Genomic DNA, 114,170 nt, shown 5'->3' on the forward strand with positions numbered 1-114,170 from the left:
TTACTGCCATTTAAAGCACTCTGTACCAGATCTCTAGTCCTCGTATTTAAAAAATGGGTTCAGAAAGAATCTCGGCAAGTTACATAGTTCACTCATCTAATCCAGTAATATGTCTTTTTCAGACTGTGTTTTATTTTAAAGACTTACTTAATACTCCAAGGCAATATATTTCAGTGAGTCACAGCCGTGGTGGGCCTGAATCTTATTTCTTGCAATCTAAAGCTGTTACTTCTTGTCCTAAACACTATGAACACTGAAAGCATTATTCTGATTAATTTGCTCTTTGAAGCAGCCTTATTATTTAAAATGTCAGAATATCTCACTCAAGTCTCATTTGCTCTAGACTTGGAAAAATCTCTGGAATTAATTTAACATTTCTACCTCTCTTTAGGCTATGTCTTTCATAATTCTGGTCAGTCTCACTACCCTGTACTGGAATTCTACAATCTGTCTAGTGGACAGATACTTTTCTTGGAGTGTGACATTAGAAATTAGAAACATTATTTTGGTAATGCCTTATTTCTCATGAATAGAACAAAATTATCACAAACCCAACTTCTCAAAGATAAATAGGATGACTTTTTCATTCACTTCTTTGAGAGAAAGCTTAGTTAATATATGAGTCAGATAAATTGGCAATACCTTAGAGATTAATAAATTCTAGTAGGATAAACATCATGATAAAAAAAAGAGGAGTATACTAAGTCTATTTGAATGACCACATATAGGACCAAGTTTTCACATCTAACTGGCATAGGTGACAAAGTCTGCAGTCTGCTCTGAATGTGCAATAAGTAATATCAAGCTTATCGTTTGGATTTTTTGTATAAAACTTACATTTTAAGCTAAGCATTAGACTTTATTTTATATTCAAGAAAAAAGAAAATATTTTGATCTCATGGTAGGTGCAAAGGGTTCTGCTGATCTAGAGAGATGAGTCAGAAGTGACTCATCACCTGTTTTTTTTGGCAAGATATTTAGAACATGGACAAATCACAAGGTTAATGCTAGGAATAATTAGAAACACTACAATCTCTCACCATTATTTAAAGGCTCTACTGGTTTAATGTTAGCGCATTTCTATTTTTCTGAAACCTCTCAGATAAAGCAGAAGGCAGAATGTTTCTCCTCAGTATAAGATTTTTACTCTTAACTTTGGTTTCACTGATGTGAAAGCCAGATACTATCACCTCTGGTCTCTTGAAGTAAAGAAACCAAAAGATGATTCACAGGGTACAGATTCCAAAAGAATCCTTCCAGTCAAATGTTTCTGACTGTGTTGTGTCCTTTTCAAAGAGTGTCTGTAGTATCAGATAGAACCAAGTAATTGTCAATCCCTTAAATGCATTAAGCGTCTGTTAGTCAGTACCCTGATTGTATCACAACAACAGCATTTAAAGTCAGCCAATTTCTGAACAGATGTTCCAATCTCAGTTACAAAGGAAAACAGTTTCTTCTTTACTGGAATCACTTTCTGTAGCTTAATGATATTATTAACTATAAAAGCAATCGCTAGTTACTCTTTTTTTTTTTTTTTCTAATCTTGAGTGTTGCAGGTAACCAGAAGTATTCTTTCCAGTCTAAGCCAGAAATGTCTTAGAGAAATGTGATTAATGAATGTCCAGCAAAACCACTGAGACAGAAAAGTTCTGTATCTATTAGGTAGATTCAATCGGATGTGGGGGATCTATACTATGCCAGGAGGGTCACTGCCAACTGGAAACTCAAGCACATTGGAATGTTTACTCCAGAAGCATAATTTTCTCTTTCTTCTGAAATATAAGACTTTATGCTTTCTCATTTAGCAGAGGACAAAAGTACTAATTACTTATGGCCCTATTAAATGAAATCAGGTAGGGACTAGTTTACAGATGTTCTTTTGCCAGCTTCATCTCTGAGAGTCTGCGGTATGATTCCTATAGCAAGTTCAAGGCTTCCTTCAGAAGATATTAAAAGGAAAATTATTTGCAAAAATGAAAGCAATTCATAACCTCATTTGCCTTAATACAGACATAAAGCAGCATGTTGTCCAGAAACACAATTCGGAAGAAAGCTGAAGAAAAAAAAACCAAAAACACTCCTTTGATCATAATTTTTGTACCTCATTTTACCAATGTCATGTATTTATTTTCCCTCATCCAATCTTTATTGGTGACAAAAAAATAAATGTTCTTAAACTTGCATTACAAGTTTAAGAAAATTTGTTATTAGTAGTATAATTTAATTTTAATTTCTATTTTCATTTTAATAATCCAAATATTCTTACCAAAGTTATCCTGTTTCCACATTCTATCGAAGACAATAAACTGGCTGGAAACAATAAACAGTGTCTCTCTTCTGAAGAAGAACCATGTGTGAGTGTATGCCATCCTTAACATCTCCTTTCTAATTCTTATCACTAAACCAACTCCATCCTTTTACTCCAAAGCATGTCTCTCAGATGGGTTCCTGATCTCACACTCATCAGTCAGTGTATGAAAACATGTTATTTTATTATATTTTTTAAAATAACTTCCACTTCTGCACCTCTCAGACCTTCTCAAATGTTTTTTGGACAAAAGGGAAAGTACTGCACTGTAAATGTTAGTACCACGAACTGGATTACCTCAAATTCCGTGTAAACTTTTAGAGGAACCAGAAGCCCAGCCTCAACTATGCCTGCCAAGGAGGAAGCACCAATGTTAAAAGTGACTTCTTGTATTCTGGTAACTCCTTCTGTTGATTTACCTGCCACTGGTTGTGGCTAAAATTGAATCCAAGAACAGAAATGGTTCTATACACAGAGCAAATCAGGTCTTGCAAAACTTTGTTAATTTGGATTTACCATAAGCAATGTTACACCAGTCCTTTCATTCTGAATCTTAGACTTACCAATCAAGTTTGTCATGGAGGAAGAATTCATGGGAAAAGGATCCATGTAGTTAGTTTTGACAAGTTCAGCACCAGATCTCCAGAGGCACGGAAGGAATTAGGTCCTTACAGAAAACTTTGTAGTGAAGTTCTGTATCCACTCTATGCATAGAAGCAAGTAATCCAACACACATTGTAAAAGGCAATGAGGTGATGGGACATTTTTGATAGGAAAGGGGCTAAAGACTTTACTTAAACCTGAGAACGTTATCCATAAAAAGTATACACTGCACAAGTCCATGGGTCCTGATGAAATCCATCCGTGGGTCCTGAAGCCGCTGGCCATCATATTTGAGAAATCATGGCAGTCAGTTGAAGTTCCCAAGGACTGGAAAAAGGGAAATATAACCCCCATTTTCAAGAAGGGGAAAATGGGTGACCCGGGAAATTACAGACCATTCAGTCTCACCTCTGTGCCTGGCAAAATCTTGGAGCAGATTCTCCTGGAAGGCATGCTAAGGCACACGAAAAACAACAAGGTGCTTGGTGACAGCCAGCATGGCTTCACTAAGGGGAAATCCTGCCTGACCAATTTGGTGGCCTTCTATGGTGGGGCTACAGAACTGATGGACAGGGGTAGAGCATCTACCCTGGTTGATGTCATCTACCTGGACTTGTGCAAAGCGTTTGACACTGTCCCACACAACATCCTTGTCTCTAAATTGGAGAGACATCAATTTCATGGATTGACCACTCGGTGGATGAAGAACTGGCTGGATGGCCACATGCAAAGAGTTGTGGTCAATGGCTCAATGTCCGGCTGGAGACCAGTAACGAGTGGTGTCCCTCAGGGATCGGTGTTGGGACCGGTCTTGTTCAACATCTTTGTCGCTGACATGGACAGTGGGATTGAGTGCGTCCTCAGCAAGTTTGCTGATGACACCAAGCTGTGTGGTTCGGTTGATACACTGGAGGGAAGAAATGCCATCCAGAGGGACCTTGACACGCTTGTGAGGTGGGCTGATGCCAACCTCGTGAAGCTTAACCGTGCCAAGTGCAAGGTCCTATACCTGGGTCGGAGCAATGCCAGGCACAGCTACAGGTTGGGCAGAGAAGAGATTCAGAGCAGCCCTGTGGAGAAGGACTTGGGGGTGTTGGTTGATGAGAAACTGAACATGAGCCGGCTTCAGTGAGCGCTCACAGCCCAGAAAGCCAACTGTAACCTGGGCTGCATCAAAAGGAGCATGACCAGCAGGTCGAAGGAGGTGATCCTGCCCCTCTACTCTGCTCTTGTGAGGCCTCATCTGGAGTATTGTGTGCAGTTCTGGTGTCCTCAACATAAAAAGGACATGGAACTATTGGAACAAGTCCAGAAGAGGGCCACGAGGATCATCAGGGGACTGGAGCACCTCCCATATGAAGATAGACTGAGAAAGTTGGGGCTGTTCAGCCTGGAGAAGAGAAGGCTGCGTGGAGACCTCATAGCAACCTTCCACTATCTGAAGGGGGCCTATAGGGTTGCTGGGGAGGGACTCTTCATTAGAGACTGTAGTGATAGGACAAGGGGTAATGGGTTCAAACTTAAACAGGGGAAGTTTAGATTGGATATAAGGAGGAAATTCTTTCCTGTTAGGGTGGTGAGGCACTGGAATGGGTTGCCCAGGGAGGTTGTGAACGCTCCATCCCTGGCAGTATTCAAGACCAGGTTGGATGAGGCCTTGGATGATATGGTTTAGTGTGAGGTGTCCCTGCCCATGGCAGGGGGGTTGGAACTAGATGAAACTAGTTGGAACTATTCTATGATTCTATATCTACTGTAGCAGCATAAACTTCAGAGCAGGCTAATTCATCATACTTCAGAAAAAAAAAAAAAAGTATTGCCTTAGAAAGTATTTTAGGTGTGTTTTGCATACTTTTCTGTGCTCCTTAGCATCCCTTGGTAGCTGCGAATTGAAGTGTGATCACAGATGTAGATTGGTTGTAATATCTCATTGGGTTGTTACCAGAATAAGTGATATGCCTTATATGGAGATGTATTATTGTTGACAACAGCTCAGTCAACATTCAATTGACCTTCCATTATTATTTCTGAACAAGTAAGACACCTTTAGCTACTGTTACATCCACTTCTGCAAACATGCTCTGAACCAACCTTTGATAACATTTGTACATTCTTTTCCACTTGCTCGTAGAGTACCAATTAGTTATATATTCTGTATACAGAAATAAATATTTTAAGGTGGATTCTGAATACATTAATAATTAAATGTATCTTTGAAGCAAGGTATTGTAACTTGAAAATATCTAACTGGAAATATGTATCAGCACTACATTTTATTAAATAAACACTGAGTTTTGCTACTTTTTTCTGAATTTTAAAATTGCTTCAGTATTTCTAAAGAGTTTAAGGAAACTCTGAGATAAAAAAGTTGCTGGCAAAGTTGTCACCAGATATAAATGCTGCCAATGCTTTGGTAATAGATAAAATGTTATTTTTACCTTCTTATTTTTTCTTTGTATTAGTTTTAAATATTCATTTTTAAAAGGAAACTAAATGGAAAACTTTTATGTAGAATAATATAGCAGTAACTTCAGACAAGCTCATTTGCATCTTTTTTCAGTTAAAGTAGAATGAAACTAAACAGTTATAAAGTGAATTTTTTTATACACAAACACAAAATCTACACACAAAATGCTGACAAAACAGCATACTGAAACAAGCGTAATTTCTGTAGACTTCAAATTTTCTGTGAGGAAAATATACGAACAAGATAAGTAAAATACAAGTGAATGATCAGTAAGTGCCAGCTTCAGTAGTGCAACATTTTATTAATGACAGAAATACCTGTTTTTTAACACTGCTTATGTTACAAAAAATGCAGTGATAGTAATAATGGCAGCAAAGGGGGATTTGGCACTGAATATATAAAATAGCAAAAGCACATCTCAGTGGTCTTCTAAATGGATGAACAAAAAGCTTATTAGTAGAAAATAATAATAATAAAAGAATTCCTTTCAGTTATTTAAACTGGCCAATCAAAGAGCAAAATAAAAATTTGTTTGTGTAACATAGTGCAATACAATTTACACAAGGTTTTCTTAGGATTGTTATCTTTTTTTCAAGTCCACTGTTGTAAATGTAAACACAAATATGCTAAGTTTAGGAATTGCATTTGTTTCTATTCAATTCGACTGCACAACCTATAAAAGTTCAGTACTAAAAGGTGCACTTTTAAAACTAGTTTAGTTTGTAACTTGCTTGCATACCTGTAGCCAAATTTATGCCTTTTTTTCTTATTATTTAGACTACAATGGTAGTGTTTCTAAAAATACATGTGTGGAATGTCTAAGTTTTATTTAAAAACTCAACAATCTAAAATTTAATATAAGACAGTGATGTTTATCTTACTATTAGGCTTTACATGAAGTTTTCACCAACTGCTTTCCATTTGAAAGCAATATAATGCAGGGCACATTAAAATACACTAGCCATTTTGAAACAGTAGTTTATCTTTCTTTTTTTTTTTAAAGTTTAATTCTCCTGAAGTTTTACATATAAAGAGTAAATGAAATACGATCTTATTTCCTTAAAATTTAATACCGGAAATTGGTGCAAGGTAAAAATCTACAATGTGGTTGACTTGTTTTTAAACAGGAACCTGAGTAAGGGCAGGAATTATAGCATTAGACTTAAAGAATAAAATTCCTTAATAATTTAAGTAGCAGAAAAGGTTTTTAATGTTCTACCACAAAACAGCAAGGCAACAGATGATAACGGCCTTGTATTTGACGAATTATCATGAACACCCACTGCAAACCTTAATATTTTCTGCAAAAATAAAACATCAGGATATGCACAATAATAAAAAGCATCAGAAATAGATGCACCTGGATTATTATTGTTTTTTTAAACCACAAATGTCAGAACTCAGCATTTATGTCACAGTCATTGAACAGGTGCTGAGGTGACTACATTAAGCACACTACTGCACTAAGTAGACACCCCACAACAGGCTTGCACTGCAATGATAACATAGTTTTCTTAGAGGCACAAACTTTTTCTCATTTATGTTCAAAACCAACATGAAATAAACAACTCAAGACAATATTAGGATTCATCCTAAATTTCCTTGTTAGCGAAAAGTTCTTGCCACTTTGGTAACAGAAGTCACTGAATGCTTTTAAAAATTGCAGGTACCTCAAGAAAAATGAGTTCCATATTCGGCAAGGCAGCATTTTATCAGGATATTTTATACCAACTAAGGCATAAAGAACTTTGCATCAGGGTATACAATACTTAATCTTTGAATAAAGTTTCATATTCTGTGTGGCAAAAGTGCATAGGAGTGGGATTCCACTAGAGTAGAAAGAATCCTCTCACAGTATTAAGGCCTTTCAAATTTTATGTGAAATGTGTCAGGCTAAAGTCAGCACAGTGGAAAAAAAATAGACTATCATCATACTGGACACCACTGAAGATTTCTTAGCATGTCTTGTCTTCTAGTTGTCGCTCATCATCTTCATCAGCTTCCTCAATAACCTGAATTTCATCTGCTTGAGGTAAAGGTGAGATCTCACTCAGCAGTTTAGCTCCTTCAGCTTTTATTTTTTCTTCCTCTTCAATCATTTTCTTCCATATTTTGTGATTTTCACTGAGATGATGTATTAGCTGGCAAAACACTCGTCTACCTTTTTTTCTTTGAACTTCTGTAAAATTATAAGCATATTTGATTGTTTGAGATTCAAAGTAATTGTATTTAACACACAAAAAACCAATGGCACATTTTAACACATGGATGCTTATTCAGAATATTTAAATAGTGACAGGGCGAAGGATAACAATGAGGTTTTTTCAAATTTCATGTCTCCTGGTATTAATAAAATTTTATTAAAAAACTTATTAAAAATTACAATATTTGTACTGTACAATTTCAAGCATCTTTGCTATGTTTGAATCTATTAAATGACAACCATAGGCACCAACTGAAGTACAGAAACTTACTGAAAATAAGATCATGTTCCATTTCTTCATCATCACTCTCCAACTGTGCTCCATCATCATCTTCAGTACTTTCTTCATCTTCCTCTTCATCAACCCATTGGCCTGGAAGCAATCCAGCTGCATCATAGGAATTACAAAGGGGGCCAACTATGTGAGTGATGAAAGATTCTTGCAGTTTTGCAAGCTGTGGAGAAGAACGATCCATGAAGGGGCTTATAGGTAATCCAAGACTTGCTTCTTCATCACCCTGAAAAAGAAGTGAAAAAAAATGATCAGAACTTCTCATAAAATTAGCTTTAAATGTTTATTTGAAAGATTGCTTTTAAGGAACCAAGTAACCATCAAATGGATTGTATCTTTTTACTAGATGCAATAATAGTATAGACTAAGTGAATGAAAATGTAATTAGGCCAATTTAAAATAAAGACACACTATGGTTCAAACTTGCATAGCCCATAACCCTCCCTTCAGCTTTGCTGTGAGGTATTCTTCTGCATAGATGGAGACCTAGTTCTACTGGAGCTGCTATTCCTCTGCCTTTATAGGACAGCTTCAGGGTAGGCAGAGATTTTCAATTGCTGAGCTAATGAACAGAGAAAATGAGAAAGCAATCAGTAGAGTAAGGCATTGTAGTAAATGGCTTCCCCCAAAAGTCACAGAAGAATGAAATGAACTATAACATCTAAAATAAATTGTTTGGTTTACGTTTTTTTCCCATTTTATAAATTGGAGAAGAAAATATTGAACAGTTGCTCATACACAACTCTGAGTTATAATCCCTTACACTTCTGTGGACCTGAGAGTTTTATAAAAAGGTTTTTCTTAAAGGAGCAACTTAGAATACTACAGTCTTACAGTAAGCGTAAACACTTCTGATTATTATTGCTGTTGCTTAAATCTCCCAAGTGATTTTGTTGTTCACTTTTATCTTCCTTGTTTGAAAAAAATATTTTTCAATCCTTGCTTTTTTGCCTCATGAATAGTTAACTCCTCAGAAAGTTGACTATGGGAAAATGACAGAGTGAAAGCATAAAATATATTTAGGGGGCTTACAGAAATTGTAAAAGTAAAAATAGGCAATGAATTCTCAGACTTTTTCCCAGTTAATCTTGATAGAATTATTTACCAAAGTTCCACTGTAAAGTTCTTGCCTACATTTTAATACTATTAGTTACTAGTGTGCATTTTTAATATTTAATTTTTAAAGTTTTGAAATATTTTCTGTCTTTGCACTGTGTTAGCCGAATATACATTTCCAGTCTTGTGGATACTATACGTATTGTTTCACCTAGAGACATACCAGTTAACTTCCCAATGTAGAAGTTATTTTGGTTTATCAACATCATCCCACAAAAAAAAAAAAAAGAAAATAAACTGATATGTGAAAAATGGACAACATTGGCACAGAGCTTGTTTGCAAGCTTCTAACACAACTGATAGCAAGTAAAAGGTCATATTCATACACTATCTATAAGAAAAAGTTTTCAGTATTCAGAAAGAGAAGACAGAAATACCTTACCTTCAGATTTAACACTAGGAATGTTTGGTTTAGTTCTATATTAGGTAATGCCAAGAACTGTCATTAAAAAAAAGAGTAAATTGCACTTTCCATACCCACCTGTTCATAAAATTCATTAACAATGCCTTCTGTCCATTTCAGATGCAGCTCTCTGTCTTTTGCTGGGCCATTAATATCTGCCAGTTTGATGCATATTTGACAGGCCAGTAGGCGATCATTTTCATTGCTCCATTCTATTCCATGACTGTTGATATCATTGACCTGGATTGAGAAAATACATTTTTAACAAGTTAAAACAACAGACACTTGCATTATTTTTTCTATATAATTTTTTATCTTATACAGTAAAAAAAAACAAACCAAAATCAAAACTAACACAAGAACCACCAAAAAACAACCACCCAAAAAGCCCTCATAAAAAAAAACATAAAAGCCCAAACTAATTTACTATCTCTCAGAAGATGGAAGTGAGAGGTATGATCAATGTCTCCTGGGGGTTCCTATGTCACATCTTCTAGGCTTATTAAGCAATTTACAAACTACAATTGGTTTGTACAAAGGAAATACTTTATTTGCATTTTTTTAGTAACTTAAACTTAAATAATATAAAACTTTAAATGCAAGTCATTAATATTAATAACTACTGATTAGCAAATCTAAAATCAGTATATTGTGACCAGCTCAGTGCAGACACTAAAATGTAACAAACCTTGGCATTAAATTCTGCGAGGAAATCAAAATGCTTCTTGAGATCTGTGGCAAGGATTGCTTCAATCACTAAGAAACGAAAGTGCTTGAATTCTACATGATCAAGATTTGATAAAAAGTTGTATTCTGGTCTTGATAAGAAAAGATTCCAGGCAGAAGCAGCATGGTGATTTTCTAAGACTGATCTGTCATTGTAGAGAACAGCCTACAAAAAAAAAAAAAAATACAAACCCAAGAGAGTCATAAATGACAGACTAAAGATTTAAAATTATAATAAATATGCCAAAGCTTAAGAGCTAGTCAGAAATTAGTCTTTAATTTAAAAAAAAAAAAGAAAACAAGCATTGGCAAAGATGTCTTGCCTTCTAGTTTTGAGAGTTAAGATGAAAGAAAAATGGCAGATGAGGATAAAAAAGAACAATGAAACTATACAATTAGTGAAGTTTTTTTCTTTCCTGAGAAGTCCTTAATGATATCCTAGTGACGTCTACATTCATACTGCAAATACACATAAACAAACCACTTAAAATATAAACCTTGCACTCTTGGCAGGATTAGGGGAGCACACACCCTGACATTTATAAAAAAAAAACTCAAATCAAACCTAAACCTGAGATCTAAGTATATGCTTTTAATTCTTCTTAATTCCAGTATTATTAAAAAAAAACAAACCAAAAAAACAACCAAAACCAAACCCAAACCAAAACACATGAACTCCAAAGCATATAAGTACTGTGGTTAATAGGAAATGGTGTGAAGAATCACTAGTTTTCAATGTACTACATTTAATGCTGATGAATACATTTTAACTGTGAGTTAACTAAAATATTAAAACAGTAGGTTTTACTCACAACTCCCATGTTTACACAAAACATCCTAGAAGATAATTAATTTAATATAGATTACATAGGACCTGAAAAAGTTACTTGGAAAATGGCAAAATAATCTTTATGCTTTGAGGAAAGGAAGACATCATTAACAAAATGAATGTATTTCTGAAAATCAGAGATGAATGTCTGTGTTGTTTGTTGTTTGGTTTTATTCTTCGTTGTGTCTGTTTTTAACAGAAATATATAACTGCCTACATCCTAAACGGCTTTTTTTTTTTTTTTTGCAATGAGCAATTGTTGAAAACTGAATGAAAAGTTCACTTTTAAAGCCTCCATCTCCTGGCAAACTGTACTGGTTTCTGGTTTACTACTGTGGTGCTGTTATTAAGTTTTCTGCCTCTAGTTTATTGAGAGATCTGAACAGCCATTCTTCCCCAGATACTATTCCACTCTAGATAAGACTATCTCACCATGCAGTTTAGGCATCTTTTCTGCAGTGCTTTTCCTTCCTTCCAATAATTCCCTGCCCCACCCTTTTTGTTTTTTTTATCTGCTATTTTGTTTAGCTTTATCCTGTTTTACCTCTTGCCTTAGGCTTTTAGAAGCTGAAGAGCACAGTATCTCCCGTCTTTCTACTCTCTGTTCTAACAACAAAGTCGAATAAGGGAGATAAAAACAAGGATGCCTTGCTTATTTCTTCTTATTTCACTCACCCTCCCTTAAAGGTAATGCTTATTTACATTTTTACAGTGATTGCAGACACCACTGATTTCAGAGGACTCCCAAAATGTAAGGTATTAATGAATTAGCTGCCTAGACAGTCCTCAGGCCAGCTCTCTACGAAATAAACTTTCACTCTAACCTTCATTGCTTTATATTATTTTCAATTTTGCAAATTTAAAATTATTTTCACACACATACAAAACCAATATGGAATTTATCAGGCCAAATTAAAAAAAAAAAAATAAAAATAGAAGTACTGTACAAGTTAAGTACAAATTACTTTCCCCATTTCTTAAATTGGCCAAATGATCCTGAACAGGCTACAGAAGGGCTATAGAAGAGAAATCATCATCATTCTAATTTCAGATACAGACAAGTAATTTTCTGGTTAAAGAATTTCTTACCTGAGGTGCGTTTGTAGCTACTAGAAAAGCATTTGTACGACCAGGATGATCATAATCGTGCATGGCAGCTGCTACATATAAAGCCATCAATTCCAAAGCAGGAATATTTGATGCCAGACAACCATAACTATCATCAGCAATAAAACAACTTTTTGAAGAAATGTAGCTGACTTGAACAGGAGAAGTACCACTAGCTTCATCTAGAAAATTTAAAATACAAAAAAAATAAAGTTTTTTTTTTTAATATTATTTCATTCATATTTTTATAACATTTTATATGACTCAGCTAGATAACTATCCTGAACATAATCTTAATACAGTTATCCTTGTAACTGTGGAGCTGAATAAGTGGCAAAGAAAAACTTGTACCTAAAAAAGAAAAGTCACACTCTTTTTTATGGATAAACTACCAATTCTGAAGAAGTTGAAATGCCAGGAAATCATAAATTCATCATAGCCACACAGGCTGTACAAAAGAGGAGGGCGGGCAGCTTTACAAATACATAAAAATCTTCAGCTATTTCATGACATTAGACGAGGAGGGCAAAATCCTACAGGATGTTGTGGAGCCTGTAAGAAGTGTCCCAAAACTGGAAAGTGAAATGCGGACGTTCTGAAACCAATTCTTTACCTAGCACTGCATAAAGATGCACCTTGGGATCAATTTTTTTGGACAAGAATTTGCATTACAATGCTGACAGATAACTATCATTCACACAAATAAAGGAGACTTTCAGAAGAGCTTTGAACAGTCATAATCAGGGAAAAGAAGTATTTTTAATACACCACAGTCAGAGCTCACTCTTGCCATGCAACTTTAGAAAAAGAAATAGACTTTACAATTCTGGCAATATTGTATTGTGGGGCACAAATCCAAGCTCCCTGCCCTCATCAAAAGAGGAGAGGAAGGGAGAAAATTTCATGTTGGTCCTTGAAAATCCATGGTGCCTTAGAAGACATAAACCAGATGAAGTCACTCTCTTTGCAGTTACAGTTCACTCCATGATGCACAAGGCTGGTTCAGAGGAATGTTTCAGCAAGCACAGAAGGTAAACTAGTGGAGCAAGTGATACTGCCATCTAGTCTGTGCCTCTTAACTGCAGTAGAGTTGTCATTTAGATTAGAGAGCAACCATAATAATCTAAGCTTTTAATTATTAATATGCACTTGTAGGTATTTGTGCCATGGGAGGGAATGAAGAGGATAAAATCTAGCAAAAATGTACATCTCAGAATCCAAATTACACATCTTGGGAAATCCACATGGATACAAATGGCTCCACATTACTGTTAAGGTCTATCACTTTTTTACTTTCCCCTTACTGTCATGATGTTAAAGACCTCCTGCTGTTATGTAGAACTGGAATTTCATTGCCTTCTTAAAAATGACGGCACTAAAAGTGAATTCTACAATTTCTCTCCAATCTCAGTAAGGCCAATAAAGGATCTAGCAGCATCTCCTGTAGTATTTCTATAATTTGCCCATTTCTTGAACTGCAGACCTATAAGAAAACCTCAGGGAACAGTGGAAACTACTGCAAAAGGAACTAAACCCTTTAAGTTAGAAATATGTGCATGATAAGGAGATTCACAGTTTTATTCCCCTCTTCTTCCAGACAAAATCACTGCTTAAAAAAAAAGGGAAAGAAAAAACAATAGTGCTTATTTTGTCACTGCATAAAAAAAGGAGGCCCTTTTGCCTTAATAGAATAAGCGAGGATTAAAAATCCTAGTAACACTGACACTGGAAGAGTTCCAAAACAGTAAGAATATATATTTATTATTTTAATGTACCTTTTTTTTTTTTGTAAAAGAAAAAAAAATTATTTTTATCATTTTTCTTTCCTCAAGTCAAGTCTCCAGTCCCAACCCTTTTAGAACACTCAAAGGAAGAAAATGTAATAGGGTGCAATCAGTGGGTATTGATAAACATAGAAAACAGAGAAAAGTGACAGCAGAGGGGGCTAATTAGCAAGGGAAAAAACCCATATAGTGTGCGATGTTCTGTACAGTTCACAAATTACTTCTTAAAATTACAGACCCATCTTGTCTTTTTTTACTGCACATATAAATCAGAGTTCTTAGAGAATGCTTGATTTCCCCGTATTATTTTGATTAAATACATAGATTTGAATATAAAAGTGTATATATAGAATTACTCTACTTTACTTACAGTATACATTTTAGTAGAAACTACAAACCTAAGCTTAAAAATTAATTCCATGAAATCACAGACAACAGAAAAGTAAGCTTCATTAGAACTAATCTCATGCCAAAGTTGAAATCTTTATTTCTCTTTAAGGGCTGTTATTGTTAGGGTAGTCATTTAAACGTCTGCATGTGATACCTAATACAGGATTCTGAAATACTCATTTTTACACTAAAACCATTAAGCAGAACTTAAATTACATACTTTGACTTTGGTATTTTTTCTTTGGTCTAATTAATTTTCTAATTGAGAAATATTAGTCTAATGTATTTCAAATACCAAAAATATGCTGACTGTAGAAATATACAGGAGTTTCATTCAGCACAGAAAATTTAAGTGAGCCTGTATTCTTGTCTGGCAAACTCAACATTACTCATCTAATAATTTATCTAAAAATCTACTGCATGGTATTTCTGAATGGTGCATACTAACACTGTGATATTTCCATTGCCTTATATTAAAATACAAAGCAATAAAAATTTAGAGTTATGAGACTAATTAGATATTTTCTTCCAGAGCAATTTGGTTTACCTATTATAGTTTCATTAAAATATTCTTATAGCAAAAAAAAAACCATAGCCCAACCTATGTGAATACATACCCATATTACTTTCCATTATATGCTCATTAGGAATTTGCTGGAAGCCAGGAATAGGCCGTGTTGTCAGATACCATACTGCATGAAGAACATCTGTTGCATGTATGCGATTATGATCTGAAAATTATCAAAATATAATCAAAAATATTATCTGAAATATAATCAAGAGGATCAAAAAGGGGAAAACAAAAGAAAAATAAATTCAAAACAAAACCAAACCCAGAAAAACAGACAAACAAGAAAACAAACAAAAAAAAAACCAACCCAAAAACCAGAAAACAAAACAAAACAAAACTGCAAAGTACCAAATAAGGGAGATTTCGATTAAATATAAAGGAAAAGTTGAATTTAAATTGTTACTGGGGGCTGTATCAGCAAACGTTTAAGAAACAAGCTAGATAACCATCAAACATCCTCTAAGCATACTTCACATCCTTCCTAAGAGTCAGGAAGGGATTAAGTAGCCTTTTAAATAAGTGGTGGTGAGCCACTAGCATTGCTTCTAATCTAATACCTACAAGCACATGGTATGAACATCTATGACATGGGAGCTGGAGGGTCAAGGGAAGGTGGAGGGTGGTTTTTTGTTTCATTTCCCAATAAATTTGTCTGCCCCAAACGGCAAGATGAATAATTATGGTCAAAATTCTCTATTTTCTTATTATTCTATTATGGGCCTAAACCAAATTTCTATTAAATCAGCAATTCACTCACCGAGTTCAGTATGTTTGATTCAACTACCCATTCAAATTCAACCTATATATTAACAAGTTCAGGTATTAAGTCTACCAAATTTTTTGTTGCAATTCACTAATCAATTCTAAATTCTGAAAAATTAATTAAAAATATATTAAGTTCATATATTGTCTATCTCTGTATTAAACATCAAAATAATAGACACATGAAAGGAGACACAAATATAAATGAAAAAATTATATAATTGGATAGTACTTACAGGGAATATCTCGGTAGCCATTTTCTAGTGCACGGAAGTAATTCATGAATTCTTGAGTTGGGATTTTGAAAATTTCAAACAAACCAGTGTCTTGAAATAAGGTGTAAGTTACCTAAATATATATTAAAGTGAAGTTTAGTTTGAAAAATATACCTAAGCATAGTCTGCTTTTTCAAGTTTCAAAACGTTCCTGTATTTAAAATTTTCCGTGCTGATAAGAGTCAGAAATTACTGACATTCCATTAAAGATTATTTGAAGCTATTATTAAAGAGATACGTTTAATGATTTTTTAATCACCCTTGCATACACAGAATAATAAGTTTTACTTTATTGGTAAATTCTAAGCACAATTGATCATTTTTAATAAAATTCTGCCAAATTTGCATAATACTCATACTTTATTCCATTAGTGACCTAAAAAAAAGCAAAATCTAAATTCTTACTTATTAAAAACCTGAAATTACTAGAGAGCAAAGGAGAAGACATCCCTCCTTCCACCTGTCCCAACCATCCCCCTTACACATACCGAATCTGAGAACCTTACAACTGATGAAAACATAGGTTTTAATTGCCTCTTGACTAAGATATGTATCAGATGCTTACAAAGCACAATAAACAAAGGGACTGGGACAGGAGGAAGAGGATGTTGCAGAATGACTCTAAGAGCAGGACCATAGAGCCCTGGAGGACTGTGCGAGCAAGGCAGGGGGTGGCCCCCACAGGTAACTGGAAACGGGACATGGGAGGAGAATGTGGAGAAAGCTGTGTGGGGCTAACCAATACTGTTGTGCCAAGGAGGAGTGGCTGAATACCACTCCTATATATATGTGAACTGCGTCACAAATAAAGTAGAAGTTTGCTTATCACCCATATTGGGTTGGCCTGTCTGCTTCTCCTTGCCGCTTACAAATGACGCCCAAACAGGGACATGGTTGTGAAGAGTTTGATGGAATGTGTTGTATGAGTCTCTCTGATTATGCTAATTCGATGCACGAACAGCTGAGAACCCTGGCTCAGCTTACCCAGCAATAGTAAATGAGCAATATCCTAAGAATAACTAGATGGTTGTCTTCACGGGGCATTACAGGTTGAGTCAAACACTGCTGTTTAAAGTATTGCACTTATGTATCATTGTTAGGTTAATCATCGTAGCTATTAGACTTGCTTATAGTTGTGTGATAAAACAGGTGAACAGAATAACCCACAATGCCTTGCTCACACAAAGAAAAACGGGGGAATTGTTGCAGAATGACTCTAAGAGCAGGACCATAGAGCCCTGGAGGACTGTGCGAGCAAGGCAGGGGGTGGCCCCCACAGGTAACCGGAAACCGGACATGGGAGGAGAATGTGGAGGAAGCTGTGTGGGGCTAACCAATACTGTTGTGCCAAGGAGGAGTGGCTGAATACCACTCCTATATATGTGTGAACTGTGTCACAAATAAAGTAGAAGTTTGCTTATCACCCATATTGGGTTGGCCTGTCTGCTTCTCCTCGCCGCTTACAAGAGGACAAGTAGTACATATATATATAACATCAGGAAGAGCTGATACAGAAATACTGGTAGAATTAAGTAGAAACCTGCACACTGAAGTGCTTACAGGTTTGAAATATGCCCTATATTACACAAATTAAATGCAAGCTAATATGAATCACAGAGTAATAGTATACTACAGTAAAAACACCATTCAGAATTGGATTGTCACATTCTAGTCTGCATATTAACAGTTGTCACCAACATGATGAAAGACCTGCAAGCATTTGAGCAAACAAGGTTAACTGAAGATTTAAAACAACACCCAGAATATTGTATAGTATGAAATAAAAAACCAGTGTCCAATGACAAAATATTGTCTAATGACAATATTAGCCCCATTATTTTTACCTTTCTTCAGTATAGGTGCAGGCCTATGGCTCCAACTGGACCCGAGCGCTTCTAACCTGCTTAATTCCCTCCCATCAATTGTTCTCAACACTACCCTTGAACAAAGTAACATGCATTCTACTCCAGGGAAGAAACCTAAGATACTGGCAATAAAAATATTTTGTGGTCAGATCAGAAGCAAATCCAGCCCACACTATGATTGTTAAATGTCCATGATTGCTAAATCCACTACAAAGAAAGAGACAGAAGCTTCCAGATGACATTGATGAATGGGAGAGGTTGGGGAAGAGCAAACAGGATTATACTTTTGCACCTGCCAATGGATTTGCTTCAGCACAACATGAAACTGCACAAAAAAACCTTAATAGTAAGTTAGAAAGAGATAAAAGGGGTTACTACATGCAGAAAGCAGCATGGGAAAAAAAATCCCATTGTTTGTCTGATCAAGAGGCAAAAGACTGCCTAAAGGATCACTTCTCTTCCCCCACAAGTATAGCGTTGGGAGAAATATTTTACCAAAATAAAGAAAAAAGAAATGGTTGACAAACACAGTAGTAATTCTGAAAGCAGGAGACATTTTTTCATAGGAAATGGCATATTCCTACAAAACCCAGTAAGTGTGAATCTAACCTATTTTTACATTGAGAATAAAATTCAGAAAATTTGGATCAAGTTGTCTGGAGATCAATCACTTTCTATGGTTTACAATGAGATGGAGTACATGAGAAATGACATCTGCACTTTTTAAGTTAATATTCATATATATTGACCACAAAATGATCAGGATGATCAGGTAGTGAGGTGGACTGCGAACTGGCTGAAGGAGAGAAGCCAGAGAGTTGTAGTCTATGGGGCTGAGTCTAGTTGGAGGCCTGTAACTAGTGGAGTGCCTCAAGGGTCAGTACTGGGACCGGTATTATTTAATATATTCATCAATGATTTAGATGAGGGAATTGAGTGTACTATCAGCAAGTTTGCTGATGACACTAAGCTGGGAGGAGTGGCTGATACGCCAGAAGGCTGTGCTGCCATCCAGCGAGACCTGGATAGGCTGGAGAGTTGGGCAGGGAGTAACTTGATGAAATATAACAAGGGAAAGTGTAGAGTCCTGCATCTGGGCAGGAACAACCCCAGGTTCCAGTATAGGTTGGGGAATGACCTGTTAGAGAGCAGTGTAGGGGAGAGGGACCTGGGGGTCCTAGTGGACGACAGGATGACCATGAGCCAACACTGTGCCCTTGTGGCTAAGAAGGCCAATGGCATCCTGGGGTGTATTAGAAGGGCGGTGGTTAGTAGGTCGAGAGAGGTCCTCCTTCCCCTCTACTCTGCCCTGGTGAGACCCCATCTGGAATATTGTGTCCAGTTCTGGGCCCCTCAGTTCAAGAATGACAGGGAGCTGCTGGAGAGAGTCCAGCGCAGGGCAACTAAGATGATTAAGGGAGTGGAGCATCTCCCTTATGAGGAAAGACTGAGGGAGCTGGGTCTCTATAGTTTGGAGAAGAGGAGACTGAGGGGTGACCTTATCAGTGTCTATAAATATATAAAGGGGGAGTGTCACGAGGACGGAGCCAGGCTCTACTCAGTGGCAAACAATGATAGGACAAGGGGTAATGGGTACAAACTGGAACACAAGAGGTTCCACTTAAACTTGAGAAGAAACTTCTTCTCAGTGAGGGTGACGGAACACTGGAACAGGCTGCCCAGGGATACTGTGAAAATTTTTTCACAGTTTAAATAAAATATGATAGCCTGACAAGCTTTACACACCCTCCCACATATAATAAAAGACAACAAACCTGGCTAAGGATCCTTCCAGACTGGGCTCCCAGTTCTTGTACAAGGTCAAAAATTTGGAAATTCCAGTTGCTCATTTTCTCCATTAGTGAATCATGGTCTAATAACATTAGTTCTAATGCAGGACTCTGATCCACCTGTGTGAAAGTAAGGTACTTCATCATCCCTAAAATAGCAATGAAAACTAATCTTTCAGTTTTATTGGCAAAAAAAGCCATGAAAACGGTAAATCATTACTGAACTTATTGAATAGTGTTGTAACTATCACTATGAGAACATAATAAATCAGTAGTACAAATACCACAGTTAGGGCTTGACTTTTCATATTTTGAGGCAACAGATTCCATGGCTCTTTGAGACAGCGCTATACTTTCATTCTTACTCCTTTTTTAAACAAAATGAGTTAATAAACCAAAGGAAAAATATGCATAGGCTTACAAAACATTTACTGAGGTTTAGCAGCTCATTAATTAAACAAGCTTTAAAAAACACATCTATAAATCTAGAATGTTAGTAAAGCTTAAACCATTCATCTCCCTGTACTTCCAATGTACTGCAATGTGTGAATGTTAATTTATAAGTCTCACTGAAACTGCCACATCTTTCATAAATTTCCAAGAGAAAATACTAGTCAGTGAGTGTTTGAGCATTCTATCAACACTACATCTACAAAAATCGGTTTTGATCAACAAAAAAAAATTAATACAATCACCATCGTTCTTGTCATTTGGAAATAGAGTTTATGCAAGCTGGTACACAGCTTGTTAAATGAAAATTTGAATTCAAATGATGCACCATTTCCCCTCAGAAATTACAATTCTTAGCAATGCAATGACTTCTTTACAGCATGTTAGAAGTAATAAAGGAATACTCTGTTGATAAAAGTTATTGCAAGGTTTTTTTGCAATTACATGCTTACAAGCAGATTATTTTGTGTTTGATCGATCATTTCCTTCGTTTCAACTTTTTTCTTCTCTGTATGGTGGAAAGATTCTTTTGAAACACTAGCACTTCCAATTTCACCTTAAAGAAAATACATACATAAATACTACATCAATAATTTATTTGTAAATTACTACTGTCTAGTAATTCTTGAGCTGATCATACAGATTATTCACAGAAATATCTGTAATAGCTTTTTTAAGTACTTTTTAAGATTTCCAAAACAAAAAGTTGCAAAAGACAAAATCTATTAGCCAAAACCTATTTGAAGATTGAGAAAAGCTAGAGGCATAATTTTTTACTTGCAAAAATTTGTTCAGTGATTAGGTTAGCTGAGATGGCAGAGAACTTGTCTGATATATGGATTACAGAACCACAACATTGTGACTAGAAGCCTGTTATAAAATCCTTACTATGAAGCAGGCAATATTTTAAATTATCTTAATCATCCTAAGTCACAAACTAATATAGAATATATGCATATAAGTTACTTAGGGTATAGGAAAATAAAAATGTGTAGAAATATAAAAATTTTAATGTCATTGACTTTTTAAGAAAAAAAAATGCAAACTGATATCAAATATTTGTCTATTTTGAAAACTCACCTGATTTCCTGTCTTTATACTCTGCAAATTCCGGTTCTGGCGTTGGGACAGGCTTGAATATCTGACGTCCACAGCTTACAGAATACATGAAAAATATTTACATTGAGTAATTTTTCTTTTGCTACAGCTCTGTTGTACTGAAAAATACCTGTAAATTTCTTTAAAAGACATGCTTTTGAAGGTTCCTCTGTAAAATTACCTTAGTATTTTTTCCTAAATTGGGCACATACAGGTTAAGCCTGTAATTAGAAAATAGTCAAGCAACACCCCTCATGGACTCATCTCACTGAATTAATAAAGTAGAGCTAATTATTTAGAAAGCATTCAGAAATACAGGATACAATTCCTAGGTAGGAAGTCCTCCTTTTCTAAAAGTTTGTAAAATATTGTTACTCTATAATAACTGCTGCCTTTGAAGATGAGCTATTTGAAATCAGTGGCATACATACAGCATTCTTTAGTCCCCTCTTGTCCCCTGGACAATATAGTTTCAGATTATTATGAAATCTTTTTTTTTTTTCCCCGGTATACCAGTAGCTGTATAAATCTTGTTCTATTTTTCATTTTAATTGTATTATTTTCAACACACATGAAGTTACTAAAAATGTAACAATTTACAGTACCTGCTACACATATAACCTACAGATGTTTTAACTTGCTGCTGAAAATCTGGAGAACTAAATGTGTATCCTGGAGGCTTATGTATATTAATGCTTGGTTTTGTAAGAAAATCAGCAGTATCAGGAAATTCTACAGGTGACCAGCAGCTGAAAGCCCCACTGGAAACAGATCCATGACTAGGTGAACCCACAGGACTCGGGCCAGAAGATGCACCTTCCAAAACAAACATTGCATGGCGTTCAGATTACAATAAAAACATTGCTGCTTAGAAAGACTGAAATTAAACAACAAAAACCTTATATGTTGTAAAGAATGTGCAAGCTGTCAAGACACAGTCTCTAGTTCTCACTGTCAAACACATACTAAATACCTAAATCTATTCCAAGTTTTGAGATCTACAACTATGTAGCAGTCTAGACTACACGCCTGAATGAACAAACTATGTAATGTATTATAACATCTGGATTTCAAAGGTTTGATTTTGGTTTTAGATTTGGCAAAATTAATCAGTAGCTAAATCTTCCCATATTCCTTTCTGATTCAGGACAGATTTTTTAAATTTAAAAAAAAAAATCAAAAATCATCAAAATCAATTCTGTATTTATAACTGATCTAGCTAAAACTCTTTTACCGCATCATTTTTCAATAGAGAAAATTGAGACCTTTTTAAAAACAAAGTAAAAACCCCAGAATGGGTAATTACAGATAAATAACAAAAGCAAATACACTTTCATCAAAAAGAATGAAGTGCCCATGAGGAAGAAGAGTATTGCTATTAAATAAGGAATGCATAGATAATACACTTCATAGGCTACACTGACTTGACTCACACATCCTGATAGTAGTATATAATTGCATTTTCTTACAGTAAATGACAAGATTTTTCAAAGTTCTCATTGCTAGGTATAGAGACAGAAGTTTTAGAAAGCAAATGTCACTTCATTACTGCAAAGAAAGACTAGAAAGTTGAGAAGAAATTTGTAAATTCCCTTCCAGAACTTAATCAGATTAATACTCTAATGTTGGTTACTTAATTTCATCCATTTTACATGTACAAATTCAGCAGGTTTTAATGCATAACATTACACTTTATTGCCCAAAAGATTAAGTGGAAAAAAAGCAGAAAGCAGCTCAGCTTTTATGAAGACAGAAACATTAAGAATATGCAACACTGTGTTTAAATGCAGATCTGGCCTGAGTTCGTACACTTCCTGGTATTTAGAAGACTGAAAGGGAAACAACCAAACCATCAGTAAGTAATACAAAGAAAACTGGTCAAGTTTGGGGTTTTTAAAAAACAACAACAACAACAAAAATTAGAAGTGCATTCTCCTCACTCAATCCAATCTGCTTATTTAAACTTTTATAAAACAAAATTATTATACAGGCTTATTTTTAATCATGGTAAAATGGATAGGCAGAGATGTCAAAAGAATTATCAAGTTTTCACTGGCAAACAGACCAGTTATAATTTCTGAAATACTGATATACATATTATTTTAGCACTACTGCTACGGTATTTACTAGCTTATTACACTGACAGAATAAATTCTATGCCAAATCCTTCCACAATTTTTATATTCACCTCAGATGACTATCAGGTCTTTAGGAGTGTCTTACCTGATCGTCTGGGACCTATATGATGAGCCAGTGCCATGGAAGATAATCTTTGTTTTGGTATTGTCAGCATATTTGCACCAAAAGATCCATTTGAATGAGATCCTTGGCTGAAAGTAAAACAGAGTGTTGTTTTTTTTTCCTACCTTGTTTTCAACTTTTATTAAATAAAATGCTTATAGAATAGCCAGACTGCTCTGTTACAGGCCCACTACCATTCAAGAAAAAGAGAGTACAGAAAGAAGTAAAATTGAAGATCAGCTAGAGAATATATGTCAATTATAGGGAATAAAAACTGTTGGGTACTGAGTAAAGTTAAGAGAAAACTTTATACAGTCCTAAAATGACACAGTATATTTGGACAACGTGCCATAGGTTTTACTGTCTAACATGGTTTCCTTGAGCATTATAACAAAGCAGGTTATTTTCTAACAGATTTGAGAACATGTAAGATTGATTACTTTGGAAACGCTATGACAATCTTACACAGCTATGGCTTGGCTTTTTGAATCAATTTCTCATATTTAATAATTTTATTTATTATAATCTTTAAAGCTGGTTTTGACCAAAGGCATACTGTACTTCAGTAGCTAAATCGTTAAACTCTGTTAAATTATGCCATCTGCTGTTCTAGCCATGAAATTGCACTCCAAAATTTCAATTATGTATTTCCTTTAGTAAAAAAATACGTAATATGCAATTAAAAATAACTGTATGCATGTATTCTAAACTACAAATATTTTATGTAAAACTAATTCTTTCATTTTGGTGTGGGAAAACAGTATTTACCAAAACAGATTTAACCTTGTTTGATCAGATTTCAAACAGAAGTCAAATACGGAAATAATACTTGATCTCCCATCATTTGTTTAAATATCCTAATATAGAGAAATTAGTTAAGTAATAAACATAGATTTATTCTTCTGAAGACTGATGATTCTGATGTGTTAGTCAACTTTAAAAAATGTTTGGGTTGACAACTGGGAGAGATTGAACTTTTTGCTATTTGTACACTGTTTAGCTATCACAGCTTGCATGTATTCTTTTAACACACATAAAAATGCTGCAACAGTGTTTAGTGTAGGAAGACTATATATTAAGCAGGGTTAGTTCATCTTGAACTAGTGTTTGAACAAGAAACCAGATCAAGAATTTGCATGCAAATACAACAGCAGCTCTCAAGAGTCTTTTGAGCACTGTCTGGAGATATAAAAAACTAAAAATCTCCAAGACTTTTTGTAGCAATATTAATTTTTTATTCCATTATTTAATATCTTATCTTTCTCAGCTAGAAATCAGTTGAAATCAGTCATTAAAAGTAAAAATATTTTGACTTTTTATAAGCTTTCCTATTAGTGAACAGTTTGCTGTTTTACTCTCGCTTTTTTCTATTAGCCTGCTGCTTTTTGCTTCTCTTCTAACATTCATTAAATCCTTCACTGGACTGAATCAGCTTCCCAAGTCAGGAAAAACTGTCTTTTTATTGCTGTTATTTTTCTCCCAAATTAAGGCTCTGACTCAAGAGCCAGAGCCAATGGTACTGAGTGCTCTAGGAATGCAGGACTTCATTTTTGGCAGCAGGAAGAGCTATGACAGTTTGGCTATTTTATTTCACCTTACCTGTAAGGTAAGCATCCATGGCAGATTTTTGAGTTGATTACGTGTTAGAAGTTAAAGGGAACCTTGTAAGAACTATCACTGGGAGATGCAAGGAGATGGGGGCAGTGCAAGTGTTGGCAAGTACTCCAAAGGGCAGGACACAAATCACAAAAAAGGCAAATGCATATTCTAGGGCTCTATGGACGTGACAGGAGCAGGGAAAGGGAACATGGCTAACTAGAAGTACTGGTCATCAGGGTCAACAGATAATTTAAAAGTAATGGAGTATGAGCAAGGTTGTTTTCTGTATTGCTACTTTCATCAGGTGAGCCTGAGTAGGTTCTTCAGAAGCTGCAAGGAAACTCTCCGCAAACACGTGCTGCATCTGCACCAGCAGTGCTGAGCCTCAAACTGACATCCAGCAGTCTGTTTAAAGCAGTTTCTCTGGCTGGTTATTTCTCGTGGCTATAACTGGGGAGGTTCTTTCAAACACTGGTAATCAAATCAGCATGAAAATACAATCTTTAAACTACTACTACTGTTACTAACTAGTATCTTCAGTTATATTTTACACACAAAATTAAGTTTTGCTATGTTAAAACTTGAACAGCATATTTTACCAAGAGGAAAAAGCTATTGGCAAGGGCTAAATTATTTAAATGGTTCACTTCAAAATTAAACAATATACTGATATAATAAATTCTTGGATGTGTATTTATGAACTTTTATCCACTGCTAGTATCAGTTATCAGCATAAGACGTTTTCTTTTAAAGAATGCCCTTATGACCTATGTAAAACCATTAAAATCTTAAGAAATACCAAGATACCAAGTGTATTAAAAAAAAAAGAAAAGGCAGGAAACCCACACACATTTTAACGTATTTAAGCTGCAACACAATTTCAAACATCTGTTGGACTTTTCTTAGTTGATATTAAGCAAAGCCATACACATTTACACATTTAAATAAAACTAAATATGTGACATTCCACTCATAAGCCACATTAAACAAGAAAGAAAAAATGTACTATTATTTTAATCCTAATTTAACATGTAATCTTAATTCTGGAAAGAAAGACTATTTGCACCATACTGACTAATAAGTAGAGAAGAGATGATTCTCTTAATCTACTTTACTGTTTGATTGATGACCATAGGAATAATAAATGTTGCAATACACACAACAGTGGCTACTAAATGAGAGAAAGTTATGTCATCTTTTTTAATTAAAAAAAATTCTTTTTAGTTTCTTTTTAAACTAAAAATATGTTATAAAGGAAAGAAATTTTGCAGCATGTGGAAGTTGGAAAGAGATAAAATTTTAAGTAAAAAGGAAAAGAAGGAAGTCCATAAAGGTTTAGAAGTTAAATAAGTCTGTTTTGCAACAGTGTATGTTGAGCTTTTTTTTTTTTTTTCTTATTTCCTACTAAAACTGATAGGCATGCCATTCAACCTCAGAATGACCTGATTTCTACTTGAGATCAGAGCTACAAAGTATGGTATATAATTAACTTGAAACATTTTTCCAGTTTATTCTGGCAGAATTTGGAGACTTGATTTATAAGATTTTACACTAAACTCTTCTGCTACCATGTTCCAACCTTGCAGACATGAACATTTCAGAAAGGCTGCATTTATTATTGCCCTTAAAATATGGTTAAGTGCTTACCTTAATGTGTTATATTCCTGATGAGATCTCTTGCTGTTACTTCGTTCCCATCTAGATGTTGATTCCATAGGTGGAATACCAGAAACTCCTGAAGTTCGTCTCAGCGGTGGTGTTGGCAGGCTATTTCTGCTATTTAATCCCTGTTGAATAATTTAACTATGATTAAAATCTATGTAATTAAAAGCAGACATTAAAATTTTATTTATGGTTTGTGAAGACTATTTATTGGAATTTTTTATAGTGAAACAATAAGTACAGTATCTCACACTTACTCATTGCTCAAGAAAATAAAATAGATGCAAAGTATTTTGCATACTAGGAATAATTATTTTTCATATCTGGTTTTTTCTTTCCCCAAATTAAAATATGTAAAGATACTTGTGATCCAAATTCCATGTGGTCCAACAATTACTCTTCAGAGTTTTTAAAAATGGAAACCTTCTAGAGACAGTCGCAGTAGGATTATGGATTACTTTTCTACATATCACAATCACACGGCTATATAGTCAGCTCTCAAGATAGTATCTCAGTTATCAAAATCTCAGGCTAAATACTGACAGTGCAAATATTGTGGAGCTTCTGGAAAGGACGAGGCATAATGCACAGATTCAGTTCTAGTCCATCAAGGCTCCCTCTCTGCTTCCATACAGCTTCCATACCACCCCCACACCACCCAGAAACCTTCCCAGGCAACTCACCACTCCCACCCTGGACACTGTGTTAGTTTAGGCACACTGCAGCCCAGGCACTGGGAGTCATCATTGTACTTGAACACAAAGACCTCTGCAAAGCAGGACAATGTACTCAAACAGCCCTTTATGGAAATAACTCAGGACTTACTAGCTCTGCTTTACTGAAATACCCTCAGAAAAGTATATCCATGTTTAAATAACAACTGATAGAACCTAACTAATAGAAAGGACAGGATCACTGAACTGAAACTGAAAAGTCAGCTCTGGCATATCTGCACTCCTTGCATAGATACTGTATTTTAAACAAATCTATTTAAAAAAAAAAAAGAAAAAATCATCTCTAACTGCATTCAATCCACAATCCACTTGCTAACACATTCCTAGATTTGGCACTCAGCGGAGGGAGGGGGGATGTGTGCAGGAGGGAAGATTCTTCTGCATGGCATAGACCTGAATAAAAAGGATGCCAGGAAAAAAGAAAAAAAGTTTAAAACAAAAATCCAGAGCAATATTTGTAGTTTTGGGTAAGGTCTGCAGGGTTGTCTGTAAGGACAAGTGACCCTTGGATACTACCATTTCAAAAGTCTGGCAAGAAATGACTTTGCAATTTTAAGCTTCTTCTGATGCTCAAAAAATCACACTTACCTCACAAAGCTCTCACATATTAAAAAAAAAAAAAATAAATGAAGGCGTTGACACAAAAGAATACAGTCTCTTAGCCTGAAAAATGAGACTGCTTTGGGTCCTTGATATGGGACGTACCTCTGCTTTGCTGCAAAGCTGTAGTCACATCCAGTAAGGTGGAAGTGGACAGGCAGAATAAGACCACCATACCACCCACAGAAACATGCAGCAGTCCTTAACCAGCCCTACCAGAAAGAGAACTGGAGGAGCCTGTTCTGTTTGCTATCATGTAGTGGGGGAGCTTTAAGGCTGGAATGAACTTCAGCAGACCATATCAATCTCACCTTCGTGCTCTCTACAACAGCTGAAAATCCCCAACACTGGAGGAGAAATGTTCACTCCCTGAAACAAGTGCACTCATTAACATCGTGTATGGAAAGAAGGCCCCAACACCTGTACTTATTTTTTCTTCTTCCTGGCTACTCCAAGAATGACGGAACAGAGAGGATATGACAAAACTCCCCTACTAGATAAAGAAGCAGAGAATAAACAAAATGTGGGTAGCAAAGGACTAAGGAACTCCAGATTGCTCCGTGCTAGCAAAGTCACTGGTAATCACTATACAAAGAGGAAAAATTGCTCTGGAAACAAAATCTAAACTGTGCCAGAAATCAAAGTTATTATGAAAAGAATTTCAGTTACCAGCAATAGCAAGGCCAGGAGACAAGGGGTGTGGATACTCAAGTGTTTGCTTAGACAACTTTTGTTTGCCTGAAATATGAAAACTGTTAACATCATGTCTGTTGATAACACCAGAAATCCACCAATCTGGCAAGTATACTGTCATACACTAGAAAATCTGGGGACAGTTCTGTCACGATGGAAGTGAAAAGTCTTTCTATTGCAGAGGAGTTCTGAGATAGTTTTTCATGCAACCAAGATTTCCTTTTTCTTTTTAGGAATTTAAATAGACAGATCAGTGAATAGCACCAAAAGGGCAGTTTGCACTTACCAAGAAATTCAAAGCAAAGAGTTATTATCAGACTACCAGTTATTGCTTCAGTTTCTTTCTTTTCTTTGCCTCTTTTTTTCTTTTTTTTTTTTCCTCTTTATCATCAGAAGTAAAAATAAAAAAACCCAAACCATACTTGAATTCACTTTGGAAGCCAGTCAGAGAAGAGGAACAACAGTATACATATGAACCTCAGCAAAGAAACAACTTCTTTGAAATATGGAGACTTTTTCTATTCCAAGTCAGGGAAAGAGAGAATGAGAAACTTTCAATACAGTCTGAGAAGTTCCATTTCGAAAAATACTTTCTGTGGTGTATTCTAATCTGGAGTTTACCCCTAAACTTACATCAAAGTCAAACATTCAATGAATGACAGTGACAAGCATGATTTTATCCATCTGGTAGACTAATATAAAAAATAAACAAACGCCCCAATCTTAAAGAAAGAGTTCCTTTCAAGAAGGAGGAAAAGAGAATAGCTGTGAAAAAAAATGTAATCTTTCAAACTCACATAATCTTTATGACCAGTATTCAGCAATTAATATTTTTCAGTTTAAACAATTCTGACTAGCTGGGTAGAACTAATTTAAATAGTTAGTTAGATTTTCACATTCACATAAATGACATTTTTCGCATTCGTATACCAATCCTTAGCAGTAAAGAAAAACGTATGCTGAATGATTATGATCCCTACCTAACTGATCTCTGCAGATATCCATGTGAAATTCCAAGTAATTTCATGCTGCAATAACCCTACAGGATCTTCCACAAAATGACCTGTAGACACTGAGCTTTTCCCTAAAAGCCTTTGTTGTGACAATGGTTCTCAACAGGTATTTCACAGGATGAATCTGGCTCAAAGCAGTTATCTGGCTCCAAAATAGCAAGCGAGTTTGGGACAAGCTGCCCACTGTCTGGATATGGAAGCAACTACAGGGCAGGCACCTCCCAGACCACCCTCCAAACAGTTTCATACTGCTGATACTGGGTTTACTCTAGCAAGTAATTCTAGTGCAGGTACACTGCACCTAAGTTCCTATAGATGAATATTTTTCCACCACATTCTTCAAGATGTCATATAATAACTACATTCTTGCTTTCACTCATGGAGCAGTGACAGTAGATTTACACACCAGTCCCATAATGGGATGTGCTGCACAGAAAGAAGAGTTATTTCTCCTTTTACATAGCTGATTTGCTTCTGTCTGATGGCTAGTTTGATGCTCACAAAAGTAAATTCATTTGGAAAAAAGGCCAATGAAAAAGCCACACTGACAGTAATTGCTTGATCAAGAATGTGGAGGAATAAAGGAGAGCCCTGTTTGTGCCATATCATGAGAATGTAACATCTTCATTTTATTTTTTGTTTTTAGCTTTTTTTAATCCTGTGTTTATTTTGAGGAATCATACATCAGCGTGTAGGCCAGTGCTTTTACCTGTCTATCCATCAACCCCTTAAATTTCTTAAATTTGCATTTTGGTACCTGTCTACATTCCACTCAATGTGTTTTCACAGCTGCTCTCTTTTGACCTCAAACAAAGTTCACAGGTACTCAGTAAAGAAGGTACTATCCAATTCTTTCCAGATTAATTTTCCTTCTTTTTTTTTTTTTTTTAATTGCAACACAGACATGAATGGGAATTAAAGTCATTTGACCTTGAGCAGCTTTTGATCTTTTTCGGCAGGATCCTCTATTTCAGGGCAGGGGAAGAAACCAGGAAATGGTGTGAATGGACTAGCCTTTGGCCTGCATGTGCCTGAGAAAGCACCAATCAAGCTATTAATGCTTCGAAGGGAAGAAATCACTTGTGGTGGAAGGGATGGGTCAGTCAGGAGGTCTGTTAGCATGCTCCGAGCCTCATTTAGTACTGAAAGATCAACTCCATTTCCACTGCCAGCATTCTAGAATAGATGGAAATGTTGCAAACTATTAACATGTCAAAACATTTCACAGTATTCTAAGATTTAAATAAGCATCTTATCCATTGCAAAAGTAAAATATAAATTAAAAAAATAATGCAATGTACTTTTCTTTTGAAGAAAATATATACCTATACACATGTTTACACACCATTTTTGTGGGGTTTTCCCACACAATAATATTTCAGAATGCAATATTAGCTTTCAGTTTATTTTTCTCCATTGAAGATAAAGATTTGGTGTCAGTTTTTTTGACTTACATTTTCATTACTTTCTTTCAGAATTAAACTTAGTATTCTATCTCTTTCAATAATATCAAAAGAAATTTTGGTGGCCTAACTGTCATAGGCCTCTTACAGAGGTGCAATTTCCACAGCTTCATTACTTTTATTAACTCTAATTCTAATGAAACAAATCCTAACAATTCTGTAAAAAAAAGTGATTAGTTTGTATTTGGTATAATTCTCTGAACTTGAACAGCATTAGCTGATTAGATAGAAGGTACAAGAGAGAGGGGGAGAAACAAGCAATCAAGAAAAAAGGTGAGAATCTGACAGACCTGCACTTGGTGACATTGTTGGGAAATCACTCCCTAACTTTATGCTATTGGATATTTCAAAAAACCCACTCCCACCTTAGTTAGGTTTGAGACTGTTCTCATATACACCACAGAAAGAAGACCCTTGACAACTTGGTCAGAACTGGTAAATATCAAGCCTCTCTTACACAGAGCTAGAATGTACTAGGCCAACTTAGTTAAACAAAACATCAACAGAAAAAAATTGAAATGTGACAGTTTACAATGAACTCTGTACTCAATCATATACTGACCTGGTAACAGGGCTTGTACCATTGCTTCAAATCCCAATCCCAAAGTATCATCTGCAAAGATAAAAAAAAAAAAAAGATGATTAATAGGTGATATGGTAATGCTGTAAACCAACAATGGAATACATCTGGATTATGTCATGCAGCAGAAAACACTTCTCTCCACATATAACTTAGGCCGTCTTCTCAGTTAATGCTACCCCAGTAAAAGTCCTAAAGAGTCTGAAGAAATTGCATACAACAGAGACATCTTAATGACAGAATTATTATATGGCCTTATTTATTTCACTATTTCTGGAATGTTTATAAATCATGTAAAATGTTCATTAAATTAGGTGGTGACAGTGCTTCCCTGCTTCTATTCACCTCAACATATGAAAGCAAATCTATCTCAAAACCTCCAGTATATTTAATAAATATTTTTCTTTCCAGAACCATTCAAATCGTAGCAATTTTACAAATGCAGTGCAGAAAGAATTACATTAACATAATTTGGTATTTTAAAAGGCAAAAAGCTCCCCAGGTTAAAACCTGATAATTTTAAAAGCATTTTGTTGCAGGAGGTTGTTAGGTTTTGCTTGAATATGGTTACAAATCTACATGTTCTCAATAACTTCACAAAACCCACCAAACCCACAAAAGAACATCAGCAACACAATCTGAAGATACTATCAGCTTCAAGTACATCAACAGCACTAACTTTATTTCAGTTCTGCACTGACAAAAAATAAAAACAACATGCCAGAAATAAAATTAAGTTGCCTGTTTTGCTTCAAAAGTATTCAGTATTTCTAATTTGACAGGTTCTTATTATTCTCTGATAAATGAACGCATTTGCACAACATGTACTCAAAAATAAACAAATATAAAGATAACCTTTTTTTTTCCCCTCTTTTCCATAACTACAGAGCATGAATAATGTGCCAATATCCCACTTGGCAGTTTATATTCTTAAGTCCTGTATGTTTTTCTGCTTATTTTTACAGGTAAGAGCTATGTTTGGTTTTGTTTCTTCCAGACTAACAGCATCTTCATGGACAAAACATAGTGTTCCAGACTGTCACCTTCTTACCTGCAGAAGGTGCAGAGTGTCAATAAACAAACACAGGCTGACATGTCAGCAGTAGCCAGGCAAAGGCACCATTTTATACAATTTTAATTAAAAAATTTCACAGGTTGGATTCATGATTGAAATTTTTCTGTTGTCATTTAAACCAGAATATTTAAGCTTCTCTGCTGATACCAATTTTACAGCAAAGAAACTAAAATAGTTTTAAAATAAAGAAAACTTAAGTTTACCTGTATGGTGCCAAGAGTATTTTTTGGGTTTGGGGTTTTGTTTTTTGTTTTGTTTGTGTTTTTTTTTTTTTAATTCACTCTACATCACCATTAATTTGAAGTCATATCCCCTGAAAGAAGACAGGGGTAGTATATTAACACAGCTGGCTGGCTACCACAGTCTATATTAGCTGTACAATGTTCAGAGCTCATTCCATGTGCCACACACCGAAGTGGTCAAAATAAGCTGATGAAAACTTTAGGCACAAAGTAGCAATCTCTTCTACTAAACAAAAATGAAAAAAAATGCAGATCACTATACAATGAATATTTTCCCATGGTAAATACAACTCAGTTACTTCTCTACCCTAATCAAATCCTTACTTACAGGTTAATAAAGAAAAGGGGGTTATTACCTTGCTTTAGCTGCTGGCAACACACCACAAGATGGCACTCAAGTCCAGAGAGCGTCCCCCACAAAAACAGTTTCGGGAGAAAGAAACAGAAACCAGCAGCATATCCCTTAGCAGAACTTCTGCAGAATTGAAACGGTTTGAGGGACGGGGGATGTGTGGGGTGCGTGTGACAGTTTTAAAGGTTAAGAGCTGGTAAATTCTGCTTCTTTACAAAAACTTATTTGTTTAAAGAATTTACACTCTACCATGCTATTCAGAATCTAACTGTAAAGAAACCACACTTTGTTTTTCGCTACTAAACAGACTTAGTTTCATTAGCCTAACTTCATGCCTTACAAGTTAAATCTGGAATACTAAAAAAGCAGCATTTTTGGCATTACTTTTGTTAAGAGTTTGGCAAAGCCTTAATTAATTCTGGTGGATCATTAACAAAAGTTAAGAAGTATTCCTAGAGTTGCATGAATGTTGCAACAGGAGTAAAAAGGACACAGTTTACTTTTAATGTGAATAGACCAACAGACCTTAAAATAGGTCTTAGGCAGAGCCTTGGCAATTTTTGATTTTGCAACCATAAAAGTTGTTGCAGAAAGATCTGTAGTCTGTAACACTAAGATTTTGTAATCCACTGCACATAACGTTCTTCCTCGCCTCCTCCAACAAGAAACACCTGATCTAGGAGGGAATTGAGTCACAGAAGTTTCAAGCTACAGCTTAAATCTCTGCTTAGCAACTCAAACACTTTTAAGCATCCATTGTCAGTGCTAACATCACAGCAATTGCACATCTGGGAAGTACTCTGAAAATAAAACTGCAGTGGGCTCTGATACTGCAGATGAAAGGTGAAAAGTGTATAGCCTTCTCTGCATAAGCACATATACCAAATTACCAGTCAGTTTGGAGGAAAAGTCCTCTTGTCAGCCTGACTCTAACCCTAGAGTCTCCCAGTCCATTCAAAGAGCAATGATCACACTTTCATGATTTTTTTTATGATAAGAATTTTGGAGGACAATTAATGAAAACCAAACCCAAACCCCATGCATAACACAGAGCTATGCCTTGCTGTTTAACATTCAGGAACTGTTAATGTTTATGCTTAACTACAATAATCGAACCTTTTTAGCCTATGAAATAAATTTCAACATAGTTAAAAGAAGACAAGCCAGCTTATGAAAACCCTTTCAGTGTAAGTCACATTTTGTGATTTGGCCGCAGTCAGGCAGTGACAGGTTTAGTTCAAACTGAAACATGTCGCTCAAAACAGGCAACGAGTATCAACAGAAGGAATTTACATTACTGGAAATACATTTTTTTAAAGGCTTTAAAAGCTGTTAAAGCTCAACAAATCCTCCAGAGGGTTGCTATTCTGAAGAATGACAGTTCTATGGGTGGTTAGTCAAATCTAAGAAGATTTTTAATTACATATAACTTACTGGGAATATGCAGAAAAATTGACAATAGACATCAGATATTACCTTTTGTTTATATTTTCTCAATCAATGAAAACAGTATTTCCATATACTCCAGAGGCATTGCCATGCAATTTGAACTTGAGGATTTTAGAATCAACTTCTCTGACACTATTTGTAATGCATCTATTCACTGGGGAGGAGGGGGCGGGAGCGGTGAGAGGAGTAGAAGAGGCGAAGGCCCTGATTGTTGAATCAACCCAAGAATTACCAAAACTTGAGGCTAGCACACATTGTCAGCAACATCAGAAAAATTTGTTTAGAAAATACACAAGGTAACAGTAATAAAGGTCTTCCATAATATAATACACCTTATAGATCAGACAGCAACAAGAACAAACAATAATAACTTCTACAAAGAAAAAGGAAAAAAGTGCTCCTGAGAACTTCATAGACTTAATAAACTAAAACCAGATGAGAAAGAGGAGAAGACAGTCACTGAAAACCAGCTTGGTTTTTAATGATTTTTCTTAACAGAATGTTATCTTTCCTATGATGGTGCAACCAGTATTTTCCAGGGCCTGTAAAAATGTGCCTTTCAGAAGTGAGTTGATGCCATGGAGGGTGAAGTTCTTTTGGATCTTCTTTGTGCAAGTGCCATAGCTCCATTTGGCTAAAGTCACACTGAGTAGTATTTTCAACTTCTAAAGGTTTGAATGCAATAAAAGCCTGTAGGGTTTAATTTTCTCAAGTTACAAACCACTAGAAGTACTATAAAAGTAAATTAAGCACTTTAATACTTTTTTTTTTTACTTTAGTGCTCAGCTTAAACTATATTTTGCTAGATAATTGTGTACTAATATTTTCAGAATAATTTAACTTATAAAATACAAAATTTTATCATTTTAGCTACCTGAGAATTACTTGTGTTTATGCAAAGTTATACTAAGGACAATATTCATACTTATGCAGAGATTTAAACTAGATGGCTACCAAAAAATGTTTCAGAGCTAAGAAATCTAAAAATCAATTTTAAAACTAGAATATAATTAATATTTACTCTATAACCTAAGCTGAAATGTGCACACTGAGGCCATACACAATGTAGTATCATTGTTTGATTGCCTGAACTAGGTAAGCGGAAAGTTTTTGTTCCAATGATGATATTGTTCAGAAGATTCAGCCTGTGCTTCAATGCTTGTTAAGAAAACTTGTCCTACTTGCCACCGCCCATTCACATTCCATGCTCCAAAATTTTAATGGGGAGAAAACAAGTGCAAAAATGAGCTTCTGCTTCTGAGTGAGTCTTTCATTTATCAACTATAAAAGATTTCTAGTTGCTAGTAGCATCTGTTTGACACCATTAGGCATTAGCTCCGAAAATAAGTATTTCCATAGCAACCAAGCATAGAATTAACTAAACAATGAAAGCAACACCATAGCAACTTGATTCAGAAATCAACTCTGTAAAACATCACCTGATTCAAAAGCTAAATTCTACAACCAGATGAGAAACTAATTTATTGTGAAATATGAAAAAGGTAACCTCACTTATCCCTTTCTTTTCGTGACTGCCTTTCAAATGTGACTGATGGTAGATTCATTGATTTTACTTCTAAATTAGTCTTTTGTTACAGCTTACAATCAATTAGCTTTTCTAATCCATGTAATTTAATGACACAAAACCAACACAGCAGTGTACAACTTAGAAGTCTTGATTTTATTTATTTCTGGGGGTTTCTCCCTCTCTCTAAAAAAGGTAGATTTTAAAAAACAGTATGTTATTAAGTAGTTAAGTTGTATTCAGTAACTAAGGTGATTCAACCAAAGATGACTGTCAAAGTAGAGATAGCATTATTTAGATAACACAGACAACATACTGTTGTGAAATCTTGCAGACCAAGACAATAGCCACTAGAGTAAATTATTGTAATCAAGACAAAATTTAGCACTTGGAAAATGATACTTATGGCATTTAGAGTCACAGTATTTCTCCACTCAGTAAACCTTCCATGAAAATAAATGGGACAAGAAAAAAATAGGATATTTTTTGAGCCTTACTACTTATCACTTCCTGACTCTATACAATTTATTTATCCAAGGTTGCAAATGGCTAATAGGTTATGAAGTCTGCAGATAGCCACAATCTTTTAACAGAAACTAAGTGTTTTCATGAGTCTAAGGTTTAGATACACGTACTGAAGGAAACAGAGGTATCCTGCCCTAGATGCTGTTTTTGACTCTACTGGACTCTTTTATGAAAGGCATTATCTTCAATTTTTTAGGAAGTCTAGAATCTTCCTTCAAAAGAAAGAAACTTACTTCTACTTTATTGCTTTAGTTAATACTATTCTATACATTAAATAGTTCCTGCAACATATTTGGCCAAACACATAAAAACAACACTGGAACATACAGGTGTCTGGACACCATAATGTTTCCACCAGACTCCACAGTATTCTGTTCTTCCCTGGAAATGCAAATCTTTGACAAGAGCTGCACCTAAGTAAACTTTAACAAATCACTTTAGAGTGTTCATGTATTTAGTTACTGTTTTCAGTAACTTTGTCCTCAGCAGAGGTATAAAAGCAGAGCAAAAATGTTCGACTGTTACACCTTCAGGAGGCTTATTTTTAAAGTTAATATTTCTCCCTGTGAGCTGAAAAATATTTTTTGGTTGGTTGGGGTTTTGTTTCTTTTTTACATGTTTGTTTCATTTGTTTGTTTTTAAAAAGCCATGCTACTTCTGCTTTTGTAACCAGGAGTATCAAGCAGATCAGCTTCTACTTTTTCTGCTGTAGGAAGTTTTATGGGGTTTTTATTGCTTGTTATGTTTGCTCTGATCTTCCTTTAAATATTTTTATTTTAAGATCTTCAAATATTTCAAAAAGTTTCTAAAAGGTGTTTTGCCTATCAAGGGAATGTAGGATGTTGGTTGGGTTTTGGTGGTGGGTTTTTTGTTTTTTTTTTTTTATTTCTTCTTATGTAGGTAATGAAAAAATGGCTAAAACCACACTTAGGTCATTTCCTGTTCCTTCTAGGTTTTGTCAGACTTGCACGTCAGACTAAAGGCCAACCAGTAATTTATGGCAAGTGGGGGAGGGAGGCCAGAGGAAAAAAAGCCTGCTATGTGCAGATACTTTAATTGCCCATTATAAGCATTTTCCTTTGGAGCCTGTGGTCCCAATCACCAACAAAGACAAGAAATAGTGCTAGGTGGATTACTGCTCTGACCGAGTACAGTTGCTTCGGTGTTCCGGCATTCTGTACTTCTTTTACTGTCATCCAAAACCTAAAACCATTTTTTAAAGTTGTGTTTATTTTACAAAAAGCAAAATCTAGAAATTGCTCCCAAAACATCCTTTTCACATTTACCTATTGGATTATTTTACAGTTACACATAATAAAATCCTTTACTGCTGTGTTGACACACTGTCAATGTATCATATTGGAACAGAAGGAGAGAGCAACCTTACATTTTGTCTTTCTGTAATAGAAGGATAAGCACAAATCTTATGCTGAAGGATTTTACTGTATGCTGATATTTTCCTCATGCAGTAACTAAAAACACTAGAGATGAACCAATTTCCCCTCTATTTACTTGAATTTTTTAACCAATGTTTTTTTCTGCCTCTTACACTCATTCCTATAGGAATGAGTCTCAAGATCTTTTTTTCCTCCCAGCAAACAGAGAAACTATTTCATATGACATCAAGTTGGGTTTTTTTTCAGCACTGAGCTGAAGAAAAGGAGATACTGAATTTTTCAAAGATTTTTATAACAGCCTTCTCTATAAAAATCTCTTTACAATACTTACATTTTTCCTCTCCTCCCAAGTACCCCTCAAACAAGCAGCATAAAATTAAGATGTACAACTCTGTCAGCCAAAAACTAACATGAATGTGAGAACAGGTCACATCAAATGAATTAGACCAAACAATCATCTAGACCAACCTCAAGATAAGAATATTTGTAAGTAAACTGTGTTAATTCTCAGAATATTTGTCAGCCTCAGCAACAAGGAGCCCTAAGTTGTATGCCTTGCATATTACAAAGGTCAGTAGATTTTTCATCTTTGCATTTCTCTGATCATCTTTTCAGAACCTATGTGAACTTCTGGCAGATACAGTATCATACACCAAGGCATTTCACAAGTTAAATAAGGATTATACAAAGTGCCCTTCCATTCTGAATCTGTCAGCACTAAATTCCTACAGTGGGGAAGCAAACAATCAGCAACACTTTCATGAAGTCTATCCACTGAACAATTTGTTTTTGCAAAACCTTACAGTTGTTCCCCAAGCTAACTTCAGGCACAAGACACTATTTTTCTCAGACCATGAGGCTGTATTTTCAAATCCCCCAGGCTAGATCAGAGACACAGCACCTTCAGAGTAACAAAATGACTAAACACTGCCACTTTTTTATTTTATTGCATCAACTGTTTTCTTAAGAATTTTTACAAAATCGTGACAAGGTACAAGCTTTACACAAAACAGTTTTGTTTTCTTTATATAACTTGATGATGACCCAAAAAGAAACATTACAGGGACCGAAGTTAGGGAAGTAAGCTGAAAGAAACTGGTCAAGCAGCCAAAGAAGGTATTATGTCATAAATGAAAGCAAATATTGCTGCAGTGCTGTGGTTGGAAGTTATGCATGGGAATTGAACTAACTAAATTCTCAGCTGCTCAAGCTAAAGAATTAAAAGCAATAATTTAAAAACAGAAGAGAGTATAATTATGAGTTTGATTACAAAATCACTTGTTAGTGAACATCAAATCAGTATTGAAAAAAAAAAACCAAACTTAATGGACATGTTTCTGGTTGAAGTGCCAGGAAATACAAGATGAGATCTCTTGGGGGAAAAAATATTGAAACTCTGAAGAACGTCATACAGATTGCTGTCAGAAACAGAGAAGAACAAGGGAATGCAAATTGCTGCATTCTACAGAAAGTGCCAATTTGCTTTTCTCTAATGTATTCATATTAAGTAGTACTTTAGTTGGCAGCTGAGGAAAAAAAAAGAAAAATCAAACAGCAGCAGAAACAGAGAAAATTATTTTCCACATAGTAATGTGATGCTGCTCTAAATGGGAAAAAAAAGGAAAACCCACAAACAACCCAAAACTTGATAAACTCATCCATCCAGGTAGAGAGTATGCAGTCAGACCGCTGTGGTAGTTGTTACTACTTGCTAATCTTGCTATGAAAAGGCTATCTACGAAAAGATTGAGGAATGAACAAGCTCAGTTTTCAGTTACAAGATGGAAAAAGAGTTCCCAGTACCATGAAACTCCAAAAGTCCTTGTGAAACGTGTTGTTGTTTTTTTTTTTAATAACATTTAATAGCACATCCTCCTGAAATGTACCCACTTTATGTAGATATACGCTGAATTTCACACTTCGTTAGTATAGTAATTAATGGTACACTTCCAGGAAAGAAAAATCATCTCTGTGCCACAATCAGCATCTCCAAAACTACAGCTTCTTTTCTTCATTGGCCTCTTCATCAGTTATGTTTTATTCTGCTGTTCAAACTATCACTGCACTCTCCCTTGGTTGAAGACAAGGCATACTGTATAACCTACTACATACAAAGGTAATGTATGTATGTAGTATCCTATCCAAAAACCTGTTTTCATTCCAGTGGCTTACTCTCTAAGCCACTTTGCTGCCCAGTTCATGAGCACAATTTACTGTTAGGTGCAACATTCTCATTGCAAAGGTTTCTGAATACAGGCATAGGAAATTATAGTTGACTTGCTCCTTATTCTAAGTAACCTACTGACTTCTGCTTCTCTAAGTGGTTACCCTAAGATTTCAAAAAGTGATACCCCCCCCCCCGAAAAACCTCAAACCTTATGATAAATCAAGTTGAAATGATCTTAAAAATACCCAGACTTCACTATTTTTTTTTCTTTTATTTGATAGCACGGCTGAAATGGAGAAACTAATATGAAAGTAGAAGGTCAACATGTGTCAAGTGTCTTCCAGCAATTGTAAGACTGTAAGACTAGCTCGCCAGTCTTTTCTATACAAGCAGAACATTGGAATGTCTTTTTAAACTGCAAGACATTTTTGACAAATTCATCACAATAGTGAACAACACTGCCAGTGAGAATATCATTTGCCATTTGGGACAAGGATTACAATAAAGTTGCAGTGTAGCATGCCCAATAAATCTATCAAATATTATAAAAGCATGCAAAGTAACTTTTCCTTGGGGAACACGGCTAATTTTTTTATTTCTCAGCCTTTTACTAATAGCCTTTAATGTGTTTTCTATGAAGTCTCTTTTAAACTGTGTTTTCAAAATAGCTATTAATGAGATGAACCTAACAAAAACAAGTCCACACTATCTGTGACTAATTCTGTTCCTACCAACAAATTCAACTCTCAGCTAGCATCTCCTCTTGCATATGTTTTGACTTTATTTTTTTTTTAAGTAGAAAAGATGAAAATACCTAGAATTTAAAACTAACACTAACCATAGAAAAACTATGGGATGCCAAGATTCCCAGCAGTATCTAACTCAAAAATTATTGTCCCAATGAGGCAAGCAAAAAAAACTTTTGCAACATTAATCAGACCATTGTAATTGGCTGTTCCATGTCATAAAGATTACGAGTCTTTCAAAAGGCAAATGGTCATATAGCTGGGGAGGAGGGTGTTTAACTGAAATCTAGGTACTTCATGCTTTAAAAACAATTTTTTTTCATGACAGAAATTATAGTTTTAATTCTAAAATTAATACATATATCCTCTAAAACATTTAATTACAATCTTTACACTGAAATGTAACAATTAGAATTTTTTTTCCTCTGAGTATTTTAATGTATCAGTTAACTTATTATATTCAAAATGTATATATTAGTCAAATACCCTTGTAAAGTACAAACTAAATAAGGAGATAAACTGGCCAAAATATATAATCAAATATCTAATCATGCCTGATCCAACTCATGAAAGATAAGATTTAATTATAGTAACCTTCAAAGGAGTAAAATCTGTATAATGCGGTATAACCAATTAAAAGCTGTGTGTTGTATCACAGGACTAGAAATTAGCAGCTACTACATCAGCTTCTAAAGAGATACAGAAGAATGTGGGGAAAATGTCAGAGGAAATGGACAGAAACTGGGAAGGTGGAAGGAGAGAAACCCTGCAAAAGGAGTTTATAGATGCATCATTTAAATGACACATTGACAAAAATCAGTAGGATTTTCATATGTGGATACCGTGGCCAGCAAGTCTACTTTTGAAATAGATTGCACACAGCAATAGAAGTGAACCAGTCAACCGGTGTATTTTGATCTTAAACAAAACCAACAAAAATCTTAGACACAGTTTCCACTTAACCTCCCTGAAGAAATCGTATTTACATGGGAAGAAAAAGATGGCTCTCCTCTGGGTTACTAATTTATTAAAACATAGAACGTAAAGAATAAGAGTAGAAATTTCACAAAAAGAAAAAAAAAATAAAAATGGCCAGTAGCACTTCATCAAAGGCTCAATCTGGGATCTATCTTAATCAACTCAAAATGAACTGAAAAGGCGAGAGAAGTCTGAAGTGTCAACATACACTGATGACACAAAATTCCTGAGGATAGTCAGAAATAGATTTGATCGTGAAAAAGCATCAATAGATCTTAATATAGAGAGTAAATTGGCAATAAGACATTGCTGAAATTCAGTACTAGCTGATGAGTAAATGCTAAGAATAAAAATAAATTTTAAACTAGTTATATAGAAAGCTGGGCTTATATTACATCAATAGCAACCAGGAAAGAGATCTTGAAGTCATTTGCATCAACCCAATTCTCAACATTAAATGAAATATTAGAGAAGGAACGTGAAACAATACAGAAGCGTCACTGCATAAATCCATGCTACACCCACAATGAGTGCTGCCTGTAGATCTATCAGCATAGAAGAAATAAAAAAGGACATGTTATAAGAGAAATCAAAGATTCTACTGTGAGGAACTACACAGACTGACATCCCTCTAAATGTGAGGAAAACACAGGATTGTAATAATGCTCTGTAGTTACCAAAGTTATAGAGAAGGTAAATACAGAACCGTTAGTCACTGCTCACAAGCACATGAATGAGTGCCATGTAATTAGATCATCTGGCAGCAGGCTTAAAACAAATCAAAGGATAAATCTCACACACCACATAATTAAATTATTGCAGTCATTGCTGCAGGTTTTAAAGAAGCTAAATGTAACCAAAGGTGTCAAAAAAGGTTCATAGATCAATCCATGGCTATTCAACACAGCCCAGACATATCCCTCTAGCTAGGACAGCCAAATTGTCATTTGTCAAAACATGTTTGAGAAGCCCAGAGGGAAAAAAACCCACAACACTTCATGAAAAAACTGGGTGGACCAGTTTGATATTATCTCCAGTTAATGGAGATGATGGGTCCAATTAAATAGGCCCATTTTAGCAATTTTCCAAGTTGCAGCAAACTGTACTATCCTTTTATATCCTTAGGAAGTTTCCTTCTAAGGCCTGGTTATGGAGTGGCTCCTCTCATCCATCTCTGTTGAACTACAGCTCTCCAGTGCCTACACACTTGTAGCCAGGAAGCTCTCCTCTTCCCTCCACTCAATATGTTCCAAGGGCAGCAGCAGTCTCCTAGTCCCGCCAGAGAATTCCAAATGACCCAGTTATTCCCTTTAAAAGAAATACAGTTTTAAAAAAATACGTACTATCTACCAGATTTCTTTATATTATAGCTTAAATATGACAATCCATTTGTACCTTTTGCAGAGTAATTGACATTCATTCTTGGAGCTCTCCTCCACAAACAACTAAGTAGGTACCTTCTTCAAAACTTAAATACAAGGCAGATCAAAGAGCTTGGAAAACCTCTATTACATTTCCTTTTCAGACTTCCTTAATTTTTATATACATATGTATGTATATATCTATACATTTTTATACAGATATATGTATATACACACAAACTCTACAGAAATGGGTATATAAAGTAACTAAACCCATTATGAAAGTTTTTTAAAAGATATCATTGAACTAACAGTATTGTCACCTCTGTCATAGTAGAGCATTGGCAAACTAACACAACAAAATAAATGAAGAAACACCATCCTGCATAATGCTCAGAAAATCCATTGAAAAAGTAAGCCATAAAACTTTTGCACTTTCATTTAATGTATCTCAACTTTACTTCTCTTTACACTTCCAAAATGTATCAGGCTCGAAACTAAAAATAATCAGGAAGGTTCACTAGTGACAAATAGGGAGAAGAACAGCACTTACAGTGGCTTAGATCTCCAAATAATAGACCCCCACATGAAATATTAAAAGAAACACAAAACTGAACTAAACTGGAGATTGCAATCCAGTAGAGCTGAGAACTTCCTTACAATTATACTTAACTAAACATACTGCTGAATCATTTATCAGCACATCCAATTAGAGCCTACATCTTGAAAACCAGATTGACCTGCAAGTCTAATCTGAAGATGGCCAGGTTGGACTGTGCCTTGGCAATATGGTCTAGTGTGAGGCGCCCCTACGCATGACAGGGGGACTGGAACCAGATGATCTTAAGGTCTTTTCCAACCCTAACCATCCTACAGTTCTATGACAGGCACTGTCACAATCATAACTATACCTGCTTTAAAAGTCAAAATGCATACCCCTCTAAACTGAATATTGTATAACCAAATAAAAGAACAACAATTCAGGAAAGATGTGTAAGAACTCTTGAGATCAGCACTTTCCTTAAAACTTGCTAGAGAACTTCAGAAGTTGCATTTGAAATTTTTAATTAAATGATGTTTATTACCAACAAGTCCTAAATGAAAACATGCTCAGTTCCTTCACATTCTTTATCCTTCAATAGGTTTAATATTACTGGTGCGAGAGAAACTAGGTGAGCTTGAGGGCGGAGAAAGGAGAAATATGGAAGGACTAATATTCTGGCAAGTTTCTAAATTGCCATTTCTTAGCTTACTATTTTCTTTCAAAGTATTACTTAATATTTTAAATGCAATTTCCAGACTGCTCAGCTTGTCATACAAAGGCCCGTGATTTGTTCAATCTACATATTAGGGGGCTAATGAGGAAGCGTACTCGAGCCAGAAACAGCCAGCTGATGCACTGCTAAAGAAGATCTCTACTGGTGCTGCTAGGAAAAAGCGGCAGGTCTTTAGGGGACTCTACACTGAAAGGGACAGAAGCACTTGTCTGCCGGCCAGACCCCGTCTCAAGGGAGGTGTGTTGCCTACCGGGGGCACGGATCAGGGATGTGGCAGAGAGGCTGCCTGCTCTAGTAAGTCCCACGGACTATTACCCACTCCTGGTGATACATGTGGGTGCTAGGGATATAGATAGTAGTAGCCTGGGGAACATAAAGAAGGACTACAGAGCCCTGGGGGAGGTGGTTAGGGGCTCTGGAGCTCAGGTGGTCTTTTCATCAATTCTCCAGGGTACAGGGAAGGACCTAAAAAAAGCTAGGAGGATTGGCCAGGTTAATAACTGGTTAAAAGGGTGGTGTCATAGTCAGGGGTTTGGGTGTCTTGACCATGGGACCCAAGCTTGTAGGCCAGGTCTGCTGGGGGCTGGTGGAGCTGGTCTGATAAAGAAGGGAAAGAGCAGTTTTGGTAGGAGGCTTGCCAGACTGGTCAAGGAGGCTTTAAACTGGATGTGTTGGGGGAGGGGGCGTCATTCCATCCCAACACACCCAGTCAGTTGCCAGCACCTATAATAAATGCCTGGAGCAATGTAGAGATATCCCAGCTGCTCCAGCCAATGAGCCGGCTTCAGTTGGAGCTCGGCTCAGATGCCTCTATACAAATGCCTGTAGCATGGGGAACAAACAAGAGGAATTAGAGATGTGTGCACATCTACGGGGGTATGATATAATAGGCATCACAGAAACATGGTGGGATGGCTCCTACGACTGGAGTGTTGGAATGGAAGGTTACAGGCTCTTTAGGAAAGACAGGCCTGGCAGGCAGGGAGGGGGTGTTGCCCTTTATGCTAGGGATGGGCTGGAGAGTATGCAACTCTGTCTGGGGACAGGAGAGCAGTCCACAGAGAGTTTGTGGGTCAGGGTTAAAGGGAATATAGCTATGGGAGACATTACTGTGGAGATCCGTTACAGACCGCCTGATCAAGGAGAACCTGCGGATGAAGCACTCCATAGACAGATAGGAAAAGCCTCACGCTCGCAGGCCCTTGTTCTCATGGGGGACTTCAACCACCCTGACATCTTTTGGAAGGACGGTAGGGCCCGGCATAAGCAATCCAGGAGGTTCCTCGATTGTGTAGAAGACAACTTCCTTCTGCAAGTAATGGAGGAGCTGACAAGGAGAGGTGCCATGCTTGACCTCGTGCTCACCAACAGGGAAGGGCTCGTTGGAAATGCGATGCTCCAGGGCAGCCTTGGATGCAGCAATCATGAGATGGTCGAATTTGAGATCCTCAGGACAGTGAGAAGAGCGTGCAGCAAGCTCACTGCCCTGGACTTCAAAAGAGCAGACTTTGGCCTCTTCAGGAACCTGCTTAGTAAGGTTCCATGGGATACAGCCCTAGAGGGCAGAGGGGCCCAAGACTGTTGGTTGATATTCAAGGATCACCTGCTGCAAGCTCAGGAGTGTTGCATCCCAACCAGAAAGAAGTGCAGCAGGAGGGCCAGGAGACCTCTTTGGATGGATAAGAAGCTCCTGAGGAAATACAATTGAAAAAAGAGGCTTACAATAAGTGGAAGCAAGGACAGGTGGCATGGGAAGAGTACAGGGATGTTGTCCGAGAAGTTAGGGACCAGGTTAGGAAAGCTAAGGCTCAGTTAGAATTAAACTTAGCTAGAGGTATTAAAGATAAGTGGAAGGGATTCTACAGGTACATAGCAAATAAAAAACAGACGAGGGACAACGTAGGCCCCCACTGGAAGCTCTCAGGAGAACTGGCTACGCAGGATTTGGAGAAGGCTGAGCTTCTGAATGACTCCTTTGCCTCAGTCTTCACTGGCAAAAGCTCTGACCAAATCACCCAAGTCTTGGAAGGCAGATGCAGGGACTGTAAGAATGAAGACCTTGCGCACACTGTAGGAGAGGAACTGGTTTGAGACCGTCTTAAAAATCTGAACATGCACAAGTCAATGGGTCCTGATGAAATCCATCCGTGGATCCTGAAGGAGCTGGCAAATAAAGTTGCTAAGCCGCTGGCCATCATATTTGAGAAATCATGGCAGTCAGGTGAAGTTCCCAAGGACTGGAAAAAGGGAAATATAACCCCCATTTTCAAGAAGGGGAAAATGGATGACCCGGGGAATTACAGACCAGTCAGTCTCACCTCTGTGCCTGGCAAAATCTTGGAGCAGATTCTCCTGGAAGGCATGCTAATGCACATGAAAATCAACAAGGTGCTTGGTGACAGCCAGCATGGCTTCACTAAGGGGAAATCCTGCCTGACCAATCTGGTGGCCTTCTATGATGGGGCTACAGAACTGATGGACAGGGGTAGAGCAGTTGATGTCATCTACCTGGACTTGTGCAAAGCATTCGACACTGTCCCACACGACATCCTTGTCTTTAAATTGGAGACATCAGTTTGATGGATGGACCACTCGGTGGATAAAGAACTGGCTGGATGGCCGCACACAAAGAGTTGTGGTCAATGGCTCAATGTCCAGCTGGAGACTAGTAACGAGTGGTGTCCCTCAGGGATTGGTGTTGGGACCGGTCTTGTTCAACATCTTTGTTGGTGACATGGACAGTGGGATCAAGTGTGCCCTCAGCAAGTTTGCCAATGGCACCAAGCTGTGTGGTTCGGTTGATATGCTGGAGGGAAGGAATGCCATCCAGAGGGACCTTGACACGCTTGTGAGGTGGGCTGATGCCAACCCCATGAGGTTTAATCATGCCAAGTGCAAGGTCCTACACCTGGGTCAGAGCAATCCCAGGCACAGCTACAGGTTAGGCAGAGAAAGATTCAGAGCAGCCCTGTGGAGAAGGACTTGGGGGTTTTGGTTGATGAGAAAATGAACATGAGCCAGCTTCAGTGTGCGCTCACAGCCCAGAAAGCCAACCGTGTTCCAGGCTGCATCAAAAGGAGCATGACCAGCAGGTCCAAGGAGGTGATCCTGTCCCTCTACTCTGCTCTTGTGAGACCTCACCTGCAGCATTGTGTGCAGTTCTGGTGTCCTCAACATAAAAAGGACATAGAACTGTTGGAACAAGTCCAGAGAAGGGCCACGAGGATGATCAGGGGACTGGAGCACCTCCCATATGAAGACGGGCTGAGGAAGTTGGGGCTGGCAGCCTGGAGAAGAGAAGGCTGCATGGTGACCTCATAGCAGCCTTCCAGTATCTGAAGGGGGCCTATAGGGATGCTGGGGAGGGACTCTTCATTAGGTAGAGAGTATTTGTCTCTTCAGTCCAATTTTATTACTGGAGCAAATAATACAGCAAATAACAGCAAATAATCTGTATTTAAGTGAGTGTCTGGGTTTCAGGCAGAGTGGCTGCATGGTACTTAGTTGCCAGCTGGGCTCAAACCACTACAGTCAGAAATAAACAAATTTCATATAGAAAAAGTTCTATTTATGTTAGTGGAATGGGAAAGAAAATCACTGACATATAAACTTAAATGTCATGGATTGAAAGTAAAGATACCTTACAGATCAAATATTTCAAACAAAAGATTACAGTCAGGGAGCCATGAACACAGAAATGCAAAAATAGATTGAAAGAGCTTCTCTGAAATACATGGCAAGAAAGAATGATTTCTTCTGTGTTACCATCTTTGCCTTTTTTGTTTTTTTTTTCTCTCTGGTCATACGGTTTTACTTTTTTGTATTTGTTTCTGCCAAGGACAGTCAGCTGGCCTATAAGGGCAACTACATCTGCAAGACATAGGCTAATTGACACACATATTACCAGGGATTCCGACCCAGAGATCAGTCAGTAGGAAATACATGGCAGGAAAAACAAAAATCCCCCAAATCTCTCCATAATTTTGAGGAAGACAGACAAATTTAGCAGGTTAACACAAAGAGGGAAGATATTTTCTTACTTTGGAACTCTGTGATGGCAGTTGCCTGGGTTTCCTGTGCTTCAATTATGCCACCAATTGCCGAAAGTATCATTTAACACTGAAGAAGAGCAGCCAATGTAAGCTTCAACAGCAGAAGATAAAACTGGTCACACTCAGTCAAAGTTATGAAATATTAGGCCCAATGGGACTATTTTTATTTGTTACTTACATAGCACAGAGCAGATTGCAGTAATTTCTGCACCCACCCCATAACTACCAACTGGTTTACTCTGAAGCCTATTTTTATAAGAATATCTGTGTCTTTTCACAAAGCCTATTTCAGTTTAAAGAGACTACAGGTGAATGAATGCTTTAAATATCTTCTCTACATTATGTTATATGAAGCCTAACAGAAATGCTTTAAATCACCTGATTTCTATGGACTATGTGGGAGCACAGAAAACACATTCGCCCAAAACCAGTGTGACTAAAAAAAAAATTAAAGAAAAATCTGATTTGAACACTTAGAGCAAGAGATAGTTCATACTTATTTTCAGATTCTAACTTTCTTCTCTTCTTGAAGTGAATACACACATACCTAAGGTATCTTTTGCACATACAAAGAGGAGTTATACAAGTTCAGTACAGCAGGAAAACCACCGTTATATTTCAGCATTTGCTCTCAGAAGCAAAATGAACAAATGTGGCATTTCAAGAAAAGTAAAAATTGGTGAGGAAGGGGGAATCAGACACTTGTCATAACCACAACAGCTAGACTATTTACATGCTTTAACAACTAAAAAATAATTTATAAATAAGAGCACAATAAAGACAAACAGACTTTGGCTCTATTTTGTAAGTAGAGCTGCTATGCAGTACTTCTTTAACTGTAAGGCAAGAAGACAATGAAACACAAAGATTTAACAGTAGCCCACATACACAGACAGCTTGGACCAATATTGTAGATCAGAAGCTCTGACACAGCTCAACTTAAGAGGACTGTTTCCCCAGGGAAGAAAGAAAAACTATTTTCTCCAAGTTAAATTTGGTTAGAGACCAATTCTTCTTCAGAGGCTATTTTTTCTCTCCTTTATAGCATGTCCTAACTGGCCCTGACTTAGATTAAGAAACCTTCCCACCTTGCCACCACAGCATGAAAGCCTAGGACTTCACTGGAGGAAATTATTGATGTTTCCTCTAATAATCCTTTATTTGCTTGAGTATGAGTCCAAATCAAATATCACATTTCTCAAATGCATGCCTTATTGCAGAGATGTAAACAGAGACATGAATTTCAGAAGCAGTCTCTATGGCAAAGGTGATTCTTAAAGCCCACTGGAGGATTACAGGCATGGTCAACAGCAAAGAAGAATCTCTAAGTACAAACTAGAAAAGACTAAAAGTAATTTGCTTTAACAAAATACATCAGTACCGGAGCAAAAGAATAATCAAACGGCAAAAGTAGTAAATTGCTCTGGCTTAAAAGTGCTGTGTAGTTTTTAGAAATGATGATTCTAGGATGAAATTTTTGGTTTACGATGGTGTGGAGATGCATAGAAAGCCAATGTTAATTTTATGAGTGTCTGGTTCATGGGTCCCGCTCATGCAAGAAATTTTCCAGTTTCCAGAGCAGCAGTATGTGTGCACCTACAGGATGAACATATGGATGGAGAAGCATGACAATAGAATTCTTAACTACAAAAATATTGCACAAGTCTCTTACTACTCTTTAGAAGTAGTTTTCTAGAAGTTTGGCTATTAAACTTCCACATGGGAACTCTGAGCAGAAAGTCCAGAAGAAAAATGTTACCCACAAATATGTCTAAAATTCTTTAGTAGAATATTGACATTTTCCCATCATACAGTATTCCATTTCCTTTTCAGCTACCACCCTTAAAAATGCTCATACTCTTATGATATAAAGTGTATAAATTCTCCTTTCTCTTTCTGATATAAATTATTTTTTTTCAGAACCTTCTTTCACATAGGAAAAAATCACTCATGGTTCTTAATATAATTTAACATTTTCATGCTGACTACATTGTAGTGTCTGTACTACCCTAGAAGTCTTTCTAAAAGTAGAGATGATTGTAAAGTGTGCTATTTAGAAACTTACAAAAATATTTAGCAGGGCGTACAAAAAAGACCCCACTGTGAAATGTCATCTCATCAGGTCCCCTCTCACAGAACGGTGTGAAAAAAGTCCTAATTTATGGGTGCTTCTCTTGCAAGCCATCTGCCTCAAGCAAAACAGCTGCCAGTGATGCAAGCTGGGAAAGTAGCCAATCTGGCTCACATGCAACCATATACCCAAGAGAGCAATTAATAAGTCACAAAACAGTACCCGATTATGCAAGCATTTTTCAATCTAGGGGCTCAGAACAGGGCTGAGAGCGTATGAGACTGCCTGAAGGAACTCCCAGCATTCAACTCAACCACAGTATATGGATGCTGCAGCACCACCTGACCTTTCTTTTTTATCAGCTTTTACACAAGATAAAGTGGGAAATTACATTTCACCTAAAGGCTGGCAAGCGTTTTTAAAAATATGAAACCAGATGACAAGATTTAAATTGCAGGAAGGTATCTTACATAATTGCTTAAGTCTCAAGACTCATGCAATGCTGTCTTTCATTCAAGATCACAGGGGACTGTGATTCAAGAAAAGGGCCAATGATTATAGAGTGACATTATTTTGCCCTACTTATGCAAGAGAATTAAAACAAACATTATTTCCACTGTCTTCTTTCAAGTGCTACCATCTGAGTTTTGTATCTTTCGGGTTTTTTTTTTAAATTGATAATTTAAGAATGTAATAAAGATACCCTCTCCAGCCATGAATCAAAAAGCAGCCATAGATTTTTTTTGGGGGGGGGCAGGTAGCAAGCAAGAGTCAAGCTGAGCACATCTGAGTTTTGACAGTTGTAACATATTGAATTAATTTTTTCAATGCTCTTTTGTTCACAGCAAGTTTTCACCAATTGTCAAAATATATGAAAAGGAAGGACTGCACAAGTTTCAAGTCTCTGAGGGGCATTCTCTTTATCAAAAAAAAAATTAAAGACTATGTTAGAGCTAAAAACATTAGTCCACACTTTGTATTTTGACAGACTAACTGCAGAAATTATGTATTAGGATACTATCTCCAGGCTCATAAAGAGAACACACACTAATCCACATGCATAATAGAAAAAAAAGCAAAACAGAAGCATTATTAAACATGTAAATATGCCTTATTTGGTGGTGGGTTTCTGTTTGGTTTCATAACATAGCAGGAATAGTTGTTTGCCAAAATATTATTACAGTATCACTGCTTGGCAACTGTAACTACTGTGGAAGATATTCTATAATGAAGAATAAAACTATAACTCTGCTACAAGCCCTATCCCAACATAACTTCCCCAGAAAAGTGTATAAAAGTTAATTTTGTTTTCAAGAATAGAAAAACTAGGGAGATGCCTAAATCAGTCATCTTTCTACCTTCTTCCCTTCTCCTTTCCCCACAAAATAAAAAAATTATTCATAAAGCCCAGTAATTTATTTGCACTTGTAGCAAAATTAAAAATAAAAAATAAAAAAAAATTATAACTGCACTTAATAAAGCAGTATACTAGAAAACATAAGATCAAAATTAGTTTGGTAAATTTTAGTTCCAACAATATAAACAACTTCAAAGAGGTACATAACAGTCACACACCTACTCAAACTACTTGATTTAACAAGACATTTAGAATAAACAAAGAGCAGGTGGAGTAAGACAGGACCATAAAGAACTTCACATCTTTAGAAACCTCAGGATAACAAGGCAGAAGGGAAACTCCTGCTTGCTTACCTGGTACCTGCACTGAAGTTAAAGATTTACAGAAAGGAACCCTGTTCCTCATAATTTCAGTGAATCTTTTGCAAAGGACTCACTATTGAAGTGCGAAAGTTTAAAAAAAAACAAAACCAAAACGCCAAAATGCAACATGAATGCCCCTAAATTAATTGAATGAAATCATGTATGGAAAAGAAGCAAAAGGGAAAAACTTAACAATTTTAAATTTAAATTGAAATTAAAATTGCCATTCACTCAAAATGTTTGTGAGGTCTTTCTCAAGCAGGTAATCTCAATGAACTACTAGACCTCACACAGAAGCTTACAATGAAATCCTTAATACCTGCAACCCCAACACTTAGAGTAACTGGATCATTAGTAAAAGAACTACATTTCTAACATTTTTTGTGAAATTGTGCACCAGGTTCGCAAGCTAGCAGGAAAGAGAAGAGAGCTGTACAGACAAATACAGACAGCACAAACACTCTTGCATCTTCCTGTCTGTAAGGCAGAATCATCTAAGTTTCACTGCCTTTGGAAACTGAGCTATAAATACATATTATAGCTGCAATACTATTTACTGAATAAACTTACTTCTTCCTCTACAGGAATTGCTCTTTCTGCTCTACTAATTTATAAAAAAAATAAATATAACATTTTAAATCTATTGCACAAACTTGTGAATGACATAATAAAGTGTCAGGCAACCTCCCTAGGAACATTTAAGGAATGTAAAGGAGCTGCAGTCTCCATCCTGCCACTAGACCCTCTTTCAATTCCCGTATCACAGGGAAATGCTGAGGCCATTTAGTTACCCCTCAGATTCAGATGACAGCTACCTTCGACCTCAGCCATAGTACAGTTTTGTTGCTTGTACCATCCAAAATTTAGCTTTGTAAGCCTTTGAATACATTTCAATACAATGCGCATTGTCAATACTTACAAACACGTTTGCAACCTTTAAGCAACCCAACAAAAGCAATCAAAACCTTTAAAGATACTTAGATAGATAATAACTCTATAAACTTTTATGACACAAGATTTACACAGCTAATAACTGATTTGAGAAAAACCTCCTATAGGCATGCAATTACTTTATTATTTACACAGATAGCATAAACACTTGCCAGGAATGGCAAGTAAATGTGATAGGACAGGCATGCATGTATTGAGGCCTGCCCTTTACTTAACAAAGTAATAGCTGTAATAGAATAATGAAGGATAAGCTGAGGAGTGACCATTTTAGACCACCTAACAAACAAGAAGCTATTCGTCAGACACTAACATACTCCAAGCGCTTGAAGGGACAGATGAGCATTTTTAGACAGCCATTGCAGGGCACAGCTATGAAATTTTCCATTCTGCTTCACAGTACTGCTGATTTTATGGGTGGAGGAAACCCATAAATAATGATTTTGTATAACAATAAAAGAAAATGCATTTTTATGCAATATAAATGTGGTTAGTCTGATCTGTAAAAAGATAAGATTTTGGGTTTTGTAATGAAGTCCATTTGATCAAGGATCAAGCTTAACTTAAAAAATGAAAAGAAAGCTACATGATTCACATGTAACAACTTAAGCGTATAAAATGACTTAAGAATTGTTTTCCAATAATTTTTATCTATAATGCAAGCTCCTGAGTTCTTTTTGAAACACCCACCCACCCAATGAGTACTTGTGTGTTTAAAGAAGTTAAACAGTGTCAAAAAGGCATTTACAGGAAAATCAAAATGCTACAAACTGAGGAAGATCAAAAGTAATACATCAGAAATTAACTTTATTCTACAATGACACATTTTAAGCCTATTACACTTCAATAGAAACCAGCTGAATAAACTCTATCAGTTAACTTTTCAATGTAACAGCCAATATATTGAAAATCTACAAGTTCAGCTGTATCTTTTGAATGCTGAGTTGCCAATCTTCCCAGAGCAGAACCACCAAAATTTATTCATTCTTAAAATAAAGATTTAAGATATTTAGTAGTTCTGCATTTCTTCTCTACCTATGTTATGCTCGATCTCCATAAGAAATAATGAACAAAATAAGATCTTTAGTCTATTATTAAAAAAAAAAAACAACACACACCACAAGAACAGCTTTCGTATTATTATTTTCCCCAGACAAAATGCTATATTTAGTTTAAGCAATCACTTGTTATCTGGAAGTAGTCCTGGGTGACTGAAACTGGGTGGTCGGCTCTGGGTGGCCCTGCTTGAGCAGGGGAGTTGGAACAGATGCTCTTCAGAGGTACAGTCCAATCTCAACCATCCTGGGACTGTATGAACTTGTCGTGGTTTAAACCCTAGCCAGACAGCTCATTCACTCACTCCCAGTGAGTGGTGCCAGGCTGAGAGCAATCGAGGGCCCCCCACCCGCCCCGGGGCTCTCCCCTTCCCTGCTCCCGGAGGAACGGGGAGGAGGATCAAAAGAGTACAACTCCCACGGGTTGAGACAAGAACAGTTCAGCAACCAATGTACAACACAAATCACCACCGCTACTACCAACGACAGCAATGATAAGAGAAAATAACAAGGGAAGAGAATACAATACCACTGGCCAAGAAACGAGTCCGACCCAGAAGCCCGTGTCAACTCCCAGTTACCCCCCACCCCAGGCATGACATGCTGTGGTATGGAATACCTCTTTGGTTAGCCTGGGTCAGGCGCCCCGTCTCTGCTTCCTCACAGCTTCCCCTCCTCCCTGCAGAGCATGAGCCTCACAAAGTCCTTGGTCAGGGTAAACACCATTTAGCAACAACCGAAAACATTGGTATCACCAGCACTCTTCCCAGGCTGGAAGTCAAAACACAGCACTGCACCAGCTACCACGAAGGAGAAACATGACTGCTACTGCTGAACCCAGGACATTATCTACCCCTTATTCCATTCCATTCACGTCATGCTCAGATCCCACATTTTCAATACACCATTGCTCTCCCACATATATACATCCATATACACACAGACCAAGAGAAAGGGATCATTTTCTTAGTGCATGGACCAATCCCTATAATGCTGCAGAGTCCATTCGGTCCATGATGTCAGGTTCCATCTCTTGTAACGATCTTTCAGGGCAGGAAAGGCTGTGTGCAGTATTGGATTGTTGCCTTCTGATGCTGGTCGTTCCTTTACCGCAGAACTCATCCGGTTCTATCAAAGTTCATTCTCTGTTGGGATGATGGTTGGAGGGAAGTCAGGGCCAGTCGCTGGTGACCTGGAGACATCTAGTGGATGGGCTATAAAAGTATTACACAGCAGGCAACAGCATACACTTAAGTTCATTGGCTGTTTTCCCCTAAAATCAAATCCCCTTGAGGTATACATCGGACTTCCCCATCTTCCTGCATTACCCACCAAGTATATCCAGGTCCCTGAGCAAAAGCAATCCCATGAGTGGGTTTGCCTTTACCTGAAGCAGGAATAACCCAGACTGTCTTCCCCAGCAAATTCTTCATATGCACCACGGGAACTTTGTCCCCCTCTACAATATGTAAAAGTTCTGACTGGGCTGGGCCAGCCCTGTTGGCAGATCCTCTGGTGTTGACCAACCAGGTGGCCTTTGGTAAGTGTGTATCCCAATGCTTGAAAGTTCCCCCACCCATTGTTCTCAGTGTAGTTTTTAACAGCCCATTGTACCGTTCGATTTTCCCAGAGGCTGGTGCATGGTAGGGGATGTGATATACCCACTCAGTGCCATGCTCTTTGGCCCAAATATCTACAAGGTTATTCTGGAAATGAGTCCCATTGTCTGACTCAATTCTCTCTGGGGTGCCGTGTCGCCACAAAATCTGTTTCTCAAGGCCCAGGATAGTGTTCCGGGCAGTGGCATGGGGCACAGCGTGTGTTTCCAGCCACCCGGTGGTTGCTTCCACCATGGTAAGCACACGGTGCTTGCCTTGGCGGGTTGCCGACAGTGTGATATAGTCAATCTGCCAGGCCTCCCCATATTTATGCTTCAACCATCGTCCTCCATACCAAAGAGGCTTTAACTGCTTGGCTTGTTTAATTGCAGCACATGTTTCACACTCATAAATAACCTGGGCAATAGCTTCCATTGTTAAGTCCATCCCTCGATCACAGGCCCATCTATATGTTGCATCTCTGCCCTGATGGCCTGAAGTGTCATGGGCCCACCAGGCCAAAAATAATTCACCTTTATGTTGCCAATGTAAGTACATCTGAGCCACTTCAATCTTAGCCGCTTTATCCACTTGTTGGTTGTTCTGGTGTTCCTCAGTGGCCCGACTCTTGGGTACATGGGCATCTACATGACGTACCTTCACCACCAGGTTCTGCACCTGGGCAGCAATATCTTTCCACAGTGCAGCAGCCCAGATGGGTTTACCTCTGAGTTACCAGTTGCTCTGCTTCCATTGCTTCAACCACCCCCACAGGGCATTTGCCACCATCCATGAGTCAGTATAGAGATAAAGTACTGGCCACTTTTCTTGTTCAGCAATGTCCAGGGCCAGCTGGATGGCTTTCACCTCAGCAAACTGACTCGATTCACCCTCTCCTTCAGCAGTTTCTGCAACTTGTCGTCCAGGACTCCATACAGCTGCCTTTCATCTCCGATGCTTTCCCACAATACGGCAAGACCCATCAGTAAACAAGGCATACTGCTTTTCACTTTCTGACAGTTTATTATATGGTGGGGCCTCTTCAGCGCGCATCACCTCCTCCTTTGGTGACATTCCGAAATCTTCGCCCTCTGGCCAGTCCATGATGACTTCTAGAATGCCTGGACGATGAGATTTCCTATTCGAGTTCGTTGTGTAATTAGTGCAGCCCATTTACTCCATGTAGCATCAGTTGCATGATGTGTAGAGGAGACCCTGCCTTTGAACATCCAGCCCAGCACGGGCAACCGGGGTGCCAGGAGGAGCTGTGCTTCAGTGCCAATCACTTCCGAAGCAGCTCAAACCCCTTCATAGGCTGCCAGTATCTCTTTCTCAGTTGGGGTATAGCTGGCCTCAGATCTTTGCATCCCCGACTCCAAAAGCCGAGGGGTCGACCTCGAGTCTCCCCTGGAGCTTTCTGCCAGAGGCTCCAGGTAGGACCGTTCTCCCCAGCTGCAGTGTACAGTACATCTTTTACATCTGGCCCGGTCCGGACTGGTCCAAGGGCTACTGCATGAACTATCTCGCGTTTAATTTGCTCAAAAGCTTGTTGTTGCTCAGGGCCCCATTTAAAATCATTCTTCTTCCGGGTCACATGATAGAGAGGGCTTACAATCGAACTGTAATTTGGGATGTGCATACTCCAGAACCCCACAGCACCCAAGAAAGCTTGCGTTTCTTTCTTATTAGTTGGTGGAGACATTGCTATTATCTTGTTGATCACATCTGTGGGGACCTATCTACGTCCATCTTGCCATTTTATTCCCAAAAATTGAATCTCCTGTGCAGGTCCCTTGACCTTACTCCGTTTTATGGCAAAACCGGCTTTCAGCAGGATTTGGATTATTTTCCTCCCTTTCTGAAAGACTTCTTCTGCTGTATCGCCCCACACAATAATGTCATCAATGTATTGCAGGTGTTCTGGAGCTTGCCCCTGTTCCAGTGCAGTCTGGATCAGTCCATGGCAAATGGTAGGGCTGTGTTTCCACCCCTGGGGCAGTCGGTTCCAAGTGAACTGGACACCCCTCCAAGTAAAAGCAAACTGTGGTCTGCACTCTGCTGCCAAAGGAACTGAGAAAAATGCATTTGCAATATCAACCGTGGCATACCACTTGGCTGCCTTTGACTCTAGTTCATACTGAAGTTCTAGCATGTCCGGTACGGCAGCACTCAATGGTGGTGTGACTTCATTCAGGCCACGATAGTCTACTGTTAGTCTCCATTCTCCATTAGACTTTTGCACTGGCCATATGGGGCTATTAAAGGGTGTGCGGGTCCTGCTGATCACCCCCTGACTCTCCAGTCTACGGATCAACTGATGGATGGGAATCAGGGAGTCTCGGTTGGTGCGATATTGCCACCGGTGCACTGTTGTGGTCGCAACTGGCACTTGTTGTTCTTCGACTTTCAGCAACCCCACAACAGAAGGATCTTCTGAGAGACCAGGCAAGGTGGACAGCTGCTCAATTTCCTCAGTCTCCACAGCAGCAATACCAAAAGCCCACCGGTACCCTTTTGGGTCTTTGGAGTACCCTCTCTTGAGGTAGTCTATGCCGAGGATGCATGGAGCCTCTGGATCAGTCACAATAGGGTGCTTTTGCCATTTCCCTCCCAGTCAGACTGATTTCAGCCTCCAGCACAGTCAACTCTTGGGATCCTCCTGTCACTCCAGAAATATAGATGGGTTCCACCCCTTGACAGCTTGATGACATCAGGGTACACTGTGCACCGGTATCTACTAGAGCCTTATACTTCTGTGGGACTGATGTGCCAGGCCATCTGACCCACATAGTACAGTAAATCCCATTGTTCCCTACCTCCACCTGGCTGGAGGCAGGGCCCCTCTAATGGTCATCACAGCGTTGGACACTTACGTCATGGTGAAAGGGATTATTCTTTGCTATCGCAGGAGCTGGAGTAAAATCAGCTCTTCCACTCCATCTGGGAAACTGCTCACCGGAGACTGAAGCCGTAGCTCTCATGGGATGATCAGTCTTGGCCCTTGCTTCCCTCTTCAATTCACTCACCCGTTCCTCCAAAGCTGAAGTAGGTTTTCCATCCCACTTTGTCATGTCTTCTCTGTGATCCTGCAGGTAAAACCATAGGGTAGCCCGTGGCGTATACCTCCTGTATCTCCTCTCTCGAACAATAGCACACCTTTTGTTAATAGCTGAGACGTGTGTTGGTACACGTGAGGAACTGGATAAATCAGATAGATCGTTCCTCAATTGTTTGAGGTCCTGGGACAGCTGAGATAATGGAAGGGGTGAGATTGTCTTCGAACTCTCGGAGTTTATGAACCATTTCATCCACTGTTAAGTGGTACTATGTTATTCCAGGTTACTGTTGCCAATGAATGGGCATATGATGACAGTGCATTCCGTGTAAGTTTTCGTCACATGGGTCGCGTACATTCAACTTCACCTGGATCTATGGGTGTATCCCCATTATTCGGCTTGATGTGATAGATCATCTCTACGATGGCTGATTCCCTCAGAGACTGGATGCCTTTGTCTATAGTAGTCCACTTGGCCGAACGACTCATAACATCATCCTTGTATGGAAACCTTTCTTTCACAGCTGCCAAGGGCCACCTTCAAAGACTGAGGGACGTTTTCTCTCTTGCAATTGCTTTGTCAATTCCCCCTTCTCTAGCAAGTGATCCCAGCTGCTTGGCTTCTGTACCTTCTAGTTCGTGACCATCGGCCCCATTTTCCCAGCATCGGAGTAACCAGGTGATGATGTGCTCCCCTGGTTGACGGGTAAAATCTTTTCATATATTCCATAGCTCGGTTGAGGTCCAAGGTCAAGAAGTTACCTCTTCTTCTTCTTCTTCGTCATGTGATGATGACTCCTGATCAGATTCTGGACCGGGTGGTGAATTCATTGTTTCTTCATCTTGCTTCAACCTTCTTGCCTCTTTTTTGCTTGTTCTCTTGCATACAGGGGCAACCGATATTGGTACGAATTGGTCCTCTGGTTTGGCTGCAGTAATTATCACTGTGGTTTGAGTAGCGACTGTACTTGTTGCTGGGGGTGGTGTAGCTGCTGTGCTTGGAGCTGGGGTAGCTGTGCTGTCTGTTGTAGTCGAAGTTTGAGCAGCTGCTGTACTTGCCACTGGGGTGGTTGCGCTATTCATTGCAGCCAAAGATTGAATAGCGACTGTACTTGTTGCTGGGGGTGGTGAAGCTGCTGTGCCTGGAGCTGAAGCAGCTGCGCTGACTGTTGCTTTGCCCTCAGATCCGCCGACATTCTTTTCCTTTTGAAGGTGCTGGATAGTGTTGAACAAGGCCCTGTAAGCATAGGCCAAGCCCCAGCACGTTGCCATGATTTGTCCATCTCTGGTATGGCCAGAATGACCACACACCTCATTTAAGTGTTTTACTAATTCTTCTGGATTTTGCAGTTGTTCGGTAGTGAAATTCCAAAGTACTGGAGGGGCCCACTGACCTAGATACTTCCCCATACTATCCCACACGCCCTACCACTCATGACTGTCCAGTCTCAGGGAAAATCTCTTGGTCCTCCTACATTATCATTTGACCCCAGACAAGACCCAAACCTGACTCTGCTTAACTCTTGAAATCAGTCGTGGGCAAAACACACTCTGTATGCATGCTAGCATGGTGATTCCCATCACGATCAGCAAACAAGTCTCAACAGCATTAAAAGGCCATTCAAAAAATTCAAAACTCTCAAATGTAAATGGTCTGGGGGGAGGACTGGGAGGGTAAAAGGATGTCTCCTTCACAGACTGAGCACCTGAGAAGGAGAAAAAAGATGTGTAATTGCTAAGCACCTCCATCATATACCTCCCAAAGTATAAAGGTGGTGACCACACTGGGAACATAAGCCAGATCAGTTTCATGATCAATGATTCTATTGTATTACAAGTCATTACCATAAAGTACAATGAGACAAAAACCTTAGCCCAAGTCCCACACTTGAAAAACAATAATACAGCAAATACCAGATGGAAGTAAGATACGATATACTGAAACTGCGAGATCAAGAGGAACAACATTGAGAGCCAATAAATCAGCATTGTGACGAGTGACTATTATTCTGGACAGATCTGTCTTTATCTCAACCCCTCGTGCCCCACGTTGGGCACCAAAAAGAACTGTCGTGGTTTAAACCCTAGCCAGACAGTTCATTCACTCACTCCCAGTGAGTGGTGCCAGGCTGAGAGCAATAGAGGGCCTCCCCCCGCCCTGGGGCTCTCCCCTTCCCCACTCCCGGAGGAACGGGGAGGAGGATCAAAAGAGTGCAACTCCCACGGGTTGAGACAAGAACAGTCCAGCAACCAATGTACAACACAAATCACCACCGCTACTACCAACAACAAGAGAAAATAACAAGGGAAGAGAACACAATACCACCGGCCAAGAAACGAGTCCGACCCAGAAGCCTGTGTCCTTCCGGGTAACTCCCAGTTACCCCCCACCCCGGGCATGACGTGCTGTGGTATGGAATACCTCTTTGGTTAGCCTGGGTCAGGCGCCCCGTCTCTGCTTCCTCACAGCTTCCCCTCCTCCCTGCAGAACATGAGCCTCACAAAGTCCTTGGTCAGGGTAAACACCATTTAGCAACAACCGAAAACATCGGTATCATCAGCACTGTTCCCAGGCTGGAAGTCAAAACACAGCAGTGCACCAGCTACCACAAAGGAGAAACATGACTGCTACTGCTGAACCCAGGACAGAACTGCAGTTAAAATTAGTGCACATCAGGTCTGTAGTCCCAAATGAGACCCAACACTTCTTCTAGATTTTGAGCAAGTTCCAATATTTCTTTTTCATTCATTATATTGTTTTGTGGAAAAGTTCTAATAATTTGCTTGCATGTCCACACCTGAACACACTGAATAATTTTAGAACCAGGATAGAAATGGATTTCTTAGGATCTTTTTTTGCGGGGAAGGTGACAGTCCACTTATGAAGTCACACCACTGAGAGAGAGAAAGCGAGAAAGAGAGATAGTTTGCATTTTGTCTTGTTTGCTCTTCTATACCAGGCACTGTATTTTTTGAAATAAAAAGGGGAGTATAGAAATATTCACTATTAAAACACAAAACAAATAGAACCACAAAACAAATAGAACCAATAGACAGTGGTATGAAAACATACAGAAAAAGTCTACCAGATGATTTCTCTATCATTAATTGCTTAATAAGAAATTCCAGTACCTTCTTCCATCATTCATTTCCCACTATTTGTTGCATTGGTCCAAATCACTGTAATAATAGCACTGTGCTAGTCATCAACTTGTGCGCAACTACTGAACACTAAATTCAAACAGCATTGTCATTTGAAACTTCTAAAGGTCTAAGGATGCCTCCTGTTTTCAAGCTACCATTCTGACAAACTATCTGAGATACCAGAAATTAAATAACTCATGCAGCTTAATGTTCCCTCTGGACCCATCCGTAATGTGCTACAGCTACAGCACTGGGCAGACGATGCCCTAAGGAAACTAATATTGCTTCTGCCTTCGCTCCAGCTCAGATAACAGCAGATTATAAGCCATTCCTCCTCTGAAGCAGCAGAAAAAAGTAAACACATTTAAAACCTTTTACCACAACTCTATCATTTCAGATGTATATCACCATGGCTATTAGGTTATTTAAAAGTACTTCAAGGTTCCCAAATCTATAAAGTACCCAGTTTTACACTGGACTCTAACATAAAGGGCCTTGAATTTAAAAAATTGTAAATCGATTATCTAAACAGTACTTCAAACCTGTGGGAATGTTTCAGGGGCATGATGACACAATGCTTGATTTATTCAACAGCTGACAGCTAAGAGCCAATGATCTCACTCTAGAGTATATATTCAGTAATTCCTCCATAGCATTATTCTAGACTGATCATGCATAATGACTGTCAAACGTAAAATATTTGCTCTGTGAAACTACAGGGTTAGTTAGTAATTACAAAAAAAGTTTATGCACTAGAACAGTTTGACAAGTTGGATTATGGAAGAAAAATAACCACTGTGTGCATTAAAAAAAAAAAGAAGGAAACTCCTTTGGCTGGAAAATAACTTTATAGAAAGCACCCCCCACCATGTCCCTTGGTATTGTTTGTGGCAATAATATAAACTGTCTCTCCGCTTGAATTGCTAATTTTTTAATTTATTTTTTTCTTTTAAGACAACCTGTGCCTTCTTTCCCTGAAAAGCTTACATTCCCAAAAGAATTCCTTAATATCCAGTATTAAACTGAGAAATTGCAAGAAGGATCACATAAGCACCATCCTTTCTGGCATTTGCAGACATGCTTCCCCCCTCCTCAGAAGCCATTTGTGAGTTACATTTTATAGTATTATGATAATAGAGACTACTTAAGTGGACAGATTGACTGATAAGAGAAAATAAAAATGTTTTTTCTTTTAGAAGACACCAGTCTGCACTTGGACAATACCGAAAGCCACTGCCAAGCAGAAACAAGTTTAGAGATCAAAAAACAAGTGCCAATGATGCTATCTTGAACAATAATCACTGTATCCAAAGAATGCTTCTGCTGTTGCATTAATATTTCTTCTATGATGGGGGAAAAATGCAGACTGAACCTCATAGGACTGCCAGATGTCCTGTATAATTAAGAAGTTGTGTTCTAGTGGTCAAATCCAATACATTATGAAAAGTACATATGGTATGGCTTTTCCTGTATTTCTGTGGTGACAGGGTTTTTTCCAAACATGTAGAAATCAAGGATATGGGCATCTAGAGAAAGTGGGGTTTATGCAGATAAATTGTACTTTCCATGGACAGCTAATCTATGTATACACAGTTTAGTTCTCTGCCATTGTCCCAGATTTTAGCATCTAAACTCTGACAAGCCTAAAACACTGACAAATTTCTAGAGACAAAGAAAGAGTTTGTTTCAGCTCCAGATGCGATTGTGACTAAGGAGCTACTTCTGACCTCCTTCCTCTCTCCCACTGACCTTGGCAAAATACTTGTAAAATGGAGCTATTTATATTCATGAGTTGCCCTCTCATAATTAGTTCATTACTGCATATTCAGTCTGTATAGAAAACAATTACTGGTGGTAAAAGATGTAAATTTGACTTTTTTTATTCTATTAAAATGCAAATGTTTGAACCGAATTGCCACAGGCTGGTGGGAAGGGAAAAGAAGTTAAACTGCTGAGAAATCAACATACTACACTGAGCAGATAAAATCTGTCATTCTGAACAGCACGTTTACACATTATAGGCAGTTAAAGACTGGGAGATTGCTCTTCACTCACAATTTAGATAAATGGGGATGGCATGGAATGACTGAAACTGCCTACCACAGCAGTGGAGACAATTCTTCAACTAAATATTCATTGGACTTCAGCAATTTTAACCGAAATCTTCATATCCAAATTGCTGAAATATTCTCTAAGAGAGCAAAAAATATGAAAAACAAAACAACACAAAAAAACACAAACCAAAAACCAAAACCAAAAAAAAAGAACAAACACCCACACACAAAACCAACAGCTCAAAAAACATTTATCATCAGTTTTAAACTGTCAGTCAGCATGTGAAATTATAGGTTCAAATCAAGGGAATAGAAATTATGTTAACTGAACCTGTACTCAGATTAAAGATAAATGCTGAGATTCCCAATAACAATGTTATAATAAATGAAATCAACCCATTAAACATTCTTACATCTGTTACGCAAGCAATAGCCCTAATTTCTTTGTAGTTTTGTAAAGAAAGTGCAAAGTAAATTCTTGAAAGTTATGAATAAAGTAATAAAAACACTAAAGTGTTTATAATCTTTTGAAGCAATCTGATAAATGCAAAGCTCTCAATATATATGCCTCTTAACTTAGGAAATGTGAATTGACTCGTTTCTCAGCTAATAGAAATAGGTTGATAATGTATGACTCAAGATATGAGAACCTGCTCTTTCAGGTAGAGTTGAATCTACCCCAGTGAATCGGAACATTTTTCTAACCATTAGGCCCTCTCAGACCCATGCATTAGACAATTAGTGTGGTGCAAGCTGCCACTTTTCAGCTGCTCCATCTGAAGCCTCTTATGGTTTTTAAAAAACAAAACACTTCAAGTTATCACCCCTCAGAGAAAACACACTACTGGGAATATATTACTGCACTGGAAATAAAAGCTAATCCATTGGCAATTACTGCAGAAGAGCTGATGTATCATGAACTAGCCAAGCCCTAGTATCATACCCACCCACATGTCTAAGTGATTATAAGATAAAAGGTTAACTTAGACCATTTTAAGTAAGGAGACAATTCAGTATTTCTTTCTATTCCACATATTTATTGTGACCTTATATGTTCTTTACTATAAACCTTACAAACCTTTACTGTAAATCTTAAAAACTGTGAATCAGAATACAAATTAGTTTTTATAATGAATTTTCTAATGTTATTAAATAATAATAATAAACTTCTCCATCTTCTCCAAGATAGATGAAAGCATCACGATAAATATTTTAAAGACAGAAATACAACTGGAATAGACTGGTTCTAAGGATAACACCACAGCGTCAGACAAAGATTCTTCGTCATTCAGCTGTTACAAGCTCAAAATGATCCTTTCTCATTATATTTTCAACCCTGATACAAAACCAAGCATAGGTCTTTAAAAGGTCTTACCAAGTATAGAATTTATTACATCTCTAATTACCTACAGTAATTATTTTTTTCTGAACACATCCAGCCTGTACCTGGAGGAAAAATAAGTGATTGCTGGAAAAGGAAAGGCTCTATAATAATCACATACAATGGAAGTGAATTGAGGGCTATTACTAACATTTCAAGCAAAACTGCAAAGCATAAATACAGATGCTTTCTTAAAAGATCACAGTACTTTACATAAGAATCCTATATTTGAATTTAAAAAATCTGCTATTCAATACTATATAGATGTATATTATACCATATAACATATACAAGGGGGACAAGGCGGAATAGGTTTAAACTTAAACAAGGAAAGTTCATGTTAGATGTAAGTTCTTTACTGTGAGAGTGGTGAGGAACCGGAACAGGTTGCCCAAAGAAGTGGCAAATCATAGAATCATAGAATAGCTAGGGTTGGAAAGGACCTTAAGATCATCTTCAGATACTGGAAGGCTGCTATGAGGTCACCACGCAGCCTTCTCTTCTCCAGGCTGAACAGCCCCAACTTTCTCAGCCCGTCTTCATATGGGAGGTGCTCCAGTCCCCTGATCATCCTCGTGGCCCTCCTCTGGACTTGTTCCAACAGTTCCATGTCCTTTTTATATTGAGGACACCAGAACTGCACACAATACTCCAGGTGAGGTCTCACGAGAGCAGAGTAGAGGGGCAGAATCACCTCCTTCCACCTGCTGGTCACACTCCTTTTGATGCAGCCTGGGACACGGTTGGCTTTCTGGGCTGCGAGCGCTCACTGAAGCTGGCTCATGTTCATTTTCTCATCAGCCAAAACCCTCAAGTCCTTCTCTACAGGGCTGCTCTGAATCTCTTCTCTGCCCAGCCTGCAGCTGTGCCTGGGATTGCTCCGACCCAGGTGTAGGACCTTGCACTTGGCATGGTTAAACTTCATAAGGTTGGCATCAGCCCACCTCACAAGCATGTCAAGGTCCCTCTGGATGGCATTCCTTTCCTCCAGCGTATCAACCGAACCACACAGCTTGGTGTCATCAGCAAACTTGCTGAGAGCGCACTCAATCCCACTGATTAAGATGATCTTAAGGTCATTCAGTCCTTTCCAACCCAATGCATCCTGTAATTCTGTACATTTGTAGTAAAGTTGTATAGTATATAAGCAGCACACAAAGTGCTCTAGACATGAAAAATCTTATGGTTAATGTTTTAGGTTCACAGTACCACTGCCACATGCTGATATATTTTTAACAAAAATTTCAACTCATGACTGACAGAACATGTTCTGTTATAGCAGAACAATTAATTAGCTGTCACATTGCTTTTTGGTGATGCGTGTAATTCATCATCATTTATTCAAGCGAATGGAAACCATTCTGCAAAACTCAATGTAGAAAACATATCTCTGAAATTCTTAGTCTCATGAGGTAGCCTGAAGTTTGATGCAGTAGTTAGGCTTAGAAAATACCATGGCAATGTGTGTAGAAATGGAACAGCAAATACATATCCCTGTCAATATACAAACATGTCTTATTTTTAAGGGATTTGCAGATAGGTAAATGAGATAGAGATTTTGTCCATCAACAAGGAATATAGCAGTCGAGCTATATTCCAGTTGTGAGCTGCCAGTTGTGAAAGACAATAGATCACGTGCACAGAAAGAGCACAGTACTCTGCTTCTTTATTGTCCAGTGTATGGCTCCGTTCTTCCTGAATGTGCTTCAAAACTACTCAACAATAATTTTTTTACTTCCTGTGGCTTTGGTATAGTGCTTACATGATAATACCTGAATATTCACAAACATTCTTACAAAACTAGTTACAAAATACTTGTAAAATATTGAAATATTTTACTGATTAGTAACTCAAAAAATGATTAAAGATGATCTTGCCAAATTTGCATGTCTAACTGAATCTTCAGTTTCTTTCACCACTTACATACATTTTAAGTATTCAAACTACTTTTGATAGTCTTTGGCTACAGCAAAGAGTGGTTATCATTACTGCAAAACACATCCATAGTCTCAAAAAAAACCAAAAACCAGACACAAACCAGAAGACACGTACAATTAGCAACCACTCGGGAAAAGTTAGATTTCAGTGACTCACCAACAATCTCACACACACAAAGAAATTTCAGTGACAAAATCAGAATAAAACTCAGTTCTCCTCTGTAGTGTTCAACTGCCTCAAGCCTATGCTCATCTTTTCTTTTTTTCTGACCTGTGACTCATTCTTTACACCTCCTTGGGGGCATAGAATACTGGGAATTACAGTGACAAAACAAAGCTAAAAGATTTGTCATTGTTCACTGTGATGCACCAAAATTTCACGGGGGGGGGGGGGGGGGGGAGGGAGAAGACAGGAGAAGTGCGTGGAATTATAAAATTAGAACGTACAAAATCATAGGCACTTTTATTTCCAGACCTAGTTATTTTAATTCCTTCAGAAACAGTCCATTTTCACTTTTTTTGTGCTACTGCCTAATTGTTCTGAAGAAAGTAAAGCAAAACTTCCCAATTCCATCACGTCATCACCTTGATGGACTGACACCACCAAAGGATCTCTGCTAATGGAGCAAGCAATGGTAGAAGTCAGGTTAGTATCTTTTATTGAGATTAATATTAGAAAGCACAGAGAGCCTGTCTCAAGTGCTTGCTTGCAGCAGAGGGAGGTGGTGTCATTCAGAGTCTGGTAACATTTTTTTTTCCTCAAAAAAGTCTTTCGTGGTTTGTTTTACACAGAGATTGCAAACCAATAAAGATAAGAAAAACATGAATAAATACTGAGATGGGGAACATTTGACAAAAATAAACTTAGATCTAGAACTTGGATACACAAAATATTATTTTGTCAAAGTGTTAATGGAACTCTGTAGCAAATTTACAGTAATGGATAGCTGTGTAGCTTACTTTTGAATTCAGGTTTGGTTTGAGAAAGTTACTCATCATCAGGGATAACAGCCAAAAGATTCTTTATGATGTTAAAATATGGTAGGTTATATTGGGAATTTGGTTAAGGTTTATTTTTCATTCATGTAAGTTAATAAACGACCAACAAACAAACAAACTAAAAAAAATAAAAACAACAAAACCACCTCACAAGCCAAAAAAAAACCCCAAATATATTATGACTGTAAAACTTAATTTACCTGTGCTTTCTTCCCTCCTTTTCTGTATACAATTACAATCAAGAATACCCACTTCAACTACAAAAGAAGAGACAAACATTATTCTACTGGTTGAAACAAGAACATAAACTAGTGCCATGGTTTAAGCCCAGCCGTAAATCAGAACCACACAGCCGCTCGCTCAGTACCCCCTTTCCTCCTCCCACTCCTGGAGGGATGGGGAGGAGAATTGAAAGAATGTAACTCCCATGGGTTGAGATCAGAACAGTCCAGTAACTAAGGTATAACACAAACCACTACTGCTACAACCAATAATAAAAATGATAAGGGAAATAACAAGGGAAGAGAATACAACTGCTCACCACCCGCCAACCAATACCCAGCCTGACCTGAGCAGCAATCTAGCCATTCCAGGTAACTGCCCTTAGTTTATATAGTGGGCATGACGTGCTGTGGTGTGGAATACCTCTTTGGCTAGCCTGGATCAGGTGTCCTGTCTCTGCTTCCTCCCGGCAGAGCAGGAGACTCAGAAAGCCCTTGGTCAGAGTAAATATTATTGAGCAGCAACTAAAAACATTGGTGTTACCAGCGTTGTTCCCAGGCTGAAAGTGAAAAACACAGCACTGCACCAGCTACTAAGAAAGAGAAAAATGACTGCTACTGCTGACCCCAGGACAAGTAGCTACCCTGGAACAGATCAGAAACCTGTCTTTGTCAACAGAAGATTCTTACAGAGTAATAAAAAAATCTGTTCTCTTGAACCTTCCCAATAGCCAGTGATGTGCAGTTCAAGTGCTTCCTCAAAGTGGCCCTGTATTTAATCACTCTCAAAAAATTTTCTTCCCTCAATTTCTGGCATCTGTAATGTCTTATCAAAATAATTTTTACAGCTTAAATTACACACAATCTCAAGCAGGCTCAACCCTCTGATACCCCTAGCCTCTTATAGCTTTCCCTACGATTCATGATTCACAGACCACTGTCATATCCTCCCTATACCCATCCTTTTCCATGCTGCAGTCACAGCCCACTGCATTGAGTCCAACTGGGATGGAGTTAACTTTACCCACAGCAGCCTGCATAGTGCCTTATATAAAAGGGTTTCCAATAGCTTTGGTTATCCCTGTTACTATTTTCTCTTCCCTTTTCTAATCTTGCATTTTAGAAATCCAATCAGGCTGTATCAGATGGATCTTTATTATCTACAAACTTGCTGATTCCTTAAAAAAAAATTGTCATTTGTTTGATGCAAGACTCACTAACAAAAGCAGTGTTGACTTTTACACAAAACATTATCCTTCTCTGGGATGAGTAATGTTAAAGTTTGTTATGATTTCTCCCAATTTGTTTGCTATGAAAATTCATAATTATTGGTCAACAGCTCTTTAGAGTTCTCCTGGAAACTTTCCATTAAGTGACATGACATCAGCCAACTTGTAGTCAGCTGGGACCTAACTAATTTTAAGTAAAAAGTTGCACGTTACATTTAGCAATTTGGTTGTTTCATCCTCAAGCTACTCAAGATCCTTGGGCATGTGTTATCTGGTCCTGACATTTTGCTGGTGTCCTTTAACAAATTTCTCTTACAACACTTAGATTTGACTTAAACCCTCTGAAACACTGCCTGTAAACTTCCAGCACAAGAATTTTGCCCAGGTTGTCCCACAGCAAACATCAAAAAGCATCTTTTCTTTTCATGCTGACAGCTTATCTTATACGGATTCTCCTTCCAGTTCTGAGAACTTACTAGTCCTACAGGCATTCTGGGTGGCTTCAAGCTTCCAATGCATTTGTACAAATATTATTAATAATTATGTTTTCTACAAGTAGCTTTACAGATTATTTTTTATCTGCATTGGACTATTATATTTAACTTGTCTGTTCTAGATACAAGCTCAACTTTTTTCAAGAATGCTTATTTTCCTATGAGCCAGTATTACCATTCTGTTTAATTATGGCATCTTTCTTTTCATCGTTTTATCTTTTTTTGATACATGGCATAGCACTTGTCTCAAGTTTGCAATATGATGTCTTTGAATAGCCTCTATGCTACCTGCAGGGATCTACTTTATTTATTTTCCTTTTTATTTTAATATTTTTTTCTGAGTGGATCTTTAATTTCCATTGCTCCAATATGAATTCTGCATTATCACTGACATTGCCATCATCATTACAGAAGCTTTCTGATTATTATTTTAAAGCAGATCCCAAATATTCTTCCTGGAAGAAGCTAAGAGTTGTGTTTCCTTTTCTGGTTTCTCTGTCTGCTTTGGTATACAATCAAATGGTACCTGAAGAATTAATCATGCAAACCCTAAGCAATCTACAAAACAACGTATTTCATTAATGTAGTTTTAAAATTCTAAAGATGCCACAAAATGCAAGATCTCTGAAGGGAGAAAAAGTCTTGCTGAAAGACTTTAACATTTAATTTGCTACCACCACCTTTTGAAACATAGATTTAATACATGCTGATAAGGTTACATTAACACAGTAAACTAACAGACTGTTTGAGGTATTGGTTAAAGTACCTCAAATGCTCTCTAGTTTTTTGCAAGTTTAAATGCAAGAAAAGAAAGATAGGACATGCAAAGTCGTAGGGCCTATTTCTACAATGACAGAAGAATTACGAGTAGTAGTCAAAACTGACTCTAGTTCATTCAACAGACTAGCAAGGAATATGCTAGAAAACTCCTAGAGAACTACAAGCTAAAAAACCTAGGTAGTACTAGCTCAGTATCTAGAGTGGCTGGAGTTCAGCATTGATGCAGTACTTAAATATTTGCTCAGCTCCTTTCCCAGGATTCATACCCTGAGAAAAAAATACATGCTACTGCAAATATGCCCTCAGCAGTACCTGAACTAGTTAGCTACATCTACACAAAATTTCACACAAACAGGTACATAGTCTTCTAGGATAATTCCATTTGAAAGAAACCTCAAGAGTAGTTGTACCAAAAGGAGTAGTTGCCAATTTTATTTCCCTTGTTGTGCTAATTTCCATTTCAAGCCTCATTTCCACTCAGGTTACAAATTCACATACTAACAGGCGGTTAACTTTTTACCCTTGCAACTGCCATAAGCTGAGGTAGGATGCTAACTATCAGCCATTCAGAGTAGTTTGTGGATAACTGCTGTACAACACCTAAGAGAACCAACTATTTAGCTAAAAAAGAATGGTAGGTTTCTGAAAGAAAGCAATGAGGCAAAGTTGCCAAGAGCAGAAAAAAAGCCAACTGATATTTCACAAAATATTCTATGAAATCACTTTAGGGATATGTTAAAGTGATTGCCTCCAATAAAGAACAACTCAAAAGAAAATCACAAGATAAATTCTATGTGCCCAAATTGCCTTCAAAGACTAGATGAGGCATTACTATATTTTAGTTGAAACTAGTCTTTTCAGACAACGCACCTAGTTTATCTACAAGCCTTTCCTTTTCTTTTTTTTTTTTTTTAGCCATATGTGAACTATTCTTCATAGAAGTTTTTATTCTGGACTACAAAGAGACAAAAGGCATCTTCACCACTTATGTACAAACAGATTTGATTTGACACTTCAGAAATGCACCTTATCAGCCAACTTTCCTATTAATTGCTGTATAACACATGATAACTTTAATGCTGTATAACACATGATAATATTAATTGCTGTATAACAAAATAAAGCTATATTTGTTGAAGTCTCCTAGTTTTTCAGGATATTTCTGAAGACATTAGCTTTATACTTGTTTAACTTTATATGTGGAATAAAAGGAGAGGTGAAATGATAAGTTGGAAGAAGAAATTTACAGGCTTAAAGTTTGATCAAATATAGGTTTTCATAATCTTTGTATAAGCAGTGACCAAATCAACAAAACCTTACTGTAACCCAATTCCCAGTGAAAGATTATTCCATTTCCAGCATCTCATACTAACATCATACATCTTTCCAATTTATTCAATTTCCTTATTAAAACTGAATTTTGTAAATGAGCAAGAGTTCTGAAAATTTCTGTTGACTCTACACTGTGCTTCAGACTTTTAAAATTGTAGTTCCCAATTTAAGATGGATTGAAAACCTATGAAAAAAATCTAGATGATAAAATAATGCAGCCTTAATATGTTATGACACTGCACTGAAAATACAATTTTTTGAAAAGTAACATTGAACTGCTAAGAATAACCCATCAAACAACTTACCAAAAAGTTACAAAGAACCAGCATGGGTATTTCTTGCAAGTCAAGAAAGAAATGCTTCTCAGTTTGTCTATTATAAATTTCCAGAGAGAAGTTTTTGGATCAGAGACCAGTTACAGGTTTGCAAATTAATAGAACATACAGAGTGGTAACTAAGAAACCTGAGACAAGAATGGTTGCTATAGGTTGTATTGCAATTAGGAAATGTAATAAAAGCCTGTTGCTTTGTCTCAATTTAAGGTAATTATGGCTAACTTACAGGTGTTCTTGAAAATTTCATTTCAATATTTTATGCCCTTAATTCAAGGGGGGATTATAGCAACTGTTTAAACCATTTAATAAATTAAGTGGGTTCACTTAAAAAAAAAAAAACACAATATAAAAAATATATAAAAACTCAATGTATTTTGTAACATATCCCAGAGCAACAGCTTTTAAAATATGAAATAGGAGGACAGTTACAGGAATATAAGTCATAAACAATAAGCTATTGTTTAAAAAAAAAATAATTTATTTTTACTGATAACACATGACCTAACAAGGAAAGAGTGACCTTTCCCCTGTCTATAAGTTATATTTTGGGATCTGTTGCGGCTGCCCTTTGAAGTCAGTGACACTGAAAGAGTAATATTCGGAATAATTATTTATTTACAAAAACATACAAAGTTGCAGAACCTGCAGAACAAATAGTTGTAAAACCCCAAACCACATGTCCAAGATGCGGTCATTTCTAAGTATGCAAAGACAGATATACTAATTGCAACTGATCTCACACAATACAGAATCAACAACTTTCCCCTGCAAAAGGGAATTAATGTAATAGCATAGTATGATTTCTCAGTGACTAGATTCGCTCTAGGTGTTTTGCAGAATAATATCCACTATCATTGTTCAGAACTTTGAGTGGCATCTTCCTGCAACAAAAAATCCTGATTGCAGACAGTTATCAGCCTCCACAAAACAGCAAAACTATGTATTACTGCAATATATTCAGTCTAAGAATATACAAAGTCATGAACTTTGACATATCAAGCTGGTCTCTAATATCACCTTAAAACATTTTTTAAACATATTAGTTACTGTCACTGTCAGTTGCTACACTGAACTCATGATTGTTGCAAATTCTGCCTAAAAAAAAAAAAAACTGGTCAAAGGAAGTTGTGGATGCAAGAAGTTTAAATAATTTCAAGGGGAAACTGGGCAAAGGAGGAAGTGCCCATAAATTGAAGGGGAGACTGAACAGGCGCTTACAACTAAATAGCTAAACAACATTAGGAAGCTGCCTGAGCTGAAAACAGGTGGAAGCTGAGAGAATGTAGGAAGGTGGGAGGAAAAGTCATACTTTTATTTTTCATTGAACTCTGATTATGGCTGCTTTCTTTCCTCCCTCATGATCTTTAATGCATTTAATTGCACATTAGCCCCTGCAATGGATGGGAAGATGATAAGCAGTGACTTATGATTACTGGTTTTATTGATTTTTTTCCCTTGGTGTGCTGCTTCTGGAGGCACTGCAATAACCGGCAGATGCATAGGACAGATAGAAAAGGTTCTAACCCGCATTTTGGTCCCCCAAAAAATGTTTACTATGCCATCTTCAAGTCAAGGTTGGAAAAGATAATTAACTGATAATAGATGTTAATCTTGACCTTCAACAAAAAGAGATTAGAGTCAGAGTAGTAAACTAAATAAACCCTTGATCTGTGCCATTTTTATGCTTTTATAGTAATGAAACTCTCAACTTACTTCACCATTTGTGTAAGAATGGTTTACCAAATTAAGTGTAAATTCCTAACTCTACCTCTGCTATTGAAAGCTGGAGAAAAGATTCTTAAGAAAATACAGTTAAGGGGAATGAAAATACAATAAAGGCCTAGAAGAAGCAGCAGTAAGGACAAATGACTGATAGCACCTGCAGCTACTTAACTTTCATTAACCTGAATTAAAACCCACTGTGTTGTTCTGAACAATGAAAGTTCCCAAGACGTGTTTACAAATGATACCAAATTGCGGTAACCAGATGGTACATGCAGGGGCAGGGCTGCCATCCGGAGGGACCTAGACAAGCTGGATGAATGAGTGAACAGGAGTCCTATGAAATTCAACAGCAATATAACAAAGCCCTGCATTTGGGAAGGAAGAGTCTCCTGCAACTATACAAGCTGAAAGCTGCTTTTCTGAAAAGGCTGAAGGGCTGAACACAAGCATGTCATGTGCCCTGGCAGCAAAGGTGGTCAACAGTGTGCTGGTCTGTATTCACAGAGGCCCAACCCATCAGACCAAGGTAAATGACTGCCCTGTCTGCTTAGCATTTCTGAGACCATACCTAGAACAGTATATCCAGTTCTGAGCACTGACAGACATGATTAAATGGAGCAAGTTCAACAGAGGACCACAAGACTGGAGAAATCCTGTGAGGAGAAGCTGGGGGAGCTTGCTTTGGCCACCCTGGAGAAGAGATGGGGGTACCTATCAACAGTCTGACAGTGTCTAACAAGAGGCTATCAAGACAACAAAGCCAGGCTGTACCCAACAGTGCCTAGTAGGAAGAGGAGGGCCAAATGTTGAAACAAGAGACATTCAGACTAGATATAAGGAAAAAAACATCTCACTATGGGACACACAAGCAGTGGGACAAGGGGAAGCAGAGTGCCCAGAAAGGCTGTGAAGTCTTCATCTTCAAGGGTTTTCTAGGCCAGATTGGACGGTGCAATATAATAGTTCAGTAAATGGAAGAAAATTGATCTGGACTTCAAGACCAGACCAGTAAGAGCATCACAACAGCCACATTCAAAGTCACTCCCATTCAGCTTGACCTTTTCACTTTTATGCTTGCTAACCTCCTCTTATGTCCCACAGGCACTTTCTTTAATTTGAATCTAATTTAAATTAATTTGGAGCATTATTCTCAGCTTCATTTAATTCTGAATAATGCTGCCTCTATTCTTCAACCTGAAGAAGAGATTCTATATTTGTCATTTTTCTTCCTGCTTTATTAAGACATCCAGTACTACTATTTCCTGAAGGTGTTTAGCTTCACTCCTTGGCCTACCATGACTGGAGTCCCACAGCTATTTCCTTTACTTTCACTAAAAGATTTTCATACAAAGAGGTTTTGCTACAGGTAGCTTTTATTCAATAGCGGTGTGCTGCAAGTATGATCAAGGACAACATAAAAATTCACAAAGGTCATTAAGCCAGCTCCACTCCAACTCCATCTGACATAAAGGTATGCAGTAAAATATTCCAAGAGCATCATTCCAGTGTTTCCAAATGTATAGACTCTGGCCAAAGGTCTCTAAGTAAATATGTTTCGCTTGATCTGGAAATTATATGCCTGCTTTTATTTCTAATATTCCTATTTCTAACCTTGAGACCAGATATGTGAAAGCTTTACGCTACAACACATACTCCTTTTGAGTTCTCATTCTAACTGTGCTATAGGAAAGAAATAAAAATGCTACCACTTTAAAGCAACAGCAAAGAGACTGTGTACCACTCCTTATCGTCTCCTGCAAGCTAGATACTACGGCATATGCAACAGAAGATACAACTGCTAATCAAAATAAAACCCAGAAAAAGTAAAGTATGACATTGCAAACAGCATGTATGCTTATTTAAAGCAGCAATCTCTTTGGCCTAATCTAGTTACATACTTTCGTCTTTTCTAAGAGTCTGCCCACAGCAGATAAACACACAAACCTTCTTCTGCTGCACCAGCTGACGTCAGCAGTCGCTTAGGAACAGCATTTGGTGCAAAAGTGGTAGTACCGAAACTATGTTTACAATTGAAAAAGAATGACAGTCCGCAGTGCTCTCCAGTGCTTCAGGGAAAGAGATACAAATTTAGAAATAAAAACTGCAAAAGATCTTCTCTAAAACTTCATGGGATTTTAAAATCGTGTTTATTTGCTTATATATCTTGCAGCAAATATCAAGAGTAATAGTTTTTCTCTATTTTAAATAGTACAATTTCCATTCCCACACACACCCACCCCTCCAAAAAAAAAAAAGTCAGTAGTTTTGGAATGCAAGCTTTGAGCTTCTTTCACTTCTGTTTAATCTGTAAACAAAAAATCCAATCCAGTAACAACTTCATTGGGTAACTGCTTACAAGGACAAAGCCCTGTTGTCCCCACAGCAGGGAAAAGAAAGATCTCACAAAACAACCTGCACCAGTAGAAATAATCATCCCATCACTATTTTCTAAATAGTCAAATGTTTAGAAAGTTTAACATTTAAGGAACTTAGAATTGCTCTACTTTAAATAACCCCATACAAAAAGTATTCTGAAGACCCTCAAGAATAAACAATATAAAACTATACAGCTGTTATTGACAGCTTCCCAAATAAACTTCATTTTACAGTTGCAGAATTTTAATTTACAAAGAACGTATGTGAAAACTGTGTGTACAGGTTTATTTATCCATTGAGAGTAATTTACAAATAAAGCCCAAATTTTGAGTAGCCTGATACTTTCCGTTCCATAGCACTGTATTATAAAGTTCTAACCACATCTTACGCTTCTGGAAATCTATTAAAGAAGAGGAAATAAAAAAACAAAAAATCATTTAAAAAAAATGCATAGTTTGCAAAAGTTCAAACCCCATTATTTAAAGTTAAGTGCTAGATTTATGTATTACATTTCTAGTAGACATCCTCCAGTTTAAGGCTATGGAAATTAAGAAGTTTTCTCAACAGATCTGGGCCTAATAGGAATGTGCTGTAATGTTAGAGATCATAACAGAGAGAGTCTGTACCCGTGCACTCACATTCCTCCTGCTGGCTCTGAGGAAACAAGAAGGAAAAAAAAGAACACTGCAGAGAAGAAAACTGTCAGTACTACAAAACCCAGAGTGCTTATTCCCATATTCTTTTGACAGATTTCTGATATGAAATGTCATATTCAATAGTCACTCTTAATCCCTGAACTGTAATTAGTTACTGAGACATGCAAAACTGTGTATGCATTTATCACAGTTTTTTGCTGTGCACATCTCAAAAAAAACCAAAAACCTCTTCCTTTAAGCTAACGTAAGAACTACTATAAATTTGGGTAGGCTAACCAGAGCATAAGTTATATCAAGTGGTAGTGATCAAAATCAGAAACATTCCCTCTTTACCACACCAAAAGAAAGCCACCATCCATATGTAAAATGGAAAAACCATATAAAAGACAGTAAATAGGGATAATCCTCTATTTCTAAATATTAAATTCCTGACATGCAAATAGTTTTACACAATTCATCCCCAAATTCTCTAAAACCAAGACAAGGAAAAGGAACATTTGATCTGAAGCAAATAATGTGTAGCTTCATTTATCTTAGTAGTTTTTTTGCCTGCTGAGTGGAAGACAGCTGTTTCTGTGATTTCAGTGTACCCCTAAAGAATATAGTTTCTGAACAATGTCTAGACGTAATCTGTGCCAATAACAGCTATTTGACCCCAAACTGAAACATTCTGACACCAGCCAAAGGTCTAAGTAGTTTATCTGGAAGTCAAGAAGATCGTAAGAAAAAACTGGCTCTACTAAACTCAGCAAAGCCTTCCTCATTGACTCTGGTATAGTTCAGAAATTGCTCTGGCTTGCTTTTTGATTTATATTCCTGTACATGGACTCTAAGTCAGCATTTCCAGGATTCTGAATTTACTTCCCATGACACCTCCTACCATGACAGCCAAGAACTGGGCTGTCAGTTTTCTAATACCCTTGGGGAACAAGGCATCATTTTTCTGCTGCTGTATCTGGAAACTATCAAGGTGCCGAAGGGAACAGCTAGCTGCTCAAACTGCTACACTTCAGGAATTTTTGAGTTCAACTGTGCTTCAATGGACAGCACCAGCAGTAGACTCTGTTGTCCAAGGCTCATTGCTGGTAAATATCCCATAGAGAGACTTTCAAAAGACATCTGGATAATCTCTTATATATAACTTGTAATAGGAAGCAAAGAACCAGAAGCAAATATCCAGTTGTTACCAAAAATGCAGCCAATGCATTAAGCACAGAATTCTAGTTAGAATTACGCTCCTTACAATGCCAATTTTGTATCCCATAAAGAGGTAAGACTTACTGGGAGGTTGGTTTTGTTGTTATTCTAATAATTGGTCTTGGAAATGACCAAGTTTTAAGCGTCTTTTTACCTTTTTCAACCTCTCCTTCACAAATGTTAGCTACTTAATTAAAAAACAAACAAACAGAACTCCACCTCACTGCTGAAATAGACAACATACAAATAAACAAAATACAAACAAACAATTTGATTAACATACAATCAAATCTGCAAACAAAACATGAACTTGGAGATACAATGAGAAACTTTTCTTAAACGAGAAAAATAACTTGGAGCATCAGAAAAAACTCAGAACAATGAGTGGGCATCAATGATAATAAACCCTTAGGCTTTCTGGTCATTCTGAAACAAGAAATTCTATGAAAATTCACCTTTTCCCTGAAAAGCAGGCTTCTTCACTACACCCTTTTATCTGCTGTCCATTTTACTATTCAGGCCTCCTCAAGAATACGCAGTGACCTATTCTACTTTCAAATAGGTACAACACAAAATAAAACACCAGTGAAACAACTTGCTTTCACATCCCAGCAACAGTGGTAAAGCATGCCTCATACTACGTCAAAATTTGTTCAAGAGTCTCCTTCAAAGAATGGCTGTTGCCATTCCCATTTAGTAGTCTTTTACAAGCAAAAAAGTTATAGTCTACTGCAAGAAAGGCTCAGAGCATAAATAAATCAGCCAATGAGACACCATTTCATTTATATCAGAGCTGTCATCACTAGACAGCTTGTTTTTGTAACTGGTAAAGACTGAAGAACAGTAAATTAAAACCTACAACATAAGAGGAAATACACTGTGATGTTTCACTACATAGAAGATCATCTTCCCAAAACTTGAGTAAAATACGCCAACAAGGAATATCAGAACAGCAAACACACTTTTTTGTGTTTGAAAAAGGGAGAAGTAGCTTTCTGAGGATCACAAATGGTGAAAGCCTTGGAACTTTAGTCTTATGACTAGATTACCTGGCAACTTGGAGCTGCAAGCTGTAAACGCCCCATTTTCCTCTAGAGTATTCGTTCCCTCTGCCTTTCATGCCTTCTTCATTTTTTTGGGTTTGGGTTTGCTTTTTTTTGTTTGTTTGTTTGTTGGTTCTTTTGTTTTGTTTTGGTTTTTTTTTGTAAAAAGGGTGCTAGTAGAGTCTCTTTCTTCTCCTTGCTGGCTACTTATTGTCATAAAAATTACAGGAAATTTATTATTTGAGATGATTGTCCTCTGTCAAATAAGCCAATGAATTCAAAGATACTAGGGATGATCATATGACAAAATAGTAGTTGAATGGAACTGTCTAATGTGCGCACACATACACATGTGCATGCACATACATAAATTTGTATATTTTTATAAAATATTAGGGTCATAATTTAATACAGGGTTATATTGCCAATAGATTCATCTATGGAAGTACACCCAAAAAGAAAGTCAAAATAGCCACTTCAGAAATTACCTGAAAAACAGATATCTGTGGTAAGGGAACAAAATTATTTATGAAGTCCAGATATTTGACAGCATGAGACAGCATCTTTTATTAGTATTTAACAGGAAGATAAAATAGGATACAGGATATTATTTCTTAAACACTTTTTGTCCTGTAACATAAACTTCAGGGATATATTTGTGTAGCTAAAAGACACGTTAGCTACTTGTGAGGACTGTGATTGCAAGAAGAGGCGCAAGTTCAGGACTAAAGCTTTAACAGTGAAAGATAATATTGAGAAAGCTCAACTTGGAATTCACAAAAATGAATTGGTTAAGACTAGAAAAGCTACTTCTAAAAAACATGCTGATTCATTTGCAGAATGGAACAGTTCAATTGAGTTACTCTTCACTGAAAAAAACCCCAAACATATTGGTGCTTAAAGAAAAAAGTGATGTGGAAACTTGTTATTACAAACATTGTAAGACTGACTCACACTAGTATGTTTAAATAATGTTAACTCTCACTATCATTCTTGAACAGTTTTAATTAATTGCCTCAGGACACAGAAACTGAGCCACTACTTTGCAAACTAGAAAATGCAGTTTCTCAGTGTGTATAAATGATTACTAAAAAATAACTACAACAGCTTAAACAAAAGCATACTGTACAGTTCATATAGGTTATGAAACTAGGCAGTATAATAAAATGTTTTAAATGTAAAAATGAAGACACTAATTAAATTTCATAGTTTTTTGATGGTATTTTTGACATTAATAATTTTGCTAATATAAAGCAATTGTGAAGCTGCTTTGAAGTTATGAGATTTTGGTATGACTATACAGGGCATTTTACAATATCACACTTCTTAACAAGTCAGTCATTAAATACACAGATCTGAAAAGGGGGTGGGAAAACCACATTATATGAATGTTAAGCATTCCATTTCCTTTGTTTCTTTTTATACAAAATTATAATTTTGTGGTATATGGATTTGCTTTTTCTTATTTTTATTTTTACCTATGAAGTAAATGTTCTAACAATCATTATTAAATAATCAGCACAGCAGAATGCAGCAATCCTTCAATCAAATAAAAACAATAAAGCTACATAAATCACTTGCAATAAACTATGGAAAGAACAAAAAAAAAAAAATCCACATCAGTTCGCTAAACAGTATTCATGATAATCTCAATATTCTTTGGTTTCATATTGAAATTTTGAAACATTTTGTATATGCTGTTGGAGTTTTCTGAAAAATAATCAAAAGTACTATCTTTAAGCATTTGGGCAGAATAAGAATTTTTAATAAGCATTATAAATGTTTCAAGAAATAATGAACTCTAATAAATACAAATGCATTACAGCTTTTTTAGCATTTTAACACAGCAACAAAATCTGTAATCTTATTGTGAATCATGCTATATTAAATACCATACATTCAAACACCTAAGAGATTCTGAAATTGCTTCTGCTTAATGTATGTTTCTGACCAAGTGATAAAAAAGTACTCTTTCATTTTCCTCAACCCATACAGGACTGTAACCAATGTAATTAATTAATTAAATCAGCACACAGTACATTTGCATTGAGAACAAAGCCTTCAGCGTACAAGAATGATTAGGTTTTGACTGGAGGCCCCCACATAATGCAGCATAGAAAATAAGGCAAGGAAATTGGATTAGAATTGCTTAGTCTGGCCTTGGGTTATATCCCTGTCAGCATTGACTGTTTACAGAAAACACCGGCTAAATTTCACAGAACATTCAATTTTTGACAGCTTGGGCAAAATATTTTAGCCTTGTGGGCTACTTTTCCAAACGTTCAATTATCAAAAAGATTAATTGCAGAATGGAAGTCAACACAATATAGTCTCCTCCATGTTCACCCAATTTCTCAAGCAGGTTTCAGTGTGCTGCAAACTGTCTCACCTCTATCATCAGCAGCATTAGATATAGCTGTTTTAAAGCCATCACAAATAGTAGTCACTATATCCCTTTTCTTGAGATGTTGTAGGGTCATTATATCTTTTTTCCCTCATTATAGTGGATGACTGCTAAGGGCCCCTCTTATGCTCTTCAAAAGTGCTTGCAAAACTGTCACCATCAATGAATAATTCCCTTCAACTATTTTTTACAATATATGCCTAATAATGTTTTCAGTTGAAAAGTCTTTGTACTGTTTTAGCTCTGCAGTATATTTATGCCAACTAGCCATACTTATAAGGGCATATTCTGGGAATTTCAGTGACAGAAGACCCTGCACATCCTTCATGCAGCATCATCTAGAACAGATTATCTTCTACAATCACTATCAAGTAGATAAAGCCCTAAGAATTGCTAAATCCTTATTTTGACATAATAATAAATAACAACAATAGTAGTGTTGTAACTCCATCTTCTGGCTAGGAATAACTGGTGGAAGACAAAAAAAAATTATCAAGCAAACTCGGCATGACATCAAGCTTTACTTACAAAGCTTATGCTTTTATAGCTGTGTTTCTACTTTATGTGATTAAAGTTCTCTCCAATTTATCATTCCTTTCACTTCCCTCTCACTCCTCCTGGGTTAAATCTTTGCCAAGCATCTTTATAATTCACATTTTTTGTTGGTTTAAAAAAATGTGAACTTAATTAAGGGCAGACTTCTGCTTTATCATCCTGAACATTATATTATTTAAATAAAATAAAATATGTGATGAGAAACTGTCCATATATTAGAAAAACATTATTAGTTGCATGATGCAAGATCTAATATTTCAGATTTTTTTAAAGGGATAGAGCTGACAACTCAAAGCAGCAGGACTGCAGGTGTTTTCACAACATCTTCTCTCTCATCATAAACCTCCAACATCTCGTAGAAGAAAATTCAAAAAGTTCACAACATAAACAGATGCCTAATGTCATTTGTGGGTACTCCTCAGCAGATTAATTTATTCAAAAGCTGAAATGGGACATGTGGTGTGCCTGCTTCCATTTCTCCACTCCCTACCCCTTCTGCAAATAATAATCATTGTGGCTAATGCCTTTTACACTGGTGAGTACTGGGATCATGGATAGAAGATAGAAGCAAACACCTCTATAAAATGAACATACCACATACTATGGGTTATCATGAAAGGAATAAGTTACATGATTGGATTGCACAATTTCATATTATAGGAAGTTGTAAACCTGATAGAAGTCTGAAGCTGGCAGGAGCAAAGTCATGGGACCTATTTGTCCCATGAAATTGAGTCTGGTCTTGAACTACCAAGAAAACCCCTGTCGTTTTAATCACATTTTCCTTTTTGTTGCTATCACATGTGAATTTTCAGCAACATGAAAATTAAGAGCCAAGAAGGGTTACTGCAAAGGGCTAGACTGAAGTTTCCTAACTTCAGCAACTTATTTTATTGTAAATCTCAGGTACCCCCAAAGAAGTGGGCAGAAAAATCATCAGAATACCTCTTCTATGTTATTACATATTTAGTCCTGTAGGTGGAAGCACGATGGATTGATGAGAGTCCAAGATTCATAAGGTGACTCACAAAAGTGTTATTACAGTTTTATGATATTTCATTTTACTCAACTCTGAAAATAATGAAGAATTTTCACAAAAACAAAGCACTGTTTTCAATGAGTGCCAAATACCCAGATACTAGGAAGAACCTGATTCACGTGTCCTCTACCCGTTCATTCTGTTCTCGCATATGAATGCAGTATGTTTTTGTCTGTTAACACAGAATTGTAAGTTGTTTTTTAAAAGAACCCTCTGCCCCATGTACTGTACAACTCTAACTTAAATATCCAAATTGCACCTTTCCATTCAAGGTCTTTTGTGAAAACTTTGTGTATAATGTTATATGCCGGCATGATACCACACCTGACTGGAATTGCTTAATATCTGGCATTTTAAGTACCTATTTGCCATATTTCTGCTATCCAATGTTGAAGTATTCTGTTCCTTTATCCTCGAGCAGACAAATACAGAATATATAGTACACTCAAGTCATAAAAAAATATAGAGGCTTTTGCATGTGAGGGGATGCTATTTTGACTGATTTATTGGGACATTCTAACACATCCATTCTTTACACTGCAGTGCCATTAGTTCTCTTAAATCAGCGCAACTTGGCATTGCAACAACAAAGGAGCAGTCCTGCCTTCCCTCAGCTGCTCATTCCCGTCCGTCTCACTCCCTCCCTCATGCAGCGAAAGCATTCATGCAGACACGTGGCAAGGAGCTACAAAAAGAACTGATTACTTTTAACATGGATTAGTTCCCCAATTTAGTTCACTGTGTATCTCATGAATGCTTGTGTCAGCACAAAAGGGGATGGTGTCAGGGCAGGAACGAGCAGGCAGTGCTGGGAAGGACCACTCCTTTCAGTGGAAGTGCCACAAAGCATTCAGGGAATTGGAACATTTGAGTAGGAGCATTCAGATTAGAAAGGATATGTCTAAAGGTCAAAAAATGAAATAAAATAAAATTAAATTAAAAAAAATTCCTTTTCTGTGCCTACATACCAATTGCTTTAAATTGGACACAGTTCTTAGCATCAGAAAATTATCATGCTCTGTCCTGAGAGCTCAAAATTTTAATCAGGACTTACACTGCAATTTTGCCTCCCAGTACACAAAAGCTGCTGTTGCACCACACATTTTAGTTAGCTCTGCTGCTGGTATTATCAGGAAAAAAAAAAAAATAAAGCCGGTGGGGAGGAAACCACCAGAATATCAAGGAACAATGAGAAAGACTGGGGAAAAAAACAGAAGATATCAGACAGAAATACAGAAGCTCACCATTCTAAAATGAAATAAAAGTAGGGAGGTATAGAAAAGTTACTGATATCACTGTATCACTTGACTTCAAAAGCCACTGAAGTCTTGGCCTCCAAGGTGCATCTTAGCAAAAAACATTTCTTCTAAACAGCTACAGTGCACAGAGGACAATGTTTTAAGTCAGAAATGTTTATAAAAAAACTACCCCAGAAGAAAAATATAAGGATGTATGAAGATGGAGAATAATCACCTGAACTAATCTAAGGCAATGAAAAGAAGAAACATGCTCTTCATTCCACAGGATTTTAAGGAAATTTACATTCCGTTGATTAAGGACTCAAATTCTATGTGGATACCAAACACTGACAGAAAGCCTGACAATGAAGAGATTGGAAACAAGTTACTTACTTGGACAACAAATAAACAGTGAAAATCACAAAATAGTAAAGGGAAGCTTGCAACATGCCAGAAAAATTTAGGGATGGCTAAGGCATTCCTCTCTGTAATTTCCCCTAGCTGTTACCCTCTGAAAATCCAAAACAAAGAAAGAAGCCCAAAGAGGTTTACTGCAGGCTGAAGCTGTGATGTCCTAGGGAGGAGCTGCAGAGAAACTTCCTATTCACAGGAAAGGAGATTTTAATATCAGGAGAACAGGGCTGGTGAACAGAAGTAAGTCTACATCATTTCATCTATTGATCTTAATGATGACACAGAAACAAACAAACAAACAAACAAAAACAACAAAAAATTCCATACATTACTGGCAAAGATGGTTTTAAAATAAAAATACTTGGAAAAATGCTATTCAAATTAGACAATGGGAATAATACTGTTTTTTTAAAAGACTGCCCATCTTAGGTGATTCTAATGATCATTTAGGTACATAATTATATGATGAGAAAATAAAACAAAGAAAAAAAACCCTTTGTGTTGCACAGAAAAATATGAAAATATTCCTGATGAATAAAATTATCTATGCAAGGTGCTCTGCCTGCTGGCCATTTTAGCTACATGCATAAAGAAGCAATGGACTATCAGACACTTTCTTGATGTTTTCAGTGGAATTTTCTACAAAATATTTCTAGCGTAAGAGTTGCAAATAACATTTTACTGATTTGTTTTTAAAAATCAAACCAGAAGAAGATGGAAGAGACCTTAATCCCTTTTCTCCTTCATAGCACCCATCTACCTGGTTCTAAAAGTTACAGAACATACAGTATTAGAAAAGTGGATTTAGGAAGTAAGGAGACTTCAACAAATATAAACCAAACGTTTCCCGAGAAATCATACAAAACTTCAAAAACTTTGCTGAAAAAAAAAATGCAGTCCCTTACTGCAGTGCCTGAAAGATTAAAAAGCAACACAGTGTCCTACAATGCTGCAGTTCAATCTGTTACTACTGTCTTGTATGAAACATGTATAGATACCAAATATCAGTACAGACATTCAAAAAGGAACAACTGAATGTTGTCAGCTCATAAAAGCTCTTTGAAAATAGCTAAAAAGTGCCAGAATGAAGATTAAATTCGGATCATTAGACAATATCAAAAGTATAAAAAAATGAAAAGTATGTGATCATGCCTGGAGAAGAGAAGGCTGCATGAAGACCTCATAGCAGCCTTCCAGTATCTGAAGGGGGCCTATAGGGATGCTGGAGAGGGACTCTTCATCAGAGACCGTAGTGATAGGACAAGGGGTAACGGGTTCAAACTTAAGCAGGGAAAGTTTAGATTGGATATAAGGAAGAAATTCTTTCCTGTTAGGGTGGTGAGGCACTGGAATAGGTTGCCCAGGGAGGTTGTGAATGCTCCATCCCTGGCAGTGTTCAAGACCAGGTTGGACGAGGCCTTGGGTGACATGGTTTAGCGTAAGGTGTCCCTGCCCACAGCAGGGGGGTTGGAACTAGATGATCTTAAGGTCCTTTCCAACCCTGACGATTCTATGGTTCTATGATTTAATTCCCATTAACATCACTGAAGGAAAACTGACAAGGCTTACAGGCTAAAATACTAAATGAGGATAAAACAAAATATTCAACATGGTTAATGCATCTGTGAGGGTAGTGAGGCACTGGCACAGGTTGCCGAGACAAGCTATGGCTGCCCCATCCCCGGCAGTGCTCAAGGCCAGGTTGGATGGGGCTTGGAGTAACCTTGTCTTTGTGGAAGGTGTCCCTGCCCCTGGCAGAGAGTTGGAACTAGATGAGCTTTAAGATCCCTTCCAACCCAAACCATTCTGTGAATCTGTGACTCTAGTACATAACTTGCAGCATTGCCCTAACAAAAATGGCAAAGTTACTGGATGTACAGTCATAGAACCCAGCAGCAACCTAATGACACCATAACCTCCATTTTAATGTCCAGAACTGAAGGGATAAAGAAGATTCAAGACAAAATTCACAGTTAAAAATTGTGATTTCCAGAGCTTGCTGTGTTAATATTTAAATCCCAATACTCATTGACTTCAATGGTAAAAATTCATAACTTGCAATTGAATACATACCAGATAAAGCACATACCATGCAGGGGTCACATTCAATGATGTGTTTGTGAGGTTGGACAAGTCAGTCAAGCTATTTTGAACTAGCAGGAATACATTTACTCTTCCTTTCAAATAGCATCCCAGTGCTATTGGGATGTGGGTGCATCTTCACCCACCCATGATTTTTTTCTTTATTTGTTTTTTGGTGTAGGTTTTGTTTGTTTGTTTAATAAAATTGAAGACAATGCCATACAAAGATCCCAGGCCATATAGACAGTGATCAGCATTTGGAATGCAACCCCAGTGACCAGCTAACCATGACGCTGGCCTACATCATGAAAAATGTCTTAAATATATGGGCTGCCAGAGTCTTACAGCCAAGTTAATCTATCAGAAATGTGCAGAAGCAGAGATCCGCAATCTTTCTAAGCCTTACATTCGGGGGGGGGGGGGGGGGGGGAATGGTGATGGAGTGGGATAGGGAGCTTGGTTTGGAGTTGTTTTTTAGTTGTTAGAGAGGGTTGCTTCAGGGGTTTTGAGAGGGTGGGAAGATTTGGTGACTTGCTTGGTTGTTTTAATTTTTCTCCAGGAGCTTTGCATATAGGCTTCTGATACTAACACAGCTCTAACAGATGATCTGTCAAAGTTTTTCATTTAACAAGGAAAAAAATGTGGGGCTTTTATACAGAAGAATTCTTCCAAAATAATTTGAAAATCCTAGTATTCAAATGCTTAAAAGTATTCAACTAAGTTTCACACAATCATAGGAACACAAGCATATTCTGTATTAACCTTGACACGTTAACAAGTTTAGCCTTTAACTATGTACTATAATACTAGTTTATTAAAATCTAAGTTTATTCATGTGTTTGCCTACGTAACAAAAAAAAAAAAAAGGTAAAAACACAAACACTTTTGGTTTAACCTGTTGGTCATTGCATGGCTTTTCCCTAAAAACTAACTAGCCATAGTTAGCCATAAGGCAATACCCACAATAATAACACACATCAATATTAAATCATCTACTATGAATTTGTTTACAGTTTTTAAGTGAAATGCAGAAGACATGATGATTTTCTGAGATAAAACACAAACACCTTTCAATACTAACTGGGTTATAGCAATGACTAGGTAACCACTGGAAGTTTCTGAATTTTAATCAATGCAGAAATAAAGTATTTAGAAAGACAATCACTTGCTTTAGAGGTTAAACCTCAGGTAACATTAATTTTGAAAACTATGTTTTAATAAGTAACACAGAAGAATACTTCAGTATAATTGCTGGAAAAGACAGTGGTATCAAACAGGTGAAACTTCCACAGTACTTAATTATGGTAACTAAGGAAGATCATTTTCATACAGATCAAAAAAGTTTGATTATAAGTGTTTCAGAATCAAGCACAACTGCAATGTTATTTGGGGAAGTAGGCTGGAGAGTTTAAATAATTTTTCAATTTATCCTTAAGTAGCAATTTGCAAATTCTCCTGTGCGCCACAGCCACAGTCACAACTGAACAGTTTGAGCTGAAGCCAGTCTTTTCCTTTGTAACAGTAGAGTTCAGCTTGCAACACTATCAAAAATAAAAGAACTGTAAGCTAATTGCTGGCAAGTATGACGCAAGCAGTTTCCTAGGTAACAGGCCAAGTTGCTGAAGTGCCTGATCCAGCATTTCCTCATCTGTTTGCACTCACACCAGCAGTCTGACAATGTAGTCACTGCATCCTGTTTCACTCAGCAGCCAGCGAAACGTACTGAGCTTAACCCTTGACTAACATCTTTGCAGTTAACCTGCCCTATCTATAAATTAACTTTTACAGTGACGTTTTGTATATACACTTTTAATTTTCTCACACCTTTGCAGTAGCTCTCTACACTGCATTGTCTTTTTAATTAAGGAAAACATAAGAAAGAAAATATCTTCTAAAATTAAAATATATGTAACAGATCTTTTAATTTGCATTTCTGCTACTGAAAGTGTTTGCCACAAATTAAACTTAAAGAAAACAAAACAAAACTACTAGTCACCTGCAGATTTTGAAAAAAAAAAAACAAAACATGGAATTATCTGTAGCTCTGATTTTAACTTTATAGCTCCAGAATCTTCCCGATTTTATACTCTAGCCAAAGTAAATTAGATACAAACATCAAGAGGATCTATCAAACTACTTGTCATTCACTTCAAATAGGTGTGTATTCATATATAAGTAGAAAGCATGTTTTAACAATGTATCACAAACCAGTTACTGCATACAACAAGGAAAATAAAAATTTCATTTTGAGCTGAAAAGATGCGGAGAGCATGGATCTCATCAGTGAGCTATCTCGCACAGAAACTGCAGATTCTAGAGCAAATAAAATTTATCACATATTAATTTAAACAGAAAAATGCAAATTATGTCCTTTCTCTAAATATATTGCACAAAGAATGATTTTATGAGTTATTTTTAAATATTGGTTTGAATTTGGTCATTTCAGGACATGAATAAACATGAAACAAACTATTTCCAGCACAGAGCTTTTATGTGCTGACATCGGTGCTTATCTGGTATAAAAAACAAATGTTTTTCTGTACCATGGAATGGTTGTGGGGCACAAACAAAGCAAAAGGGCAAGACAATTATTTTGCTTTAAAATTCTGGGCAATGCTTCACCAAGGCAAAATGTGCATGAAATTTACTGCTGAAAAGAGTCTGCCACCTTCACTGACTCATCTACTCAGCGCAATTTTTAGTGGGAAATCCCCCAAAGTGTTCTGAAAGACAGACGACAGCCAGGACAACCTGTCACAGCAGCTTCCTGACCACTAAAGAGAAGTAGGTATCAAAAATGTGAAGGTGCAAATATGAGGTGATGTTACGGACTTCTTGGAAAAGCTTACTAACTCAGGACGCCAGTTAGAACTGCTCTAAAAGGAGATCTAAACCAGTCCTGATTTTCCAGTAACTGGAAGGCTCATTCTTTCAAATACCTCACGGACTCTCCAGTTTCTTGGGAAGCCTTCTTGGCCAAATCTAGTATCATAACTTATTCATATCTCAAAACATAAAATGTGAGGGTTTAGGCCAAAGGCTCAGGGGTCCAGACAAACAACTGGCCCGAGTTAAAACTCAAAGAAACAGCATGCAGGTAAGCACTGGCAACTATACTTAATGCAGAAAATAAGAAACAAAAAAAGGACTATGTATCTATACAATATGACTGATGCTCTGGCTTAGTCAGCAATTAACTACTTGCTATCATCTCAGTGATGTTTTTCTATACATGCAGATGTTCCCATCAGCAGGCTTTTCTACTCTATTAGTAGTTTCCCTCTGCACCATTTCCTCCCATACACCTGCATTCCTTTTTGTTCTGATGTTGCAGTAGGCATATAATAGGTAGGAAGGCAGAGAAAAAGAAATGTTTTCTTCACCAATAGACTATTTCCCCCAATTGAATGAAAAGCCAGCTGCTCAGGAAAAAAAAAAAAAAAAAAAAGAAAAAAAAATAAGTCTAGTATGTGGTCATGTAAATTCAAGAAAGAGATCAGGAAGTTTCAGGGATGAAGAGGCAACTATAGGCAGAAAACCTGTGATGACATAAGGCATGTTGTGGAACCCAAATATCACTGTAGGGGAAGGAAGAAAACCAGCACAGTGTAATGAGACTACTCTTGCAATGTTATGCTGGCTTATAAGAGATTCCCACCTCAAATCTATTCAGCAATGGATCAGGGAGTCCTGAGAGTAATCATGAGCCACATGACAGCTTTAGGTTATGGGATCTAAAGTTCAGACAGGTTCTCCAAAACTGAAACTTTAAATGGTTGCTGAAGACACCTTTGAAAAAATGAGGTTTTAGATGCCTGGATTAGAACCAAGTGGAAGAACATCCACATACAAGTTCTGTCAGAGACCACTAAAAAATACTTAGATCTAAATATGAGCACAGGCACCAAGTGACAACCATTTCAGTTAAGTGACTGATGTCTAACAACATCATTTTGAGCAGAAAGCTAGCCTCTACAGGGCTTGGAAGTCTACCCAAATACTGATGATTGAGTATTTTTGCAATGCTCAGAATTGTTATCTGTTTTATAACAATCCACCAACTACAGGATCCACCATCACAACATACAAAAACTCCAGCTGCCTCCTCCTATACTCTGACTGGGACACAAGAAGAAAAGTACAGCTCTGTTCACCAAGCTAGACAACTCCCAAATGATGCTCATAATGATAGATGCAGGGAACTCGGGCTCTTTTTTTAATCTGGCTTTTCTTGGTTTACCCCTCTTCCTGAAATCTGCAGGGGTACCACTGCAGAACATCTCAAAAAGTGAAGCACAGCTGATGAAAAAAAAAAAAAGACAGACCTGGGACAGAGCTGGTAATCTAACAGACACACTGAGCCAAAGTATTACTCAGACATTGGAAATAAAGTTCAAAATTAAAAAAAAAAAAATTAAAAAAAAATCTGAAGAAGTCCAGTTAAATTTGCTTGCTCTTGGAGATAAAGCTCAAACTGCCTCTGCTCTTACTGACCCTGTTACAACTCACACTGTAATCAGAATGAAATGCCTCAATTAAGTTTGTACATTTTTGTTCATTTGAACATCAGTATTATAAAGATCAGGCAAAGCTTTCTTGTAGCTCTCAAACAACCCAGGAAGGTACATTGCCAAATACAAATCCTCTAATTCTTTCCCTCTGTTTTGAATGGAGAAGAAGTAAAAGGAAGTAAGATGTTCATCATTTATTTTTTCAGGCATGGTTCATTCCCTCTTAGCACTGGCCAGCCATCTACTCAGGCTACAACTGCAGCACTTGAGCTAATATTACTCCTATTTCTCCCTCATCACTTGCTTACAATAGAGAAGTGTTAGGCAAAATATAAACAAGATGGCTAATGGCTTAGTCTTCTAAGAAAACAAACCAAAAGAAAACCAACAAAAACAAACCCCCCCCAAAAAAAAAAACAAACAAAAAAAAACGAAAAAAAAAACACAACACCTGGAAAACCTCTGTCCCCTCTATCCAGGAAATAAACAGAAGGCTGTTTTGAGCTTTGCAACAAGGAAAGATATACAGATTGTCTTTGGGCAGCAAAGAAAAAGCTACTAACTACAAAAGCCTACAAACTCAGATCTTAAAAATAAATTTGCAATTGTGCTTATGCAGAATGAAGCTGGTGAATAAGTGCCTTGCATCTAACTTGCAGAACTACAAGAACAAAGTGAGAAAACAAAGAACTTTACAATATTGTCTAGTATCAAGGTAAAAGATAAAGTCTGTATGAGTGTGACACACCTTTTCAAAATCAGTCTACTTGTGTATAACTTTTAAATAATGGACGTTTACATGGCACTGAAGTAAGAGATTCTAGGAACATTTTTATGCTGTAAATGCAAAGACCTCGTTATTCTATTTTACAAAACATATGTTACTAAATGTTCTACATTTTTTTAAAAACAATAATTTGATTGCTAGGTTTCTAAAAAAATTAACTGTTTTCAGCCAGACCATTTTTATGCCTTTGCTGAAAGATACTTGTAATTTTGGACCAAACTAGGTTACTGATCTTGTAACAGGTAGGAAGAGAAAGAACACACCGATAGGAAGAGGTGGTAAAATTACGGTAAAAATAAGAACAAATAAGGACAGAATAGAGAAAAAAATATATATTAAAAAAAAAAGAAGAAGAAAAAACCACACGCAAACAAGTAAGCAATTTATTATTGAACACTAATCTCCTGTGAAATTATTTTTCTTGTCCTTTCAAGGCTCAAATAATTAAAAATTAAGACATGCTTTCTAAAGGCACACCAACCCTGTCCATCACCAGTCAGGTAAAAGGAACACAGCTTTAAGAATGTATTCATCTGAGATTGTTAACACTTGCTACTAGAGGACTAAAGTTATAAATTACATTAAACCCTGTGAATATTTAAACAAGTAAGGTCTATAATCCTGGTCCTTAAACAGTGTAAAACACATGTTCTTTTCCACTTGAAAGCTTAAGTGTTCTGCTGACTCTAGGGAGTTCCTACTAGAATAAGTGTTAAGAAAAGTACAGAAGATTTACAAATCTTTAGCAATGAGATTCTAACTAGCAACTAGTCTTATACAAGAAAAAATACATAAGGCTAACTATGTAACTTTATAGGTCTATTATTAAAGCCGTATTGACTCTTGCAGTTAATTCTGAAATGGCATCACTAGTATATGAAATACAGTTTAAACCTTTTCTAAAGTTGTGAGATACTTCCCTGAGCAAGCTGTCAATTTCATACTTACAGATATAACATCAGTTTCTAAATAAATTTGTCTTAAAATTTTATCTTTAATGCTGGGTTACTCAAATTTCATATGCAAGCACAGAGTTTTATTCAGTTTTAAACAAGATTGTTTGAGGCCTAGGGCCCTTTAACTAGTTTTTATTATTCTTCATTTAAAAAAATACTACCTTTCACATATAGACTGAAGTACTATTTTCTTCTTCAGAATATTCTGCACATGTCTCCGATATGACGGTCATTGTCCCCAGGGGTTTGAAAACACATGTCACACTTAAAAGCTATAGCCAGCATCTGCCTCCACTCAGCTACTCCTGTTTTCTTATTTTCATCTTGATATCACAGAAAATCACAAATCTATATTTTTAAGCTTCTTTAAAAATCATTTGGAATGTAACAAACAGGGTGGCAGTTACAAAAAATAAAATAATTACAGCAATGACAAAAAAGACTGGTCATTAACATGAACTCTTTTTTCTTAACCAATTTGTTCAACCAGAAACCCCAAATAGAAGGAAAAATTAGATTTTCAATAGTATAATGGCATGGAAACATTCTATGGTGAATAAAAAGTAGTAGGAAATCCTGATACAGATTCTAATGAATCCTTGCCATAACTGCATAAAAATAAGTTAACAGATATTTGTAATCAAAATACTTTCAACTATGCTTTGCCATAGCAGCACAGATCTGTCATTTACATTATGGTAATCACTCATTTTAACTTCAGATAGACATACTTCATTTCTTTAATCATTAGAGAGATCCTAAGTAACATTCCTCAGCTTCTTACTATTAAAAAAAAAAAAAAAAAAAAAAAGAGAGAGACTAGAAGATGCCTAGTTAAACATGTGTATGCATCATGAACTAAAATGCTACCATTGTTAATTTCATTTGAAAACTGCTTTGGAAGCTGCTTCAGTGATCCCCAAAAGGATACTATGTTGCCCTGAAAATGCAGCTAGTTGAAATAAGGACAGAAAGGGGACACATACAGGGTGGACAACACAAGCTTTTTAAGATGTGAAATATACTGCTTTATCCTATACTAAGATGTTAGGAAGAACCAAGCCACTGTCATCATTAATGCCTGTGCTTATTTAACCCACTCTATAAACAGTAATACACTGTAGGTACATCTGTGTTTCAGTGCACTGGTCTACGGACAATCTCAATGGAAAAAGTATAACCCAGATCAACATTCACCTTTCCCCAAGCAAAAAAAAAAAATCCTGTTTCTTGCAGGTCCAACTAGCAAAGAGTAAAACTCTGTGAGTGTGCTTTTAATTCTTCCTGTTTGAGCCAATTCCTTCAGGGCAGTGCCAGAGCAGATGGCATTTCACAGGCACAGCAGGATCTAAACTTCTTCAGTCTTGTAATCCCACCTTCGGGTTTCAACACAATTTTCCCTCCCCTACTATCAACTAATAAGACCACCAAAACCACTTGTATCTGCAAAAATGCAGTTTAACTAAAATTTAACTTCGTACTGTCTAACAAGGATAATTCTAAGGGGGTGAGAATGTGTACTATACTATGGAATTGCAAGAGGGGTTTCAAAGAGCCTGTGAGTGCATTTACACATCACACTGTCTAGGTGGCAAACAAAATGAAATGAGGGCTATTGCAGGCATTAATCAAGACAATGATCACTTAAGGCTTCTCACAAAAATATTCCTTTCTTTTTAAAGTTAGCATCATTAAACTATACACAACATTGAATTTTAGTAACTACTACTAATGTTTTACAAATACAGAGATCAATCCCTACCTCAGAGAAAGCTCACAAATGTCAGTTCACTTCCACAATTACAAGCCCAGCTCAAAGGCCATCCACTTCTGTAAAGCATGAATATCGTAAGGTTTCTTGGTAACAAGAAGTCTCCCACAGAGGATAACAAGATTAGTGTTTATCAGTCATCAAATATTGAAAATCAGCAGGTGCATCGGTAGTTTGTGTGAAAGGATAAACTGTTCTGGAGAGCCAGAAAGTACTAGAAAAAATTCAGTGATACCTGGTCATAAAAACACCCTGTACTTCTTGTCCTATATTAATAATTTAAGAGTGCCCAGAAATTTAGAATTCCTTTAAGAGACTCTACTAGACAGAAGGAACAAAATTATATTCCTGAAGTGGCAAACAGGTATCACACAACAATGCTTGGGGGGGGGGGGGGGGGAACAAAAAAAAACCCTCCATATAAATTATGCTGCGATTGAATCTGTAACGTCAAACTGACTCTTAAGAAAAATAAAAATACCCTAAATGTAAATACATGCCTTTAATTTTGGGTCACATTGGAACACAAATCACGCTAATCCTCTTAGTGTTAACAGTTAGCCTAGTATTTTTAGCCTCTGGTTATCTCCTATCCTGTTAAAGGGGTTTAATCTAATAAAAAAGAAAATGTAACATGACTTTTAATAATGAAGATTAAAAGAAACACTCTAATACCATAGTGCCTATGCAGAGAGTCATATTTCAGGTTTTATTTCAATAAAAGCTGATAAAACTTACCTCTGCAAACCTTAAACTGCACACGCTTTTGGAAAAGTTTATTCTGTATTATGAGCTTTGCTGATAAAACCTTACTGACAAGAGATGCAACAGGCAGGTGTAATACAGGCTTGCTGTATCACCACCTAACAGTGGCACAGTTCCTTTGGGGTGGGGGATCAGCACTGTTTGTTTGGGACATACTGAAAGTACTCATCCCAGATTAAATCCCATGTGTATTTCTCAATTGCTCTTACCAATGTGGATATAGCTAAACCAACATACCTATATTGCTAATCATACCAAAAAGTCTGGAATGTTCCTCATAAAAGGGGAAAGATCTCTCAAAACCAAATCCAAAGCACCCAAATACAGCTTTACATGGTACATTTTCTGTGGTATCTTGAATAGTTTTAAATTACTACATTATATAGGAAAAAGATCATTTTAACATTTCATAAAACACACTTTCATGTAACAATTGAACAAGAAATGGAACATTTGCTGCAATTATGCCTTTAACTTAGTGAAGGTACTTGGGTTTGCAACTCAGTACTGGGTAAAAAAAAATTGTCAGGATTACCATTCAATCAGTCATTTAATTGGAAATATGCCAGCTTTTTCTACACCTCTTGTCCAGTGAGGTTAGCACTGGGACTCATGATTGTTCTGCATAGCAGCACTGGTTTTAATAAATATTGGACTGTCAAATACACAGAAGGATATAAAAAAAATATTTTCATATCTGTGCCCTTTTCTGTCCCGATCCCAGTAAATATGCAGTTGTTTCAAAAGAACACGCTACGCTAAAAGCTAAGAAGAAGTAGGGATGGCCCATCACATCCAAACATACTTCTGGTCACCATCTGTCCATGTGTATGAATTATGCCCTTTCCCAAAGCTGCACGGTCTGTTTTCAAAGGAGAAATGCTCTGAAAACTATAATTTTATTTCAGCAGTCATTTGCTGTTATGCCATCTCTAGTTCCTAGAATACATTATTTTGTCACACTCATCACTAAAGCCATTCACTTAACTTGGTCTTCCATAAGGACAGATCCCTTCAAATATGTTTCTGTGACATTTCCCATTCCCAAACACCATCATCTGTCAATTCACTGGTTACCCTGTGAACTCTAATTTATTAACATCTGTGGTTCCTGTCTGTTTGGAAGCCCCTAGTACTCTTTTATTTCCACTAGATCCTTAAAGTAACTAATCTTCTTTATGCTTTGCTAACATTCTCTCATACATTACACAGTCAGCCCTTACCAATCCAAGCCCTCACTTTTTAACTTTTATAGTGCCTGCTACAGAGTTGCAGAAAAGTGCCGCTATTTTTTTTTCCATTAGAATTTATTCTGTTGTGTCTTTCTATCTTGTTAAGCATTGTTTTCACCCAATGAAAAAGTCATGGTGAAAACTGTATCCTTTCAGTCCCCTTTACTCTCATCTTAAACTATTCTTTTGGCTCTCTCTCCACACAGTTTTATAATGGAAAAATTGAAGAGATTTCAACAAAATATTCTATGGCCTGCCCTCCCTTCTCATTTGGCAGGCAGAAGTTTCTCATCAGTTTTCCCCAACAAGATATTTTATCAAAAACAGAACAGACTACATCTCCCAGTTCCCCTGCCTGTAATCCTCATCTTTGCACAAAAGTACAAGATCTACTTTATTCCATCTTCAGCAACTAGTATCTGAACATCTGACCCAAGAATTATGCTTGGTTTTCTTCAGAGATTTGTTTGAACAAAGGTAAGGCTGCACAAAGTTTTCATTTTTAGGTATCCAAAGCCAGAAGAAAAAAGTTTTTTAAAAAAATATAATTTTCGTATCAATTGTCAAATAAGGCATGGGCTTTAACAGAATTCCTGTCCCCTGGTTCTGGTATTCACTCATGACATGAGAGACACTCTCATGTGGATTCTAAGAGTTCAGCTCACACTGCAGACTTGCCCTGTGTTAGGGCATATTCCATTTACTTCCCACTCACCTTTTTCCAAAAAAACTTGCTGGAATTTGTTATCTTTGAAACTTCTGAGGCCATAATATTGAATCGGCTCAGTTGGTCAAGTTCAACTATTAGAATAGTACTGTCAAGCATACACATACACAGACATACACTGTCTCAAAAGATGAGGTTTTTTCCCCGTGAGAAAATATACCCGACTCCTTGTACTTCTCTTTCATTTCGTATTTAACTTTACAGAATGTACTGTTCACAGACCACAGTGTGGAGGCTGTTCCCTTTGCTATTCTAGACACATTCCTGGGCACCTTTTTTCCTTATCTCTAAAATCTTCTTTCATGAGTTTCAAATGTCTTCCTAGTCAAAGCTGAAAATTAGTGCATTATCCAATAAATCCTTTAGTTTTCTTTGACACAGCCAATCACACAGTTCTTGGAACCTTCTCTCCCAACTTTCTCCATTTCTTTAATACTGACACTCTGGCCATCCCTTTAATATGCCACCCTCATCTTCCTCCAAATTTCTTCATCATTTCCACAGCAGCTGTCTCCCTCCTTTCTCCTTTTACATTATCTTTCTAGGAAACCACACCTGCAGAAACAGTCAACCCCTTTGCTACACCGACTGGTCACTTTGACAGAGGACACCATCTTGAACGCTGACCATTGGTATCTATGGGAAGACCATGCCCAAATCATCCTTTCTTTGCATTATAATACCTCAGGAATATAACTTCAGGATTAAAAAAAAAAAAAAAAAAAGTAAAAAAAATAAAAAAAAAAAAGGATGCAACTCTTATCAAGAGTCTCATTTGACATTTCACCTTGTGCAAAACATTTTGACAAGGTCAGACAGAACCAGACATCCTATAAAACCCAAATACAGATGCAGAAACAGTTTTCCAAGACTATTCCTTTCACCGTGTAATCCTTCTTTTTCTAAATTCCACACTCAGTTGTATCCCATTGAAACTGACTACATTCACAACTTAACACACCCACATTTCTACCTTGATTTTCTCCATGAGACAAACAATAAAACCCGAAGAGATACAAAGTCTGTTAACAACAGGAACAAACTTTGACATGCAGATACACTTGTGGCAACAGTCATTGTAATCATTAGAACATTTGACATTTCAAAGAGCTAGTTTGTCAAATACACAGCAAGAAGAGTTACATTTTATGTTATTGGTTGCAAGCAACAAGTAAAGGCTGATATGTTTCTAGGCTGCAAACTGTATCCAAATTTAACAATTTTAAGACACTATAAAATACATATTAACAGACAGGCTCTGCACTAGAAAGTTTATACCTCAAGTACTTAAGGACAGAGTGTAATTTGTTTCAAAAATAAGTAACAGACAGAAATAACTTGTCTGAGAATAGGGAATAGCATTAATTTCAAGCTACATAAATATTATAGACTCTTGAAATTGAGTCCTCATCTTTCTAGATGATAATGCATCAAAGGTACAAGATAGCTTGCGAAAGAAACTGGGGAGAAGTGGCAGTCAATCTGACAACCTAACCACAAGACGATTCTTCCTGTAATTAACAGTGTGCAACATGAAAGCAGTCTTTATCCATGAAATATCCCAGCCACCTTTATATTTGAGCCGAGTCCGGTAACTAGGAAAATTATCAACTCTGCTTGCAGATTGTTTGGGCCAAATATCCTGTGTGTTTAGTTACAAAGGCCTACTCTTTACTCAAGGAAAAAAAATTTCTGATACAGAGTGCTTACAAGATCTCCAACAGTGAGAAGCACCTTGTAGATTCCAAATTCTGATTTGGTTTTCATGTGGGGAAAAAAAAAATAGAAATCCAGTGCTAAATATGCAACTGTCAATGAATACAATCTCTTTGATACCAGCAGCTGTAGGTACAGCTAATAGATTGCATCCAATTAATACTTGCAATCACCTACACAAAATTTGTACTGCCAATCAAAACTGAAGTCACACTGCTAATAAGCAGTTCCTCTTTAGGGCCAAGATGAATACTGAGGTAAGAATACAAAAAGCCCATTTACTGCTTAAATGATATGAATCTCTGTGAGCAGAAGTATTAATATGATAGAACTCAGAAAAGATATTGCATTTGCATCATTTTTAGCCTTAATCATAGTGGTATTGCTTCCTTCTCTGTGTAGTTATGTATTTTTACAACAGCATTTAAGTATACTTGCATCAAAAATCTATTCAAGACTCTGTCCTCCCACCTCAAACTACATTGTGCTTACAGGATCCTGCTCACAGTCCTCTTTCCACTTCTACCCCAGAAAACAGCAATAGCTCCATCCAGTTCCAGTGTGCGCTCATTGCTGGTCGTACATACCTCTGTCATGTGCTCTTCTCCCCCACCGCATGCACACAGACCCCTTAGAATTGCTGGCTTGAACTTATTAATGAAAATACAAGCCAACTTGATATCATTGTTTTCTTACGTATTTAACTAGACAAAGAGTCTGCAAAATTTCGAATCAACAAATAACCAAAAACTTCAGGCCAGTACTAGCATTCCCTATTTTCCTCAAAGAGTAACTAAAATCTGCACAAGAGGAAGATTTTTCACTATTGGAACAATCAGCCATTGGAATAACCTCCCCAGGGAGGTGTTGAAGTGTTGGATTCCCCAACACTGGACACTTAAAACTGAGCTGGACAGGGTGCTGGAACACCTTGTCTAGACTGTGCTTTTGCCAGGAAAGGGTGCATCAGATGATCCTTGAAGTCCCTACCCACCTGGTATTCTACGATTTGATACATCTGGATTTTTTTTGTTCTTAATATGCCCCGGCTTGCAGAGGTTCATACAAACCTCTACATACAAGAGGTTTACAACAATCATAGAAAATATATCTAATGGAATCACAGTAGCAACTTAGCTCTCAGTCATCAAAATATTCTTGTCATGATGAACCTGTAGCATGTATTCCACTGATCTTCCAAACAGTGCTCATTAAACTCACTCTTAAAATACTAATACTGGAAAAGAAACACTGTAGTTTTTTTATAAATAATTACAAAATATCCAATTAGTCCTTAAAGAATATTTACACCATAAATGTTCCGTGAAAAGCATCAAGTGTGTACATTCCCTCTGCTTCAAGAAAACCCTATAAAAACCTTGTAGTGTTTACTCAAATAAAGTCACACATTATGGGCTTACTTCTCTCTCCCCCACCCCCAAACAATCGATGTTTTATCAGCTCTGCAATGTTTGATCTCTCTCCAAGTCACACAAGAGTTTGGAAGATTTCACCTGTGTTATCCTTCTAAAATCATACATAAAATACTGCACAAAACACATACCTATGAATCTCATTTAAACTGTGCTTAATAAAGCATAAATATTTATTGTAAAGCATACCAGACTATTAGGAAAATAAAGAACTTGAGATCTCTGTTATTTCTGTTCATTTCTAGAGATAACAAAGATATCAAATTCTGGAAGTCTACCAAACAGATACATTTTATTACGAACACGTATGATTTAAGTGCTGCCAATAAATTCTACGTCTTCAGTTATGGTTGACGCTTATGATGTTACTTAAAGAATAATAAATGCCTTAACTTGAAATATGTGCATGCCTTCAGGAAGTGAGGCAAATACCAACGGAAGCATTTAGTAACTTGCATGAGAACAAATATCTTCTATCACCTAGGAACGTTAATGAAAATGTATTTTCTGGGAGTTTCATACTGCAGACAAATGGGGGGGGGGAGGGGGGAAGAAAAAAGGAAAAAAGAGAATACTCACTATCCAGAAGAGAAAGTAAATTATTATACAGTATTCCCTACGTATCTTAACTGCTAGTACAATATTTTAATGTGTCTTTCATAGTATGCATTTGATAATTTCAAACTTATTGAATGAGTTGTTTCTGAAGCCTGTTACAGCATACTTGCATTTCAGCCTCCCAGGCAAAAACAATTACCACTGTATTACTCTATCGTGCAAGTGCAGGGAGAGAAACGCTCGGAAACTACTCCACCGTTTCAGATTCACCTCGTATTTTCTCACACCTATCTCACAGTCAATCACATCAAGTGCATTACGGAATATATATCAAAGGAAAATTAGAAAATTTAATTTAGTAGCCATCAATTTCAGCCACAACAGTAGTAGATGGGGGGTTCTGTAGCAACAATCACTTCCCAGAAACTGTTCGTTCGCAAGTTTAATGAATACACTGTCCTTATTCTCCTTCCTATAACGGGCTGATAATTCACTTGCAGCAGCCTCGGGCCAGTTCCACCACAACACAACTCGATGTTCCTGCAGTTCACGTGCAAGTTCCCAAATAAAAACAAACCTCGCCCCCTCCCCCCCACTACTCCCCCTCTCGGGGTTTACACTACAAGAAACAAGACTCATTGAAAAGTTTTCCGGGAGGTAGAAACCAACAGAGTTCCATTCAAGAAAACTGAGCGTTTCGGGCATCCCTCCAGACTCTACTGAACAGCTCTCTCTTCAGTAAAAAAGGAGTTTAAATCACACCAACTCAAACCCAGTGTTAATTTATGTGAAACGAGGAAGAGAGACAGACAAGGATATCTGCAAGGCAGAACAGCTGCTACTTAGACAACACCACCATTTGATAAATCATGTCCCTCAAAGCCTGGTATTTCTTAGGCACTTAACAATCATTTTGTCGACAGAAAGCGGGAAGAACCAGTTGAGAGCAGCTAGAAAGCTGTGGTTTCTTTCTCAAAGTTTGTCAGAAGCGGAGGAGGTGGGCTTTGGAAAAGAAGCAATCAAAATAACAAGGTAGCTGATAGCTGAAGATGTTTGGTTTGGGGTTTTGCTCCAATCAATAAGTATTACTTTTTAATATTTAAGATCGTACAAAAAGCGAGCGAGCTATAGCAAGCATTATTATTGCTTAGCTTCTATAGAGACATAAAGTATTATATCGATTCTACAGAACCGAGATGAGAAACCCGCTAAGGAACTAACATTCCTCTAACAGGAGCTTGTCAGTTAGCCAGATGTCCAGCACAAACACAGCGGTTAGGAAAGCGAGTGGCGCTCACTCCTCAGAAAGTTTTTTCTTCCAGTTTCGGAGACACCTACCTGCTCTCTGGAAATGCAAGGCAACGAGGGTCTCCTAAACATTTTGCAGCTGCCATAGTAGCTGGCTGAAGTCTCCCCTAAGGATACGCAGCTAGATCTTCTCCTGGGTCTGATCACAGGCACTTTTTCCTCCACGCTGGGGAGCCGTGAGCGGTGATGATGCTGGTGGTGCGCTCCTTGTCTCTGAGGGGAGATGCCGTGCTCCCCGCCACAGAGTGCCAGGAGGCAGCCTGCCACCCCGACTGAGCCGGCCAGCAGAGGTCTGAGGGCGGGGGACACGCAGGGAAGGCTGGTGAGCGACACCAGCCATACCAAGCTGGAGAAGACCAAGACGAGAAGGCTCCGGCGCAAATTCAGGGAGCTGTGCAGCAGGGTGAGCGCTGCCACCGAGCCCAGCACTGTCAGGAGCCTGCCTAGGACCATCTGCTGCTCGGCGGGGGACTGGGGCTCCTCTTCGTGCCCCTCTGCGGGCACCAGACACTGCAGCGCCACGAAGTCCCCAGAGTAGCAGCACACGGGAAGCGCCAGCAGCCACCAGCGGGTCGTGCCGCCGCCGTGCTCCCCGCGCCTGCCACCGGCCAGGGAGCAGGTGAGGAAGAAGAAGGCACAGGCGATGCTGAAGAGGGGGCTGAGGCAGCGGGCCAGGCACAGCAAGGCGTGCAGAGCCCGGGTGTTCCGCCAGCTCCTCCCGTCCTGCTGACCCCCTTCGCTGTCCCAGGATTGAAAGGCCAGGAGTGAAAGGACAACGGCGGTCAGGGCGCACAGGCAGAGCAGAGCCCGGCAGGAGGTGGAAAAGGTGGCGGCTGGGAACAGCAGCAGGGAAAAGAAGCTCTTCGAAGGGTCCTGCCTCAGGGGAGTCGCGCAGCTCTTCACGTAGCCGTTCCGCAGGCTCTCCAGACTGTCTCCGCCGCCGGGCAGCGCCAGGGGGGCAGCCGCCCCGCCGCCGTCCAGCTGCTGGCAGTGCTGCGGGGGTCGGCTGGGTCCGTGGTGGGAGGCGGCCGCGGGGGCTGCGACTTCTCCCTCTTCCCTCATGATGGTTGGGAACAGGGATGAGGCGCGGGTCGCGCTAGCTCCGGCCCAGCCGCGCCTCCCTCATCTCCTCAGGAGGAAAGCGCCGGGCTGAGCCTCCGCTTCTCATGCGCGGGCAGCGGGGTCCGCAGCATGGTGGGCGAAGACGGGAAAAGAGAGAAAAGGTAAAAGTCTCGCCCGCTCGTCCGCGTTCCCCGAGCGGATCCAGCGGCGGGACTCGCTGTCGCCTCCCAGCGTCCACCGACGGCGGCGGAGCCCCGGTGGGGGTGAGAGAGAGGCGGCGAACAACTCCCCCACCTCCCGCCTTCTTTTCTTCTCTTCCTCACTCCCTCCCGCCGCTGCACACGGCGCGCGCAGAAGCCCTTGAGGCGGCACGCGCCCGGGGGCGGTTGCGCTAACGGCCGCGGGGGAGCGGGGGCGTGGAGGCGCGCGGGGGCGTGCGGGGGCGTGGAGGCGCGCGGGGGGGCGGAGGCGCGCGGGGGCGTGGAGGCGCGCTCGCGCTCCACGCCCGGCTCGCAGGCGCCGGCTCCTTCCCGCCGTCCCGTGCCCGACGGCTGCCGGCCCTGAGGCGCCCGCGGCGGCGCGCCCGGGTGCGCTTCTGTCCCCAGAGAGATGTTAGGAACATGCGCCCCTGTCCTCCGCCGCGGGCAGCGCGCCGGGAGCTGCCAGCCTTCCGCTGCGGGGAGGGGTGGCTGGACGAGAGCTGTGGAGACAGGGACGCTTGACGGGCTGGTGTAACTTTGTGCTTCATCTTGGTTTTCTGCTTCGAGGTGCCACGGGACTGTTGTTAGCGCACAGTGTGTGGAAGTATCTTCCCTCTTTGTTTTGTTTTGTTTTGTTTTTTGGACTTGACAAGTAAGTATTCAGTAGAGTAATTCTCTACACTTGGGGTTTATTTCAGTCTTTGTTAGGTAATTTACAGGTTAGACCGCGTTGCTCAACAGGTTTGATTTTTTGCACAACTAATCCCTTTGGAATGGAGCAAAATATTAATTTAGGACCTTTTTAGACTGCTGCGAGTGAAAATCGGCAGCTAACGGGATTTTGAGTCATTCCTTTCCTCATTTATCCCGTTAGTTTGCTTCTCGAAGAGAGACTGCTGAGCACTTTTAAAACTGTGTATCTTTACCTCATTACTTAAAGTAAGTGTCCTTTGAGCCATGTTTCTACATAATATTGTAAGGCTTAAATTGATTTAGAAATGAGATCGGGTAACTTGGTGATGGAGGTTTTGGCTTGCTTATTGAAACAAGGATTTCTTGAAATGTACTCGGTGCCATTGCTCGTGATTTGCTACATTTGAATAGCACTCCAGCAGCGGTTGCTTTGGGGAAGCTGTAGTGCAGCAGGAAGTGCTGCTGCTGAAGACTACGGGCCTAAAAGTTGACAATATGCACAAACCTTCTAGCGTGATTACTTACAGCAAACACAATATGCCGTGACAAAGTTACTCTGTGTAACTTCCATAAGAAGATGGAAATAAGTATTAGATTTTTTTTTTTTCCTCCTGACAGATCAGATTGATGGAATTTTAATACTGCAATACACCTTCCTCTGTTAGAAATACCCCTCCTTACGCACTTTCCCAAAAAATGAATTCTGTCCTGAATTGGTACACGTAGTACCAACATGATAGTACAGAACCCATGTAAAAAAGTTTTCAAAAGGGAGAACGTGCAGTTTCTCCGGGGATTATATTCTTACATTTAGTCCTTTTCATATGTTAATGATATCAATTGGACCACAATCAAGTATATATGCAAATGTTTCCAAGACTCAAATGTATCTTGTTAGTATTTATATACTTTATTTGTTGATTCCTTTGAACTTTGCTATAAGTAAATACATTCCTGAAACAATTAGATAGTGTAGTCTTCATTAAAACATCTTATTTGAGTATACATGTCTGTAGCAGTGGACACTAGAACGTGCCCTTAATACCTCAAATGGAATCATTTGTGGCTTTAGTGCTTTCTGAATCAGAAGTGGTGTCTTATTTTTGACAGTTCTCAGTAGATTTTTATTCCACAAATTTGCCAGATCATACACTTTTTAAGTCCCCATAGGCTTTTGGCATTTGCAGGAAGAGGTCCTTGCTTAATGAAGTTTGGCTATGCATTGTTGAAATGTGGGGTGGTTTTGTGGTGGTGTTTTTTTCTGGGGGAGGGGGCTTTTTTGTGGGTTTTCCTGGGGGGAAAGTTATTGGTTTTGTTTGTTTTGTAAGTTTCCTATCTGTCTTTGCTCATTTTCCTAGAAGCAATGAACAGTTGCTCTCTACTCACCTTTGCTCTTCAGTTCATGATTTTCTGTATTTCCTCAGTCTTGTATTTCCCGAGCTGGAGAGCTTTAGTCTATGCTTTGGGAGATGAGGAGAGCAGGAGTTACATACAGTATTCAAGACATAACAGCAGTCAAAATAATGTTTTTTTTATGTTATTACCCATCTCTTTCTTTGTAATTCCTGTAATTTATTTGTTTTGTTTGGTAGGGAAGTGAGAAAGTGGGTGAACTGAGCATTGTTCAATGTTGGCCTGTTCAATGTTGAACAGATGTGGAACCTTGTCTTCATAGCATTAACTATGTAGATTCCAGGATCTGTTTTCTGTCTGTTAACATCTACATCTCCTAGATAATTTTAAAGGTGAGGTGGCAGGATTCTTTTTTTTTTCTGTGTTTACATTATGATTATCTACATTAAATTTCACCTGCTTATGCACTCCGGATTGTGAAGTTATATGCAGATTCCCTCAGCCACTTAGCTTCAGCAGCATACTTCACCACCATACTGTTTTCAGATCATTTATTGTGATTCAAATAGCTTTTATTTCAGAGGTATGCCTCTGCAAAAACACCCTGAGGGAGTATATACACAGTTCATTCAAAAATAGCTGTTCTCTAGTATTATCTTTGTTGACTAATAGTACTCTTCCTGGCATATTCCAGGCCCATGTCCTGAGTAGTTTACAATCTGATTGTGAACGGTTTCAGTATAAAGAAAAGTTGGTTTGAGTAGTTTGGAATCATAGAATGGTTAGGGTTGGAAGGACTTTAAAGGTCATCCAGTTCTAAGCCCCCTACCATGGGCAGGGAACCACACTAGACCAGATTGCCCAAAGCCCCATCAAACCTGGCCTCGAACACTACCAGGGATGGAGCATTCACAACTTCCTTGGGCAGCCTGTTCCAGTACTTCACCACCCTCACAGTAAAGAACTTCTTCCTTATATCTAACCTAAATCTCCCCTGTTTAAGTTTTAAACCACTGCCCCTTGTCCTATCACTCTGTCCCTAATGAAAAGTCCCTCTCCAGCATCCTTGTAGGCCCCCTTCAGGTACTGGAAGACTGCTATGAGGTGTCCATGCAGCCTTCTTTTCTCCAGGCTGAAGAGCCCCAGCTGTCTCAGCCTGTCTTTAAAAGAGTATTAATTAAATTTCTCCTAGTGACAGAATAATTTTTAGAATAAAACAATACCTTTTCATGTACTATTCTTGAAGCACATACAGAAAAATATAAAGTGTTGCACTTAAATTGGAATGAAAAAATAAATTTCAGGGTGATGTGATTTTTTTTTTGTCATCTTATAATTTCACTAACAAAGAAGATGGGTAGTTTTGTGATTTGGGATGATTCTTAAAGTACCATATGACAGAATACCTGAACCTGTGTAACAGTTGCTATTGATGCCATGGCCTTGAAGTACAAACAAATGTCTTCAGTTGCTATTTGATAAGTTTAGAAATGTTATAGCCCAATTTTTATTTAAAAATACTGAGTTACTGTTGTCATTGTTCTCTGTTCAAAAACAGAATAACTAGAAAGAACAGAGAACACAACCATGACTCTCTTAATTCAAGGCTGCAATCTGGGCATCTTCTTTGTCCAGTTTCTCTCCTTGACCTACACATCCAGAACATGTCTAGATCTTACCACATCCACTTGAATATTTCTAAGTTTTAAGCATTCCCTTCTGTTTGCAGTGGACTTTTTTCTTTCTTTTTTTCTTTTTTTTTTTTTTTTTTTAATGCTCTGGCTATTTTGTGCCCTGTAATCTCGGAATTCATGGGGACCACCCCTGTTCCAAATTGCCATGGTTTTCACCTCAAAGTACCTTTGCTGTCTCCTGTTCTTCAGACACATCAAATGCAAACATTTGTTTATTCCTTCCTAATTTAGTCCTGCAATTCTGATCACTTTTGAACCATGTGAACAACTTTTGCAACTCTTTAATAACTTTGGACACAGTTGTCCATCCCTTCACTTCAGAAAACTGTTTTGAGCTTTCCTTTGTATCAGCACAGAAAGGTTTATCAAATTCTAGGAAGTCCTCTTCAAAGTTTCTCTTCAAGCCTTCCATGTATTCAGCAAAGTAATAATAATTAGATCTAATGATTATCGTATGTAATTGTGCCCTGACTGTAATACTTGCCCTTTTTACATGGTGTCTAACTTGGAAACTTTCACAGGGTAGTATTTCGGAAAGCTATGAAACACATCAGTCTTCTTTAGGTTCTCCTTTTTGTGTAATTTTGTGACAGAATTGTCTCAGATATGGTTGACAGCTTTCTCAAGCACTGAACTTTATCTTGGCCAAAATGCAACTGTTCTATTTCAGATTCATTTTTAATAATGGGCTTAGACGTAATCAACTTCTTTAAACAAAGTATCCTTTGAAACTGAAAACAAAAGAAATTTCAAGTAGCTACATGGTTTAAATAGCTTGGCTTTCTAATCATAATCTGGGATTATTTGTGTAGAAATTCTTGTGCATGACTGAAGAATGGGTAAATTGATGCCTTGTTCTGGGAACAATATTCTACTACCTGATTACTGGTGTAGTATAAAGCATATGGGGAAAAAAAATACAAACCCACCACTCAAGAAAAACACCAAAAAAGAAAACCAAAATAAAAAAACCCAAAGGTGGGATCAGAGAACATACTTTACCTTGGAGTTTTACGTCTGAGTTAACAAATTACTGCATTTGCTGCTTTCCTTTAATTCATATCCCTAAGAAAGTTGATGCCCAAATACCATGTTTTTAATTATTTTTCCTTTGAATATTAGAGTTTCAGCAATTATTTTGTCAATTAATATAAAAACAGTTAAAGTGCAGGCAGTAACTGTCTGTGTGTACCACAACTTTGTTATCAGTTTTACATTAGACGCTTGTATAAATAAAGAAGTGACATTACTACAGCTACAATCAGCAAAAGAACCCTCAACAAACAAAGGCAATATTACGCCTCCAGAAAACCCATATAAGTATGGTTCACTTATGGAAATCAAGTCTTAACCAAACTGGAATTAACACTTGAGGAACACCAGCATTACATGCTATCTTTATAAGTTTGCATTGCGGCAAGCACTGCTGCTGCTGTTTGGTAAACTGCAGAAGTTAAGTGCTGCAGCTAGCAGCTGGAGCTGCATGGATGTTCTCATATTTATCTGTGGTTAATATATTTAAGGCAGGCTATGATATCAACTGCCAAGATGTGCAAATGTCTTCAGCCCTGAAATCCTAGAGAGATCTGTGGTGGTCCATAGGCAAGCAGGCATAACAGATACAAGTGACTGAAGGGTACCAAGATGCAGTTACTAAAGAAATTTTAAAAATGCAGGTAAAAGAGGCTTTTTGTGCAAGTGTATTCACTATGCATGGTGTCAGTATACTTGCAATAAGGTGCTGTTAATGTATTTGACATGTCTAAGGATGGGAGGAGAGAGATCCAGCTGTATCCACATTAAGCAAAGCATCTAATTTCAAAGGTAAGTCATGACATTTTCAATTTCCTCATGTAGCAGCAAAGACCAAGTTACTACAAATTATATCTTTTAGTTCAATTTGTCAAAAATGGGCACATGGCAAAAAAAAAAATGGAAAGGAGTAGTGGAAAAAAGTTGTTCCTTGTATGATAAGATGTCTCTAGTGGACATAGTGCTTGTCAGGTTAAAAAGTATTAGAAAGATGGAGCTGCTACAAATGCCATTGTTAGATGAGATTTCTTATTTCTGGTGAAGACAAATATGGGTGCCATGATCCAACCTGTAGATCAGCAACAACAAATTTTGAGGAGCAATCTGTAAGTAGCAGAAAGATTGCATCAGCCTAGTTAAACACTAACTGTTCAGAATCTAGAAGGATACAAATCTTTAACTGATCTCTCAAGTTTTTTCTAATGTTCATATATTTGTATTTATGAAGAGAAGCAGTAGTATGCTGACTTCTGGTACTGTACCCAGATGCTTCTACTACTGTATTTTTTTAAACCTAAGCTATCACTCTCCTCATCTGAACAAACTTGTCTTCTGAAATGGACCAACATGTGCATCTCCAGATATGCATGTAATGATGTACACCTCTTCAGCTGAAATGTATTTTCATCATACCCTAGCTCTCACTTTAATGGTGAAATTGTCAATAGACAATGATTTCTAATGTTTTACAAACAGGATGCATGTGTGCTGTGTGTTTTCAATAGTCAGGCCACGTATAGTCTACATATTCCATGAAATAACATTAATAGTGTAACACTTCATATTAGCTTTGTGGAAAGTTTTAATGGAATTGTATAACTTTTAAAAACATAATTTTTATGCAATCTATAATTAAAAAAAATTTGTGAAATTATTCAGAAATTACACATTGAAATAAATGAGGATGTCTTTGGCTCAACTTTTTTCCCCAAGGTACCATGAATTTGTCTGCTAATTTCCTAATAAAAATAAAGATAATGAGCTATCAAGTTCAACAAACAGCTGTCAAAATTCTGGCTTTAAGATATTAGAGAACTGTGTAATTATACATGGCAGTGACTTTTTTACATGAGCTTATTTGGAGAATAGTGGTTTATTTGAGTACGATTTGTCATCCTATGGTATAAGCAAAACTGATTAATAATGAATTAATAATAAAAGAGTAAATAGGTGACTTTCTTCATATGTGGCATTTCTCTACAAAAAGTTTACTTTATGCTGAATCATGTTTTATTATAAAATCTACACCTTCAGTTAAATAGCATTAAACTTAAGAATACATACTAATATTTCAGTGGCAATTCAGTCCTTAACTTGCTAATTGAAATTTCTGTTTTGAATTGAAATAGAAGCATTTTATGGACTCTGTTCATTATTAGTGCTAAAGATTAGATCTAATAGGGAGCTGGTTTGGTTTTTCAGAGAAGTCTGACTTAACACATAAGAATCAGATGCATAAATATATCCTGAAAAAGATCAGAATCAGTCTGAGTCAGGTCATTTATTGCGAGGGAAGGAAAAAAAAAAAGGTGAGCTGAATCATTCAGTCAGCTTCTCTCATTTCCATGTCTTTCAGATACCCATTTTATTTACCCTAAATCATTAAGAGAAGTCATTGTTAATTAATATTCATTTAAATTCTGTTGAATTGCTAAAATTACATTATATTGTCAGCAGGCATGAAACAACCCAGTAAAGAAATTGTGCTGAGTTAGACCTCTTCAGGGTCTGGCCTGTGGTGTTTCATCACATGCTGGAGTATCATCTCAACTATTCTGTTTGCCTGTATTATTTCATTCCATTATGTGTATGAAACCCCTATGGGTTTAATGCATCCCAAAGTTCTTCAAACTTAATGCATTCTTATGGTAAGCATTGTAAAAGCCTGGACCTAGAAGAAAATGATATTACATATTCATTATTTGTCTTGTTCATAATCAAACTGAAACCTTTGACTTGAAGTATCAGGCTGCAGATGTCTGAATAATAGTGCCATGATAGCAAATATGTGGTAATATGTACAATATCTTACCTCTTGAATTAAAAAATAATATTACCTGGAATATTAAGAACTCAAAGATTATCATAAAGTATTATATACCATTATGTTCACCTCTGAAATGTTTGGAAATTAATTTCATTTTAGCATGCAAGATCGTGATGGTGTAATGAGAAAGTCTATGAAGGCAAATCTCCAGAACAAAACAGGTAAAGATAACAGAGAAGCCTAAGTGAATCCTGTAATTGTGACTTAGTAACTATTTCTTCTGGAAATTCAACATGACTTTAAAAGAATAGCATCATTATGCAATTAAACTAATTAGCTCATTAATGTGGAAGTATTTTGTCATTCTAACTACAGAAGGAATTCATCTGAGTAAAAAAGCAGACAGGAATAAAATGTGGTATGAGACAGAAATTGTCTGGTTTTAATATGATAAATGTATGTGGTTTATGTCTGTCCTCTCAAACCTAAGCACTTTACCAGCACTTCTTAGATTAATTTTATTGTTCTGAATTGTTAAGACCAAATTTTTCATCACACATAACCTGAGCCTTTGTTGTCTAGGAATTCATGACATGCAGTGAAAATGTTCCAATTTCATCCAACTTGTTTAAGTAACCTTTCCTATTTAAGTCTACTCATTCAGCTAAAAGTTGCTTTTCTTCCTCATATAATGCAATAGGAGTGTTTAGCATTCATAATCAATACTGTGTACAATTGCAGTAATTTATCAGCCTGCTCTTGGTATCTCAGCTGAAGCTCCCACTGCCTTTCAGCATCCAGAGTTTATTGAAAGCAGTACCCATTGTGTGTTTTGGGCTTAAGGCAACTCAGAGGCTGAACTTACAGCATCCAAAACTGCACACCAACTAAAGATGTGAAATGATTTTGTAACTGATAGGTTTGCTGCTTTTGTCTCCTCTGTGTGGTATAATGATACATAGTAATTATTTACAAACATTGAGGGATTGTATTTAGTTGTCAAAGGCAAACAAATGTAGGTAAAACAGCAGTTTTACCAGATCAAGTAACAGATAAGTGCTTTGATCTTTTAACTCAGCTATTCTTGTGCTCAAAACTAGTGGGGATTTCACTGAGGCATGATGTTACAGTAAGAGGAGGAAGAACAGTCGGATGTGAAAATGTATTTAAATATTTCCAAGATGTTATTTTTTCTTAGTTGATGTTCTTTATGAGTAAGAATACATAGGATATTTTAGAAAATACTGTTACTACATGGGGTTTACCCAAGCAGCAAAGACTAGTCCATCTCTCCCATGTTGTTAGCATATATGTGTTAACATGTACGAATTGACTACATAAGCAAAAAATGAGGGTATGCTGTGGCAATTTTACAAATTCCAAATCTAGATAACAAGTATATTAACTTCAGTTGATTAGTTTTTATGCGCTTACTTGTAGCTAATATGTGTCCAGCATACTGGGGTACAAAGTAATGGTGTAGAAGCAATCGGCCATGTGGACCTGTTGGATCTTTCTTGCAATGAAAGAATAATAGTTGGCCTGCAAGAATGAAAGCAACACATTTAGAAGGGTTCTTTCATTGCTTTGGAGTTTTTGTGTTTGAATTAACAACAGCCTGAGAGGAAAGGACCTTGAAAGAGAGCAAACTGGACATAGCAGTAGGTTTTACCAGAGCTGATTCATGAAATGCAGTTTATGCTATGATATATTTGCACTTATGCTCAATTAGTGACAATTAGTTAGGAATGACT

At 37.6% G+C, this 114,170-nt stretch overlaps 1 protein-coding gene and 1 long non-coding RNA gene across 3 annotated transcripts; one reads left to right on the forward strand and one right to left on the reverse strand.

Moving 5' to 3' along the window:
* Positions 1–6,564: 6,564 nt before the first annotated feature.
* On the reverse strand, positions 6,565–104,943 carry PDE3B (phosphodiesterase 3B). Of its 2 annotated transcripts, XM_057418230.1 has the most exons (16): positions 103,646–104,943; positions 31,607–31,657; positions 30,512–30,757; positions 26,527–26,666; positions 23,263–23,369; positions 21,645–21,855; positions 21,022–21,095; positions 20,394–20,497; positions 19,477–19,611; positions 15,798–15,909; positions 14,846–14,959; positions 12,037–12,236; positions 10,081–10,284; positions 9,471–9,632; positions 7,853–8,099; positions 6,565–7,557 (listed from the first exon to the last, which is right to left on the reverse strand). In XM_057418230.1, exons 1-16 carry the CDS (start codon positions 104,675–104,677, stop codon positions 7,334–7,336), a joined length of 3,363 nt encoding a protein of 1,120 aa, XP_057274213.1. In that variant the 5' UTR covers positions 104,678–104,943; the 3' UTR covers positions 6,565–7,333. The 2 variants fall into 2 exon arrangements, with proteins under 2 accessions (XP_057274213.1, XP_057274214.1); XM_057418231.1 differs by lacking the exon at positions 30,512–30,757.
* Positions 36,123–40,777, forward strand: LOC130604023 (uncharacterized). The gene is made up of 3 exons (XR_008973350.1): positions 36,123–36,244; positions 40,143–40,305; positions 40,638–40,777. It is a non-coding gene; the product is annotated as an uncharacterized LOC130604023 (long non-coding RNA).
* Positions 104,944–114,170: the final 9,227 nt, after the last annotated feature.

This window comes from Pezoporus wallicus, unplaced genomic scaffold (genome assembly GCF_028554395.1).
Source record: "Pezoporus wallicus isolate ANWC-B61680 ecotype Strahan unplaced genomic scaffold, APGP_CSIRO_Pwel_v1 contig_2025, whole genome shotgun sequence".
Taxonomy (NCBI): Eukaryota; Metazoa; Chordata; class Aves; order Psittaciformes; family Psittacidae; genus Pezoporus; species Pezoporus wallicus.

Bases quoted from the DNA above. Each gene is read 5' to 3' on its own strand.
- PDE3B (XM_057418230.1), bottom strand. From the start codon at position 104,677: ATGAGGGAAGAGGGAGAAGTCGCAGCCCCCGCGGCCGCCTCCCACCAC. The intron at 31,658-103,645 runs GTAGGTGTCTCC...TTATCTTTGCAG, and splicing joins CTTGCATTTCCAGAGAGCAG to ATGATACTTTGGGATTGGGA. The intron at 20,498-21,021 runs GTGAGTTTTCAA...ATTTTCTTTAAG, and splicing joins GTATAAAGACAGGAAATCAG to GTGAAATTGGAAGTGCTAGT.